General features: G+C 41.3%; 3 protein-coding genes and 1 long non-coding RNA gene across 13 annotated transcripts; 1 reads left to right on the forward strand and 3 right to left on the reverse strand.

Moving 5' to 3' along the window:
* Window positions 1-977: 977 nt before the first annotated feature.
* On the reverse strand, window positions 978-37,016 carry kcnab1b (potassium voltage-gated channel subfamily A regulatory beta subunit 1b; the record flags this gene model as incomplete). Of its 2 annotated transcripts, none has more annotated exons than XM_083889057.1 (14): window positions 978-1,195; window positions 1,294-1,382; window positions 1,528-1,648; window positions 1,878-1,972; window positions 2,192-2,312; window positions 2,895-2,980; window positions 7,397-7,483; window positions 11,921-11,964; window positions 13,119-13,163; window positions 15,020-15,064; window positions 15,539-15,618; window positions 16,153-16,190; window positions 19,463-19,506; window positions 36,722-37,016. In XM_083889057.1, the coding sequence occupies 14 exons, from the start codon at window positions 36,976-36,978 to the stop codon at window positions 1,106-1,108; spliced, it is 1,242 nt and encodes a 413-aa protein (XP_083745183.1). In that variant the 3' UTR covers window positions 978-1,105. The 2 variants fall into 2 exon arrangements, with proteins under 2 accessions (XP_083745183.1, XP_083745184.1); XM_083889058.1 differs by lacking the exon at window positions 36,722-37,016 and adding an exon at window positions 29,607-29,821.
* LOC310926852 lies at window positions 37,009-40,624 on the forward strand. Its single transcript, XR_014592816.1, has 3 exons — window positions 37,009-37,025; window positions 40,286-40,405; window positions 40,480-40,624. It is a non-coding gene; the product is annotated as an uncharacterized lncRNA (long non-coding RNA).
* Window positions 40,625-63,818: 23,194 nt separating this feature from the next.
* Window positions 63,819-64,367, reverse strand: LOC310927794 (ras-related protein Rap-2a-like; the record flags this gene model as incomplete). The annotated part of the gene is made up of 1 exon (XM_083890187.1): window positions 63,819-64,367. The coding sequence occupies one exon, from the start codon at window positions 64,365-64,367 to the stop codon at window positions 63,819-63,821; it is 549 nt and encodes a 182-aa protein (XP_083746313.1).
* A 4,099-nt stretch (window positions 64,368-68,466) lies between these two features.
* On the reverse strand, window positions 68,467-105,603 carry mbnl1 (muscleblind-like splicing regulator 1). Of its 9 annotated transcripts, none has more exons than XM_083889362.1 (11): window positions 105,061-105,602; window positions 96,588-97,548; window positions 80,270-80,440; window positions 79,853-80,074; window positions 78,907-79,146; window positions 77,847-77,900; window positions 76,094-76,247; window positions 73,740-73,831; window positions 73,024-73,068; window positions 72,271-72,342; window positions 68,467-72,073 (listed from the first exon to the last, which is right to left on the reverse strand). In XM_083889362.1, exons 2-10 carry the CDS (start codon window positions 96,759-96,761, stop codon window positions 72,286-72,288), a joined length of 1,209 nt encoding a protein of 402 aa, XP_083745488.1. In that variant the 5' UTR covers window positions 96,762-97,548; window positions 105,061-105,602; the 3' UTR covers window positions 68,467-72,073; window positions 72,271-72,285. The 9 variants fall into 9 exon arrangements, with proteins under 9 accessions (XP_083745488.1, XP_083745491.1, XP_083745489.1 ...); XM_083889365.1 differs by having other exon boundaries at window positions 73,024-73,050; window positions 105,061-105,601; XM_083889363.1 differs by lacking the exon at window positions 105,061-105,602 and adding an exon at window positions 104,038-104,158.
* Between the last annotated feature and the right edge of the window lie 3,368 nt (window positions 105,604-108,971).

Raw genomic sequence — 108,971 nt, forward strand, 5'->3', positions numbered from 1 at the left:
ATATTTTAAATGTTGATGTGATACAGATTTGGCAGTGACTGCACTGAAATGAGCTTTTTGCAGTAGAAATAGGCTCTAAAGCAGGGGTCTCAAACTCAAATGACTTCGGGGCCAATGCGCATCTATCGTGGTCAAGAGGGGGCCCGGCCTAGAGGACAAAAAGTGGGGAAAAAAAACAAATGTTCACAATATTGCATCATGATATCACACATATACAATATGTTATACTATTTATGATGTAAAATCATAAACTATATTTAAAACTATATTTAAAAATTCATACCAGGATCGGGCCCTAAGCGTATGCAATTGAATGCTGTGTATGATACATTTAAAAATGGGATAATTATGACCATATGCCTTATTATTACTATTATGAATTTTTTTTTAGCAAATATATATTATATTCTATCACCTCGCTGGCCGCTGTGCCTCAGCTACACACTGTGTTTAAAAAACGGTGAGGTCGTGGGCCATGTTTTCATTATCACATGATATTAAGTGGAGGGTTGCATGTAATCGATTGGGGGGGCGCATGTGGCCCCCGGGCCGCCAGTTTGAGACCCCTGGTCTAAAGTTTTTAATTGCACCCATACTCATAGAGGTAATTGAAAGTATCCGAATAGTTATTTCACACGTTTGCTTCATGCAGTAGAAAGAAGCATGGTTGTTACTCGGCAGCTTTTGCGGATGTTTGCTTGAGTAGTGGAGGAGATGTTTGATCCAGGAATCATCTTGCTGGACTCTCTGACTGGTGGCTGCTCTAGCTCTGGCATGCATGCTTTGTCAAGTAATCCACTCTACAACAATGAGTACTCATTGAACTTCATACGAACAAGGAGCCAAGCAGAACACTTTATACACTCTTTCTCTCTCTCTCTCTCTCTCTCTCTCTCTCTCTCTCTCTCTCTCTCTCTCTCTCTCTCTCTCTCACACACACACACACACACACACACACACACACACACACACACACACGCACACACACACACACAGTCATTTGTGCACACTTAAGCAAAGTTGGGCACTTGTTTATAGTGCCATGGCTGTGAAAAGTGAGCTTTGATATGCCTACGGAGCATAGTTTACTAAAAGGGGATTCATCCTAATGGTGGAAGTCCCTTTTACTGTGAGGACGATTTCCCAGAATATGGTCAACCTCTGTGGCAATGCCCGCTGTCATCTTTGCAATAACCTGGGGTGCACAGGACAAAGGAAGGACAAGCAATTAATGCATTTTGGCATGACCACATAATAACTTATCACTTGAGCACTACGAAATAGTCTTCATACTTGGATTGCACCCAGGTTTTCTGTCAGCTGAGTTGGATTAGAGGATCCCAGCAGCACTGAGCTTACTCCCTCGTTCCTCAGGCACCAGGCTAAAGATCCAGGACATCAGAAATATTTACATTGCTATTGTAGGAACCAATCATGACGCAGTATGCAGAGAAACTGAGTTTGGTAATTAGCACAAGCTTCTTCCTTTGGGATTGTGGGTCATAAGATATTAATGTTGTCCCGTACCTATGGCGAGCTGTGGCAAAGTACAGCTGAGCTTCTCTGCGATATGAGCCAGGTCCTTAAGCTTGGCTTGTTGTTTTTTTCCATCTTCACTCATTATTTTCTCCCTCAGCCACTGGTATGGCTAGAGGAGCAGGAAAAATAGAAATAATTTGAATTCTCATTCAAACTTACGACTATTTTTGACCAACTGTTAGTACAACATTGTAGTAGATTGGTAATCTGATGATTTATGCATATCATAATGCTTATACAAATTCAATATTTAGGACTTGGGGTTACAATCCCTGTATAATGTAATAACATTTTACATAATATCATACATATTATGGATATGTGTCTTTAATTGCTACCTTCATCGAGGCCCTGGAAGATTCTGGAATGCCATTATCATACTTTCCAGTAATGATTCCACACGCCAGAGGGGACCAAGAGACCACGCCCACGCCTGAGATAGAAACATTAGAATAAACAAGAGGCCACTCGGCTTCCCAGAGTGTTAGCACACTCTCTAATCTTGCAAGGTTAACAGTTTTTTTTTCCAGGTCCAGATTACCAACATCTAATAATTTGTTCTTTGGGCCTTAACCTATACAACAACTCACTCACACACAGAAAAGCTCTAAAGAAAATGTTCACCTTCACGAGAAACCAATGATTGACTTACCTATCTTATGGTAGAGCTCTGGAAGCTGAGTTTCAACTTTCTCCCTCTGGAAGAAATGATACTCTGCTTGCTCACAGACAGGTGGAATGAGATTAAACTGCCTGGCCACAGAGTACGCCTCCTGAGTGAATATAAAACCATCAGAGAGACATGTTTAAGAAATGAGGAAAAGGCAAATACTGACTTCTTATTTTAATTCTCCATAGAACATTTTAAAACACGAGTTCAACATGCTTTTTTTTGTTCTCTTCAACAGTTTGAGGAACATGGGAAGTCTTTAAAATGTTAGTTGGAAACTAGGAATCACACTGTACTCCTATTATATGGTATATAATAATATAGTTTAACTGCATTTTACTGAGATGTTGCTTTATTTATGTATTTAACCTTTATTCAACCAGATAAAAGACCCATTGAGATCAAGATCTCTTTCACAAGGGTGACCTGCAGCAGCATACGCCATAGTTGATAAAGAAAAAAACAGGGAGATAACATTTACAAAACAAATATTGAAATATAAAAGTGCAAGTAAATAGACAAATGAAGTGTGGGAGTTATGGTTGCAGTATCAATTTAAGATAAGATAGAGTGGAAAGCAACCAGTGCTAAGTTAGTCTGAAAATATGATTACATGGACAGACAAACAATAATAATTGTTAAATTAAGCAATTTGTGTCTCTTTTTTTTTTAATCCATCACTCACCATGATCTCCATGGCAGACCACCGCGATGTCCCCCAGTACATGGACATTCCCTGGTTGATCACATGTGTCATTGCTCTCACTATCTCTGTCAAATGTGAGGAGACAATTACATTGTCACTGATTGAACAGCGGATGGCGCCACAATTTCAACTTTTAAGGAACGTGCACAGAACCCATTTACTAAACTGTAAACTGACACTGAGCTTAAAATTGAAAACATAATTGACATTATTTTTAATAACACAAACAAACCTTTTTTTTTTCTTTCATATAACATGAAATAAGACAACAAAAAACTCTATAAGCAAGTCTTTGGTAAAAGTGTAACCACTAGTAAACCAAAAGAAGGTGAAACAAGGCTCCATTGAAACTCATGGGTAAGCATAAATGTTTAGCTGAATGCAGACTAATACATGGGACCATATGCTCATATGCTGCAGGGGTTAAATAAAAACACCCAACATTAGCAGAATGTTGCTTGTGCAGTTTAACAGCTGAAAGAATCGAGGCCAGAGTGTTCTGTAGTGGGTTGCATGGAAGATGCGGCTGAAGATGCAGCAGATAAGCAATGAGCTAAACTGAATTTAATAAACTGCTGTGATATGCTTAAATTAGTTTTTAACTGAGGACATTAAATGCAGCAATTATTCAACAATTTATGATATTACGTGTTGTATTTTGTGCTCAAATTCTCTAAACCGTTTCTGACGTAAAAACAACAATGGCGTCATGGAGTCGTCTGTGTGATCGGTTTTGTCCGTAGTTGTCCATTAATGAAACATCTGCTATATGAGCACAGCGCAAGAGTGAAAATGAGGGTGAAGAGATGAGATCACAGGAGACTGTGATTAAAAAAAGAGCAATTCTTTTTCATCAGTTCTCTCTCTGGACTGAGATGTAGCTCAGTGAGAGACAGAGAGCAAGTGTGGGTGTGGGTGAAGCAGGTGGGAGAGGAGAGGAATAACAGTACAGCTGCTCTGAGAGGAAAGCAGGGACACAGGGATTTGGAAAGATGCAACTACAGAAGGACAATTTGTTAACCAAGTCGGCACCATATTCTACTGTTGATTTGAGAATGATATAACATGAGTAATCCACCTCAGTGCCGGGAGGGAAAGGAAGTCGACATGATTCACGGCAGCACGCTAAAAGTGTTAACAGAAAGTTTCCACTAAGACGTAATGAATCATCATATCCGACAGCAGACACCAGACTGACTGAGCAAGGAGCTCAGGTGAGAAATCCAACCAACACCATCAACAATCCACTCCCAGAGGCCCCACGTGAACCTCTCAAGAAGGGTAATGATGTGAGTGAAGTTCCAAAAAAGAACGCTGCTATTTTCCTCTTTCACAAATCATAGAGCGAATAGCGTCACACGTGTTATATCAACATTTTTCAAGTGATGTGAAGGTGCTGAAACATGACTGTGGAGGTATTTCTGTACATAGTGACAATGATCAGATATAGAATAATGTTTCACATAAATTACTCTTTGCTTCATGTTCCTATGTACACAGTTAGTTACCTTTCAAATGTTCTTTTTTTTATGCATTATTTGAATTCAGTCATTGTATTTTAACCCTTTTCTTTTATTTCTTCTTTTTTTGCATTAGGTCATTTTCTATGTGTATTTGCACATTTTTGGGAAGAACTTTAGTTGTGGCTCAGTCGTTTGTAAATGGGCTTTATAAATACATTTGACTTAACTTGACACAGATATGGATAAAAATCCCAAAATGTTTCCTAACTCTTATCCTCGTCCTCTCTCAAAATATCAGTAAGCTACCAATTCAGGAACACGTGGTCAAAGACAGCTGTTGCCCCTCTGCAGTGTGCAGCAAGACAACACTGGACCAAACAGGTGTGTCTGAGGAGATCCATGTGTCTTTGAGTGTTGAGCTGATGCTAACGATTATCCATCTCCTGCACACACACACAGGGCGGTGATCGATAAGTCACGTCACATGTGATTTTCACTGGCTTTATCTTTTGTCCAAAGATCGTGGGAAAGAAGATTTCATTTTTGGAGCCAATAGGAAGACCAGGGCTGTGCTTTTGTGTTACACATTTGTTGCCAGAGGTTTTTGACAAGGTCCTGACTTTGGTTTGTGTTTTGTATTCTGTTGGAATGCCATTGATTGATCTCCAGTGTAGAACGCTGACTTGGGGGGACTATAATGAAGTCTATTTTTTGATGTCATGTCTGCTCCTTCCCTCCTCCTATTCATTATTCACTCTGTCTCGGGGATTTTCACATTCATTTCACTCAGCTGAGTGGATTCAATTTGCTTGATATTGCACTGTCAAATAATAAATGATGTTGAATGACTGGGTTGAAACATTGTGACTTGGATGGTTTGCTCTGCAGGATGCAGTGCTCATTAAATAAAAAAAACAATTACGATGACACAGATACCAGATTTGTTTTTTCCTGCACGAGTACATTACGAAGAACATGATCTCGTGACAGCTCAAAAGTCCGCTCTGCCTTTAACCCCTGGACAAACTGTTATGTAGTCTCAGCCATGAAAGTTATGAAAGTTATGGAAAACAGGGAGGAGAAAAAGCTATGCAGGTATGACATCACCTTTTTGTCCTCAAGGGGACACAAGCTGTCTCACATAAAGTGATATGCATGCAAGACTCACTCACTTCAACACTTTCATCATCATGATAACACATTTGGAACCATGAGCTCTTTTTGTGCATTTTATTGATGCTATTAATCCTCTTTAAGCTCCAGGAACATGTGGGTGTTTAAATCAATACCTCCCGTGCCCTCTGTGCCGCAAATGCCTACAGAGATAGAGGCACAGTTAGAGGTCTCACTTTTCTTGCACGGTTATACCGCTCTTCCATCTCTAAGTGAAGGTCTTTAGGAAACATGCTGGTGCTTATGCATGAAGATGCCCAGTTTTGTGTGCATTCAGGAGTTGTTAAAAGTGGCAGTCCCTCTACGATGATTAATGACACTGTCCTTGCTCCACTGTAATGAAGGATGAAGCCAATGTGCAAATGCTTGCCGCTGATTAATGAGCAGATACGTTGCAGCGCCACTTGACACTCTATAGCTTCTATATTAATTTTGCTCATTGTCTTCTTTCAGTCGGGCATTTCTTGTTACCGTGTCTTTGTCAGTCTACCAATTAAATTTGACATCACTTGTCAATTATGAAGTGACTTTATCTGAGCAGTTGTAGGGTCTGTCTGTGAGGTCACTGATGCATTAAAGCCACATTCATCCAAACTTCACTTAAGAATGATTTGCATCCCGTTGGGCCTTTATCACGTGACTCATTCAGGCACACAGGAAGTGGATTCTATCCACTTTCGCAATTGTTTGCATAGTTTCAGAGAGTATTGCTAATGACAAACAGCAATGGTGAACATGGATTATTTTATTGGACTGACAATGGTGTCACTGAAAGCATGTGTTTTCACAGAGCTTTTCCTTTATGACTGACATATCCGGAGCAGAGTGTATGCATCTTTAAACTGTAGTATGGGAACAGTATGATGTTTTTGTTGTTGCTGCTGTTGGAGTCTCCCTTGCCTCCTTCCTACGTCACCTCATGGATGAGTTTGGTGAAGGCAGAGCATTTAGAGAGACAGCCTAACTTCAAAAAGAGAGAACAAACCACCTTTTTTTTGTGGAGTTCTGGCTCCTGAATGGATATAATGTTGTAAAAACGTTGCCCTATTTTACTGTCAGACCCCTGAGACCGAGACTCCCATGCCAGTGAATAAACACTTTAAATTGGTAAGAGTTGTTGAATTATAGAACCATTTAACATTAACAAGTAGTTTGCTGACAGTGACAGATCTGCCTGAGTCTGCTGGCTCCTCTGGGAAGAAGCATAAGGAAAGCGGAAAGAATGGGAAACATCTTTAGTGGGACAGGTGGTACTTCATCTTTTCAGTCGTCCAGCTCGTTTGAATATCTGTGTGGAAGGACAGACGAGGCCTTCCGAGCACCTGTGGTGTCCATATCACACTGTGAGTAACTGAGGATGAATCTGAAAGTATGCAAAAGAAATGAATGGTGACATAAGGTAGATGTGTGAGAAAAGCAGCGCCGGAGTGTTGAAGGAGCAGAACGCGCGGCACAGTAGGGCTTGTATCTAGTGAGACCAGCCCAAAAATACACCAGCTTCCCCTGGGGCGGGCAGATAATCTTGCTTCTGAAGAACAGGGAGGGCTGAGAGCGGGTGCAGCTCAGACACCCTGCGGAAACTCGCGATCCCACAGAGACAGAAAGACAGGGAGACAAGGAGACCAAAGTAGACGAGGAGATGAGGAACAAAATTGAACTTGAAATGTGAGTCAGATGAGACGCGCACACAAAGACAAACTCCTTTGGTCAAAGTCAAAGGTCGCCGGTCCAATGAGGGCATTGGTCTTGACAGAATTTCCCACCTTCTCATATTACAGAACAACAAGCATTGTTGCCCACCAGCCCCTCCACGGGCCCTCTGGGGTCTGCTCAGGACTCACTCACCTTCCATCGGAGTGTTGCTGTCTGGCCTGTTCGCGAAAACCACGTCGACATACTCCAGTTGCATTCTCTGGAGGGAGCCCTTTAAACCTGGGGAGCAAGGAGGAGATAAGCTGTGAGACGTAGATCAAGATAAAGGAAGAACCTTCAGTAGAAATCATGACCCATATAATACTCCAATTTGACATAGTCTCTTACTTATCTGCCATTATTATTTACGTAAACACACCATTATGTTGTATTTCTGCTTTTCACAAAGATGATTTTCAGTGTAGTTCACATAAGCCAAGAGCAATATCCTCCACTCATAAATACTGCTGATACAAACGGTCTCAAGTGACTTATTACGATATCAATCATGCTCGCAAGTGAGAAATCTTCTCCCTCAACGCTTTCAGACTGAGACACATTCGTCTTGATCTAAGACTGAGCATCACCATGTGCTTACAAATCAATCAATTTCTTTATACTCATATAACAACAGTATTTATTCCCATATTTAGTTTATTTTCCTATTTTCATAAAAAAAAAAAAATGTGTGGAAAAAATAGTGGACCGTGGGGGATTTAAAATCAGCAGTGACCACATGTGACTTGAGGCCTGCCAGCTGCAGCTGGCCTGTCATATGATCACAAATAAATCAGAGTTTTCATATCCAGTCTGGTTTGCTGTGGCTTGTGTGAGTCCCGGTTGTGATACATTTCCCACAAATACAAATTGTACATCGTACTAAAGAAAATAGAATTATCTTCAGTGACTCAAATATTGTTAATATAGCTGGACGATAATATAATGTGCTAATTCTGACGTTATGATGTTATTTAATAGGAAATAGTTGACTGAGAAGTTGTTTGAGAGTGTGTAAAGACGATGTTCATGCCATTATCGGAATGGAAGGTATTGTTGAATCGCTTGTAGGTAATGCTGCACTGCCCCACTCATGCACTCCACTTGTCTACCCTTTCCAGGCTACTTGGTTACAAAGTGGGAACTAAGTGTTCATGAGCTTGAAGTGAGCAAAGTCCTTTATGGTTTCAGTAACATGGGCCCCACATGGAAAGCCCACGTGGGCAAACTTGGGCGGATGGGGCTACCACGGAAACCACGGACAAACCCACTTGGGATCCATATTGTCAGCCCAAATATAAACCTTATGGGGCCGATATTAAAATATTGGCTGGGAGTGTGTGAAAATTTGTAAAAAATGCACAGAGGACTCTTCTGCTCATCCCTCCTCTTCCCAAGACGGTGAACTTTGGTGACCAGAAAGAAATTATGTAAACACAAAATTTTGCAGAGAAACATTCTGCCTAAAATATACATAAAAGCCTTATTCTCAGACTACTTAAAGCAAACCATTTTTATGAGACCTATGCACAAACACCTATTTTATTTATGCAAATAAACCATCCTGATTGGGAAGCCATCTCAGAAAATATCACATTTGAAATATCACATGACCACACAGTGTCGTGGTTGGTTACTTGCCCGTGTTCTTTCCATTCAGATATTCATCGTGTTTCATTCACACTGAGATTTTAAAAAGGTCAAAGAGAAATCTTGGGACAAGTTTCACGACAAATCAGCGTCAACCTTAGTTCACACCACAACCTCCTAGAGAGAATGGGGAAAAAAGCATCTCACCTGCGCAATGCTTTGTTATAAATAAATACAGTTTTGTCAGTTGATGAGATAGCAAACAACTCAAAGCCAGGAGGACAATAAGAAAGATGGAGGTCAGAGAAATGATCACACTCATTACTTTCTCTATCACTCAGCTTTTAGGACTTGTTTGAGGAGTAACACTGAACAGTGAGGAGAGAATAAGAGGGCAACAAGCTGTTGTCAGACTGATCTGTCCTCTGAAATGAAAAAATGGAAATCAAACACAGGAGACCTTGACAAAAGAGGACAGCAGAGTAGAAGAGAGACAAGGCACATGAGTATGTGTGAGTGTGTGTGGCTGATAAGTGCCAGAGGCCTCTTCATCAGTCGCTAATCCCAGCTGAGAATTTTGCTCTCTCTGCTACAGTTTAAATCACTTCTCACTTGTATTTTTTTTTTTTGGATAACTGCACTCCCACAGTCCCAGAAACACTCTTTTCAAGGATATTATTCTGAGCCTCCGCCATCATCACGAGTAGTTTCTGCTGTCTCATGGATCAGTTGGAGTTTATTGTTTTTGGAAACGGAGAAAAGATGATGCACAACAAAGCTATCCCACCGGTGTCTGGGATGAACAATGCATTTAATGAGAGTTCAATTTTTTTTTAAATTGTCAAGGAACTACTTCGTCCTATGGGGGAGAAATTGTTGCTGGTTGTGAGTGTATTTCCATGCAGAGTTATTCCCTAACTATGGTTAAAGCCTTTTAATGAGCAACATTGTAGATGGATTATATAATGTAATTGGACTACTGTCCTTGTCTAAGTATAGAAGCAATAGCAGGGAATTACTTTATTGTTAGAAGCATGTCTGTCTTCACTACACTAGATACTGTTATGTATGCCCCCTTTCAATGTGTTGACCTATTACTTAAAGGTCCCATATTATACCCTATTTCCCCAAGTTAACCTAGTTCCCTGGTGTCCTAATGAACTTGTCTGTGACATGCTTTGGTCAAAATACCAAAAGGATGAAGCACCACAGCAGTTCAATCACCCTGCCAACACAGCCCTGTTCAGAACGCTCGGTTTAGTAGTAACTATTTAGGTCCACCTCAAAAAAAAAAAAAGCAAAACGAAACAAGGGACAGGAAATGACATCAGCCACAGAGGCTACTGGGAGCTAACAGCAGTTAGCATTTGGAAAAGTGATCATTTGCAGGCTCTAGCAGGCACATTGCTGTCATATATAACATGTATCCACTGGACAGATAAATCCTCTGAGGCTGGAAGTTTGTGTAGAACTCTGTGCTGCACTGTGGAGCCAAGAATAGAACTTTTCACGGACTTCAGGGACAAAGCGAAGCTCCACGAGACAACAATTCCAAATTCATTAGCGCATTTTGACATTCCAATGAGCGCGGAAGTCAACATCGCGTGATTTAGCTCCTGTACTTAGACTGAGGAGGACCACAAAAACATGAGTGAGTCATCTTTTTTCACACTTGCCGACTGATAGGGCCTCCAGAGTAGAAAAAAGTTGATTTTGCATAATATGCCCCCTTGCATAATATGTCCCCTTTAGGACACATCGGCATGTAGCAGGGAATTGAACCCACAGCCTTCCAGTTGATAGAGAACTTGCTCAACCACTGAGCTACCGCCGCCCTGTTAGTCCATTTTTGAGAAATTCAAACATGTTCACATGTATTTTAAAAGTCCAGTTTTATCTGGACAAGCACTTTAATTTTGTATTTTTTTTTCATGCAAATACTAGGTTTGACCTCAGAGTTCGTCAGCACTGACCTCTGCTACTGGGCATCTTCAAACTGTCACTTAACCAGACAAATGATTTATGGTCTGTGGTCGCCCATATAAAAAGTAATAGGGAAGACAGTGTGACCATATATTTCACTCAGCCACTTTATTAGCCCGACGTGACATGTGCCACACCACAAGTGACAGGGACACCTTTTCCCCCACAGATGCTATCATGTGTGCCCGGCAAACATCCGATTATCTAATTATCATTTTTCACACCTTTCCTTTCCCTGGCTGTCCTCGGCTCCCTCGTCTTCCTTATATCATTCTGCTCCAGCCTTCGCTGGGTGTATTCTCTTCTCCTTTTTAGGGGGAATGTGGCAGAAGCTGCGGTGCATGTTAATAAGGTGAGATAGAGCTGAGTCACTGCAGAAGGTGCACTGCGTTGTGGATTGGATGGAAAGTTGATCGCTAAGTAAGGTGGACTGCGTCAAGGTTATAAGAAAGCAAGGCCGTATTTCCTCGAAAGGACAAGTAGTAAAGAGGCGCACAAGAGATGTGACAAAGTTTGTATTAATATATATACATTCTTAAAGTCATCATGTGTCCACCTGTAATTTACATGCGTCCCATTCATTACTTTTGTAAACAGCTGCACAATGCATTCATGGTAGTGAAACACTGTGTTTCAATACATGGGCATCTGGTTGACCACTGCTCATTTGCATGAGTCAGAGAGACGTCCTAAAACTATGATGACTGTTGGTCAAACAAATCATGTTCTGCAAATATTCCAACACAGGCGCTCTGCACTAAATGAGTTACACTACTCAGCCCAAATGGAACTCTGCAACAAGGTCGTTTTCCCCATTACTGATGTTTTCTTTTTTGTCAGGCGAACGTCACATCAACATCACTTTATCAAAAATGAACATCACTTGACAGACACTGCTCACGTGACCTTCAATAGCCGCGTCAAGGACAATTTATAATCGCAAAACCAACTGAACAACTGTTGAGGTTTGACTCTGAAACGTTCAAACTCAGTGCCACGCACATGCTGGGAAAGAGATGAAAGGGGAGATTAGTGGAGTGCAGTGGGGATCGAAAATGATGGGGTGACGTGAAGGACAAAGCAGAGGAGAGGAATCCGTCTTCTTACCTTCAATAATGTGCTTTCGGTTAAGGCCTCTTTCTGTCTCTGCTCTGCAACGGGAGGGAAAGAAACGTGAGTCGCTGGGATCAATACACATTCCGACCATTCCTGCAAAACAGTAGTTTTGGATGAGAACACTTCACGTCCTCGTTTTGCCTGATTAGTTAGTTTTTTCAACTATATACATATTTTTTTTCCTAACATTTAGAGATGGAAATGATAACTTCCTTCCTGTGTCTTTAGTTAGTAGACATTTAATAGGCTGCATGTTATGCTAAATTCAAAAATGCATTGCGAAAAACTGATTTCCTTGTACTGTAAATTGATCAAGATACGATAAGATCTATAGTGATGTATGACTACCTAAAATATAACTTTTATATGTGAATGCCATATCACTTGAAAAATATCATTTAAAAATGTAAATTGTCGGCTGTAATACCAAAGCACCTGAAACAAGTTGTGTTTATTTTATTTGTTCATTCTTCGATAGCCCATAGCGTCACCCAGATTTACTCTTAACATCTAGATTTTCCGTGTTCCTGATTTTTTCTTTTCCGCTTCTTTTCTCTTTTCCACTTTCTGCTTCAGTGTTCTTCTGTTTGCTCAGTTGCCCTTTTTGTTTGTTTGTTTTCCTTGCTTCATTTCACACTTTTTCTTTCTGCCTCTCTACTTCCTGTGGATTTGCAGCCTGCTATGGTCAATTAGAAGAATAACAATGTCTTTATATACACACAAAAACATGCAATAACTCCCCCCACCGCCTCCCACTCCCCATATTTTCAAGTTTTCTTAAAATTTAAATGCTCGACAGCCTTCTTTGACACTTTCACAGCTCACTCGGTTGAAGGTGAAGAGGCTGTTCTCTAAATCCATGAGAGAGACCGATCGGATACCTTGTTATTGTCAGAGAGGATAAAACGAGATTACATTTAATCAATTAATTACACCAGGGCCCTACTCTACTGAGCTACTTGGGATATTTAAAAAGAACCAGAACACATATGTAGATGTCCTGATGGAAGCGCAGTATAACACTGAAGACTTAGAAGAAGAGAGAGAATGTGATTAATGCAAATTGATAGCAGGATTCTTCAGTGTGACAGTAATCCAGATATGACAAGACAGCTAAAGCAGAGGTACAATAAGAGGAGCCTTTTGCTGGCGAGAAAGCCCAAACGTGAGAAGGAAAATAATCACTCACTTTCCTCCCCAGTAGAGCTTAGTGGTGATCACCAGGCTGGATCTCCTAAGGAAAAACACACAGATCCATCACAGGTGTGGAAAAATCTCAGCTGAGATTGGGTGAGAGACAAGTTACACCATCTTATCACAAGACGAAGATACAAACAACCATTCACTCACTTTTACATCAATGGGGACTTTAGAGTCTCTGACTCAGAGAGGAAACTGGGGTGTGACTCTGTGCCATGGACTTTATTAGGTACATAAAGTGGATGCTTTTTAATTCTAATATTGAATCAACCAACCACATGGCAGCAATTCAATGAATTTAGGCCTGTCGACATGGTCAAGACGACCTGCTGAAGTTATATGTAGCATCAGAATGGCGATGAAAAGTGATTTAAGTGATGTTGGAATGTGGCATGGTTGCTATACTGCTGATCTATAGGAATGTCCAAGCTCAGCTGTTACAGAAATTGGCCCAAAAATCGGAAAATTTTACAATAAAAGGTATTCAGAAGAGCCGTCGCTGAATGCACATTCAATTTGAGCCGTGAAGCAGATCAGTTACAGCAGTACGCATTAAAATGAGGCACATGCAATGACTAAAAGCCACATTATACTTTATACTTTATACATTATACTACAACTGCGTGATGTGTGTAACCACGGAGACCCCTCGAGCCCTCGTAGTTCTCCGTCGTGGTGCCGGATACGCACTGCAATTTCCCACCCGATCGGTAGGGGTCGCTACACAAGGTTGTTGTTGTTGTTGCAGCTGAATAACATTGAAACACAGATACTTTTGATACAAATATGGAGAGGTGACAGACTGAGGAGACATGTCTGGAAGTGGTGTGTACGTCCACTAAATGTACCGAGACTGATGGCAAGCGAATTTAACAGTCTTATTGGACCGATGATGGACATGGATCAAAGAAACCCACTTCAGGTACTACAGAATGTCGGCTTGCAAATTAGATGAACTTCTACGCCGTGTGCTACCTCATATTAATCATCAGGGCACCCACCGCATGCCTGTTGATGCCGCCCAGAGACTGGCTGAGGACCAATCGCAGCCCTTGCTGTCTCCGTTGTCCCTTGACGGAGTGACGGACATTTATTTCATGCAGTCAGAGACGAAGGAGAGGCTCTCCGTCATAGAGCACTTTACACAGGAGTATAAATTGGGCTTAAGGAAGGTCAGTGGGAGAGCGAGTCGTCTTTCAACACAAAAGTGTGAGTGAATGGGTGAATGGCAAAACTGTAGTGTAAAGCAGCTTTGAGTGGTCATCAAGACTAGAAAAGTGCTATAAATACAAACCATTTACCAGTGAGTGTCAACAATATTCACAGAGGACTGACACAGATGAGCACTAACCTGCTACTTTCCCTCAAGCGCTAATAGCAGGTTTTTCTATTATTGTTGAAAAGAATATTTACATAATAATGTGGGAAACATAAGTAGGCATGAAATTATCCAAAAAATACAAAAAAAAAACAAGCAGAGGAAGGTGTTAGACAATGACAAGGCCTTCGACTGTGGACCAGAGCATTATGCAGACAAGGTGGGTTTCTGGCCCCAAACCAAAACCTTGGGCATAAATTAGTACACCAACTGTGAGCCATATTTTATAGCTCAACATTAATACACACTAAAGCTCCTTTAGCTGACTGGCAACAAATCCCTGAAACCAAGCTCCAAAAACAATCTTCTGTAAAACCTTCCCCGAAGTGTGGAGGCTGTACACCCTCATCTTAATACTGATGGGTTATAAATGGGGCTCTTCAGCAATGACACATGACCGCGATGTTTGTCTGTCTATATATTGCTGTAGTCGACATGCACATGCACAATCTAAGCCTATTCTTAGAGACACATTTGGAATCGCTTGCTGTGTGAAAGAGACTGTACTTTACCTCCAGCACTTTTTCTTGATGATGTTCCCCAGGATTATCTCTGCTCTATGAAGCAACAAACACACACAAGGAGATGATGGGATTACACAGAATGGCAGGCTGCCATTCCTTAGATCATGTGAGCGTGAAGTTATCTGCCACACATCTCGGAGGGAGCCGGCGATAAAGGCTTGCACGCCTCTTATGCTGTGCGTCTGAACTTCACCATCAACCTTGAAATTAATATTCACTCTTGTGCAAAATGGAGCGTGTCCTGCATTATTCACTACAACAATGTCCAGGCCTATGAAGTTAGATTGAACTGTGGACATAATGTGGAGCCTCCAGTGATGAATCACATTATGCAAATCACTTCAGAGTCATGGCTATCTTTAATATTTGGCCTCCTCCACTGAGTGATTTCTATTCTGAGGCTAAACCTGGTTAACATCTTGCGTCCTGTGCGAAAAACAAGCTGCAAATACTGGAAAGGTAGTGTGTGGTTGTAAGACACGATCACAAATCTGAGGCATCACTTACTTGCCTCCGGAGTAAACCTCGGCTGTGTCGAACAGGTTGACCCCACTCTCATATGCGATAGTCATCAGCTGCTCTGCCACCTGAGAAATAAGAAATGATTATTGGACTCAGTGTTGTGTAAAAGTGGTACATTAAGTCTGTAAATATTTAAATTACTCAATCAAAATGAATCAACGGGGAAACTGCACAGGCTGTTTTTTGATCGAAATTGCTTTTTTTACATAGTTCTCATGGAAGCATTTGGCACTTTCTCCTTTTGGCTCTTGTTTTGCGTTGGTCATTATTTTTGTTTTTTTTCCCTCTGAATATCAGTTAGTCCCAGTGGTCGTCATGTGGTCATCAGCTGTTCCTAGTTCTCTGGCAAGTTCCTGGAGAAGCTGCTGTGCTTAATAACTTGTGGCATGGAGAAATATGACCCGATCACTTGGCCTTGACTGCATCTATAGAGTCTATAGAGTCTGCTGTGGTATGCAGCCCACACCTCCTACATCTTGGATGCCGCAAACTGTCACTACTGCTCACATGTGTGTGAAGCTTGAGATGGATTGAGCCCACATCTGCTCATGAACCTGAATCATTCATGCCTGAATGATGGATCTGACATAACATCTTACCTCATCAGAGATCTGACCTCCGAATGTTACCCACGTGCCTGTGGAAGAAAATGTCAAAGTTGTCAACTTGTCAAAGCGGCCTGAAACAAATCGGTTTGCACACAGAACGCATTCCATGTTCAGGCACACCCATGTTAGTCATGCATTAATTATCATTTGGACATTTTGGCAAAAAACACAGCCATTTCAGTTTTTTGTGTCAAAAGCAAAGTGTTGAATTTCAAGATCTGTATGCCTTAGGTGTTGGCTCCTGTTAGGACATTCTTGCCAGAGGCAGTTCTAGAGTCTGTAGGGGCCCTAAGCAAAAATTCCCAGGGGGCCCTTCTAACCAGTGTTCATCACCATTATGTTATAAATAATCTGACACCAACGAAAAATGTATGAGTTCATTTTTTTTTTCAAAATGAATGAAATAACATGGAAAAACCTTGTAATTAAAAAGTATGTGAAACTATAAATGTAAAGAACAATAAAATACTGTAAATAGCTTTTAAAAAACTATATAAACTTAGTAAAAAAATACATTACACTGTAAAGAACCCACATTATAAAACAATATGAATATATAGAACAATAAAATACTGTAAATAACTGAAAAAAAACATATATAAGTATGAGTAAAAAAGATATGCATTACACTGTAAATAATCCTCTTCATTTTCCAACTTGCAGAACGATAACTTCACAAAGGTTAAAGTGAGGTGGGGCCCCTTTAGGGAGGTTGACTACTGAGATGTCATTGCAAATCGCCCATTGTTTTTTAAGGAGGATGAGGAGGCGGCTGGACACTGCACATTTCAGTAAAAACAGCCCTCAGGCTCTGAGTGTCAGGGGCCCCCTATCAGCTCGGGGCCCCAAGCAATTGCCTGCCTTGCCTGTTCACAAGCTGCGCCTCTGGTTCTTGCATGTTTGTGGAATCAAAGTAATCATGTTTAATCACTGTGTTGCACATGTCACTTTTATAACACGTTGTTTTATCATATTCTTGTTGCCATTGTGACTTCTGTAAGCCGTCGAGAAGGCTGAGCATTCGCACATCAGTCCAATTTGCAGCTCGTGTTGACAAACGAGCACGACTGCAATGATGTGCAATATTCTTGCATATTATCGAGAGAAAGAAATCCCAGTGTTCTCCCTTCAAACGGCATATGTTGAAGTGGAGCATAGAGTTGCTAGAATTTTTATTCTTTTCCCCCAAATCTTCTATTGGCTGATCCTGACACATGCTGTGTGTGATTTCCCACTAATAAGAAATAATGCAGAAGTATCAGTGTAGGCTCAGTCTCACTTTTTTCTTGGATGGCGCTCGCGTAATAAAAGAAAAACAACCTGGCAAATGATTATGTTCTGCCCAATTAAAAAACAGTAACTACATAATTGAGGCAGTGAAATTTGCTGAAGACAAGTGTATAAAATATACATTAGTTTTCAGTGGAAAACTAATGCAGTGGCTGCTGTATTACACAAGATGCTGGATGTGATCAATGCATTTATAGCATAAATAAATCATCTGCTGTGAGGGATATCTGTCGTCTGCCACAAGCTCTGTTGTGCATGTTTAAAGGAGTCATATTATACCCTATTTCTCCAAGTTAACCTAGTTCCCTGGTGTCCTAATGAACATGTCTGTGACATGCTTTGGTCAAAATACCATAAGGATGAAGCACCACAGCAGTTCAATCACCCTGCCAAAACAGTCCTGTTCAGAACGCTCTGTTTAGCAGTATCTCTTTAGGTCCACCTTAAAAAAAAAGTAAAACAAAACTTAAGGGACTTTTCATTTGGAAAAGTGATCATTTGCAGGCTCTAGCAGGCACATTGGCGTCATATATAACATGTATCCACTGGACACGTAAATCCTCTGAGGCTGGAAGTTTGTGTAGGACTCTGTGCTGCACTGTGGAGCCAAGAATAGGACTTCCGGTTTTCGGATACCGGTGCCCTCGTCAGCACTCTAGCGTGTTTTATGGACAAAGCGGAGCTCCGCTTAACAACAATCCCAGGAATCCAGCGCCTTGTGACGTTCCAATGTGCGCGGAAGTCAACAATGCGTGTTTTATCTCCTGTACTTAGACTGAGGAGGACCATAAAAACATCAATTAGTCATCTTTCTTCACACTTTGGGGACTGATAGGGCATCCTAAATCCTTAAATTTAAGGATTTAAATGATTAAAAAGTTGATTTTGCATAGTATGGGACCTTTAACATTTACACTCAGTAACAGCTTCTTTTTAACCATTTATTTTGATCTTGTTTCTATGTCTCTTAAGTACACAGAGTAATAGAAAACCACAGTCATAATCTTGTTTGTGCCACTAAATTCAGATTGGCGTTGTCTGGCTCTCACACACAGGTGAATTCACTCATGCAGATTGCATTAATATACAGTACAGTCATGAAAAATGATTACGGAAGCCATTGTTGAATCTCTAACAAACTGTACAAGAGGTGTGAGGAGACTGGTGAGCACTGAGGCCAAATTTTCTAAGATGGTAATTATTTTTAAGTGCCTGCTTTAACAATCTGAAATAATATCTGGTGCACTTTGTGGATACGTGGAAATACTCAAGACTTGACTTTGACTTTTAAATTGCAGGTGATATTTACAGCCGCTATCGGCTTGTCTAAAAACACACCTCTGTGCCTGTAAAGATTAAACAAATGCGATAAAAGCTTTAGAGATGTCAGTAGAGTGGAAGTGGCTACCGACAGCCGGGACTGCCTTTGCTCAAATAAGCCTTTCAAAAGCGTCACAGTGACATGCAGTTCAAACAGGGAAACACAAGAAAACACAGCACCAAATGTTAAGGTGACCTGTTTTGATCATCACAGCGTTTTTTCCCCCTGGAACGGAACAAATGTTCATGCTCAAGGGCATGGCTGTGTGTCTGGGACTTGTCAATATCGAGGCTTAAAAGTTTTCTATTTAAATGATCTCCTCCAACAGTTTGTCACAGCCGCTAAAACCACTACAGAGATCATGAACTAATCCATTCACAGATTTTCTACCATTGTTCCAGTGTTAATATGAGCTCAGCCAGGTCGACATCTTCCTCATCTAGTTATTTTAGTTGCAGTTACACCCATCTTACCATGTTTTTGATTAAACGTTAGCAGGGAAAAACGTCTAGAAACTCTTCGTATATGTATGAAAGATGATATGAAGATGAGGTTTAAATTCAGGTGACATGATAAAATGTGATTCAACTGTAACTACATTCTCCCTATTAAACACAGAGATGCACAGATAAGATGGATGCTTATTAAATCGCCAGACGTTCACCTCTCAAGCAGGTTAAATGTACTCACCAAGCCCCAGACAAGAGACACGTAATCCAGATTTGCCCAGGTTCCTGTGGAGAAAACACAGTATAAAAGATGTAATCAGTCAAATATTACAACACAACTTAGTTGAACTTATAACTTCACGTTTTATCTGAAACCTTGATGCCTTGCCCTTTATCCCAAACATTTACAGTGAACCATTAAAACATTCCTCCCCTTTAATGTTCAGGGTCGGGGTCAAGCCAGATACTAATTTGCTTTTTTTTTGTTATTTCCTGTTGTCCTTGTGTCCTGTCAAATTTCCTGCCTGTGTAATTGTTTTCTTCTCCGCCCTTAGACCTTGCACCTGTGTTTCACTGAGCACATACAGAGTGTGTTTTCACTCCCGTCTTTACTCCGGTGTAAGCATGCCAGCAATTTCCTGTGTTGTTTCAATCAATTATTATTTTTTTTTATCTGTTTTTGACTTCTGACCTCATTCAAGTTGCAGGAGAGGACCATGCAGCAGAGTTTGCACGACTTTTTTTTGTTGCTAGATGGAAGGATATCAAGGCATAAAAAAACACCAAACATCAATGAATGTGGATTTGGCAGATAAACAAATTTGGACCACTTACAAGGTGGACTGTAAATAATGCAAACTCGCAGCTTAGGGTCACATTAACATCGATTTCAGCGATTACCTCTCTAGAAGAAACACACAAGCTCTCTAAAGACTATATATTTTTTTCTTCATTCATTATATACCATGCCCTCCGCCTCCACATGAAGAATCCCTGCTGACATAAAGGGCAAAAGGCGGGAAGCACTCTGGACAGGTCGCCAGGCCAACAGCATTTCATTTCACACCTACGCTCAATTTATAATGTTCAATTAACCTCAGGATGTTTTTAAACTGTAGGAGAAAATTGGAGAACTAAAAAAAAACACACTCACAACCAGGATGCAAACTGGCAATCTCTATACTGTGAGGCCCACTATACATTTTTTTCTCCTCAAAAAATGTCTTTCTTCCCCACAATCCTCACTCAAGTACGTTGTCAAATACTCTTTGGTTTGACATCCTGTTATGGAGCACTTCAATCCTCAGATTTTTGTTCTTCTGTTACTGTTATTTCCCTCCACAAACTCCAGGCAGCCGCCGAGGCTGTATCACAGCAGTAGAACACCTCGCTCATACCATATACGTCTTTCTCTCTGTCTTTAATCTACACATTAACTATGTACACCTCACGTTAAACGACTCCTTATTACCTCCAACTGATCTGCTGCAATATAAAAGCGGCAGTCACCAAACTCATTAACACGACACAAGGAAGAAAAAAAACCCCACAGGCGACGGAGTTCACTTCGCAACTCGTTTTCCAGTCTGCGCCGCATAGAGCCCAACTGAGTGGGGAACTCACACGGAGCAAACAATTATGCCTTTACATCGATGACGACAACAACGACAGATTGCTCTGCCTCAAGTCACCACAGGTGTCTTTCCTCAATGTAATGTGTTTTAAGCTTTTTTCATCATTAAAACAAGATTTCTGATTGTTTCAGCTACTTAAATGTGAGTTTCTTCTTGGTTTCTTTGCTCCACATAAACAGAAATCATTAAAAACTGAATCATTTTGGTTTGTGGACGACACAATACATTCGAGAACATTGTAATTTTATGGACCAAGCGATTAATCGATTACAAAAATAATCGTTAGTTGCAGCTCTAACCTTAACCATAACTAATTTGAGATTTAAGATTCCTTTATTGTCGCTATACGCAAGCATCGTACAGTGAAATCGGGGGAAAGGCTTCCGTTTCAGCAGACTAGAATCCATACATCCACTATCCTTGCGTACACTCACTCAGGCATTCAATCAACAGTAGAAAACAAGTAGAAAACATTGATGTACATAAAATACATTGTAAAAGAAAAGTACCACTAAGAGAACAGAAATATTGCACAGTGAAAAACAAAGTGTTCTCCCTAACGTTAATCTTAAATAATAAATCTATAACCTAACTTAAATCCAGCTCCTTCGAAATAAGGTTCTGCTTTATTACAACCAGCCTTTGGTTTCCATGGGGACTACTGGTCTTAAAGAGGGGGTCGTACCTATGTTCCCCTGACTTTTTTTTTGCTCGGACATTTTTTTTTTTTTTTTTTTTTTTTTTTTTAAATGGTCCTATGTTCCCTGTTTTTTCCCAAAAAAGGTCCTCTGTTCCCTGCTTTGTATGTGAAAAAGGGTCCTATGTTCCCCGATCGGGGAGCATTGGAAAAGCATTGGAGAGCATTTTCCAGCAACCCTGGAAAATGGGTTTTATGTTCCCCGGTCACAAAGCGGGGAACATAGGACCAGGGGAACATAGGTACGGCCCCCTAAAGAGGTAACAACTATCAGCAAAAACGCAGAACGAGAGAGAGAGAGAAAGTTCGACACTATCATAAACAATATTCTTCATCTCGAGAGAATTGTCCAAATCTTTTTGTCACAATCTCAAATTATGGTGTGTGTGTGTTTGTGTGTGTGTGTGTGTGTGGACTTTGCTTGCTGCCTGGCTGTGCAGGCGTTTACTCATTACGACAAATGAGGCTGTAAAAAAAAATGCCCGCAGTTGTTTTCTGGTGACAACTAATGGCCTGTGCCCGTCAATATGAGGGTCGACTAATCTAAGCCTGTGCTATCTAACCATGCCCTCAGCTGATTCACTTAGAGGTCCGACACAGAGAAACATCAGTCAATTAGTCAGTGGTTCCACAGAGCTACAAGGATGAAGGGGGGAAAAAACATATAAATCAACAGTGTTTACATATAAACATTCAGTGAAGGCACACACTCTTTGATGAATTGTGCAATCAAGGTGCTGGTAACACGGAGACAGGAGGAGACTGGGAGGTAGATCTCACTGCAGTTACAGAGCACTGATATGGTGGAGGAGTTTGAGTGTTTTATCCTCTGTTTCTGTGATGTATTATAGAGAGGGTGCTCTGATCCATGAAAGTGATGGAGGGAAGGCTACACTGTAGGTCAAATGTTATACTCACTGGATCTGTGAAGTGTATTGGTCAGGGGCAGGTTGAGGGCCAAAGCCACGCTGAAGATTGAGCATTAAAGCATTTATTAAAAGTCACAGACTTTTAATAAATGCTTTAATGCTCAATCTTCAGCGTCTGCAGGACGCAGGAAAAAAAGTTATGAAAAATAAATGCTGCAAGTTCTGCTCCTTTTTCTAAACAAAGCTGCCCATCCTGAGAAAAAATACTAACTTCCGAATCGTCTTGTGGAGGATTGTACTTTATCCTCCATAACACATCCTGGTTGTTTTGTGCACTCCTCTAAATGCCCTCTTAATAATAGGACACAAACAAAACCGACGCTCAGCAGCGAGACAAGCTGCCTCGCGTTTGTATTCCTGTCCCACGTTTTTCTTCAGACGCGGAGCAGCAGCAGCAGCAGCAGCATTGGCCATACCTGATCATTAACCACACACAGCATGCAATGGTGCATTTATAGACCTGTCCAGATCTTGGCTGTGGGCTGCCAGCAGAGGCACACTGCAAAAGGAGCTAATGATTCAGGGGTTTACAGCATGTCATTTGAAACAAAGGAAAGAAAATGAAACACTTTGTGTTTAAGGGGGGGGAAATAGCTGCTTGTGGGAGAAAATTAGGGCTGCCAGGATAGAGAAATCCTTTATTTAACCTTGTAACTTGTAAAGTAACCACAGGAGCTGACGACTTGTCTGCACAAACGTGCGCACAAACAACTTTGTGGACAAGGCAGTGGATGTGGCTCGGTCCCTCATGCTTGAATGCCGACCAAGAGAAGCCTTGAAGAAAAATGACAAATGAGTCATTTGAAAACGCCCCCTCACACAAACCTGTCACCATGTATGAACATCCTACAAGCTGCTACTACATGTGGCTCTGCTCTGTTCTCGGAAAAATATCAAATGAACACACATCTGATTTATCATGTGATTTATGACCCCTCGTTGTGGGAGGATTCCTAGAAAAAGCAATCATATGGTTCTTGAGACCCAATTTTTATGATAGATTTCCCAGTGTTCTGCTGTTTAAATCAATATTTGTCAGCCAGTACTTTCGTCTGGGTTGTGAGTAAACAAAAAAAAAACAACAACTTTTAAATCACAAGGGATTAATGTAGACTAAGCAAACCCACACAAGGCCACCTTGATGGGCGATGGGATTAAATAACACCCACCTCTTCTGTTTCCTCTGCTCTCCTGATGGCAAACCATAATGTTGTTATCAAAATAATTCAGTGCCGGGGAGAAAGACGGGTTATACTCTAAATATATGAAAGCCGGGGTCTATGAAGGTGGGAAGAAAGTAGGGGAGTGAAAACAAGGAATTTTAGAGGAGGGGGAATGAATAGATTAAATGTGAAAGAAAAGCTGCAGTTGTGTTGCTAGGGTGAAAGAAACAGAGATGAAGAGAGAGAGAGAGAGAGAGAGAGAGACAGAGGGAGAGCTATGAGGAGAAAAAAACAAGGGGATATAAACCAAGACACAAGATATCCAACAGACTGAGGATTGGAGAGTTGCAAGTCCAAGCCCCAGGTCTGAGCAGATCAAACACCCTCATCCTCCACAGATAAAAGCATTCTATGTGACACAGAGCAAGCGCCGTACAGGGGTTTGTGTTATAAAAAAAATATTCAAACAATATTGACAGTAAGAACAACAAGTCAAGTCACAGACACACACAAACACATGCTGGTTTTGCATTCTTTGTGTGGACACTCATAGACACAAAGCATTTCCTAGCCCCTTACTCTGCCTAATCCTAACCTAAACCTAACCCTAAAACCAGATCTTAATCCTCAAAAAGCCTGTTGAAGTTGTGTAAACCAGCCTCACAAGGTCAAAATGTCCTCACAAAGATAGGAGAGGCCCACACATCCCATTTAAGACACACACACACACACACACACACACAGAGTTATTTTACTGTGCTCTGGTAGGTTATTAAAAACTCTTGGACATGTCTTTTTTCTCCAAACTATAGATCAAATGAGAAAACCCAAGAAATCAATGATAGTATTTCAAATTGTTTCAACATAGCACGTCAAAGCTAATGATAAAATAAAATGCCGCACTCACAGACCCATACATAAGAAATGGTCATAGCCGTCTGGAAATAGGACAGAGGAAGCAGTTTGCCACCAGCAGGGATTGATTCTAGGGCTGAGTTTGTCTGATGATTTGTTGTTTTCTTGCCTTATTTAGCCACACACAAAAAACAAGGCTGATTATTAAGAAATGTATTCCAGTCGTGTAACACATATACATAAGCAGCGAGCAGAGTCTTTTCTGCTATAATTGGAGTTGAAGCCAAAATTGCATTTTCAAGGCAACGCTTTTACAAAAGCCTCATGCATAGAGAAAGCCATTTTAGATGTGACCTTTAATTACTTTTCAGAATCGACGCAAAAACTCCCTGGTTGTTCAACTGAGAGATTGGGCAATTCTTATCCTCGGGGGCTTGTTTGGTCTTTAGGCAGGAGTGGAGCTCCATGATACAGGGCCCCTGTTGTGCAACACCGCAGCTCATATTATTGGACCAACACATCACAACTAAATGGCTCAGACACAAATTGAAGTAAATACCATAGGAACATAGAATCCAGCTATTTCCCCACAGGGTGATTAAGGTGTTTGATATACAATAAAACCACTCAAAGAGCTGGATATGCAGGGCAAAACCACAATATAGAAGCATTATGATGTATGAAGTCATGCAAATACAAGCAACAAGCAGGCAAGCCGCAATTTATGGCTCATTCATCACTAACATATGCCACAGCAGCAGAATATCCTTCTCTCATCTTTTTGTACATTAAAGCAGGTGCAGGAGAAAGTTGCATCAGTCACTGTAAATGCCGCTGTGTAATGCTCACAGGCATCCATATACCTGTGTCGAAACCCACTGAATAATTTGTGGCACAAAGAGAAATGCAGTCTTTGTGCTGACTCGCTGCTCGTCACACAAAGGGATCTGCAGCGCATTCCGCGACAAACAGTTCCCGCTTTCACCAAAGACGAAAATTCAAAAATCCTTAATGGATTATTTACTCTGACAATGACAGTGTTCGGCTTGCAAAAGTCACTGTAGTATTTTGCTACGTAGTCGGATGCTCACTGACAAACAACGGGACTGAAAAGATTTTAATGAAAAAGATGCTCATGCTCGAGGCTCACAAGAGTCACCCGTGAGTGCAACAGTGACACAGAAACCAAACTCACAAAGCCAGTAAGAACAAGATCCTTCTTCTTGTTTTACATTCCTCAGACTGTCCACACAGATGTATAACATGATTTGCAGCTGAGGGGCCTAAGCTGCATGAAAAGGAAGGGTTTCTGTCTGCCCATCTGTAGCACAACTCTGAAACCAACCAAGTGGAATCTTGAACCCACTGGACTGTCAGAGGGCCTTCTGCTGCCTCATGTCCGTTATAATCCACAGTCTAGGTGCAGGGAAGTACTAATATTCTGCTCAACTTGAGAAGCCAACAAATGCTTGTGTGTTTTGATATGTCACATATACGAGGTCTGTTGTTTGTGGGTTTATAACAAGTCTACAGTCTGATTCCATTACGACTGTTGCCATGGGAAAACAAAATGCAACATGAGGACGATTAAAACGTGCTGCAATGAAAATCACTGCATGTTCTCTTCCTAATAACGTTGCAGATGATATGTGCATGCGCACATTTAAAGGTTCAGTTGGCAGGATTTTGGGCATTGTTCAATGAATCCATCATAACTTTTTTAACACAATGATATAAACCAAGTGATCTGAGAGAAAGCACAGCACATCTGTGCTCCGTTTACGGCCTCACAACAGAATCTGAAGCATAATACGAGGATTTGACCAATCAGCTCACAGGGCAGCTCAGGAGACCATTGGTGCTTTTCCACTATACAGTTCTAGCACGACTCAGCTCGGCTCTACTCAATTTTTTTTTTTTGCTATTCCATTAGGGATAGTACCTGATATATGGTGCTTTTTTATTACCTTCTCTGGCAAAGGTTCCAAGTGAGATGAGCAGATACTAAAATGTGACGCTGACAGTGATTGGTAGAGAATGTTGTCACTGGAAGAGTCAGTGCTGAACTGTACATCAGTTACAAATTTAAAAATCCAGAAAACACGTGTTAATCTCCGACATTTACAGTTTCGGATCACAACCCGTTCGCCCATATTTCAGTTCAGTGACTGTGTGTTCTGTAGGAAGTCCTGAATTAATCTTTTTAATGTACTGATTTTAATGATTCAGTACCACCGCCCCCCCCAAAAAACTGCTTTGCCCGAACCCTACATTTTCTGCGATCTCGTGTAGGGGGGGAGCAAGGGGAAGTGTGATGTTGCCCTTTTAATCAACACTCAAAATGTAGTGAGCTCTGATGCGTCAGGAAATTACCCATGATGCTTTGCGAATTTTCAACAAAGATGGCAGCCACATCTGCAAAGGAAACATTTCGCTGTAAGTATATTTTAGCAAATAAGCACGTTACTATGTCGAAATGTGTTGGAATATGTTGGTTTGATATACATCCAAAGGACCGTTGAGCTTTGAACACTAATGTCAGAAAATAACTGACACCGATTTATGAAAGCAACTAGCTAACTAGCTAGCTAGCGGCTATTTGCAGAGTGCTTTGAGAGAGCAGTAGCACGCTCCGCCGGTAGAATTGTCAACATGTGACATATGTTAGCACATTCGTTATGTTCACTGCGCTAATTTGCGTATATAGTGGTGTCCCAATTCCATAAGGAAGCCACTTCACTCAACCAGGGGAATTTACGGTTGAGGGCACTCCAAACCAAGTGGCAATTTTAAGGGGGAGAAATGGGACGGGGCCTGTTTGTGCTCATCTGAAGAGAGGCACCATCCCAAAAGAGTATTTGAATGACCTGCACGTAAAACGGAACAATTAATTAACTTTCAAATCATCTTGTCTATTGCAGCTTGTATCATTCCTGTAACTTTGTTACAATTAGATATTTTGGCCCGGTTTCCTTTGGAAAATACATTTTGATCTCAGGGGACTTTCAAGTTCCAAGAAAAACAAATTATAAAAATGGCTGCATGTTGAATAATTCAGACTGTGACATTACGGAGTCTCTTTCTTTCTTTCTTTCTTGTAATTAATGTTCCCCCGAGCAGCTGAGGGGCACGTGCTGGACGTGTGTCCAGGTGATTATACAACATGATCATTAATTCAATATATTCAATATTCAGTATCAGCTGATAGATGACTGTAAATCCACACTCAACCACCAGACTTTTAAGAGCTAAAAAGAGGTCAAATGCCTCTGGAAGGAGGCAACAAAGAGAAACCACAACTATAACTACTCTATATTTGGATCGCCATGACAACCATAATGCCGTGGTCGTGTATGGTGGTGATTATTAGTTTATGCTTGCTCACTCTGCATCCTCTGCTTCAACTTGCTCACGCCTCCAGTTGTGCCCGGTGTGGAGCCTCAGTGCCACACACAGAGGCTTCACATGCATGCACTCATGTATGTAATGCAATGTACCAGCGCAGACGCCCACAGTTAGTGGCACACGCTCCTGTCTCTGAGAGAGGGAGAGTGCCTCTCGTTTGTTGTCTTATTGAGGATTTCAAAGAGGTTGTGGACTTCACTTCAAGAGGAAGAGGTTCTGTTCTGTCAGAATGCAGGAACAGCCACGGAGATGTGGAGCGGAGAGAGAAAGCGGGACGGAAAATGTCAGATAAACACTGAGCCGAGGTGGGATGTGACAGATATGATTTTCAATATTTGCTTCGCTGTTGTGAAAACAGGGGATTTGCTGAGGCTTTGGAAGAGGCTTTTATTTATTTTTTTACTACTAGCACCCTCAACCTGTTTTCAGAAGGAGCTACAGTAACAAACAAGAATAAACAACACACACTTTCCATCCATCCATTGGTTAAATGAAACTTTTTTCTCAATCAACTAAAGAACTGCATCAAAAATAATATTTAAAAACTATGTTTTCAGTTGGGAAAAACTACAAGAAAAACAATCAAACAAACAAAACTGAACCGGTTAACACAGTGAAGTCATCAGGCTGGTTTGGTGCTGGGAACAGATTGAAGCTGGCCATTTCAATGTTGTTATGGAAACGAGATGAGACTGTGACAAGCAGACACTTATCACATTTAGCTGCTTTGCATGTAATCTGCTGAGAATCTGTTAATTGCCTCTTTTTGTGAACTGGCCCAAGAGCCCCACTTTTCATCCAATCTCTGATTTTGTTCATTTACAGCTCTTCCCCCGTGCTTTGTCTCTGCTTTGCTGCTATCATTGTGAGCGGTGATGTCACCTTCTCCCATGAGTGAAGATGTAAGTTACTATTTTGCTCTGGCAGTCTGGGTGAAGAGCCCACTCACTGAGATAAGAGAGCATTGTTTACTTGGCTCCGCCTTGTTACAACCTCCCACACAGACACACACACACAGAGAGAGAGTTACTGCACGATGTCACAGTGTCCAGACTGTGTGGTTGTGGCCAGTCATTGAAACAGTCGGCGGCTTAAACCGACGCTGTCGGTGTTGAATTGAACTCCTGAAAAACCTTCAAAACTCGGCAGAACAGTTAGCACAGTGTGTACTGAAGATTGTACGCTGTGTTCTAAAGTCAACTCATCTGCTCAACCGTTTGTATATAATGCCAATTTAGTTCAACTGCTCTTTTATTGGCACTTGGTGATAGCAAACTGTCAATCAAGCTCAGACTGAGCTGGACAGGAAGGGCAAGAAGGCCACCTTGTTTTGGGTCATTTTAAACTCCAGACCCTAAAGAATTTAAAAGCATTGTAAAGGCACTAGTGGCTCGAACTGTTGCCTTGCAACCAAGGGTTTAAAAATAAATAAATAAATAAAACTTTTTTTTTCTCAAAAAAATCACTTTCAAATTCTCTATATATCAATTATTCCATATGTATGAATTATCTAATGTAATTAGATGTATTAAAGGAAATCTACATAATGGAGAAATGTTTCTTAACACTAACACAAAAGACTGCGTCCCACTCATCACCTGTCACGACTGCTCATAAATCACCAAGTCTCCATCAGGACCTTTTTGAAATCCCAACCCTCTACTCTGCTCACTCTGCTCTCTCACACAGTCAGTCTACGTACCGGTACTTCATGCCGGTGAGCTTGGCTGTGGACTCCTTCAGGTTGTGGTGGTAGCGGTGGGTGAAGGAGCCCAGGCTGCGAGCTATCAGGGCCACGGTGCGGAAGCGGGCACGAGCCTGACTGGCTGTATTGGGGCTGGTGGAGTTCTGCTTGCTGTGCTCTCCATTACGCGGGGCCTTCAGTCCGTGGTCTGTGCATGCAAAGGACACCTGCATGGTTGTTGGCTAAGGCCACAAGAGCTGCTCCCGAAGACAAATAAGCAGGTCTTTTTCTTGTCCTCTGGAAAGTCTGGAATTTGTGTCCTTGTTGATTTTTTATGCAAAGCTGCACGTCACTGGTCCAGAAACCGTTCCACCAGGCGCTGCTGAAATCACAGGCGGGAATGATGGGAGCATGAGATTGTTCAGTTTCTTAAGGGAGAAGATGAAGCTGGGGTTATGTCAAAATTGGACATAACAGCGGTGCAGTCCTGCTTCAGTGTGTGGAGTGCTGAGACTTTGAGTTGGTCTGACACCACCTGAAAATATGACAGAGGATGGAGATGGAGGGAGAAGGATGGAGGAAAATAGGAACTGGATGAGTCGTTTGAAGTGTTGCCTTCTGGGAAGAGGGAATACAGTGTGTGTGTGTGTCACAGAGGGTTAGAGGAGAGAGGCTTACAAGTGTGACTAAAAAGAGGAAATAATCTGCTGAACCAGAAATGACACTACTTAAAAAAAAAAAACCCTCTACAAACAATTCACAGTTTATTTTTCCCTACAGTTTTCTCCATTTTAATGCCCTTAGCTTCAGCTTCAATGCGGCAATATGATGAACAAGAACAACTTTGCCCTGGTTTTTCTTGTCTTTCTGTCTCATTTTTTCTATTTCTGTCCTAATTGAGCTACCCTCTCTTTCTGTTTACAACGACTGTCTCTTATCTTTCTTTTGATGTCTTTCTCTGAGGTTTTTTTTTTTTTTGTCAGGTTGTGTGTCTGGAGACTCTTCCTTGCCCTCAAAACTGCAGCCAAGCAATCCAGTCAAACACCGGGAGGGAAGAGAGTAACACTGCAGCACCACGCTGTGCCCTCAACACTGTGCACACACAAACTACTTTCATACGCCTTTAAAATAAGGTCATGCTTTCACAGTACAGCAAAATGCTTGCAAACAAATCCACCAACAATTTCTCTCTGACAAACTGCCACACTTGCATCAACTCAACACACATGTGCTCACACTCAAGCCAAATCTTTATGGATACAGGTGCTTCTTACACACAGTGAGATGTCAGCGCTCTCTGAGGTAGGACGGGATTCTTCACTGTTCTGAGTCTTCCTGCAACTTTTCGAGGCGTCAAACAGTTTTTAGACTGAAGTCACAGGTTTGCAAAGATCCACATCCCAAAAGCAGCAGCAGCAGCAGCAGCATCAGCATCGGCATCAGTTTCCAGCAGCTCGTCCTCAGACTGGGCAGAGAGCCTGGTTCTGTCTCCAAAGTCCGCAAGGAAGTAACACAGCTTTTATGGTTCCCAGGTCTGCAGCAAGAACACTCTCTTTGATAAAGGGACCCTGGAATGGTAATGGACAAGCGGAGAGGAGGAGGAGGAGGAGACTGGAGGATGCATGGTACATCATTTCAGAGAGAGAGAGAGAGAGGAGGACAGATGCAGTGAGGAGGCGATGAACAGCGAGTGTTGAGTGTGGAGAGAGCGAGCGAGAGCGAGCCAGGCGCTGAATGAGGAGGGAGAGAGACAGAGTGTATAGGCTACTGGCTCTGACTGACTGGCTGAAAGAACTGCAGTGTTTTTCACTATGGCGCCACACACTCTGAGTGGGAGAGAGAGAGAGAGAGCGAGAACCATTGGGCTAATGTGACTTGATGTATTCATTTGTGTGTTCATTTACATGGGGAAATCCACCTCAGGCTGCATGCTTACGTGGCATATTGTGTTTGATGACAGTAACCTACATGTAACATCAGTGACACGCTTCACTTCACTGAGAACGACCCATGAGGCGTTTTGATTGCAACCCCCCCCTCCGTTTGCTGTCTACTATTACATTGTGTGTGTGTGTCCTCTTTATGCTGCAGCACAACGACATCAAACATCGCTTCAAAGCACTTTCTCGTACGCACGGTGAAAAAAAGTTCCTGGCTTTTAGTTCAGATTCTACGGAAGCGTTCCAGAAAAGACCTACACTGACACTGATATCCCAGAGCAGATGTTAGGTAACAGATCAGATGAAGTGGCGCAATGGAACAAACGCGTTAACCAGTGTTCAAGCAGCAGCACAGCGTCTTACTCTCCTCACCTACTTAGCAGCAGATTGACAATGCAAGATTTCATGGTTCATTGAACATCCCGCGAAAATCCTTGAGGCCAATTTTATTTATATCCTCGTGACTGCGTTTGATGGCAGAAGACTATGGTAACAGTCATTTTCACGACGATGTGAGCTTCTGGGTCAGGAATCAGCCAGATTGTGTACATCATGACAGATTATGTTTTACAGATTCATTCATGTGAGTATTCCATGTGAGCTGGGTCACATTTTTATTTTATTTTTTTCAAACTCACAGGAATTTCACAGTCACATTTTTTCGGTAGAAGCTTAAAAGATGTATTATTCAGTAGTTTTCATTATTGCAATGGAATGTGCAAGGTACAAGACTAAATCAATGACAACAGTTATAAAATATAGAAAAAAAAGGAGTAGCTTTCATGGGTCAAGAAGTGCTGAATCCTGCAATGATTGTTCAACCTTAACTTTAGCCTGCAGTTAATAATGCATTGATGATGACATGACAGCAGCCTCTGTGAACATTTTTTTTCTGCATCTGCTTACCAACCAGCAAATCAGGTTTCACAAAGCTCTGGAGAGGTAAATCATAAAAAAAAAACCCCCCTCTGGTGTCACCAGCATCTCCAAGGCTATGCAAAAACCTTCCTGTTGATTCCATTTTAAATCAAAGCGTTACAGTCTTGGCTGGAATGCCCAACAGGTGGCGGTAACGCGGTTCCCCCAAGGCAAACCGTTGTGCCTTAACTGCTCCACGATGAACAGATGAAGTTCTTGAAATTGCGTTGCTAAGACACAAACCTCCATGTGAGGAGTTTGTGAAAAAACGATGAGTGACAACGAAATTGCACCGAAGAGACTAACTTATCTCTCCGCGGTGACCTCACCGTGGATTCCCCCCCCTGCAATTTGGAACATCTCTCAGCATAATCTTGCGCAACCCCCCGAAAATACTGCATCTATTAATGTGTTAAACATTTATCTTTCCTGTCTCTTCGCTATCTAAATAAAGCCCCAGGAATTGCAGGATTCCATGTCACATAATTACAGCCCTGTAAACAGTTCACTGCTTGACTAAGAGATTTTTGTAGTTTCACATTCTGCTGCTGAAAAGACTGCTCAAGGTTTAATAGATACTCGTCCTTATCACCACTAACCTCCTGTTGAGAAAATGAGAGATAATGAGGGTGGGGGGGAACCTTTCTAAGCTGCCTCTGACATCACTGCTGCACCAGCAATTTGCTCTCCTTGGTCACTTTTTTTAAAATCTCCATGGATATGTGCTTCCCAAATGTTCCTCTTTATCCATCACACTGTAAATCACCCCCGAACAGAAGACTCTGTAGTGTCTCCTTTACATGCTGCGGATTAGAATGGGAGCTCGGGTCATTGTTATGCACCGCACACACATATACGGCACATGATGACTCTGTGTAGAAACTATACAGTTAATCACGACACACTAAATAACCATCATCACATAAGGTGTTGCAATTCCCATTCGCATCACATCATCATCATCATCATCATCACCCCCCATTACATCATCATTTTCACTGCGATAACTTTGACTTATCACCATCAGCATCACAGTGTCGGGGTCTTCCCTGTTGCCACAGCCGCTCTGAAGGCACTGCCTTCAGTGACACAGATGAACGCTGACATGTTTATTGCGGCAGCCTCCGCAGCAGACGCCTCGTGACCTTCCAGAAGAGAAATTGAAGTGGCCACAGGAGCCACGTTTTTTTTTTTTATTTTACTCTGCAGTTCACGGATAATAATGCTGATGGATGATTTGAGAATTTCAACCTCAAAGCGATCACTTTTTGAGGCAAGAATTACACGTATTTGTTCAGAAAAAGATGAATATCTATGTTTTTAAGTGGCAAATATGTAAAATATTTGTGCTTATCTTGTCTTTTTTAGGGAGTGGGTATATGCTGCAGTTTGGTTTTAGGCACAAAAGGAACCTGGTTATGGCTAGGAAAAGATCAGGGTTTTTTTCCCTCATAGCATCACAACCTCCTCTCCTTAAAAAAAATTACACCAAAACAAATGCCCCTAATCATTCCACAACAACAAATATATAATATTTGGTTCTTGTCTGACTGTGATCGACTGCTTGGCCCAACCTCTCCTCCTCCAGGTGACACGTTGATATGACAGTTTTCCAAAACACCACATTCAATGTCACATTCAACATTTGATACACTGATATACAACTGAGAGCTCAGCTACACTGATGGACTAGTTCACACTTTACAGTAGGAGGTTTTTTTTTCCTTCTGCTCGGGTTTTAAAAATAGATGACAAACACAAACACCTAATAGTTTAGTCTCGTCAAAAGCATGACAAGATCAACAGGTGGTGATATGACCGTAACTGTAAAGCCTTGCGAGCCAATCGGAATCAATCACAGATAAATAAAGTCAATAACGTGTTTGTGTAAGCATGTCAAAGGCTCAGCATGTAAACAAACATGATGACGTGTTTGTTTACAGGGTGGCGATCCTCGCCCTGGCAGTTTCAAAAATGTGCATTTCCGGAGACGAACACAAACAAAAAGCAATGCGTTTCAAAAATAGCTCCATCTGCATGTCGACTGGGGCTAACTATAGCTTAGTATTAGGTTTACAGGCCTGAAAATGCTATTATAGACAGAGACAAACACACGCACGCACATTCTTATACAGTGTTCTTCGTGAAGTCTTGAGTCACTTTTTAGTGAAATCTTTTCAGATGTTTGTGTCGAATCGAGTTCAGTTCACTCACTGCCATTTACCCCCTCACTGACGTCACACCGGGATGATGGTGGGTTTACAAGGAAGTATCCAGCGACCTTCTCCTCACGACCCTTTATGATTTAAGTGAAAAGGCTTTGGGGGAAAACTGATTTATCTCTGACTAAGATGGCCACGAGAGAGAGAATCTGTCCTGAAGCAGGTGCAACAGTGCAGGTTGATGAACAGCTGACAGTCAGTCAGTGTAATCAGTGATTATTATGTACACCTGTGTGTGACTGACACTACAGTCAAGAGTCCCAGCGCTGCCTCTCGTCCAATCAGATTACTTGTTCAAGACTCGGAACGTTTAACATATAATTAGTTACATGACATGGTGAGACTGTAACACGCTCTCTACCCTGCATGTGGCCTTTACATGCTAGAAAGCAGTAATCAATTACATTTACTCGCGTTACTGTAATTGAGTAGATTTATTTGTGTACTTGTACTTTTTAAAGTCATTTTACTTTTACTTAACTATGTTTTTTGGAAGCAATGTACTTTGCTATGTTCCAAATCACATCTGTTACCGAGTAAAAAAAAAAGTAAAAATGTTGGCCTTTAGCAGTGAATTATGAGGACAGTGAATTAACCAAGGTCCCTGACTGAATGAGGAAAGTTCAAGCATTTGTGACCTTTGACCCATTTGGACTGATACATTATGTATTTACATATTTTATTTTATCAGCACTTGAATTTGTAAAGGTTTGCCTTTAATTGAGAGCAATTCATGCAAGATTTGTGTCCCCCTCGTCCTTTTTGACACAAGAAAGAACCGCAGCCTTGTTATTAAAGTAACTAAGTAACTTTTACTCAGAGTACATTTTCAAAAAAATACTTTTTTACTTTCAGACAAGTACTTTTACTGGTTAGAATATTTAAAGGATGTCATTGTTATCCATTTGTGTTGTAATTTTCCTCTTCAGAGCACAAAATGGACACTCTGGCTGTTTTAAAGCCGGAAGTTCCAATTTATGCTGTTTTTGTTGGTGTGTATCTGCGCCATTACCTCGTTTACGAAGCCCTGAAGGTTCAAAACAAACAGTTCAGCCATTGCTGAGAACTCTTTGATGTATTGTAATCTCGAGCTCAGTGAGATCTCTGAAAAATACCTGGTCCGGTTACGTAAACAGCGGTTCTTCTGAACAGCGGATCCTCATGCAACGAGCACTAGTCCGGGCACATTCGGTTGCGTACAATGTACCACAGAAGAAGAAGAACGTCCGTTGTGGAGGTGGTTCACGAGCGACAGTGTCTTCTGACTCTGGGTCTGACTCTGGGTCAAAGTCGTAAAAGGGACTGCGGCGGGGAGTCGTGACGAAGCTATTTTTAAACACTGTTAAAACAATATTTTGATATTGAGTAGCAGTGCATCCACCGTTCCAGAGGGGGGAGCTGCGCTTCTGAGAGCTGGTGTGCTGATTACGTCACTTCCAGGTATTGGCCAATCACAAGACGGTTCGTCTTCTGGGTGTCAGATTTCAGTCTGAAACAGTGCGGCTGACGAGAGCTTCAGCGAGGAGAGATTTCTATCCGCTCGTTTTTATCAATTTTTATTCTGAGAATGATTCCACACTTATAAAAAACATACTTATGGGAAGTATATTTAAATCCAGCCAATAAATGTCACACACACCGGACCTTTAATTTATCGCAGTCTTTTCCACACTACCTGCCAAAGTCACTAAAATACAGCATCATGTGCCTTCAAAGACGAGTCTAATTACAGAGGAGAATTAGCCCTGCACCTCGCTGTGCAGACACGTTGCTCGTTATCAGGAGATGATGAATGCATTAGCTGTTTAACAGGACGAGTAAACTTGCTGAGCAGTTGAACTTTAACCCCTGCTTCCAATTAAACTTGAAAGGCAACACATTTACAAAGAAACTGCTCTTCACCCTAATTGCTAATTTACATGTATTTGACAATATCTATACATAATCGATATGATCACCCAGCATTGTGTTGTAAATCTTCCTGTCCGTTATATAACAAGTAAAGCACGTGTTAAAAAGGAACTGCACACTTCCTCACTATATCATATCCTACCTGTAGACCATGCTGGCACTAGGCTGCGGAGAAGCCTGAAACAAGTGGCTGTGCACATAAAGAACCTCCTCCAAACTGTTCTGCTGGCGAGGTCTGCTGGCTTCAAAGCCTGATGGAGGACAGCTGATGGAGTGTGAGGGGTTCACCCGTGTTCCTGCCCCCTGCCTCTGCTGGATGGAACTGAGGCAGCGTTCCAGCCTCGGCCCCCCTCTCTGCCTGGGCACGGGGACCTCAGTACAGGCAGCCTTGAGATACATGTTTGGACCGGCCTCGTCTCCAACAGGCCGATGGGACACTTTCTTTGGTGAGCGAAATCTCTTTCAATATATTTAGGCATCGTGTGACCCAAGAACATCTCCATGAAAGTGCAACGCAATGCCAGTCATGCAGGACCACGGAGGGTGTCCATGTGTGTGTGTTTGTTTACTGAGGAGATACCATCACGCCAAAAGGACCGACAGAGTGATTTAAAGTGATGCCACTATTTCCAGAGATATGTCAAGACAAACTGCACAAATAAAACTGGGGCTGCTGGACAAACACGCTCAGAAATAGAATGAACACAGTGACCGTATCAAAGCAGATAACAGCTTGGAGGCCAGGGAGATCTGTGTGTCATACCTATGATGTCAACTTGTATTCTTAGATGATTGACAATTTAAAAGACAATGGCAGCTTTTGCTTGAGCCCGCAGAGGCTCGAGAGAGAGAAGCCTGAACAAAGCCAGGAGGATATGACTTCTACAAAAACATGTGTTGCATGTAAAGCCAATCGAAGCTCGAGCACAGGCATAAAGTGATCACTCTGTTCCTCTCATATTAGTTTGAAACAAGTGATTAAATGATCATATAAAGAGAAATGTAGTGAACAGGATGATTATAGATCAGCTTACATAAGATGGCATCAACATAAAGGCTGATAAAGAGCAAAGAGCCAGTAGGAAGAGTAGATGTTAACAACAGTAGTAGACCTTGTTTGAACTCAGAGATCCAGCGTGAAAGCATTAGTGACATCTACTGGTGAGACTGCAGACTGTGGCAAACAGAGGACGACACACCCCTCCCTCCCTGTCCCACACTCATCAGTGAACTGCAGTGGCCTTCACTAAGCCTCCACTTCAAAATGTAAAACATTTGACCGGGCTGGTTTGTCTATTCGTGTTGCCGTAGAAACATGGAAGTGCAAGACAGCTGCCTATTTAAAGCAAGGTCGTTGCCTAAGTAAGGACGTATAAAAGGCTCGTTCAAAGGCCACGAAAACAAATCACATTCATTTTAAAGTGACTATCTAATATACTTCGATTTTCTCTCGGAACACAAAGTTGCTCTAGAATGACTGCAGAGCTACAGTTAATGTTCACATATGCAATAAAGAAATATTGCTTTTTAATAATTTGAACAGCTGCAGTGAGTGTGCAGGATCACTAGAAACGATGATTGTTGATTGTTGACTGTTGACATCAGAATGTTAAAAATACTTTGGGATCACTGCGGTCGATACTGAACAACCTCTTCAGATCACCATCGACAAACAGACTTTTTGTGTGTGCTCCTGTTACATTATGAGAGTGTTTTTTGCAATTATTAATAACATGGGCACAAGACGTTATAGTACTTTGGGTTTTTCGACAGTATAACATATTGAACTGTTTTCTTAGCTGACTAGATCACCAGACTTTGATTAAAATGATTTGATTGTCATATTTTCACTTAGGTTTATGTTTTGTTATCGAAAAGATAATGTCCTTCTACAGAGCACTCTTTGCATCATGTTCAATTATACATAATCACCATCGATAATACCTACTATTCTGGTGCTGATTTTAAGGAGCAAGAGTTCAAGATCAATGAAAGTGATGACATATTAAAAGGATTCCAAAATTACATGCGGATAAAAATACAGTAAAAAAAACCAAAAAAAAAACATTTGTGACATTTCCATGTCACATGGATACTCAGTTATTTTTCGGTTAGTTGTATCTGTCTGCCCTCTAGTGGAGAGAGAAGCAAGATGTTCCCTCAGAGACAGTTGGAACATGCAGTGCACACACACACACATGCACGCACACACACAATAATATCAAGATCCATCACTAATTTACAGATATAAGTGTGTATTAGCGTATCAAAGCAGAAAACTGAGGCAGGCCTATACTGTAAAATGATGTGGGGGTTGTGATCCGTTCTCTGTGTGTCTGTAATGTCCTCCCACTCAGCGTGAGAGGCATTTAGTCTATTTCAGTCCTTGGATATGTGAGGACTTTTCTTTCCTCCAAGTCCAGGGTGACTCATCGACGCTCGTACACAGTCATACTCCTGCAGACAGCGAGGGAACACTACTCGGAAAATCTGGCCTTCACAGCAGAACAACATTGTGGCCGACCAAGTGCTCTTCTTACACTTCACCGAAGCAAATCTGTAAAAATCCCCTCTTTTTTTCTTTTTTTTTTTGCTTTATTTTATGTTAGGTTCATTGGAAAATCATCATCAACTGGAGCTGCTTTGTTAAAAGTGTAAAGGTTCCTGTGCACGGCTGTGGTGAAGGTCATTGGGTTGTTTGTTGATATCTTTAATGTCAGAGGTCTGACAAACACTGAGTCAAGTGAACTTCTCACAACAATCAGTGAAAGCATATTTATACAGTATTTGGATCTTAAAGTCATTCCATACAGTTTATGGATCTGACCATCTGTGTTCAATTCAATTAAATTTATTTGTATAGTGTGAGAGTGGATGGTGTGTCAAAGTGTGATGGACTGGGTGAACCCCGCAATCTCACCCTATGTCAGCTGAGATTGCCACAGCGCCCCCTGCGACAACTCATTTTTTATTTAAGCTTTATTTAACCAGATAAAAGACCCATTGAGATCGAGATCTCTTTCACAAAGGTGACCTGGCCATAAAAGGCAGCAGCACACGTCATAGTTAATAAGACAGAGGGAGATAACATACAAAATAAACACTGAAATATAAAAGTGCAACTAAATAGACAAATAAAGTGCAGGAGTCATGGTTGCAGTACAATTAAGAACATGGATTTCCGTTGTCTGTCTTTTAAGAAAGAGCGGAAAGCTCCCAGTGAAATAAATGGGAGGATAAAGTGGTATTATCTCAAGGCTCTGTACATAGTAAAGCAGAAACCTTTACAGTATTATAGAGAGCAGAAAAACCCAACAGTTCACACAATAAGCAAAGAACTAGGCATCAGTGGAGAGGAAAAAACAACCAGACTCAAAGATGTGCAGCCATCTGCCTCGACCGGTTGGGGTGAAAGGAATAATGGGGGACAGAGGAGAGGAAGGGGAAAGAAAAGGGGGAGAGAGAGGAAAAGAGGGGGGTGAGGTAGAGACGAAAGAGACAGAGACCAGGAGCAGAAATACAACAATTGAAAAAGTATGAAAATCCTTGTAGACACACTGCAGTTCCTAAAATACAGAATACAGTCGTGCTATTTATTTCTTACAATAGTGTCTTTGTGTTGTTTTATAAATGTGTTGCTCTTGAAATCTGTACTTTTTAATTCGCTCGTACACACAAAGTCACTTTTTTTTTTTTCTTTACGTAGATTCTCCAGTTAATCATCTGGAAATTCAAGCAACCGTCGGCAATGTTGAACACGCCAGAGCCTCCACTGTTGAGATCAAACACGTCCACGCAGACGTAGGAGTGTACGACCCTTTAACAGGTAACATTTTCCACTGTGATTTGACTGTTCCTGTACTTGGAAGATGCTTAACTCTTCCTCTTCATCGTCCTCAGGTCTTTTCACTGCCCCATTTTTTGGACGGTATCGCTTCAGCTTCTTTTCTGAGGATTGCCCAGCTCATCTGGTGACGCTGCATCTGCTGAAGAATGGAGAACAGATCGACCAGACCGGAGATGGAAGCAGCGTTGAGAAAGGAAGCAGTGGCATGGTTGTCCATCTTAAACCGGGAGATCAGGTGGCCATGAGCGCCAAATTCTTCTGGGATTTACATTTCCATTTTTTCAGAGTCCATATCGAGTATATGGACGAGTAAGTTTTAAACTTACGAGAGATTTGTTTTAGTGCTACCAGTAATGTTGCTGTGAAATCAGTGTTTTTTGCCAGTTTGTAAATTGAAAAATGTATCTTCAGTGATTCAAATCAGTAATGCTGTTATGACTCAAACTACACAAACTGTGCTATGATTAAAGAAAATTGAAGCATCTTTTTCTTTGCATTTTCCTTTGATATGTATTTGAGTCCAATGCAAAACAGCATTTGAAAAACCCTTAACATACCATTAAACCATTTGTAAAGGGACATTCACTTTTAAGTAATGAATTAAGTGAGAATGTTTATGAGACATAAGTGCATTGTCTTTATGAGATCAGGTCATCTGCAGCACTGTGGTCACCAAATAACAAAAGAGGCTGGGTGCAAGTCCAAGTTGGACTGTGTGTGTGTGGAGTTTTCATGATCTCCAGTTTGTGTGAACCGACTGCAGCTGCTCACCAAAATCTATAAAGGATTAGCGGCACCATTAGAGCGTCATAAGTTGCAAATTTGCAACAGCCCTACTAACATACTAACTAACTCATCCAATTACTCCAGGCAAATTTAGTTTTCCATTTTCATAGCTTTCACATATTAAGACACAGCAGCTGAACATAGGACCAAAAAGATGAAATAAAAACAATCTTGAAACCCCAGACAAGCTCTCTCATTCGCTCAACCCTGCATCTGGAAGGGAGAGAAAGAAGCATCTAGCCCAGTGGTGACGAACATACGGTCCACGGGCCAGAACCGGCTCACCAGAGGGTCAAATCCGGCCCACAGGATGAATTTTTGAAAAATTCCCATTATGAATAGAATGTAATTATAATGAGAAATACTATATTTGTCAGCTCCAGATACCTGTGACTAAATGTTTTGTCCCTTTGTAGATCCACTGTGATCTGTAAGTTGTAATGCACATGTTTAAATGGTAAACTTGCACGTGATATTTTTGAAATTGCACCTACTTTTAGGTAAATAGGTCATAGAATGTAAAACAAAGAGAACAATTTGGAGTCCTTTTTGTTTATAGGGTATTATGCTATTATTTTTCTGGTTCACTTGAGATCACATTACACTGTATGTGGCCCCTGAACTAAAATGAGTTTGACACCCCTGATCTCTCCTTTTTAACTCTTATACCTCACTGAGCTTTCTGCTATTTTGGAAGATGTAGTAGAAGAAGCCTTTGACTGTAAGAAGCTGGTGCTGGACGATGCTGACCTTATAGCTCAAGCTGAGATGCGTCTAGTAGAAAAGAACAGCCACTGTGGCTGAAAAGCAAAGATCCCATCTGGACTCTTAGGTGACCACAAATGAGGCCAACCATGACCCACACACCCAGATTTCATCAGTCTGTGGTGGGATCACCTGCACTGAGGACATCCAGTATTGTGATTAAAGGCCCAAAACACACAAGGTGGTGCACAACTGAACAGTGTGCGTCCTACTGACAGCACCATCTGGTGGCCTTTGTCACTAACAACCACACACTCTGAAAAATCAACAAGTGTAAAAACACAGTGTCTGAATGAATCAGCTGATGAATTCGTGGAGCATCAAAATTCCTTGTCCACAAGGTAATTAAATTAAGTATTTATGGATGATCAGAACTTGATCCATACATTTGCTACACTGCTAATCCTTTATGGATTCAGGTTTTTTATTTGCACAAATCATTCATTGCAAATTTTCTTTTGCTTTTTATTTATCTCCCGGATTAAGATGGACAACCATGCCACTGCTTCCTCTCTCAACACTGCTTCTATCTCCAGTCTGGTGGAGCACAGTTGGATGTGCCACCTTCTGTTGTCCATTCAGGTGGCACTATAAGAATAGATACTTCCTATGGGCACTGCACTAGTACTACTGTATATAAACACGCTTTCACTGATTGTTGTGAGAAGTTCACTTGACCTCAGTGGGCTATAACATGACATGCACCTGTATACAAGTAAGCTCAGAGAGACTCTAATGCTGACTATTTGATTGACCTAGAAACTGACCTTGGTAAGATAAGTTGGTCTGTAAGACACCTAAACCTAAATGCTCACACAAGCTTGTATAATGAAGACTATTTTTCTTTATGGAGGTCAACTTCCAGTGTGGTTTCTATCAGAAGTATGGAGATCCACCAATTTTATAACATGTGGTTTGTGTGTTGAGTTGATGCAAGTGCAGCAATTTGTCAGAGAGAAATTGTTGGTGAACAGGATTTTAACATTTATTTAACCAGATAAAAGACCCATTGAGATCGAGATCTCTTTCACAAGGATGACCTGGCCATAAAAGGCAGCAGTACACGTCATAGTTAATAAGAAACGGGGAGATAACTCTTACAAAACAAACATTGAAATATAAAAGTGCAACTAAATGGACTAGGGCTGTAGCTATAGAATGTTTTTATAATTGAGTATTCTACCAATTATTCCTCGATTAATCGAGTAATTGGATTTAAAAAAAAAAATCACAAATTGCTTTTTGGGTGGATGAAGTGGTAGAAAACAACACACATTATCTCAGGGCTCTGTACACAGTAAAGCAGAAACATGTACAATGTTATAGAGAGCAGAGAAACCCAACAGTTTACACAATAAGCAAACTAGGCTTCAGTGGAGAGGAAAAAATCGATTTAACAGGAAAAAATCTCTGACAGAACCAGACTCAGAACCAGACTCATCTGCCTCGACCGGTTGAGGTCAAAGGAAAAATGGGGAACAGAGGAGAGGAAGGGAGAAGAAAAGGAGGAGAGATGGGAAAAGAGGGGGGTGAGGTAGCGGCAAAAGGGAGAGAGACCAGGAGCAGAAATGCAAGGAGTAAATTATAAGTTTAGACAAGACATCCAGATATGGACTTTGCCCATACACCCGATTGGGGGACCCATAGCTATTCTTCATGAAGAATTCGTAAACAAGGTTTCGTGAAAAGTGAGACTTGGGAGAATATACTGACTCTGGGCGGTATAGACCTATTTGAAATGTGACAAATACAGCTCAACTAACAACTAAATTACATATTATACATCAAACTTCGTACGGATCCGCTGTACAACCCACTCGCCATATTTCTGGATCTAACAATCCGATACTCTGTCCAAAACACACTCAAAGCAGGCTATGACAAAGCATTACAGAGGTAAAAGCCAAACAATAAAGACAATAGAAATCGGTTCACGGAATGACAACTTTAAATTAATTTTACCTTTGATGTTTATCCAGGCAAACTATTTTTTTTTCAGTTTAAACAAAACAGGAATCTGACTTCCTGTGTTACACTCAAAACATTTTGCTTCTCTAGCTGACGTAACAATCCTAGGGGAATCATAACCTTATACAAAGTCAGCAGCCAGTGAAAACAGTAGTTTGAAATGAGTTTCATGAAAAACTACAAATGGCACAGATGTTTCTAAAATGTGACAAACGAGACCTCGCCTGTACTCTCTGTTTTAAAACCTCTCTAATTTTGTTCTGCTTCACTTGATCAAAGTCAAACTTTGCAGAGATGACATGATGATGTGAAGTTTACATGAAGTTTATAGCTGCAGCTGCATAATTCCAAAGAGATTCTCATCCTGAAATGACTTTTTTCCAGGTGAACCTGACTTCTTTTAATTTTTTTGCGTGCCATCTTCTTTTACTCTTCACTAGTATAACATGTACTGATATTTACGCATCTTAGCCAATCCCACAAGTGTTCCCTTTACTATGACACCCGAAGTATTCAAATAGACCTTTTGGTTGCAATTTTTCGAGCTGAGGCCTCAGAAAAATAGGCTTACGGCTTAAAGGGCTAGAGATGGTTGTGTATGAAAATCCTTGTAGATCAGCAGTTCCTGAAATACTGAATTACCAACAACCATGACACGTTCAAAATCCCATAGACCACCATTCCTCCCCCTTTCTAATGCTCGGTTTGAACTTCAGCAGATCGTCTTGAACACGTCAACATGTCTAAATGCACTGAGCTGCTGTCATGTGCTTGGTTTGAACAGATGAACCTAAAGGTGTGACTGATGAGTGTAATCTGGTAGCATGAAATAACCATGACCACACCAACACCAGTTGAATGACTGCATAGACTGTACATGGAAATCAAGTGTTGGATTAATGTGGGAGAGATGTCAGTGTGTCTGCTATATCCTCCCACTCTGTGTGCACAGTGGGAGGCAGCATTTAATCTATTTCAGTTCCTGGACATGGTGGGTCTTTTCTTCACTTTTCCCTTTAACACCATGGTGATTCTTCTGCACTTGTAGACCATCTGACTTCTGCCGGCAGCAATACTGCAGGGGAAGAAAAGATAAAACGGGAACAATTTCTGTGGATATGAAATTGACAGGGACTGGCGAACTGTCCAGGGTGTACCCCGCCTATCGCCCTATGTCCACTGAGATTGGCACAGCGCCCCCTGTGACCCTCCTGTGGAGGATACAGCGGTAGAAAATGGATGAAACTGAAAAAATGTCAAATGTTGAGGTTCATTTTAACTTTAAAGAGGGTCACAAATAAGTGGTGTAAATATTTTTTAAATACTTGTGCAACTATCAGCAAACTGTTTTTATTTAGTGAGCCATTAGTTTGGCATTTGTGGAGACAACAATTCATGTTCCCGTCAGACTGAATCCAATAATGCACTGCCTTTCCCGTGTAGTGCCAAAACCTTATCATTAAGTAAATGCAGTCAGCCACTGACTGTAAAGACGGCAAATGTCAAAATGTCTTATCATACTCTTCCTTATCGTGTAATTTGGATTAATCTGGGACACTCAAGGGTATTTCCTTCTGTGTGTGGTATAAATAAGACACAGTGAGAAGAGGAGAAGCAGAGCAAGTAGAGCCATGATGAACATGAAGACCTCGTTGGCCGTGTTGGGTTTATCCCTCTTCAGCCTGTGTGTGGCTAACGCCCAGCAGCGAGGCCCACAAGCTGCAGGTAAGAATACAGTTGTGCTATTTATTTCTTACAATAGTGTCTTTGTGTTGTTTTATAAATGTGTTGCTCTTGAAATCTGTACTTTTTAATTCGCTCGTACACACAAAGTCACTTTTTTTCTTTTCTTTACGTAGATTCTCCAGTTAATCATCTGGAAATTCAAGCAACCGTCGGCAATGTTGAACACGCCAGAGCCTCCACTGTTGAGATCAAACACGTCCACGCAGACGTAGGAGTGTACGACCCTTTAACAGGTAACATCTTCCACTGTGATTTGACTGTTCCTGTACTTGGAAGATGCTTAACTCTTCCTCTTCATCGTCCTCAGGTCTTTTCACTGCCCCATTTTTTGGACGGTATCGCTTCAGCTTCTTTTCTGAGGATTGCCCAGCTCATCTGGTGACGCTGCATCTGCTGAAGAATGGAGAACAGATCGACCAGACCGGAGATGGAAGCAGCGTTGAGAAAGGAAGCAGTGGCATGGTTGTCCATCTTAAACCGGGAGATCAGGTGGCCATGAGCGCCAAATTCTTCTTGGATTTCCATTTCCATTTATTCAGAGTCCATATCGGGTATATGGACGAGTAAGTTTTAAACTTACGAGAGATTTGTTTTAGTGCTACCAGTAATGTTGCTGTGAAATCAGTGTTTTTTGCCAGTTTGTAAATTGAAAAATGTATCTTCAGTGATTCAAATCAGTAATGCTGTTATGACTCAAACTACACAAACTGTGCTATGATTAAAGAAAATTGAAGCATCTTTTTCTTTGCATTTTCCTTTGATATGTATTTGAGTCCAATGCAAAACAACATTTGAAAAACCCTTAACATACCATTAAACCATTTGTAAAGGGACATTCACTTTTAAGTAATGAATTAAGTGAGAATGTCTATGAGACATAAGTGCATTGTCTTTATGAGATCAGGTCATCTGCAGCACTGTGGTCACCAAATAACAAAAGAGTCGGGGTGCAAATCCAAGTTGGACTGTGTGTGTGTGGAGTTTTCATGATCTCCAGTTTGTGTGAACCAACTGCAGCTGCTCATCAAAATCTATAAAGGATTAGCAGAATAGACTTGAATTGGGGAAAAAAGGATGAATAGATGTCACTGTACACGTTTCACTATAGAGTTTATCTGATAATTTGATGGAGTAATTTTATGTAGTTAAATCATTCATTGGCAGCATCAACTGCATCAGTAGATCGTCATAAGTTGCAAATTTGCAACAGCCCTACTAACATACTAACTAACTCATCCAATTACTCCAGGCAAATTTAGTTTTCCATTTTCATAGCTTTCACATATTAAGACACAGCAGCTGAACATAGGACCAAAAAGATGAAATAAAAACAATCTTGAAACCCCAGACAAGCTCTCTCATTCGCTCAACCCTGCATCTGGAAGGGAGAGAAAGAAGCATCTAGCCAAGTGGTGACGAACATACGGTCCACGGGTCAGAACCGGTTCACCAGAGGGTCCAATCCGGCCCACAGGATGAATTTTTGAAAAATTCCCATTATGAATAGAATGTAATTATAATGAGAAATACTATATTTGTCAGCTCCAGATACCTGTGACTAAATGTTTTGTCCCTTTGTAGATCCACTGTGATCTGTAAGTTGTAATGCACATGTTTAAATGGAAAACTTGCACGTGATATTTTTGAAATTGCACCTATTTTTAGGTAAATAGGTCATAGAATGTAAAACAAAGAGAACAATTTGGAGTCCTTTTTGTTTATAGGGTATTATGCTATTATTTTTCTGTCAGGTTCACTTGAGATCACATTACACTGTATGTGGCCCCTGAACTAAAATGAGTTTGACACCCCTGATCTCTCCTTTTTAACTCTTATACCTCACTGAGCTTTCTTCTATTTTGGAAGATGTAGTAGAATCAATCAATCAATCAATCAATCTTTATTTATATAGCCCACAGTTTACAAAACATAGTTTGTCTCACGGGACTTCACAGGGTTGGTAACAGCCTTTGACTGTAAGAAGCTGGTGCTGGACGATGCTGACCTTATAGCTCAAGCTGAGATGCGTCTAGTAGAAAAGAACAGACACTGTGGCTGAAAAGCAAAGATCCCATCTGGACTCTTAGGTGACCACAAATGAGGCCAACCATGACCCACACATCCAGATTTCATCAGTCTGTGGTGGGATCACCTGCACTGAGGACATCCAGTATTGTGATTAAAGGCCCAAAACACACAAGGTGGTGCACAACTGAACAGTGTGGGTCCTACTGACAGCACCATCTGGTGGCCTTTGTCACTAACAACCACACTCTCTGAAAAATCAACAAGTGTAAAAGCACAGTGTCTGAATGAATCAGCTGATGAATTCGTGGAGCATCAAAATTCCTTGTCCACAAGGTAATTAAATTAAGTATTTATGGATGATCAGAACTTGATCCATACATTTGCTATACTGCTAATCCTTTATGGATTCAGGTTTTTTATTTGCACAAATCATTCATTGTACATTTTCTTTTGATTTTTATTGAGCTAGGCAATGAAAAATAACAAAAAAATTATCTTAAATCTTTTACATGGTGCATGACAAAGATTTAATTAGGAAAACAAATCTAATTCATAACTGTGTGTTTAAGAACAGTACTGTACTCACTGTGACTATAATCACAATTAGGTTTAAGTTACTTAATTCATTAATTAAAAGTAAATGCCCCTTTGCAAATGGTTTAATGGTATGTTAAGGGTTCTTCAAAAGTAAACTTGTTTTGCATTTGACTCGAACACATATTAAAGGAAAATGCAAAGAGAAAGACCCTTTAATTTTCTTTTAATCATGGCACAGTTTGTGTAGTTTGAGTCATAACAGCATTATTGATTGAAATCACTGTAGATACATTTTTCAATTTACAAACTGGCAAAAAAACAAAAAAACACTGATTTTACAGCAACATTACAGCAGGGTTATCAATTATGATGTTACCTTCCTGTTTAGTTGTTTGTCATTCACCAAAACACTAAAACAAATCTCTAGTAAGTTTAAAACTTGCTCTTCAATATACTCAATATGGACTCTGAAATGTAAATCCAAGAAGAATGTGACGTTCATTGCCACCTTATCTCCCGGATTAGGATGGTCAACCATGCCACTGCTTCCTCTCTCAACACTGCTTCTATCTCCAGTCTGGTGGAGCACAGTTGGCTGTGCCACCTTCTGTTGTCCATTCAGTAAACGCAGAGTCACCAGCTGAGGTGGGCAATGGTTCAGTGAGTGGAAAGACCTGAGAACGATGAAGAGGAAGAGTTAAGCATCTTCCAAGTACAGGAACAGTCAAATCATGGTGGAAAATGTTACCTGTTGAAGGGTCGTATGTTCCTATGTCTGTGTGGACGTCTGTGATCTCAACAGTGGAGGCTCTGAAGAGTCCATCATAGCCAGTGGATGCTTCCATTCCCAGTGGATTACCTAGAGAGTCTACATAAAGAAAAAAGTGACCCCTTTATTTATCGACTTTGTGTGTACGAGCATTTATAAAACAACATAAAGGCACTATTGTAAGAAATAAATACATGGTAGAAAATATTACAATTTGAGAAGAGTAAAGTTAGACATGGCTTTATGACATGTTTGTTTTTATACTGTAACATATTATTATTATTATTATTATTGTTATTATTATTCATTACATTTCTAGAGAGGTATGTTTTAATTCAGAACAAATAGCACGACTGTATTCTTACCTGCAGCTTGCGGGCCTCGCTGTAGGACGTTAGCCACACACAGGCTGAAGAGGGATAAACCCAACACGTTCAACGAGGTCTTCATCTTCATCGTGGCTCTACTTGCTCTGCTTCTCCTCTTCTCACTGTGTCTTATTTATACCACACACAGAAAGAAATACCCTTGAGTGTCCCAGATTAATCCAAATTAAACGATAAGGACGAGTATGATAATAAATTTTGGCTTTTTGCCGTCTTTACAGTCAGTGGCTGACTACATTTACTTGGTGATAAGGTTTTGGCACTACGTAAGAAAGGCACGGTTCACCGCAGAACATGGTGTTATACTGAAAAGACTAAGTCGGTGTCCATTCACCAAAACGGAAGCACATACAGTATTTATTTAGCATTAGCATGCTACTATTTTGCGGCTAACTTGGCGAACCTGTTACCAAAGGTAAGCTAGTGAGGCTACGATTGGCATTAGCGTAGGGCTAACATAATACAAACACTGTGCAACCTCATTAGGCACAACACCATTTATCAAATTTTCGATTAGCATTAGCGTAGCTAGCTGTTGTGATTGTCAGCCACGACAGTTAGCCTCTACATTCATTATCATGCATTACCATAACTGAAAAATCTTCTTCAGCTCCCACAATAGCAATAGATACTTCCTACAGGCAATGCACTAGTACACACATATACGCTGACTATTTGATTGACCTAGAAACTGACCTTGGTAAGATAAGTTGGTCTGTAAGACACCTAAACCTAAATGCTCACACTAGCTTGTACGATGAAGACTATTTTCCTTTATGGAGGTCAACTTCCAGTGTGGTTTCTATCAGAAGTATGGAGGTCCACCAGTTTTATAACATGTGGTTTGTGTGTTGAGTTGATGCAAGTGCAGCAATTTGTCAGAGAGAAATTGTTGGTGAACAGGATTTTAACCTTTATTTAACCAGATAAAAGACCCATTGAGATCGAGATCTCTTTCACAAGGGTGACCTGGCCATAAAAGGCAGCAGCACACGTCATAGTTAATAAGAAACGGGGAGATAACGCTTACAAAACAAACATTGAAATATAAAAGTGCAACTAAATGGACTAGGGCTGTAGCAATTGAATATTTTTATAATTGAGTATTCTACCAATTATTCCTCGATTAATCGGATTTTAAAAATCCCAAAGTGTTTTTTGGGTGGATGAAGCGGTGGAAAACAACATACATTATCTCAGGGCTCTGTACACAGTAAAGCAGAAACATTTACAATGTTATAGAGCAGAGAAACCCAACTGTTCACACAATAAGCAAACTAGGCATCAGTGGAGAGAAAAAACTCCCTTTTAACAGACAGAACCAGACTCAAAGATGTGCAGCCATCTGCCTCGACCGGTTGAGGTGAAAGGAAAAATGGGGGACAGAGGAGAGGAAGGGAGAAGAAAATGGGGGAGGGAGCGACAAAAGAGAGAGAAACCAGGAGCAGAAATACAACAATCAAGTTAAGTTTAGACAAGACAGTGTTGGGCATTGAGAGATGGACTTTCCCTTTAAACCCAATTGGGGGATTCAGAAACATTATTCATCAAGAATTCGTAAACAAGGTTGCGTGAAAAGTGAAACTTGAGAGAATATATTGACTCCTGGCATCAAATTAAACAGAATAATCTGGGCTACAGGGTGATATAGTGATATATTTGAAATGTGACAAACACAGCTCAAATAACAACTAAATTACATATTGTCAAACATCCACTGCGCAACCTACTTGCCGCATTTCTGGATCTAACGATCCAATACTCCGTCCAAAACACACTCAAAGCAGTCTTCGACAAAGCATTACAGAGGTAAAAGCCAAAGAATAAAGACAATAGAAATCAGTTCGCCAAATGACAACTGCAAATTATTCTTACCTTTGATGTTTATCCAGGCAAACAATTTTTTTTTTCAGTCTAAACAGGAATCTGACTTCCTGTGTTACACTCAAAACATTCCTCTTCTCTAGCTGACGTAACAACCCTTGGGGAAGCATAACCTTATACAAAGTCAGCAGCCAGTGAAAACAGTAGTTTGAAATGAGTTTCATGAAAAACTACAAATGGCACAGATGTTTCTAAAACGTGACAAACGAGACCTCGCCTGTACTCTCTGTTTTAAAACCTCTCTAATTTTGTTCTGCTTCACTTGATCAAAGTCAAACTTTGCAGAGATGACATGATGATGTGAAGTTTACATGAAGTTTATAGCTGCAGCTGCATAATTCCAAAGAGATGCTCATCCTGAAATGGCTTCTTTTTTTTTTCAGGCGAACCTGACTTCTTTTAATTTTTTTGCGTGCCATCTTCATTTACTCTTCACCAGTAACACATGTACTGATATTTACGCATCTTAGCCAATCCCACAAGTGTTCCCTTTACTATGACACCCGAAGTATTCAAATAGACCTTTTGGTTGCAATTTTCGAGCTGAGGCCTCAGAAAAATAGGCTTAGGGCTTAAAGGGCTAGAGATGGTTGTGTATGAAAATCCTTGTAGATCAGCAGTTCCTGAAATACTGAATTACCAACAACAATGACACGTTCAAAATCCCATAGACCACCATTCCACTCCGTTCTAATGCTCGGTTTGAACTTCAGCAGATCGTCTTGAACACGTCAACATGTCTAAATGCACTGAGCTGCTGTCATGTGCTTGGTTTGAACAGATGAACCTAAAGGTGTGACTGATGAGTGTAATCTGGTAGCATGAAATAACCATGACCACACCAACACCAGTTGAATGACTGCATAGACTGTACATGGAAATCAAGTGTTGGATTAATGTGGGAGAGATGTCAGTGTGTCTGCTATATCCTCCCACTCTGTGTGCACAGAGGGAGGCAGCATTTAATCTATTTCAGTTCCTGGACACGGTGGGTCTTTTCTTCACTTTTCCCTTTAACACCATGGTGATTCTTCTGCACTTGTAGACCATCTGACTTCTGCCGGCAGCAATGCAATACTGCAGGGGAAGAAAAGATTAAACGGAACAATTTCTGTGGATATAAAATTGACAGGGACTGGCGAACTGTCCAGGGTGTACCCCGCCTATCGCCCTATGTCCACTGAGATTGGCACAGCGCCCCCTGTGACCCTCCTGTGGAGGATACAGCGGTAGAAAATGGATGGATGGATGAAACTGAAGAAATGTCAACTCTAACTGCTAAATGTTGAGGTTCATTTTAACTTTAAAGAGGGTCACAAATAAGTGGTGTCAATATTTTTTAAATACTTGTGCAACTATCAGCAAACTGTTTTTATTTAGTGAGCCATTAGTTTGGCATTTGTGGAGACAAAAATTCATGTTCCCGTCAGACTGAATCCTATAATGCACTGCCTTTCGTGTGCACTGCCAAAACCTTATCATTAAGTAAATGCAGTCAGCCGCTGACTGTAAAGACGGCAAATGTCAAAATGTCTTATCATACTCTTCCTTATCGTGTAATTTGGATTAAGCTGGGACTCTCAAGGGTATTTCCTTCTGTGTGTGGTATAAATAAGACACAGTGAGAAGAGGAGAAGCAGAGCAAGTAGAGCCATGATGAACATGAAGACCTCGTTGGCCGTGTTGGGTTTATCCCTCTTCAGCCTGTGTGTGGCTAACGCCCAGCAGCGAGGCCCACAAGCTGCAGGTAAGAATACAGTCGTGCTATTTATTTCTTACAATAGTGTCTTTGTGTTGTTTTATAAATGTGTTGCTCTTGAAATCTGTACTTTTTAATTCGCTCGTACACACAAAGTCACTTTTCTCTTTTTCTTTATGTAGATTCTCCAGTTAATCATCTGGAAATTCAAGCATCCGTCGGCAATGTTGAACACGCCAGAGCCTCCACTGTTGAGATCAAACACGTCCACGCAGACGTAGGAGTGTACGACCCTTTAACAGGTAACATTTTCCACTGTGATTTGACTGTTCCTGTACTTGGAAGATGCTTAACTCTTCCTCTTCATCGTCCTCAGGTCTTTTCACTGCACCACTGAGTGGACAGTATCGCTTCAGCTTCTTTTCTGAGGATTGCCCAGCTCAGCTGGTGACGCTGCGTCTGCTGAAGAACGGAGAACAGATGCCAGCTGTGCTCGACCAGACCGGAGATGGAAGCCGTGGCATGGTTGTCCGTCTTAATCCGGGAGATCAGGTGGCCATGAGCGCCAAATTCTTCTTTATCCATGTCCATATCCGTATCCATATGCATTTCAGAGTACATATCGGGTATATTGACGAGTAATTTTTAAAATGACTAGAGATTCATTAGTAGAGAGTCTTTAAGTGAATGACAAACAACTAAACAGGAAGGTAACATCAGAATTGATAAACCTGCTGTAATGTTGCTATAAAATCAGGATTTTTTTTTTGCCAGTTTGTAAATTCAAAAATGTGTCCACGGTGATTTGAATCAATAATGCTGTTATAACTCAAACTACACAAACTGTGCCATGATTAAAAGAAAATTAAAGCATTTTTTTCTTTGCATTTTCCTTTGATATGTATTCGAGTCAAATGCAAAACAAGTTTACTTTTGAAGAACCCTTAAAGGTGAAGTAAGTAGTTTATAGTGCCATCTAGAGGAGAGGCTGAAATTCACAACAAAGAACTGCTCCTCTGCTCACCCCCTCCCTTCCCTGAGCACTACGGTATCCGCAGCTGGTCAAATGTCGTCCTTGTCGTCTTTCTCCGTGTCAGCAGATGAGGTTCGTGAGGTGAGGGAGAGGGCGAGCTACCGCGGCCGTAGCAGACGAAGCAGAGAGAGTGGAGGCGGGACTTCCGCTACAAGTAAAGCGACGCTTGATTTGTTCTCTCGCGTTTGTCCTTACAGGCTCCGGTAGAAACGTCGTGGCAATGCAGTAGCGGCCCGCGACCATGTTATTTTACATGACTTTTTGAAACACTACGAAAATGAAACAAAGAATATTATACAGCGACTAGACAATGCAGGAGCACATATGTATATAAAAGTGGATTTTGGGTCATATAAACCCATCAATACTACACGGTGTCCCTTTAACATACCATTAAACCATTTGCAAAGGGACATTTACTTTTATTTAATGAATTAAGTAACTTAAACCTAATTGTGATTATAGTCACAGTGAGTACAGTACTGTTCTCAAACACACACAGATTTGTTTTCCTAGTTCAATCTTTGTTATGCACCATAAAGATTTAAGATTAATTTTTTCTTATTTTTCCATTGCCTAGCTCAATAATAAGCAAAAGACAATTTGCTATGAAAGAATTGTGCAAATAAAACATCTGAATCAAAATCCATAAAGGATTAGCAGTGTAGCAAATGTATGGATCAAGTTCTGATCGTCCATAAATACTTAATTTAATTACCTTGAGGACAAGGAATTTTGATGCTCCACAAATTCATCAGCTGATTCATTCAGACACTGTGCTTTTACACTTTTTCAGAGTGTGTGGTTGTTAGTGACAAAGGCCACCAGATGGTGCTGTCAGTAGGACACGCACTGTTCAGTTGTGCACCACCTTGTGTGTTTTGGGCCTTTAATCACAATACTGGATGTCCTCAGTGCAGGTGATCCCACCACAGACTGATGAAATCTGGGTGTGTGGGTCATGGTTGGCCTCATTTGTGGTCACCTAAGAGTCCAGATGGGATCTTTGCTTTTCAGCCACAGTGGCTGTTCTTTTCTACTAGACGCATCTCAGCTTGAGCTATAAGGTCAGCATCGTCCAGCACCAGCTTCTTACAGTCAAAGGCTTCTTCTACTACATCTTCCAAAATAGCAGAAAGCTCAGTGAGGTATAAGAGTTAAAGAGGAGAGATCAGGGGTGTCAAACTCATTTTAGTTCAGGGGCCACATACAGTGTAATGTGATCTCAAGTGAACCTGACAGAAAAATAATAGCATAATACCCTATAAACAAAACGACACCAAAGTGTTCTCTTTGTTTTACATTCTGTGAAGTATCTTTTTTACAAAATATAAATTCCTTGAGAAAAATGGGTGCAATTTCAAAAATATAACGCTTAAAGGTGCATTATGTAATAGATCTAACGCAACTGACCATAAAATCCACCTAATACTTCGTAGAGACTCAGGAATAATGTTCATATAACATATTGAACTCACCAACAACAGTACAGAAAAAATATTATATTCACATTCAAAAAAATCTTTTGCAGACCGCAAATCATGTTTATGTTTTGTAATCATGTTTTGGCATGTGGCGCCACCTACCGCCATCTACCAATCATTGCAGCCAGTAGAGTCTCAGCTGCCGAGCAACCACGGGTTGTCAGTTACATCTGAACTACAATGGCGGAGAAAACTAAACCTAAGGCTGGCTTTACACGACAACGATCTGAACACAAACCGCAAAAGTGGCGTTGCGTTCCCACTTTTTATTTTGCGTTTAGACGAGCATCTTTGGGTGGAAATCTGCATGCGCACGGTGACGCAAAAGTGTGTGAAATTTGATGTAGTATGCATGCCAGGTGGCTAGGTCTTCTACTTCTCTCTAGTAGCGCTGATTAGCCCACAGTCGAAAACCACAACATTAACTCGGCGTTATTGCTGAAATGACTCCTGGATAGATATCAGAGCAGCTAAGGCAACTTGAATGTCGGATAGATGGATTGAATCCGACATGTTTGTTGTTGTTTGGCTGTACTGCACATGGATCTGACATCAACGCGTACAGGAGGATAGCCAGCGTGACGACGCTGAAGTTGGCACCACATTCGCCCCCGGTTCAGCTTCGTGCCAGCGTGAGCAGCTCAGAAAACACTTCTGCGTTTTCAACCCTTTAGACGGGAACGCGACAGCGGAGCGTTTTTTAAGATTTCCACTCTGGAGGGTGGGTTCATTTTTTTGGGTTTTAACTTACAGGTCACAGTGGATCTACAAAGGGACAAAACATTTAGTCACAGGTATCTAGAGCTGCCAAATATAGTATTTCTCATTATAATTAGATTCTATTCATAAAGGGAAATTTTCTAAAATTCAACCTGCGGGCCGGATTGGACCCTCTGGTGAGCCTTGTCTGGGGTTTCAAGATTGGTTTTTATTTAATCTTTTTGATTCTAAATTCAGCTGCCAAGTGTCTTAACATGTGAAAGCTATGAAAATGACTCAAACCGAATGTGACTGGAGTTATTGGAGGAGTTGTGCTAGTAGACTGCAGGAAGCTCGAGTTTGAAAAGAATGACTGAGGTCATGTCCTTGTCATGACGGGACAGTTTATTTTGACATGTTCAGGGGGAACTGCATTATGCATTTCAACATTTCAGAGATCTGAGAGGAAGTGAGTGCAACACAGGAAGTGCTCCGTCATCCACCCTTCCTTTATCCACACACACACACACACACACACACTCAAACAAAACAAGACACATGAACAGGCCGTGGGTGACAGATGTGAAAGATTTGGACTTAAACAGGTAAATGTTGCCCAGGGCAGCTTTTGAATGTTTCAAGATTCCATTACACATGACCTCACTACTTTATCTGTGTCAAAACAGTGTTTCCCCTTTTACAATAGTTTGTAATTGTTGTTGTTTTGTCGTGTATAATTGCCTGAAGTTGCAGGCGACAGGTGTTTTCTTTTGGCGTGTAACTTTACCTCATTACCGTCGGACTTGTTCACTTGTGCGACGGACTGGTTTTTCTTCTTCTAATTATTTCTGGCAGGCTGTGCACGGGGAGGTAGAACGCTGCCCTCCTCCATTTGAAGTTATTATTCACCATCCAAAGTTCCTCTCTTCTTGATTCCCACTGTCCATCTTCTATCGCTTTATCCTCCACACGAGGGCCGCTGGTGCCAATCTCAACTGACATGGGGCGAAAGAGAGACAAACAACTAAGCACTCCTTCACGTACAGTCAATTTGCCTAATCCATTCTTCTTCTAATAGGTTTTTCAGCACAGAAGTCATTCTTCCTCACAAAAAAAACTGTGTTTCCTTTTATATTCTTGCACCTAGACCTGCTTGGATGATGAAATGTCAAAAATTACCCCAATGGCAAGGTGAAACAATAACCCACTGTCGCAGGGAGAGATAACAGCAGAATCTCATAATAGGCTGTAGTAGGTCTCACTATCGTCGCCGAGTTCTCTCGTCAAACATTGAGAGAACTCATTATTTTAATTAAACTTCAAGGAACAACTGCACACACATGTATAATGCAAAGTTAAAGACTCCAGTGCTAGTATTTTGGCCCCGACACGGCCTCAGTTTCATCACAGCTCACCGAGCTCTTCCTCTTCAGTGCAGCAGTCCGTCTCCCTGCAGGTTCATAAACGCTGCAGCATATAAAGGGAGAGCATGATTACAAAGCAGGTCCAGCTGCGCCAGTGAGCTCACCTGTGACTGCTTCGTGAGCCATCTTCACACCTTCACTGCCTCACACTGCTGACTGACTGACACCCACCTCCACATAGGTTTATGATTGTTGGTTTTGGATGGATGTTCACGGGAGAATGCCAGTTTTTTAAAGCTCCTGGAGAGGTTTCTCCTGCATATTCTCATGGACATTTTACTGTGTCTTTCCTTTTTAATATGTGAAAATAAATGAATACAAATACAAACCATGCAACATCATCTGGTCTGACATCGTGAAAAGTCTTTCTGTTGTACTCCTTGGGTCAAAATGTCTTGTTATTTCACGGTGGAACAGTTCACCGCTTCCTGTCAGGGAAAGCTCCAGCTTTGCCCCATTTAAGAAAAAAAGAAGTGAATGAGTGGCTCATATCCTCTCGAAACCTGTGAATATGTTCAACACTGTTATGTGCTACGTGCAGCTCACTGTGTGCAATATATTTGTTTTGCATTTTTGGAAAAAGCACATTATCTCTCTTCTGTTGATTGTTGTTCATGTTTCTACATCTTCATCTTTGTTTGTTCTCTCTGTATTTAGCATCTTTTTTTTTTCCCCTTCCACCAAACCTGGCAAGGGACTGCGCACGGAATCAAGCCTTGGGCTACAATCTGACATATTTACATACAGAACAATGCTGTATATGTACACTTATATATGTATGTACGTGTCACTATTTCTAAATAAATCATAAATTAACATAATATCAAAAAGACAAGTAACGGCAACCCAACCTAACCAGCGCCATCTTATTCTGGATGAACATCAAAGGTTGTGTTATGTTTCTCAGCAGGAGAAGGGATTATATATTTTAGTAGCTGTGAGATGTAGACTCAGGTTGGAAATAACCGTGGGAGCAAATGTCCAGAGAAGCAGCACATAGATAAACGATTTACAAGCCTGTTAATTCCATTTTATCTCATCACGATGGACCAAACTAGCAGTAGTTTGCGCTCAGCGATACAACCTGCTATCAGTTACCTTAGGTGCCAGTTCAAGCCTCCTCTTCTGGACCAGCACGATGCGATCTACACACAAGTTACGCTCATGTAAATATCACACCATAAGGAAAGTGAGTTGTAAGGCATCTTCTACTTGCTTTATCCTCCACATGAGGGGCAGAGGCGATTCTAGAGTCTGTAGGGGCCGTAGGCAAATATTCCCAGGGGGCCCTTCCAACCAGTGTTCATCACCATTATGTTATAAATAATCTGACACCAATGAAAAATGCATGACTTCAAAATCTTTTTTTTTTTTCAAAATTAATGAATGAAAAATATAAATGTAAAGAACAATACAATACTGTAAATAGCTTTTGAAAAACTATATAAACTTAGTAAAAAAAATACTTTACACTGTAAAGAACCCACATTATAAAACGATATAAATATATAGAACAATAAAATACTGTAAATAACTGAAAAAAAACATATATAAACTGAGTAAAAAAAGATATGCATTACACTGTAAATAATCCTCTTAATTTTCCAACTTGCAGAACGATAACTTCACACAGGTTAAAGTGAGGTGGGGCCCCTTTAGGGAGGTTTCCTACTGAGATGTCATTGCAAATCGCCCATTGTTTTTTTAAGGGGGACGGGGAGGCGGCTGGACACTGCACATTTCAGTAAAAACAGCCCTCAGACTCCGAGTGTCAGGGGCCCCCTATCGGCTCGGGGCCCCAAGCAGTTGCCTGCCTTGCCTGTTCACGAACGATGAGGGGCGCTGCATGGTGCCAATCCCAGCTGACGTAGGGCACAGTTTCTCACTCCTGGTCCTGGGGAGCCACTATCCTGCATGTTTTGGGTGTACCGTGATGTAGGGTGAAAGGTGGGGTACACCTTGGACAGGTCATCAGAGTGTCCAATTTGCCTAATCCCCTAATCTGCATGTTTGTGGACTGTTTGAGGAAACTGGAGAACTCAGAGAAAATGATTAAGAAATGAGACATGGAAACTTGGCCGAATGGAAATAATAAAAAAAAGTAATATAAATACTAAAAAAATAATTTAAAATGACAAATATATTCATTGGTATTTCTATGCGAAATTCTGCATCATTTTTACTGTCATGACTGTTCAAGGTGGAGCTACTTTTAACTTTTTCATAGTTTATTCCAGCCTCGTCTCTATGGAAACCCCCGTGGAAATATTCAAGATTTCGACGACGACCAAATATGACCACTGTGAGTTAAGAGTGAGCTCTGTGAAAAAGAGTGAGAGGTGTTTTCTCTCGTAGGACGAGCTATGAATTACAGTACATTAGTGTTTTGATGAGAAAACGAAGCACTTGACAGTTGCCGCGTCAACAACGTGGGTATTGACAGACTCGCCGTGTTTACACAGGACTTGAATAGTGAAAGCAGGTCCTTGGACTGAATTTGGTCACCTGACCTTGTATCTGAGTGGGAAGAGAGGGACACTTGAGGCAGACGCTCATTGGCCAGACCGAGGAACAGCTTACGAAATGTCTGAGCTTGGCCGCAGACACAGAAAGCCCTTTCTGTCCTTCACGCTGCAGGCTAGAAAACAGCTAAACACACTTTCTGGAAAACTGTACCCACTGACAAACAAGCGGACTGAGGAGAGATTCATTCGGCTGAGCCACGAGGGGCGCGATCACTTACTTTATAATCATACAAACAAGGTGCTGAAAGCCACATAAACAACAATTTAAAAACTGAAAAATCCTCGTTTTGTACCACGGTCTGCCACATCAATGTCTAAGGAACAAAAATATTAAATATTAAGTTACAAATGCCCATGGGAGACGTTTTGTTCCACTTAATGCTAAAATATTAAAATAACTCATTTATTAGAACTTCACCAAAACCACAGCTGCACTAAATTAACAGCATTGGTAAAATCAAAATATTGTTTTTATGTTTCTGTAGTGGTTAATACACCAGTGTGCAGAAGCTCTTTAATCAAAATTACATTCTGTAATGCTAAAATACAACTATTATTGTGATGCATGAATTTTCAAATTAACTGATTAAATAAAATAGTAAATTAAGATGTGAAATTATAGTTATAGTTCGCAAAAACATTAGTTTTAGTGGTTCTGACGTCTCAGAGGAGAAGCCCAGTGAGCCGACTCAAATTTGATTATAAAAAGGAGAATTCAGTTTGTTCTTTGTATGTTTTCTCGCTTTTATGACACATGGTCTAATACATTTGTACATTAATAAAAAAAAATAAAAAACAATCATGGAAGATGATATTTTAAATGAACTTGTATGTGCAATAAATTAGGGTCAGAGTATCCTTAAAGCGCCAGTGTGTGACTATTTTAAAAGTTGCGTTATTGTGATTGTTCCACATATTTGAATACTGAATCCTTCACCTGCCCTAAGGCTCTGTCAAGCAAGACTATCAGACCTGACTGGGAGTGTTTGTGTGTGTACACAAACAGGGCAGGGACAAGAAACATTTATTTAGTCAAACTGCTGTTTTTTTCCAACAGTAGAATTCACTTCTGAAGCTTTTTGTCTGTGCTTCTTCATGTTTTTTTCCAGTCACGTGGAGCTGACTGGCTCAATCCGCAGTGTGTGAACTCACTTGACAATGGGTTGAATGCAACAAACATCTGTTTATATTTAAACAGTTTCGCACTTCCGTTCTAAGCCAGCAGTGGAGTCAGTGACGGCGCACACACAGTGTTACATAAAATGCTTTTGTATTACAAGTCTTTAAAACTGACAAGTCGATGGCAGAAGATTTGTCCAAAGGTCGATTTACAATTACATCCAGTCAAAAAACGTCACATTTATTTATTAATTATTATTCTTTTTTTTTCTTTTTTTTTAGAAAAGAAATAAATCTAGATAATACACACAAAAAAAGACATGGCTTGCCATTCAGTAAACAAAAATGTTCTTGTTGGACGAGTACCTCGAGAAAACGGCCTGAATGTGACCCTGAAGCAGCAGGTCTGTTACAAGCTTCACTTCCTGCCTGTAAAGGAGGAGCAGGTATACTGAAAACTGATCATCTAAAAGAAATGTTCTGATTGCCATCGAGACGCACTGCGAGGGAAATTAGGACTCATCTGTTGGCACGGTCACAGGAGTTCTCTTAGGAAGGCACTTGACGTGGGGTCAGTGACGGCGATGCACCGAGTTCCTTGTTTGTGCACACTGAGGAGGGAGAGACCGTCAGCTAAGTGCAAGTTCCATAATGAATCCACTTTCACTAGATCATTTGGGGGTGGGGGACGATGGGGGAGAAGAGAGAGACACAAAATATGGAGGCGTTTGGCAACTCCACCAGAAAACCACAGCTTTCAAACGCCGCATCTCGACCGTCGACTACGTTAAGGAAGACGTAACACAAGCGAATCGGAGAGAAAACTGCATCCGCAACGACGCACGTCGCGCGATCGTTCTGGGTAACGCGCGAAGCGGAGCGTCTCGGCGCGGGAAACGACAGTGGCGAAAAAGTAAGAGCCTTTTGTTTTTGCTCCACGAGAGCAAAAAGAGAAAGTGAAAGACCAGTCAGTCAGGTGAATGCTGGTGGCTGCCATTTTTTTTTTTTTTTTTAAAGGTTTCTGACTCAGGGTTTTCAAAACCAAAATGGAGACGGCAGCATTTTCAAAAGTCTCAATGTACCACTAATGATTCACAGATTAAGGGTCACACTTTAGATTAGGGAACACCTATCCACCATTAACTAGGTGCTTACTAACATATATAAGTCACATACTAGCCCTTTATTAGTGAATATTAAGCACGTATTAACACCTTATTCTACCTCTATTATGACATGAACTTAAGGCTACATAAGGTGTTAATACGTGCTTAATATTCACTAATAAAGGGCTAGTATGTGACTTAAATGCATGTTAGTAAGCACCTAGTTAATGGTGAATATGTGTTCCCTAATCTAAAGTGTTATCCTCATGGATTGCTGCTCTTTTTTTTGGTTTAACACAGTTGTGCGAACGTAGCCTTCACGGGGAGCACCTCCAAACATTTTGCAAAAAAAAAGAAAATCGAGATTGTATTCGAGTAACCTGTGCAAGCTTTTACGAGCGATTCTTTTTTAAATACGTCAAGGTCTCCCTTCAGCCACAGGACGACAATAACCCACACCACCAATCTCCAAGACTGATGGACCCAGTCCAGAAAATCAAAACAGTTACAACTCAACAAATAAAACCACAAAGAGAGAAGAAAAAGAGAGCGACCGGGGGGGGGGGGGAGAAGAAGAAGAAGAAGAAAAGGAAGAAAAGGAAATCATGTGTCTCTTCGGTTTCACAATGAGACATTCCCATTCAGGCACATTTCCAGAGAAGTGTCATATACAAAGCTATATAAAAACAAAACAAAAGAATCCCAAAACATTCAAGTACTTTGTCATGTAAACACTTTTCCAAACTATTATACAGAAACTCGCCAGCCACTTTAATAGGTACACCCTGTAACTATAAATAGCAAATCCTGATGTCAGAATCAAGACTTTTGAATCTTTGACGGGCTGCAGAAATTGCGATATAAATTGGCGTGATCGATCCTTTTGAAGACTGTTAACCACAACAACATATCTTGTCATCTGCAAAAGCCAGAATGCAGCGCTGCAGAGTTTCACCACAACGCTGTTTTGTCACAAAAAAGTTATCTTCTTCAATCTTAACGTGCTGTAGTCTACTGTTATGTTTGCAACAAATTGCACAGCCACGCTCTGGGGTTTACTGGTCAGACAGAGGGGAAATATCCAGTGAGCTTCAGGTTGACGCCAGAGTTCAGAGAATGACCGGTCTGGTTGAAGCTGACAGACGAGGCAAAAAATAACCACTTGTTACAAACCAAAGGCATGGAGAAGAACATCTCTGAAAGCACAACACGCCACATTATAAAGGTGTCATTTGTACCTAATAAAATGGCTGGTGAGTGTAACCGATTGTTGTCATCGTCAATTGTTTTCCGTTTGTTGTGCAACAATAAGACAACAGTGTGTGAGGAGAGGGGAATACTTTTGCCTGTAGGACAATATATGAGCTCAAAAATCAGCCAGGATTGAGTTACTGCTGCTGCTGCTGTTGTTGTTGTTGTTGTTGATGATGATGTTTAGAGCAGGACGCATGAGCAGCACTTGTCTCCACCACTGGGGACAGTTGAGTAGTTCATTTGTCTCACAATCTCTGCAAACAGTTCGTCCACTGATCCTTTATTCTTGGCTGAAGTTTCCATAAAGGGGCAGCTCCAGTCCTGGGCCAGCGCCTTGCCTTCCCCGGAGGAGACCTCTCTCTCCCCCTCCAGGTCCACCTTGTTGCCCACCAGGATCATGGGAACCCTCTCGTACCTCTTCACCCGGATGATCTGGTCCCTCATGGGCTTGATGTCCTGGAAGCTCTGCTGGTTGACCAGGCTGTAGACGAGAATGAAGCCCTGGCCGTTTTTGATGTACAGATCCCGCATGGAGGCGAACTGCTCGGTGCCCGCCGTGTCCAGGATCTCCAACACGGACGGGGACGAGTCCACCTCGATCTCCTTCCTGTAAAAATCCTCGATGGTGGGGTCGTACTTCTCGATGAAGGAGCCCGTCACGAATTGGACCGTCAGGGCGGATTTGCCGACTCCACCCGAGCCCAAAACAACCACTTTGTACTCCCTCATGGCCAAGGAGAGAAGAGGAGGATAGGAGGAAAGGAGAGGAGGGGGGAGGAAGAAAAGGCAGACACCTCCTTTTTCCGCGACGAAGCCTCCTCTCTCCCACCCGCTGACCAGCCCCGATGTTTTCAACACAAGCGGGCTGCGAAGGCTGCGCTCTCGCTCGCCTACGAGTCAAATCCTCCGAGCCTGCGCTGCGAATTCCGGGGAGCAGGGATCCGAGGAGAGGCTCCGCTCCTGGACATCAGCGTGGCGGATTACAGCTCATTTTTCATCGCACTGTATGTATTGTGCAAGGGCGCTGGGAAGCGTGATCGCTCCGCTCCTCTTGCGCGGCGTTTCCTGCCCACATCCTCAGCAGCGTCGAGAGAGACGAGGCTCAGTTCCGCTTTCTTAAAGGAGCAGTCACCAGAAACACAGAGCGGGTCACGTGACCAGAAACACGACAGTGGGGCCCTGGGCTTGCATGACCTATGACCTCACATTATAACATCGACAGCCGCAGAGCTAAATCAGAAGAAAATATCTATAACTCAAATGACCATTATTATTTATTTTATATATATATTTTTTTCCAAACCTTCTGTTCCACACTCCAGTCCAGTAGGTGGCAGTAATGCACACATGAGCCGGTCACCAAAGAAGAAGCTGAATCAACATGTCAAACATTTTAATATTTAATACAGTTTCTCAATCCTGGTCCTGGAGAGCCACTGACCTACATGTTTTAGACCACATGTGTCAAACTCAAGGCCTGGGGCCCAGATGTGGCCCGCTACGTCATTTTATGTGGCCCGCGAGTGATTAATTGAGTCTTAAAAATCTGTGTTAAAATAGGCCTATGCTGCTTTAAGGCGTGCGTTGACCATAAACTACATTTCCCACAATGCATGGCGATTGCGTTACCCGCAAAGTGACGGCATCCTGCCACTAGATCTCAGTGTATCGGTGTATTTGCATGACATGCGACGAGTGAAATTGAGATTGAGACTGTGATCGCAACAGAATGTGTTCACAAAAGCCACAACCAAAAAACGATGAGGCAGTGGATGCTAACTTTATTGTGGCTGAAGAATTCACCCGTGCTTCAAAGTCTTTTTTCTGAGGGTGTGTTTTTGAAGCAGTGCATGCTGAAGGTGTGTGAGCAGGTCTGCCCTGACCGGATACAGACTTTTAAAACTCTAAGTTTGTCAAGAAACACCATCACGGACCAGGTTACTTTCTATCTATAATTCATCATATTTGTAACTAGACGAAGTAACAAATACAGAAAGTTATTTAGCAATATGTTACGGAGTAGTTACCTTTATCCTACATTATATTTGGTTATATTTAGTAACATTTATTCTGTATGACAGTTACATCTGGCCCTATGAGGGTAACCATTATGCTGATGTGGCCCTCAGTGAAAATGAGTTTGACACCCTTGTTTTAGACGTTTCCTTGCTCCAACACAGCTGATTGAAATAAACAGGTCGTCATCAGGCTTCAGCAGAGCTTACTGACGAGCTGACCGTTTGAATCATGTGTGTTTGAGCAGGGAAATGTGCTAAAACATGCGGGACAGTGGCTCCCCAGGACCTGGAGTGAGAAACCCTGTTTTAGATGTTTCCCTGCTCCAACACACCTGATTCAAACCATCAGCTAATCAGCACGCTCCTCAGGAGCCTGATAACGACCTGTTTATTTGAATCAGGTGCACTCTAAAAAGCAACTCAGAGGGTCTTTTAACACCACTTGATTTAATACATGGCTGCAAGTTAAAAATTGTAATTAGTTAATTTAAATAAACCTTCTAAGTTGCAAACTTTATTTTTTAAATTGTGATCAAATAATAATGTTGGCAATTAGATCAAATTAATTTTGTATATAATTTATACTCAAATTTCATTGTTGGTGGGTTTAAAACAAAATTCAAGTTGATGTAACTTAAAAAACTTACCCACACAACATGCCCAGACAAGTTCTGAGAAGAGACTGAACCTTCATAAAAGCAACATTTCATGGTGAGTAAAATTTAATTATAATAGTTCTAGAAAAGTATTGTATTTACATTTGTTTCAGTGACTTTCATTCGATAATAGCCTGTGTGCCCAGCTAGAGAGAGCTGTTGGGAAAAGGATTATTCACATTTAGCTAATTGCATGCAGCCACCAGCTACATGCTAATGTTACCCACAGTCACAGCCACAATTAAAAAAATAAAATAAAATAAAAAAATGTTCATTCACATGTATAGCTGTGTTGTTCCAAATTGTGGTTTGAAGTTTCTGTGAGAGGAAAGTAAGCAAACGATTTCTTTTAATTTGTCTGCCTGTTTAAAATCTGGAGAAAGATATTTTAGTCATGTGATTGCGGTTTAACCGTGTAACCACCAGCTACATTCTAATGTTACCCCACTGTCAGAACCAGAATTATTTTTTTGTTTTGTTTTTGTTGTATAGCTGTGTTCTTCCACTGAGGGCAAAGTGTAGCAAAGAGGTAAGCAAACGTGACTGTAATGATGTAATCTTAAAAGATTTTGGACAATCTAGTCAGATTTACATTTTGTAAAATTTCCCATTGTTGTCAAAGATGGGTTTTGGGTGCAAACTGTGTAAATTTGAAACCTCCACACAAACTGGGTTGCTACGGCACTACAGGTTACGTCATGGTCACGGTGGCGAACGTCTGCCATGAATTCACCAAGACTGTTTTTGTGTGTTTTCGAAATTAATGATGTGGGCTTACTTGTGACAATTTTAGGCCTACTTGTTCAAAATAAAAAATAAAAATAAGTTACTTGCAAAAGCAGTGGTTGAACTGTCTTTCTTGAAAGCTACTACATTACCAAAAAACCTACAAAAAAGAAGAAAAAAACCTGAAGAAAATCTAATTGGACCAACAGATTTTTTTATATTGTTGCTACTTAAAAAGTTGTGCGGATTATTACTGTAATTACCTAGACAACAAATAAAAGTACTTTATAATAATATGGTAATTGTGTACTTTTTACTACACTACATTACCTCTAACTGTCTTTGTTATGCGTTACTACCAAATAAAATCAGAAGAAGAAGAGTTGGTAATGGTCTATATTTATATAGAGCTTTTCTGGTCTTGATGAACTGCTTTACACTACAGTTTTCACCCATTCACACATCTTTCAAGACACATTCACACACTTCAGCATGGGGTAAAGTGTCTTGCTCAAGGACAGCAGAGACAGGTATTGAACCCACAACCTTCCATTTGAAAGCTACAATGGCTCAATCCTTACTTCTCACTATACTTTTACTTCATAAACATGAGTACATTTTCTATCAGAAAACGACTTTGGATATTTAAATGTAATATACTTTAAGACGTTTACTTAAGTAGTATCATAAAAGTTCAACTTCTACCAAAGTCATTTTCTGGTAATTATACTTAGGTACTTTGTGCAAGACTGATTGCACAGCAGCCATTATAACTTGGGAGGAAAATGACAATGTTATTATTCTGCCTCTGTTTGGCCTTTGTGATCAGAATCCATGTAACATTACTTGTATGCTGTGTTTTTTTTTTTTTGTCTGAAAACAGCAACAAGTAATGCTATCAGACTCCACTGAGGGAGCGTTTGTGTGTATACAGCAGCAGCACAGGGGAATCTGAACATGTCCTGAACTGGAGTTATGTGAGAATTAAATTGTGCATATCTCAAACTGGAATTATAGATAGTTTTGTAATAAACTCCATACACGTTAAAAGAAAACCTGAATTTTTCCTTGGAAGAAGTCATGGATACGTCAAATACATATCCAGACTAGCTATTAAATGTCAAAACAACTTTCCATAACAGTCAATACATGAACAAAAAGTCATTAGCTAATTCATAGATGTAAACAGTCGCACACAAAAAAACCTAAACCTGACTCCTGATGCATACAATCTTACCACCCTGTGCACCTGTGCAATGTAATATGGGAAAATATAAGGGCCAAAATATGGAAAATAAATACATGCATTGTTGATTTTGCAGCAGCAACAGGACGTCAACAAATAATCAAAACACCATTTTAAGCCTCGCATTAATTTGACCCACACAAGCCGAACAAACAGAGGCTGGAACACAAAAACTGTTGCATGAGCAAATCAAATATTATTTTATTCAGATTTTTTTTTTTCATCCATACAGCAAGAGTCAATTATGGCAACAATAAAATGTGCATAAACAAATCTGAAGACAGAATAGTACATTATTGTGTTGCTGTTAGCAAATACATAACTGATGGTTGCGCTAACGAGTAAAAAGCAGTCAAAGCGAACATGTGCGCCCAGCAGGGAAGAGAAACCTTGGAGGGTTTTTTTTTTTTTTTTCGATCCAGAGACCGAAACATGTGATTTTGGAGGAAATGGTGCTTTGGTTCCGCAGCGCCTACACAGCGGCCTCGACTTAGAAACACGTCGACGCCGACCGGCGACTGTTACATTCATTTGAAAGACAAATTTGCCAAATGTGCACTATTTGGTTGTGGTGAGCCTTCACCTGCTGAGTGCACAGACATGATAGCAGGAGCAACGTTCAGTGAGTCAGTGTTGACTGCAATTATATGGCTATGAGAAAAGTATCCGGGGGTGCATGAGTGCTAATATTTCATCGTCCTTTAAATAACATGGTTTCTTGGAAAAAAAAAAAAAAAGTATTTTCTTGTCACACAAAAGAGTATGATGGCTTGTTTTTGAAGTATTATTTCTCCCCAGTGTGGATGTTATCTACTGTACGTGTAATTTGAAGGAAAAGAAATGTATTACTGTGTATTATTATTATTATTATTATTATGTTGTCTTGAATGTGTTATCGTCCCTTAAATACTGTAACTATGCTGTTTCTTTTGTTTTGTACGTTTGCATGCAGTTAAATCAAACTATAATGAAAACAACATTTTGATAGTTTTATGTATCATCTCTACCATGGGAGCAGCAATACTGCGTGACCAAGTCCAACAAATGATATATAGACACCATTGGATGTGTCATCGTATGAGAAGGATGTGGAGTCTGCATGACATGGGGATGTTTACTCCCCTACGACATTTCCTGGCGATACTAGTCACTGATAAAATAAGACAAAAAGCGCATAGCTTTTCCTGAATGCATTAACCAAGAAACTAGTGCCCTTCTTTGCAAGCGTTTTTTTTTTTTTAGCTGGTCTTCTAATTTAAGAATTTAAATTAATCTAACAAAATTCCTTATAATTATAGATATTTTTATTCAAAATAATATCTCAATATGATACACATTTTTCTCTGTTCATTTGACTATATACAGAAGTGCAAAAAGTCAACCTTCGTCCCTTAGGTTAAAACTCATCATCTGCAGCATTTCAGACCTCTCCGGTCCGGAAAAGTCTCTTCTTACTCGCTCCTAATCTCACTATTGACCGAATATCCGAACACCCATCAATTTCACTGCTTGATTTGGCCTGACATTCAGGGCAAACTTAAGAAATATTCCAACAAAAGTACATCTCTTTTTTTTTCTTGAAATGGATACAGTAGAAAATAATTTGTACTCTCAAACATGGACAATCTATATCTCAATACAATATATCTTCAAAACATGAATCTCGACACGTTACAAGGAAAATTTAAGTCGGGGTTAAAACATTATTAGTCGTTTGTTTTTCTCTCGACGGTGACGGCAAATTAATCGATCTCATTCCTCGTATCGACAGAAAATTCTCTCATCGACAAAATTAAGTGATAATGTAACATCAACTAAAGAAAAGACATCCAGCTATATGAATGAAGTGAATATTTAAAACTGACTCAAAACACTATCATTTATATGGTTTGAAAATAGTTATGAATGTATACTACCTCAAAATCTACAACGGCTATATCAATGTCGTCAAGTAATATATAGTAAGGCAAAAATAAAAATAAAATAATAATCTACATCTACATACCTCAAATAGATTCAAATCCTTAAGTAGTACATAACACAAGTTCAATGAAATTTAAGAGAGTAATTGTTATCTTTACATATAGAGAATGGAAAATAAAATAAGCGCCGTGTGATATAAAACATCATTGGTGTTCTTTACCTGCATGGTGATTGAAAGTACATTGGATTGGGCTGAGACCCATTAAATGCAATCTAAGGCTTTGTAAGGTACATTACAACCGGTAAAGACACACTACACACCTCTGTGAATAGGAAAAAAAAGAAAAAAAGTAGGAGGAAGTGACGGATGTTAAATGATAAAACAAGTGTTTGAAGCCTCCTTTGAGATGCTCGTGAACACGACTATGAGGACAAAACTGTGCTTTGGTTTCCGTAGTCACATATACAAGTGAAAGACAGCCTTCAACGCTTTTGTTTGGAACACGAGTCGCGTGGACGTGTGTTGCATTTCCCCAAAAATGAAGGTTCACCGACAGTGGGATTAAAACAGGGCGATTAGACAAACAATCATTCAAGTGCACATGTGGTTTAAATGACCTAATAGACCTTTGGGCCGGTTGTTTTTTTTAAATTCCTATCTACACATGGCTCAACAGTGCTTCTCGGAGCCCCGTTTTTTTTCGAGTTGCCCCCTCTTTAGAAGAGGGTTAACACAATATCAACTGAAGCTACACCCTCTTCTTCACCAGGCATTAGAGTCAATGGACTTGAGCAACAACTTAATTAAAATTAAAAAAAAACAAAAAAAAACACTAGTCTATTAAGAGGTACGACAAACTTTAGAAAAACCCAACATTTTCAATTTTTTTAAAATAAAAAGTAATTAAAAAATGGCAAAACAAAACCACAACCCACTTCTAAAACTGATTAATTAGATTAAAGTAAAAAAAAAATTCCACTCAAAAGATTTTTGAAAATAAACAATACAAAAAGAGCCATACAAAACTTTTACCTTCAGTAAACAAATAACACTGCTGAGATAACACTCTGGTTTTAGCTGTATGGCCTTGATGGCACGTGACAAGGTGAGAAAAGCTAGCCTGGCTGTGCTTTCAAGGTACACAGGTATGTTGGTTTACCCAGAACATTCATATGTCCAAGACCCTCATTTCAACATCTAGTTTTACTAGTAGCTGTAAAAACACAATACTGTACATGCCTAATTCTTTTGGCAAAAAAAACAAACAAACAAACCCAAAAAAAACAATAATTCCTGTTAAAATCATTGTGCCTTTTCAGAATTCAATTGAAATTCAAGGTGCATGTTTGCAGTTCACTTGTAAACTATGAAACATGGCTATCAATTTAACAAAAATAAAGCAGAACAAATACAAAAAAAAAAAAAAAAAAAGGAAAAGAAACATCTTGGTCTAGTAACGTACCAGCACTGGATGTTGCTTCATGCAACCACGCTCTTGACCTTCAGTGCATGCAGTAATGATTACAATTAGAGCAAATTGAGTGCTATGATTTAGTCAGACACAGAGGTGTAATATCAACATTTTCCCAGAGGGGGAGACACACTGACCCTGGCACCAAGACATCCTCTTCGCTCAGCTGGACGTTGAAATTGACAACAAAACTCTTCTTTGACATTTGATATGTGGGAAGATGGCACAGGTCATGTTTTGCACCCTTGATGTTTTTGCATGTGTGATGAGAACCATCGTCATGGACCGGCTAAGAGATGGCAAGTCCATGTCCCATTGCTTGACATTCTGAAGGTTATGTAGGTAAAGGCTGAACTCTTTTGGCTTGGACGGTGCCAGCACACATTCTTTTGATCTGCAAGATATGAGGATTTCAGGTTTTAAAAAAAAATAAAAACAACAGTATCAAGAGTATCATCATGTTTCCGCAGAGACAGAGAGGACATTTATAAGCTGCACAGGGTCAAGCCTCACACTAGAAAAGCCATTCACCAAAGTAATAGACTTTTGAGGAACAAATGAGAGAGTGCGGGGATTGAAATGGGAACTCACTGTTCTTAAGAGGAACTACATTTGAGTCAAGAACTTGTGACTACTCAGATGATCTGCAGATATTATTGGAATCTGTGGGTAGAAAAAAACAGACAGGGATCAAACAGGGACAAGTTACGAATCGGAGTGGACGCTGGCGGACAAAACAACCACAGATCTACACGCCGCATCCTCACACTGAGATGAGTTCATTGCTGGACAAAAAAAAAAGGAAGGGGGACGGACGATGATGATGGCAAGATAGAAGAAGCAATTTGGCTACAGTGTGGCACAGATCATTCATGATGTGACATATCAATTAGATTAAAACACTTCTGGGCAGCAAGGAGGGGAGGAGGTGGGTTGAAGGGGAGGGACAGATGAGGGGGACATAGGGACACTGTTAGTGAGGTGGCTCCCCCATGCAAATCTAAAAGTCCTCCAAGTTGTTGACCTGCACACCTGAGTAAAATGCAGAAGTCTGGAGTCTGGATTAGAATGAACAGCTTTCTGGTACTAAGTAATGCTGCAACTGTTTTACAAAATGTCACAAATGTTCTTACACACTGACTGTATTACTTTATCAATGAGTATGTCCTGCTTTTAAACAGAAGGCACATAGTAGAGCTTCCCTTTATGTACTGGAAGTAGCGGCAAAAAAACCACAAACAAAACAAATGCCAAGCACCAAAGGTCACAGATAGCGATTGTTGCACAAGCTGTGCAAATAGCTCTTAAAAAATTAAAAAATTAAAAAAACTACCTCATACATACCAATTGCATGTATTCGTTGGTAGTCAACTTTGATAAGGAAGAGTCCTCAAAATGGGAAAGGACAAAATCAAGGTTACAATGAGGACACATTGAATGTAAGACAACATCGTTTCTCCAGAAAGACATGATCCAAGAAATGTGTTAGACTGACTGTACGATCGTCAAAAATAATACAGAGTTTTTTTTTTGTTTTTTTTAAACGTATAACAAGATGATGCACACAATGTTGGTGTAGGCCAACAAGAGGGAGTACCGCCTTCTACCCAACCCTCCCCTCACTGTAAGACACAAGCAACCCCAGATCGCCAATGTGCAGTGAGTGAAAGATTAAATAGATAGATAGATAGATAGATAGATAGATAGATAGATAGATAGATAGATAGATAGATAGATAGATAGATAGATAGATAGATAGATAGATAGATAGATAAAGTAGGTATAGATAGATAGATAGATAGATAGATAGATAGATAGATAGATAGATAGATAGATAGATAGATAGATAGATAGATAGATAAAGTAGGTATAGAAGAAAGATACAGTAGATAGATGATAGAGTAGATTGAGAAGATAGATAGATAGATAGATAGATAGATAGATAGATAGATAGATAGATAGATAGATAGATAGATAGATAGATAGATAGATAGATAGATAGATAGATAGATAGATAGATAGATAGATAGATAGATAGATAGATAGATAGAGGTGCAAACCTGATTGGTGGAGGCAGTTGCGAAGGGAAGGCTTGTGGCAGATGTGGTGGCTGCAGACACAGTGGCTGGATTACCACCGTGCATCATGGGAACTTTTTTGGAGGGAAAATGATGTAAGCAAAAATTCACAGAGGAGCAGTGGAGCCACACACACGCACGCACGCACGCACGCACACACACACACACACACACACACACACACACCAGGCAAATAAGGGAAAGGAGAGAAGACTCAGAAGATTCAGTGAGAGTGATTCGATTTAACCGGTTCCCTTTCTTCCCTCTGCCAACACAGAACTGCAGCACCTTGACTTCTACATTGGCTCATTCTTTTACCAGCTACAATTTAAAAACGTTCAACAAAAAAAGTACATATAAATAAAAGTGCTGTCACGTGAGTCTGAAGAATCTTTATGGCAGAGTAGATGACAGGGAGGGTTACAATTGAACTCCCTCACTTCCTTCAAAAAACGGGGTTTCAACTGACGTCAGGTTAGACCAGCCAAAAGCCAGGTTTAGAACAGCATGAGAACGTGGTAAAGCAGTACACAGTAGGTGTAAACAAATAAGATACGACAACAATAAAATGCCATTTAAACTGATATCATAAACTGCTGTCACAGAGGTAATAAACACAATTAAAAATTAAAAATCTTTCCTTATGTGGACTTTTACTTAGGCTTCACACCACAGAAATGTTTCTCTCAGGTCACCAAAATCATATCAAAGTGACAAATTAATCGATAAACTAAAAAGTGCTGGTTGGGTTTTTTTGATGATGTGTGAGTCACAGACATGAGGTTACAGATAACTGAAGTAGGAAAGCTGGAACCTACCAACGCTGGCTGCAGGTGTCATGCACAATATTGAGCCTGCCCATCATGCAGTGCAACAGGAAGTGGATTGGATAGGGAAGAGAAATCAAAACAGCCCATCACAAGGTTCGTTAGAGTGAGGGGAGAGATAAGGGGTGGGGGGTGGATGGGGACAAAGGTTAATATCTCTTTGACACAGTGATTGGAAAAGGCGAAGGGTTGAACTCAACATAAAGTCATCTGTTAATCAGACCAGAGAATCACTACTAAACGTCTTCATCTAAAGTGCAATGCATATGAATGTGAACCAGATACAATTAATCAGCCCATCCAGACCCATTCATCCCAGCTCAAGCAAAAGCCCCAGCCATAGCACACCTCATCGAAACAGGACGATTATCTGTCTCCACCATGGGGTCAGCGTTTTTGTTTTTATTAGTCGGAAAGCATTTTCTATTCAATTTCTCAATAAATAATGCAGAGATCAGGCATATGTAATGAATCAGACTATTTTCAGGGCTCATCTTTATTCATTACTGTCCTGATGTTATAATATTACACATTACATTGTTGAGCAAACAGTGGTTGGGTGTTTGAGCACTAAGCAGATGTCAGATGCACGTACGCTACTGTTCAAAAGTTTGGGGTCACTTAGAAATGTCCTTATTTTTGAAGGAAAAGCATGTTCTTTCAATGAATATAACATTAAATGTATCAGAAATACACTCTATATATTGTTAATGTGGTAAACGACTATTCTTTATTATTGGTTTTTGATGGAATATATACATAGGTGTATAGAGGCCCATTTCCAGTGTTCTAATGGTACATTGTGGTTGCTAATCATGTTAGAAGGCTATTGGATGGTTAGAAAACCCTTGTGCAATTATGTTAGCACAGCAGAAAACAGTTTTGCTGGTTCTTTGACAAAAGTTATGCAAAATTTTGAATAAAAATCATTATATCTAATCTTGTCAATGTCTTGACTATATTTCTATTCATTTTGCAACTCTTTTGATGAATACAAGTGTGAGTTTTAATGGCAAAATGATCCCAAACTTTTGAACGGTAGTGTATGCACTTTTTATAAATATATATATCTGAATCAACTCCGATCCTTTCCTCTAAAAAACATCCATGCGTTCCTCACAATCAGCCTGCACAGAATAAGCAATAAGCTATGTGGAGCCATATTATGGTACTTAGTAGGCAGAAAGACAGTCTAATCTGATGTCAACATCTAGTGACCATGCAGTACCATACGCATGATGCACTAATCTGTTGCATCTGAGTATTTTGAGCTTTTCTTCTGCACTTTGCTTTATTCAAGAATACAATCTAGAGTTTTATGGTGCGACTGTGTTCATACTTTCAGTATATGCAAAAAATAAAATAAAAGAAGACACTAAAAATAGTCCACAGCTGAAATTAAATCTACCCACTTCCCCCTAACTCCAGTTAAACAGGAGCCAGGTCAGACTGATCCAGGCATCCTCGGGGCAGGCAGAGCACTAGCTGTGGTTGATTTTGGAACCATACCTGATGGGAGGAAAGCAGCCTGCTGCTGAAACTGCATGTTGGCCAGGGCCTGTTGGTACTGGAGCATGCTGGTGTTAAACATGGCAGAGGCACCGTTGGCCTTCTCCAAGGCTGCCCGTTTTGGCAGAGGAGCCATGACACTAGGGGCGATGCCCTGCTCAGCCAGATGGAGGGAGGTCAGTGAGGGAGGAAAAAAACAAACAGAGACAGAAAGAGAGAGAGAGAGAGAGAGAGAGAGAGAGAGAGAGAGAGAGAGAGAGAGAGGTGCGTGGGAAAAGAGAAAAAGTTGGGAGTGTTGGAGAGAGGCAAAATAAGAAAACAAAACAAGGTACATAGTTAGAGAACATCGTAGAATCTGTGTCACAACATCCTTGAGTGAACAACAACAACAACAACAACAACAACAACAACAACAATAGTATCATCATATCATCAGTAGCAAGCAAGCAGCAGTCTGACACAAGTACTACACAAGCAGGAGCATGGTGCTACTGGAGCTCATCGCTAACAAGCATTATTCATGACCTAATCTTAATTGGATGTCTTCACTTTGCACTCCTAAGGCTGACTAAATGCAACATAAGCAAGCATTAACTATTAAAACAATAAGGCTTCTAAGAAGAGTTGGAACAGGTAGGAAGCACAGAGAAAGGGAGGCTGCACTGCTAGCTCCATGATAAACTGTGTAAGCCATGTTTAATTGATGGTTCACTCTCAGCTTCATTTTCAAAAATGGTCTCAAGCCAAGGGACATGATGAGTCAGATATTGAAAAGTATATTTCCACTGCCAAACCTTTGCACTATTAAATAAAAATGCTCTATGTGTGGACTTTATCTTGGCATGAGGTCAGTCTTGAGGTCAGAAATATCCATGACAAGATTTGACGACGGAGTGAACTATCATTTGAACAGTATTCATCTGTTATGGTGCGATCACTCCTGTACGGTCGTAAAGACTGTTCCTCTTAGCCCCACCCTTATCCATATGACATGCACTAGCGACACAGACATGCAAACATTTGATTGAGCCACTCCACAACACTGAACACTGACTTGGACGTAAGACTGAAGCCATGCCACCATTACAGAAGCTCTTCTTCCCTAGTCCTCACTGACTGTTGTTAATACAGGCAAAAGGTGATGAATTGATAGTGGCTCGTCAACACAAATTCAACAGTTTGAATTTGTGTTGCAGTGCATACGTTTTTTTTCCGATTGTTATTGTTATTCTGCCTCCGCTTGGTGTTTGTGAACAGAAACAAAGTAACAATATTTGTATGCTGCATCCTTCATCTGAAAACCAGCTCTGAATGACAATACAGTCAGACGTGACTGAAGGAGCAGTTTGTGAATTCACGCCTGAAACCTTTCATGGTGCGCTTCTTAGAGTTTTCAGTCGTACTCTAAACCCGTCTGCAACCCCCCTCGCTTAACAAGTACAGTTTTGCTGTTGCCTCCTTCTGTCTTGACATTTGCTATACCGAGAAACGCAGACAGACAGCGGTTGGAATCTAAAATATATTCCCGTTTGAAAGCTACGCGCTTCACTTTTAAAAAGCAGTTCGGCGCCGGGCGAAACTACCGAGAGCCACCATCATTTTATCACAGGCAATAATGACAGATAAACAGGAGGAAAGAAACAGACATTTGCACTGAGACAACGACAACAAAAATAGCTAAAGTATCTTTGGTTAAAACACTTGCTCTACAACAAAGCCACATGCCAAGCTAAAAGGTGAAAGGTCATAGTACCAGGTCAAAGGTTGCGTCGAGGGGTCGCTTCAGTGATTTGACAGCCGACTGAGTCTTAATTAGCAGGCAGCGAGCACATGATGGCAATGGGCCAATGGGGTTCAAGCGCATTAACATAAACCAGCAAGCAGAGGTGCATCATGGGGGCAGCAGTGCAGTTTGGGTATAGGTGAGAAAAAACAAAAACAAATAAAAAACAAATCATTGGAATGCAATATACAAGGGGATAACAAGACTAAGGCATGCACAGTGTGGACACTAGCTCTGCTGCTCAACAGTTAAATGATCATCAATAATCAATACTAATCTACATTAGTCACTGGCACACAAAGATGGATGGATATAGCAATGAGAAAATTATTCAATCATCACTTTAAGTGGGTTTTCAGTAACTGTATCGGACAGAATATAGTATGAAAGCACAACTGACAGGTTTCTGTTTGACTGTGCACGTAAAAGGTCAGTGTCACGTTACAGTGATCCACACCAAGCTCTCTGCTTTGCTCCGTCAATAAGACCACGAAGAGAACACTGTAGTCAACAGACGAGTGTAGCTGTACTGTCATATCATACAGACGCTGTTATTGTGACACAGGAGCGACGGCACAATGAGTCCTTCCTTTAATAGTGTGAAGAGGAAGAGAAGTAATAAAAAAAAAAAGGAAGCACAGAAACAATGGAGTCACAAATGAGACCAGGGTATCAGAAGAGAAGAGACAGAGGACAGAGGAACTGACTCTCTTGTTTGTGGCCTGGGATGAGATGAACAAGGGCATAAGAAATAATGACATTCATAATATGCCATAGCCTGGTCCTTCTTCATATCATCCACCTCAGAGGAGATTCTACCCAAACCAACATGCAGACCTTTAAAATTTGACCTGGCAAAAAGCAGAACTGAAAAGCTACATAAAACCAGCGAGGTACATTAAGAGCCACTGAACATGTGTACAAAGAGATTTAATGTATAATAAACAGCCCCAAAGTACATTTAAAACTTGCTCATTAAGCTGTTGTGTCTGTGTGAATGAGTGTGCCCACGCTTATACAGACTGCTCACCATGGCTGCGGCGGCCGTGGCCTGGTTCACCTGGTGCTGGGTGGCCTTTATTTTAGCCTGCAGATGGGCCGGCGGGTGGAAGTACTTGCACTTTTCCCGGGAGCACCGGCCCTTGATGTAGTCCATGCACACGGTGACGGTGTTGTCGTTGGTGTCGATCATGGTGCTGTCGGAGGGGTGGGCGAATCGACAGTCGTTCTCCCCGCGGGAGCAGTTGCCCCTCTGGTACTCCCGACACACCTGGGAACAAAGTAAGAGGAACCCACAAAGTATGCACAAATTCCTGCTGTGTGTATGTGGTTATTCGTGAACAATAAGTCAACTATGACTCGTATAGAGTCCGGTAATAATGTGGTGATACAATATTGTTTTAACCTTATGGCTACAGTTATCACCAATTAAGAACTTATTGATAACAGTAGAAAATTAATGTGGGACATAAGCGAGGATGAAGGCATAATCAGCATTGTGTGAACTCATTTGACAATAGTTTAAATACAATAGTTTAAATGTTTATACTGAACTGAACTGCGACGTGTCTCTAAACATAAAAAAAACTGCCTCTCATACACTTTTAAGACACCAGGGGGCAGCACCATCTTGTGCTTGTTGCTATTTACCTCACGTCTCTGCTGACAGTAACATCATACTTACTGCAGTGGTTACAAAGAAAGAATACATTATTTTTGCTGTCTCAGTTCAAATATTAGTACTTCAGAAAAAGTTACTGCCCTTTTTATTCCACTTTTTTTTAAATTAAAATACTCGATAGCAGCGCTTGTCTAGTTTTTAGGCTAATTATCATCCCAGGTGACGCCACTTCCTCTAAGAAAGAGACACAATGCAAAGTGGAACTCGGTTGTAGCAGCGAGTTGAGTCACTGTTACATCGTTGCACTAAACTATACTGAGAAATACCTGGTGCCATCAGTTAATCTGTTCGTTACCTCGAGTCTGTCTGTTCTCAGCAGTTTCTGGGCTGCAGCGGCAGCGTTGGGAACTTGGCTGACTGTGGGGCTGGAGGCCATGAGCACAGGGGTGCTGGGTAGGATCTCTTGGGGCATCAGACTTGGTGACACTGGGCTCAGGTAGGGATTAAAGGCTGCGGCTGCGACTGCTGCTGCTGCACTGGCATTAGTGGCCAAGCCTGGCGTCACTGAGAACATGGGCTAGAAAAGGAGAGCAAAGTAAAGGCAGAGAACTGAAATGATGGTGAAGAGAAACCACTAACAGTCAGCTTTTTGTAGAACGCAGAAAAAAACTGAACACACCACACAAACGGTATATGTGTCAGCTTCTACTGTACATGAGCAGTAGTGCGCTCGCATCTGTGTGTGTGTGTGTGTGTGTGTATGTTCTCTCACCATAGGTGGAAGCTGTGTGCCGGGCATCATGGCATTCGCGAGCTGCATCTGCTGGGCCAGCATGGCCATGTTCTTCTGCTGGATCAGGTTGTTCCTCCCATTAATCTCCAGCTGGGTCTTTAGGTGAGGAGGAGGGTGCAGATACTTGCAGTTCTCTCTGGAACAGCGGCCCTGAAGGAGGAGGACGAGTGCAGTTAGCAATCACAGACACTTTTTAAGAATGAAGCGAAAAGGTTTGCAATGTCACGCTGGACACTGAAAATAACCGGGGTTCGTCCAACTGCACAAAAGCCACCAACCTCGCATTTATTATTATTTTAAGTTAGTTACTTTTCCTCTGACACTCAAGATTCATCTTGTATGAATATGTTTATGTAGTAAGTGAAGCGTCAAAACATACTTGCCCTTCGAGTATAAATTTCTGTATCTAACAGCGTTTGAATGATCCATTTCATTGCATTTCTTTGCAGTTGTACTGAACATAATTACCTTAGCCAATGCTAATAGTATTTTCATTTAATAGGTTGGGATGTTTAATACTGATTACATTTTCTTGTATTCAAATCCCGATTATGTTTGTTAAACCACTGAATCCGAGGGTGTTGGAACAGCGGGGTGAAAAAAACTGGATGTGGAACGAGAGCGCCTTGTTTGTAGTTCAATGTCAGACAAGGCAAAATTCACACTATGTCTGGGTTGATTGAGTCTCGCACTAATTGTTTGGAGCTTGTTATTTCTGTCAGTCCCAGCAGGGACATGTGTGTACGTGTACGTGTGTGTGTGTGTGTGTGTGTGTGTGTGTGTTAGCCCTAGGAGGTCATGACGGACACTGTCTGCCGACATCCAGACGTGAAGCTCAGATACACGTTTAACCGACTCTATAAATACCGTCCACTCATATGACCTGTATATATTGTATCAGCAGTCATCCGGAGGTCACACTTCAAAGCCTTTGAATAATTATCTCAGACTGGGGTCCCATTTTTTATTTATTTTTTGCTGCCTGCTGCGAGTATCCAATTATACCTTCAGTCTGGAGTTGAGGAAGAAGTCCGACACTAACACATGTACATTCTCACGCGAGCAAGAATGCGTACTCATTAATACGCGTGGAACAAGGTCGTGCTCTCATAACAGCTGGCAGATGCAAATCAGGCAAAACGCAGGAGAAATGCAGACTCAAATGCGGCCACAGTTTAGGAAAGACGTGTATTTACTTTCAGCCCAGAGGCACAGCTGAGCTGACTGCGTGCGTTCCCTTGCTGACAGAGCTATCCCCACCGGGATTTAACTCTATACTCTTGTCATGACTTCATTCACCTCCCCCCTCCCCATCTCCCTCACTTTCACTGACACTGGAGCACCAGACAGGTGTGAGGGGAAAGCGGGGCAACGGGTAGGATATTTAGTCCACTTGTAGAAATTAGCAATCTCATGTTCTCTTATGGTATCATTTAAAATGTATTTTGGCTTACGTTGCACAAAGTGGGGTGTCAGTAATACAGCATGTAGGGAGAAGGATAATAACTGTCTCCTATATTCTGTGCCTATATTTGTCATTAATGCCAGAGACCACAGGGAACACATAGAGGAAGAGTTTGTCAGGGGTCTGTTTCCATATAAAATCTCTGACTTAAGATCACATGTCAAGACATTCATTTTAAATTATAGAGGACATCCACAGTTGAAGTGTGTGTTTTCAATATAGGGACAGTGGTAACATGAATAAAGTAAGAAATGAGAAACTGGATATAAAGAAAAATGGTACAAAGAGATACCGCTGAAAAGAAAGTACTGTGTGTGTGTGTGATACATCTCAAGTGACACAAGCACATAAAAATGTTCATATAACTTCCATTTCAAACTTAACAAAGCAACATTCAAATGACGCGACTTTTGGGTTAACAAGACTAACCAGGTTCGACGCCAACCCTTGTGTACATATGCAGAGCTGGCATTCGGGGGGAAAAAAAAGTGTCGAGGACGGCCAAGAGGTGTGTGCATGGGCGAGTGTGTATCGTGCATGAGACAAGAGGAGCTGAAAGGAGGTACAAATGGAGTGACAGTGGCATGTAATGTGGTGTGTGTGTGTGTGTGTGTGTGGGAGAGCGTGTGTGTCGGGTATGCCGTTTGCAAAGGCATGGAGGATCACATTGCTTTCACCCCACATAACCCCGTCTGTTGACCCCTGGCTTTACAGCTGCATTTGCATGTGTGTGTTTTAAAGTGAGAGGGTAAGGAAACACGGCTTTGACCAGAACTACTGCTGAAACGACAAAGCCGTCAAATTTACACCATCGGCCATTTTGAATGAAAAAACAGAAGCGTCAGGATGTGAGAATGAAAGTGCGAGAAAGAAAGAGGAAGAGAGAGTCATAGTGACGCTGAATAACATGAGCTCGGCTGCGTCAGGGAAATTTTAGAAGTAGCAGAAGATGTGATTAGCATGGGTCACCACATGCAGGCAGAAGAGAGATAAACTGAGTTTCAGACAGACAGACGGAGGAGAAGGAGGAAGAATAAGAAGAAGCCGTTGAGCTCTCACATCATGTTTATAACTGTTACTGTGACATCAGCAGCCTTGAGGAGCAGCTAGAGAAGGTGGTGTCCACGGCAACAGAGCAGCCAGTCACTCCTGCTTTAGCAATAATGTGATTCCTGGATTCGTCCTGATCACAGGCAGATAGATACAGGAGCTCAGCAAAGAAAATGCAGCAAATACCAGAGTCAGCAGCCACAAGTCTGTTCGGTTCTGCGTCCTGGCATTTTTTTTTTGGGAGGGGGTGGGAAATACAGCCATCAGCTGATTCTCTGTAGTAAAATTACAGATATAATCTACACAATTTACTATCACTGTCACTTCTGTCTCTGCAGTAGATTATTTGTTGTAATGATACAGCATAAAGGTGAGTTTGCAAAAATGAAAGCAGACGTAATGGAAGCCAAGACAACGCATTAAACCTAATTTCTCATGGTGCGCTGAGAGAATACCAGATGACAATGTGATTAGTCAATGAAATGATTTGTCACAACAAGACAAGTGGACAAGAGCAGGTGAGGGAGCAGCTTCGGAACAATTCATCTGCATCATTAGTTGATTTTCCTGAACTGAATGCAGTTTGGTGAACAGAAAACAAAATGTGTTTTTGGAGATGGTAACAAATGCATTACCAGTAAATAATAATACATATTTTATTGCCAAGTCAACAGGGAAGTCGATGTTGCTGCTGCTCTTCTGACCGTTTCACTCAGACGACAGTTTGTGTTAAAAGTGAGCGCCTGTGTTCCTGCTGCTGAGTTCTGACTTGTCAAACTTGGAACAATAATCCCATTGGCTACCATTTACTCTGATTAATGATAAGTTACAATAACAAGACCCACCCTGATTGCTCTATTTCCTAATGTACTGTCTCTCACCCTTAAACACACACACACACACACACACACACACACACACACACACACACACACACACACACACACACACACACACACACACACACACACACACACACACACACACACACACACACACACACACACACACACACACACACACACACACACACACACACACACACACACACACACACACACACACACACACACACACACACACACAGCTTTTGTGACTGTGTGGGATTTAAACAAATAATGAACCAATGTAAAAAGAATGCTGGGTGGGGCTGCCTCCCAACCTTTTGAGGTGAAGAGATGAAGCATGCAGCTAAATGTCATAATGTGTGAGTGTGTGTGTGTGTGTGTGTGCACTTCCATTTGTTACCTCTTTAGGACCTTTTCTGGCATAAACACTGACTTGCTGGGACCAGTAGTCCTTATAAGGTAGAACCTCATAACCATAAGAACTTAACCAGTTCCTCAGAAAGAAAGGAGCCTGAGCTTGTGTAAGAGGTTGAGAGATACTGACTAGATATAGTCAAGATCTCACAGCTCAGCTTTTTGCCTGTGTTTTGGAGTTTACCCTGGTTTGTGTTGGGGAGCGGGCCCTGACTGTTGTTTGTGCCTATGTGCCATGTTATCTGTATGGTCCTGCTGGCATCATCGAACAGTGACACTCTGGGGCAGTTTGCATCGGAGTGTGAAGCGGCCGGGACGAGAATCAGCACCTCTAAGTCCGAGGCCATGGTTCTCAGCCGGGAAAGGGTGGAGTGTCTACTCCGGGTCTGGGAGGAGTCACTTCCCCAGGTGGAGGATTTTAAGTATCTCTGTGTCTACCGGTTTACTGGTCTGTTGTGGTGAAAGCAGCTATCCATCTAACCCTCATCTATAGTCATGAATTGTGGGTAATGACTAAAAGAAAGAGATCACGGATACTAGCGGCAGAAATGGGTTTCTTCTCAGGGTGGCTGGGCTCAGCCTTAGAGATAGGTGTGAGGAGCTCAGACATCCAGGAAGACCTCAAAATAGAGCGTCTGCTCCTCCAAACTGAGAGGAACCAGCTGAGGTGGTTCAGGCATCTGGCCAGGATGCCCCCTGGACGCCTGGACATCTCCCTGGGGAGATGTTTCAGGGATGTCCATCTGGGAGGAGGCCCTGGGGCAGACCCAAGTCTCACTGGAGAGATTACATCTCCGCCTTGGTGGAAGTGGCCATGGAGAGGATTGTCTGGCCTTCTCTTCTGAGAATGCTGCCCCTGTGACCCGGATAAGCGGCAGACGATAATATAAGATGGTTAAGTGTGGTAAGGTTAAGTTAGGGCAAGGCATTTACTGGTTATGGTTAAGCTTGTTGATAAGCTCTCCAGGCCAAGTTAATGGAAGTCAATCAAAGTCCTTAAAAGGATCGCTGCATGAACCTGAGTCAACAACTAATATAATAAAGCTGCAGCTCCTGACTTTCTTGCCTCATGAATGCTTGCTGCTGTTAGTTTATATAACACCAGGGAATTTAGAGCTGAAACGCATCACTGTCTGCTATGAACTGTTGCTGGGAAAAGTCTGTTTGCTGTCAGAGTCAGAACAAAACAGCAGCATTCAGTTTACAGTAAACATACAACAACAAACCTAAAACCTACTTTTAAATTAAAACTTACAATATCTATTCACATCATGTACTGCGCTGCACGCACTCTATTATGACGCGTGTACTCGTATTTGCTATTTTTTTATTTTAATAATTCATAGACGCCTGAAGAGAAAAAAATCACAAAACAGACAGCTCCAACAAGAAAAACAACGAGAAAAGAGTCATTTCTCTTCTCCCATCATCTCATGAAGCCTTAAATCTTAAATCCAACCACAATAATTTGAACTACCGTGATACAATTTCCTGTCGACTTTGAAAGAATGCAAGTCCTACAAATCACAATGTGTATCATCAAAACACACACAAGTCAAAAGTACTCTTAATTACACCGTCCTCACACCGTACCGTGACATGCAGTGTTGTGGTGTGATGTTATGGTGCGGGGGTTCTGGTGTGAAGCGACGCGGCTCTCCGGCCTGTGTTCTGTGTTCCAGTGACGTCCGTCTAAACATACACACAGAGATTAAAGCCCCGTCTCCTCGTCAAAGAAGCTTTGTTCTGCTGTAGAGCAGAGCGGAGACTCAAAGGACCGAAACTAGCGGTTGTCAACTCACAGAGTTGACATTAAATATAGAACATATCAAATGACCGTCATCTTACACGACAAACCGGATTATTTTGTGACAGTCCGTAAAGCAGCTTGCAAATGACTGGAAACGCGGCTGGCCAGAAACTTAGAATATTTACAAGTGCTAATTGTGAGTTCAGTGCATTTGCAACCATTAAGGCACCAAAATAGTCATCAATTCATAATCAATACGATCCTTTTACAGTAGAGTACAAGAAATGTTTTTAGCCACTCAATACAGCATAAAGTGTTTGAGGAGGGTGAAGACATTAATATGCGATGCAGGGTTGTTCTTTTTTGGTGTGGCTTTAATTTCTTTAATTAGACACACACACATACTTGAGAGTGAGTCTGTATCTCCCTCATGGGACGTGAAGTATTGAGTGATCCATGTTGCGCAGCTTAGTGGTCAGAGAGCCGATGTGACCAATGGGTTTAGGGAGATAGAGAAGAGGCAGGGCCAGTTAATCTGTGATAATAGCTACAATATGCTTCCAGTGACGCTTCACCTCCCTCACCAAACAACAACGAGAGAGAAATGAGTCATGGACCACAGTTGAGCTCCACGGAACGTCACGTTTGATAAAGTCAGCCAGAGAAATACGTGTCTTTGTGGGTGGAAAACTTGAGCGGACTTTAATGTTTTTCGGAAACCCTGTAGATGGCTGGATGGATGCTTTACAGGCATGTTCAGCAGATGCATTTAAGACTAAATGCCTTATCTTAACAATAACCTTAATCACAATTAGCTCACTGAAGGTGTTTGGAAAAATAAGGTTGTGCAAAATCACACTTGTAAAAAGGTGACTATGAGCTCACAATACAGATCTCTCCTCATGCAGGTGTTCAAGAGCGTTGGTGGCCTAACTGAAAAAAGGTCTGGTCGTCCTTAGACCTCAGCGGAGGTTGGGAAATGATAAGCCAGTCACTGAGAGCCTCAGATTACAACCAGGCTCATAATAATCAACAATAAATTTAGATGCCAGTGTGAAAAGTCAACAATGCAATCTTCAAACAATTCTAAAATACATACCATATGTGGGAAATTGGGTAATGTGCTCTCTTTTAGTGGTTTTTGTAAGACGCCTGACAGTTGCACTTTGGACAAGCTGACTTTTAAAAAGACAGCGCTGCTTCAAACACAGAAAATTAATCACAAATAGTCCAAATGTACAGAAATGTACAGATCTGATTTCTAGACAGCTTAGATAGAAGAAACAAGTCTGGACAACCAATGTGTTGGTTTCTATAGCTATTTACAGTATAATGAACTGTAGAAAACTTAAAAAGGTAAAAGGACAGCCAAAATGTACAAAGATCACAAAGATGGACATACACACGCAGACACACAACAGTCACACACACAGCAATGAGTTATTCACACTTCAGAGGGTGTTGGTTCTCAGAAATGCCTCAGGTCAGATGTCACGTACACAGGAGCCCTGAATCCAAACTTAGACCTCTCTGTTCCTGACCACCTCCACTCTCTCCCTCTCTCTATCTCTTTTTACACAAACACACTTTCATGTGACTTTATTTTACGCCATTTTTTTGCTCAGTGCAGTGCTGCGTCTTCTCCTCGAAGGTCTAACGAGGTTATTTTCTGCACGTTTCATTATGAGTAATAACGGAGCAATTGCACAGGTATCGATCGGAAGTAGCAGCACTTTATGAAAGCCGCCCAGTACTCGCTGTGTGAGTACATGAGGCAGCCTGGGAGCATTCATTTAATCATCAACAAAGTCTGCTTCCCAGCGAGAAAGATAAAGAAGAGTCAGCGCACGGGCATCGCAAGGTTTAGGTTGCACCGAGGCGTCAATAATATTACTGCCGTCTGTGAAATGACTGATGTGTGCTCAGTACAGGTTAAAACAGGATCAATAGGCTGCAGTTAACTTTAAGACCAAGATGAACATGACAGAGCTTGTGCTGTAAAGTTTTACTTTGGTGCCGCTTTGATTTGTATAGTAATTTCCATGTATTGCGATACTACAAGTATTGGGATTCCATGTATCAATAACTTCTATTTTCTTTTCTCTGCTTAAAGGTATAAGACAATTAAATAAAGTGCTGGGACCAGAATGAATAGAGCATCTTAAAACCACCTTTTTTAGGTTTAAGTGGCAACTACTACCTAGCCTAGTATACATATCAGCATTCTGGGGAAAATCATTTTAAAAATCTTCAACAAGACCTTTTTACTCCACCACGAACACATAATAAAAGGGGAAAAGAAGTGGATACAAAAAATAACGAAAGCACATTAAAAGAAAACCGTAGGTGTATCCGTTCCCCATGTTTTTGTCTTGTGCAGACTCCATCCTCATACGGTTTCATGGTGGCAGCTCTGCAATGCATCAAAACACATCAAAAGACGGGCAAAGTTTTGAGGCATGTAACTCAACTCCTGTCCTTTTTATATATAGACCTTTCTTTCATCTGCCACCAGCGACTTCTATCACCTTCTGTGACACCTGTGTCGTGACAACACACAGTGTAAGGTTTCTTCCCCCGCTGTGGCGAAGTAATAATCGCCCGTCAGATTTGGTTTGAAGCCCCCTATGGGAGATTTAATCCGGCATGTATTACGCTAATCTGGTATAACACACTGTAATCCTATTCACAGCTCTAATCCCAACTGGCCCTAATCCTTTTCTGCATGTAACCACCTTTTGAGTTGGCTCCATCACCAGCAGGACGCTATCACCATCTTTCACTCTATGGTTTAAAGTCTCATATTCTTTCGTTTCATATTTGAGGCAATAATAACATGCAGAGGAATTTTTGTACTCTTATTTGACTGAATAATTGACTGAGCTCTAGCCACTTTAGCCACAAGGGCTGAGGTTCTACCTGCAAGCATTTGCTTCTGAAAAACCCTTTCCCGAAGAAAGGGTTTTTCAAGGGTTCTTAGTAACACTAATGGTTCCAGTAAGAACCATTTTGATCCAGAGAACCCTTTAAAACCCCTTTCCTGAATAAAGGGTTTGAAAAGGGTTCTTGGTGGAACCTTCCAAAAGGGTTCCAGGTGGAAACTTTATAAAAAATGTTCTACCTGGAGCCAAAAGGGTTCTCCTGTGAGGACAAGCCGAAGAACCTTATAGTTCTACTTAGCACTTTTATTTCTAAGAGTGTGGAATTGCCTGATTCTGAAAGTTTTCAATCAGCAAAGTGTGAGTTACACTAAGGCAAAAATAAAAATAAGCAAATGTACGAGTGTAAGTGACACAAAGTGGAGAGAGTACAGTGCAGTAGAAGGCATGTGAGACAGAGAATAAAGTGGCGCCTGTACTGTACTGTACTGTACTGTATGTCCTGGGCTGCCACTAATTGGACCTCAGGTGGTGCCGACAAACAAGGACACATGATGGATCCTGACAGGCCAAAACGGAAACAAATATCATGACAAATCATTCTCAAATGGGTGGATAGTTTTTCCACCACGATCTACAAAGAGCGTTTTTATGGGAATCAGGAAAGCTGAATACGAAACAAATTAGTAAGTGTGTATGTATGTGTATATCCGTACATGATTGGATATAATAATAAAAGGATGTGTATTATGAGAGAAAATGTGCTATGTACTATGTGATTACGACCAATATCATGGTCATTCTGAGAAGAAATGTACTTTTTTGTATAAATATAAAAAAAAGATCAGGAGCAATTCAGTGAGAGAAAAACAATCGACAGCTGACACAACTTTGTTTTCCCCTGTTGCCTCACATTCTTGTGCCTTTCACTTCTGTCACCTGAAGATATCTTCCCCTGCAGCCCCGTGGCATGAATGTGCTCACATTCTGGCATCAAGAGAAGAAAGGGGGGGGGGGGCAGAGTAAACCAACGGATCAAACAGCTGGCAAGAAAGAGGGGTAGAGTGAGAAGTGAAAAGGGTGTTGAGAGAGCCGAGTCGAAGTGAGTAGCTGTGCCCCCAAGCTTTTTCTCTCACTTGTCTAATGGAGGATAATGGCTGAGTTGACTGACAACTGGATAATATGTGACAGTTCGCATGTGCAGGGGTAATGACAAAGTTGATAAGGAGGAGAGAGAAATAGATAGACAGAGATGGATCGCCAGAACAGTTATGAGACTGAAGGTTCTTTGAGATTACAGAAAACGAGTTCACACCCTCGTCTTTTACGTTCAAAGTCATAGTCTTCATAAATCCATATCCTATGTTTGATACCTGTTATTAATGGGCTTTTTTGGAGATGCCAAAAAAAATATAACATATTAAATATTGATCGATAAAATAAAATGTCTTCAGATTTGATCTTTGACAGTTGCTTGGTGTCAGACACATGCAAATAAACAAACGGTATATGTCATAAACTACAGTGCAACTTTGCATTCTTTTATAATCCTGGCTTGGAGGCGTTTATGGTGAGTATCTGTATGTAAACGAGACAGAGAAGGAAAAACAGAGAGGACCAGACGAGTAATCATTGCAGCAGTGAGGTTATAAAAGGGGCCCAGTGTGATAGAGGGACAGAGGCGACTGACACTGAGAAGAAAAGATGGGCTGTTGTCACTTATCTTCCGTCACATAAGCTCAAAGACTAAATGCATAGCCCGCCCTGATCCGACTGTGTGACACACAGAGCGCTGCAAGCCTGTGTGCACATGGGATTTATGTGGCATAAGAAACATGTAAGAATAGACTCATCAACACCAGGAGCCACAGGGAGATGTAACATAGCCAAATTACCAATATAACCCCCCAGATGTGACTCAGCTCTATATGTAGTGAAACCAATCAGCAACAGAGAGGAAGATGAAGTGCAGCCAAACAGAGGATAGGACAGTAACCCATGTGGACCCCAGGAATCTGAGTCCGTCTGAGTTTTAGCATCACTGCAGTATCTTGACCAGAGACTAGCACAGGGCTACTGAAAACAAACCTTTTAGATCAAAGGTGTGTCTCTGTTTTCTTCTAATTTTTTTTTTTTTACATTTACTGTGTATATTAAACTATGCAGGTGTCCTATTTTACTTGTCTTCTAAGATATTTCCTAAATGTTTTCTTCAGGCTAGAATTGTTATTGGTAAGAAGCCAATGAAGCGAGCCATGTGAGGATCACACGACTATGGGCGGCGTTGGGTTCCACACGCCCATCTGTGGCTGTTAGGCAGATAAGCACTGCATTTGGACTGTGTCTGTATAAGGCACACGACTGTTTACACAACAGTCAAGGAGGTTTTATCTGTCAAATACTATGCCCATTTTGGCATGCCAGCTCATTTTTGAGTTTGGTTTATCAACTCCTATATGAATATATATATATAGTATTCCTGTTTGCATTTGTCATGACTAAGCAACCCGCACCTGGGATCTGAATCAATACACACATTCAACTAAGAACCATATCAAAACAAGGACAGTTCATTATCAGCACAGCATTTCACTTATTCAGGATCTTCATTTGGACGATGGAAGGTTCACACCTACTTCAGAGTGGACAAAGACTATTTTGACCTACTTCTTTGGCCCAATATTCAGAAGGCGCTTGGTGCATTTGAAAAAAGTTTATATTATTTCATGTCAGTGTGAGGTGGACGCGCCCAAAAAGGTACATCCCAATGGCATAACTCTAGTTTGTGACAGCTGTGACTGGAGCGTGAGAATGGATATGCCAATTGTACATAGCTATGCTGTATGAATGTGTGACTGAATAGGTGTGAATGGGTAAATGGCAAATATGATCGGACAGAGAATAAACAGAGAAAAGCGCTATATAAATATGGACATTTACCATCTCGAGGTTACATAGGAGACGGAAGGCTCTATGGAAGTGGAGGGGTTTCCCTTCCAAATCACCTAAAGTGGACATTAATATGTTAAAGGGCCATTGTCATTGGCTCTAGTCCCAACGTGAAAAGGTGGAGCTCTCGGGGCCAATGCGATGTAAATGCAACCGATGGCAGGAGGAGTATCTGAGCGGTAACGCATTGTTAGTTAACTTTCTGTCCCAACAGGTGAACATGGAGGCACTGTCGCAGCCTGTCTCCTAGCAAATTAGGTAAATAAATTGTGTAATCTCCTGTGAATGATGAGTTACAATAATCCCTTTCATCTTGGATTTGAAATGATCACTTCCACAGATTACAGGAGCCACTGACCTTTGTTTTCCGAGGCCATGAACTATTATTTCATGATGTTGACAGTTTTAAGCTGTTGACTCGTATATGTGTACTAGAAATAAGGGTTCCAAAAGGGTTCTTCTACAAGAGGTTCTACTTGGAACTATTTGCTTCTGAAAAAACCCTTTCCTGAATAAAGGGTTTTAAAAGGGTTCTTGGTGGAACCCTCAAAAAGGGTTCCAGGTGGAACCTTTATAAAAAAGGTTCTACCTGAACCCAAAAATGGTTCTCCTATGAGGACAAGCTGAAGAACCTTATATGGTTCTACTTAGCACTTTTATTTCTAAGAGTGTACATGAACCATCAAATGTGTGCTTCATTACATTTATCATTTAGTTTTCAGATAACCAGAGGGCTGCAGTACCTCTTTGAAGTATGAATAAAATAAATAGCTAAGCTTGCTTAAACACTTGAAACAAACTACATTGTGCTATTTTATTCTTTGGCCTTGTAATTCATTGCTGGCCACAGAAATGACAAGTGCTCCCTGCACATGGCAATGTGGTGTGTAGTGTGTGTGACAGAAGTGTCAAATACACATTAGCCTTCTGAACTCATTACCATATGCTTACACACACAAAGAGCATGACATGTTGATGTCATTGCACGTCATTGCACACCAGATTGGCTGAGCAATTTGTTTGAAATCATAAAAAAAACAAAAAAAACACTGTCGACTAGCAACACGGCTAATATTTACCCCACGCGTCTGTCTGGCCAACCGTCTCTTTCTCTCTCTCCCGCCCTCTGAATGTGCATATGTATGTGTGTCAGTCTGTGTATGAGTGTGTTTAACCTGACTGTTCCATTTAACCGCAGAACATAAACATTCTGTCAAAATATGGTCAGCAAAACGAGAGGAAAGACAGATAGCAACAGACGCAGAGGGAAGGAGGAAGGGAGGGCGGGATAGAGAGAGGGTGAGACAGAGAGAGATAAAAAAAAATTAAAAAAAAGAGGTATTCACCCACCCTCTGCTCTGCAGGAATGTAATCTTGGCGTGGAACAATGTAATAACACAAAGTAAGTTGCTGAAACAGCACCACTAACAGAGATATAACACACACACAGTCTTTTTCTCGAGACCTCAGACATGATGACAGTGGGTGTGTCAGGCTGGCAGGTGGACAAAGTACAACATCCATGCTCTCCATATTACTGTGTGTGCGTGTGTGTGAGAGAGAGTGTATTTATGGGTGTGTGCTACTTCTCCAGGCTAGACGGTAACTGCTCCCTTTTTTATGACATGGCCGACAGTGCTGGGGGTAAACAAGGACCTGCCGCTGCTGCCGATTTCACTCAAAGTCACAATGTCATCTCGTGCCATAAATTCACACTCACATGGATTAATGTGTGGGTGGTGTGGTGCGAGCATGAGCATGCATGCACGGGGCCTACCAAAGTGTAATGTGAACTATCCTGTCCAGGGGTGGGTGTGGCCTGAAGTAAATGAGGCAAAAACCAAACTGAGTGGGAAATCAAGTAGAAGGCGCTAACCAAAATGGGAGGAGAAGAAAAACAACCAATGGAGGGATGGAAACCGGGTGAAGGAGAAGTGGACTAGAATAGGCTTGCATCAAATGAGAAGCGGTAGAGTTCTTGAAATAAGTTGGCAGTTTTCCCTGTGTGGGTGGGGCTGAGAGTTCAGTTCTTTTTTACTGTAGAGTAACCTACAGTACATTAGATCAGACTCATTCACTATTAACATCAAGAGGAATGTATTGGCTCACCTGCTTCTGCAACCGGAGCTGGTGATTATACTTCAGTCTGTTTTGGAATGTTTTAGAAAATGCATACGTGATTGAACTCACTGAACTATAGGTCACTTCCTCAACATAACGCACGTGCACAGATTGATAGTTATTGTGTGTGTTCTTTTCAGATCGTGACATACATCTATAAATATGAGCCATCAATCGAGACTTCAAATCGTCTCGACCTGTGGGCTTACGAGTTAATCATTGATCGCCAAAGTTATGGAGCGGAGTTGAAATCAAAGAGCAGAGGCAGCCATTAGCGTTCTACAAATATTTACTCTAAATTCACATAGCTGAGCTGTCTGTTGTGAGCAGCAACCAGTATTATTGTACGTGCGGAAACACAGGCACACACCATCAACTTAGCTTTGGCTCTATGGCCCGAATGAAAACTCTCTCTCTCTGGATCGAGTCTTCTACCATCCACACCTGATTACTGCCATGTACATCTTCCCATGACCAAAAAAAAAACGCGATTTCACAATTTCTGCTTTTCCTGGTATGTTTACTGCTCCAATTTCATCAACATGTGTGTCATGTGAAAAGGAGGCCAGAGAGAGAGAGAGCGAGAGAGTGGCTGTTAGGGAAATGACTGGGTTTGGGTGTGACCTGCTCGGTTATGCACTGTTGATCATGTGAGACCTGTTCTAATTATACACTCCTCAAGAAGAAGGTTGATCCTCTCTCATGGGCAGAGAGTTTACCCATGTGTCCAAGGGGGTGCATTAGTGTGGGTGTATGTGGGTGACTTGGGGAGTGATGTAGCAACATGTAATTTGAGAATGTTTCATATTTAAACTTGTGAGTGTAGACGGACTAGTGTTATTTTGTTTTTTTTGTGTTTGTGGGTCTATGCAACAGGAAGGTGTCTGTTTCGGTGTTTTTGTTTTAAGGCCTTATCTGCCGGTGAGTGCATGCACAAGAATCAATGGCCTTTGTTTCTGATTTCCTTCATTCTCCCTTTAATTCTCGTTCTCTCTCACTCTCTCTCACTGTTTTTTCCACTCTGGGTTTTAGAGACCTGCTCTGTTTTTCATTACCAGTGGAAAAAATGGGGCAACTGGATAAAAAAAAGTATCACCATCTCCATTAATACACGAGTCCTTGTGGAAAATGAGTTCAAACTACGAAAATAGGCCCCTTGGTTCCTTCAAATAGGTCCATATATCTGCCAGTTACTCCTTCCCAGTGGCTGACCTTGAACTCAGCATGAATGACAATTTAAACATATGTTCTCATATCGCAATCCTTCTGACCGTAGATCAAAGCGCCACGGAATGTAGACCATGCACTGAAATAAAAGATCTGTGAGGTCCAGATAGTCAGGGAGACATTCTGTTTTTTTGTACCGGTTTCATATACGTTGAAGCATTTAAGCTTTGGGCTTAAGTTAACATTTTACACACCAAATTATTTTCTCTGAGATCTCTGAGAAACAGAAACAACTCTGCATTGAAGCAGTCACATCTCAGGTCATATATGTATATATATAAACAAGCTAATTTACTCTGTGTTTAATACGTGTACAGATCTAGAGATGTTTTGCCAACATCATTGCACAAAGATTGTGTACACACAAGTATAATGAACTGCAGTATTACGTATGTATATAATTACCACAGTGATATTTGAGTAGCGCCACAGTGATCATATGACCGCTTCCCTTTCTTGGCTCATTTTAGTGAAGTTGTCATGAATGTTACCAGTTTCTTTCAACAAACTTGGAAAATCGTTTGAGTTTAGGCATGAATGATGGTTGCAATTACAATCTATAGGATACACTCACACACTATACATGTGTGGAAAGCTGTACCACATTGTGAGGAAACTTGGGAAGAGTTCAGCTCGGGCCTGACAATGTTCCTCTGTCTGCATCTGGCTATGAACACTGTTCTCTGAGTCGACTCGCACACGCTGTCCTCATCATAACCCTGCCCAGTTCACGCACTGCCAATGACCACGAGTAATCGATGTCTGCACGGCCAGAATACAAACACATTTTGAAAACAAAAAAAACATTGGTGTGTGTCAGGGCTGGACATTTGGATCGAGGTCTGCCTATCTCTGGAGATGTTGTGCGATGATAAAAAAGACAGATTGTGAAAGAGAAAGAATGAGTGAAAAATAAAAATAAAGAGAATTTTCTCTTTCCCACTTTCCTGCTGCCAAATGGAAAATTACAGCACGCGGTGCCACAAAACTTCCTCTCTAAATTTGCTATGAAACACACACATGCATATAGAGATACACACAGCACAGCCCCCTGAAATGCCCCCAAGACTCTGCACAGGAAGTGGTTTGACAGCATGAGCGCTACATTGTGACACTATCACCTCGTTCCTCTCTAGCTACTGATCGAACGTGTGCTCACTGCTTAGGGCATCCATACGAGTATTATATATCTGTTTTTTTCTGCTCAAAAGATGGCACAAAGCAGAGTTCATTACGTCATACGACTGTGTTTTTGTATCGGGCAAATAGTCAGAAACATGACAGCCTCCTGTTTGAAAACAGTGCCACAATACCAGTGAAAATATTTATGTCTGTCCTGTAAGACTCAATAGCGGGACTAGAAACGCCGGACTTCTGCTTCCTGAAGCTAAAAAACTGAACAAACTCCCTTCCCCATGTCCTCGATCATACTATGTACCAGTCATCTGATTAGAAAAAGGTGGGACCAAGCAAAACACATGCTGTGAACAGATGGCGCAAGATAAATGGAAACTAGAAACGACTTTTTCTAGTTTGTAATTCTTTTATGGTATAAGTCTCTTATCTATGGTCTGTTTGTTTGTTTGTTTTTTACCTTGAGTGAGTCGAAGCAAGCGATGACCCGTCCGTTGTCCACCTGACAGCTTTTGGCCGGATGCGCAAACTTACACTCCTGGTCAGAACGTGAGCATGTGCCCCTCTGGAACTCCCGACATACTTCCAGTGTCAGCCACTTTGTATCACGGATATGTGCTATGTTCATTGCCATGGCAACTCTGTGGCACAATGTATACGGAATAAAGTACTTCTGGCGTTTTAATCCACAACTTCAAGGTCTCTTTCGTTTATTCTGTGGTGTGGTCAGCGACTGTGATACTTGTGAGTGACGATGAAAAGAAATGTTCAAACAGAAAAGCTCCTAACGGTTGCACCTTGTCCAACGTGAAATGTTTGCTGGGGATGTTACTGGATCATTCGCCTGACAAAGTGATTCAATCCAGGAGACGTCTCAGTCTAACAATTCATTTGCCACTCTCAGCCTGATGTTTTTCTCTCGCTTTTTTTTATTGCTAGCTGAATGGTCTCTTCTATGGCATTCACAAACCAAGGTGGCACGCGGAGGTTTGGTGCGGTGATGCAGGCAATAAAGGTGATAGTCTAAGTGTAGCCTGCACCTGGAAGGTTAAGGACACTGAGGACCAAGTGGAGGCTCACAGGGTCAAAGGCGGAGGTTAAAGGCAAGGTGTGTAAGATGCTGCGTGAGCCTTGTGGTGAGTCAGGCTGCTGCTGCTGCTGTGGTAAGGCTGGTCAGCTGGTGGGGAGCAGCAAAGGAGAGCCAAGGTTGGAAACCTGCTGCGAGGAGTGGATGTGATGATGGTAAATGGACGAGCAGGTTGGAGCGTAGGCTGCAAAAAGGGTGGGGTTGCTTTCCTTGTACCCGTGTTGCTGTGGCAGCAAGCGTGCAAGGCGGTGCAGGTGGGGTGGGGGGTGCTGGGTGGGGCTTCAGCTGTAGAAGCAGGTCAAAGCTGCAGCAGACATCAGGGAAGGCACTTCCTCTGGGGAGAGAGAGCAAGAGACATACAGAAAGAGACAGATAGAGAGAGAGGAGGGAAGAGCAGAAAGATTAGTCTGACCATACATGTCCAACCAAAACTTACAGGTTCTGTTTCTCTGTTATTTATCTTTCATAAGCAGTTCTGAACTGAAGCTTTCTCTGCTACATTATACAGCTGTGGGAATGGAGAACATGTAAGAATGTCAGACATGCAGAGGTGTCTGCTAAAACAAATAATACTTTCACCCTCCCCGAGCTCTAAACACACATGGTGCGCGCACACACGTTCATCACGCCACTCCACTCACAACAATTTCTCTCTCTCTCTCTCTCTCTCCCGCAGACACAGACATGCACAAAGCAGCCATTCACAACTTTCCACCTCTTCTTGTTGATGCTGGGAAAAAATCAGATAGAAGTCTGTGTCACTTACATTTTGAGTACAAGGCCGGCCATGCAAGTGTGTTTAGAGGTGAAAGAAAGGAAGAGTGAAAGCAAAGGGGAAGTCGGAGCAGGGCATGAGGGAGAAGAGGTTAGTCATTTCCCTTCTTGCGAAGCAGTGTGAGAGTGAGGGACCAATGAGAGCCAGAGGAGTTGCAGCAACATTCTGGGCTGAGCGCCAGGTGAGAGCAGGGGGAGGAGCAACAAGGAAGATGACCTGGCTGCTACTGGGTAGAGAGACTGAGCTCATAACTGTTCGGTATTTCTGTGTCGCCAACATATGAATAATTTCTATCAAGCAAAAAACCTCTATTGAAGATCTTAGATAACTTTATTCTCCATGAACTGAAGCGTTTCTAAAGTAGTTCTGTTTGCCATTATCTTAGTCAAACTGTGATGAGCTCACGTGGCTGTGAACTTGCCTGCTGTGATAATACCATGCTTATTATTTTTACCTTCATATTATTACTTGCTGAAAACATAATGGATTTTTTTTGTTGGGGGTTTTTTCTCCTTGATTTTGTAATGCAGCCTAGTGGTTTCTATTTTTGGTGAATGCAGTGCACACGGTTTACTGGGGGAATCTGAATTATTGGGCTCCAGGGGGCCCATTCCACTCTTATCGCAGTTGCAGGGTAAGTCACCACACCCTGTGTAGAGAAATCGCTTTTCCAAGAACAGCATGTGCACCTCCATCAACGCGAGGAACCGTTGCTCACTTTATAGCACTGTCTGCAACACGCTATATCAGAGCCCTGCAGCAGCATAGCCTTGATCATGATGACCCAGCATCAAGGATACAGTAGTACACTGCAAAATCTTAAGGCATCACAAACTTTGCGTTTTGTTTTTTTGGCTCAGTTATAATTCTGTGATCATCGGCATTTGGATTGGAATGATGTGACAGAACGTTGGCCTGATATATTACCAAACTGTCAATGAGTTTAACTCATACAACATGTGTATTTAATGCTGAAGCATGTCTTGAATAAACCTATATATATAGATAAAAATCTGTTATTTTAGAAACTGCATACATATTTTCCAGATTTCTGGATGTTTCATAATTATAATGTATAGTCATTATAACACTGTTAAAACAACAAATGGCCTACAACTTTTGCACAGTACAGTGAAATGCTTAAGAGAAAAAAGAGAAAGAAGGAAACGGCTCAGATTCACCTTAAATGACCCCATCAGCATTGCTGCTGCACATGAAGCTTGCATTGCAAACACAAATAAACAGAAATTCAATACACACAACAGTTTTGCAAAGCTACTCTTCTTAGGACGCTGCATTGACTTCTATTCGTTTGGACAGCCTATCAAACGTTTATCCCTAACCTTAACCATAACAAGTCAATGCCTATCCCTAACCTTAATCTAACCATGATTCAAACCTTAGCCCTAAACTGATCCACTTCCTCAGAAACGAGGTCCTGCCTGGTCCCAACAAGGTCAGTGTTTACGCCAGAAAAGGTCACGAAGAGGTAATAAATACAGCTTTTTTATGATTATGAAATAAGAAGCGGTAATATTTTAGTCGGTTTAATAGCACGTTCAAGCCATAAATCATAAGAGTGACTCAACTCAATATCTTGTTTTCAAAGGAAACCAATCCAACATGGTGTTTTTGTTTACATTACTTGCGGCATGCCTCTATTCCCATCAGTTAACTCATTCATCACTTAGTAAAATGTCATGTCAGCCTACTCTAATCTTTCTCTGTAACCATATATACCCCGTGAGCTGTGTTTTTAATAGCATATAATGTTGATGTTACTCAGTTAAGTAACTCCACAAATACACATTGCAATAAGATATAATATAATGACTTGATCCTGAAAAGACTGACCCCTGCATTCTGTTTTGCTGCAAAATATGTTTTTATGGTTTCTACTATGACCAGGTGTGTGTGTGTGTGTTAGAGAGCGAGGTAGTACAGTATGGTGTAAGGCAGTACCAGGGTGATAATAAGGCCTTATCATGATCCATCATGTCTGGACATGGGCATCCTTCTCCTATTGATTTCTTCATCTCTATGGTCGGTCTTGTCAGTATGCCACTCCCTCTATCTAATTCCACTTTAACTGTCAGTGCTCTTTGTCTCCAGGGCATCCATTTTAAATTAATGACTGTTTAATATGTTCTACTCTTTTTAACCGCACATTATAATTTTTTTCGGTTTTAAAACAAGTGGATCCTTGACTTCTTTGTACTTCCCGTTCTTTCCATTCCCTCCACGTCATACGTGCTTCTGTATTTTTGCCCTCAACGTGACTGTCTGGCTTGTGCTCAGCAGCTCTCCCACACACTGCAAGGTCTTGCAAGCTAGTGCAAGGTCAACCCCAATGGAGGAAGGTAAGACGGTGAGCGAGCCAGCGAGGGACACTGTGAGCTTCCTCACAACTCTATTGGGCACGTGGTATAAATGTTATGTAGCTGCAAGTAGAATAAGTAGGTCTTCAGTAACAGCTCATGGTCACGTTACACCAGCATTTGCCTTGGTTTCTGACATGAAAAGCAAACAGGCAGGTATTTTCCTTTCTCTTGACTATGAGTCACAAAACAAATGTATTCTCTACATGGTGTAAAGAAACTCACCGTTTACCTCCACCAAATTATCAAAAAAATGCATTCCCCAAAACTTGCTTGTGATTTGCATAGTGGACTTTAGTAGATTGTGATCTGACATTATAAATGGAGATTTTGTTTTCGCTTTTTTGGAAGGCATGTCTCAACCGATCTCTAAAAGTTCAAGCAATCAGAGCAGCGTGCTAATCTGGGCTGGTCCTAAAGTTGTCCCTGTGACTAACTGCTAGAGACAACAAGAAGGAGGGTGTGGTTCACAGTTATGATAAGACTTCCTGAAAAACAACTGAATGGTGAATTATTTGTCCGCTTTAACAAGAAACACCACAGGTCATGAGTTAGAGGTGCTGCTTTGCACAGTCACATGAGCAACAATGCCCTGAGGCGAACTGATGAGGTATGAGTGAACCCAAAGATAATACCCTACTTGTTAAAACGCATTATCCATCCATCCATCCATCCATACAGTTTGATTACCATCTCCTAAGGTATCCAAACCAATAACCCATCCTGAGCTTCTATTTTCAGCTTTGACTGCAGAGAACAAGGCATTTATATAATTTGTCATGCTATTGTTCAGGAAAAGGAGTGGTTCAGCATATTGACAGAAGTGCAGTCAGAGTGACAGTATGCTGAGACAGGTCATCACAGTGGAGGACGTTGGAGGAAATACTACACCTCAGGTCTCACTTGCTGCTGCTCCGGATACAGCATATGTCAATAATGCCCTCACTGACCTTAATGCATAGGCATACACACTGGTGCATATAGGGAGCATGTGCTCCTTATAGTCCTTTGATCACTGTGTACAGATAAACACATACAAAGAACGGCACCTGCTATACTATCCACTGTTGCTCTAGTATACCACCATTCATATAGATGAGCAAGGTCTGTGAACATATAAGGGCTACTGTTAACACAAGTGCACTGTTATTCAACACATTATTTGAGTTTGAAAAAAGAAGGTTGATGAAACAGTGCCATATGGCACTGCTGAAAAATCACCATCTTCCTCAATATACTGTAGTTAATTTTGGTTATCATCCTCAATGGTACTGTCCTCTAGTCTTACGGACTTATTTGTCATCAGATTAGGTATTGTGGCTCTGAAAGTGAGTATTAGGCAAGGGACACACCACAAACAATACCATTGATTCCTCTGGGAACAAATCTCTGTAGACAGTGTGATCTCTTGTTTAGCGTTAAAGGACGCAGCTATGCAGTATGCAAACACACACATACACACACGCACACGCATGCACAAACAAACCTATACAAACACACAAACCACTATGTGTCCTGACACTGAGTTTTCTCAAGCTGCGGTGAATATCTGAATGTGTGCAACACTGCATCTTTGTGTGCACATGTGTGTGTGCGGATGTGGCGACGTCAATGGACAACGAGGATAATGGCCGGGCTTGCGGTCTAATGAGTAGCTCATTGGCTTAAATTTGTGTTGTCTGTGTCGATGTGCTGAGACAGGGATTCAATGATCATAGACAAAAGTGACAAACATCAGAAAAAGAAAAAGGAAAAAGGATCAAAATATGAATATCTGAATATCTATTAACGCAATGTGAATGTTCGAGAACTCAACTGAACATTGGGATACGATGTTAATGGTGGATAAACACCCTAATAAGGTGCCGTCCATGTGTTCTTTCTACTTTATTTATATCTATCTGTATGTATATAAATACAGGCCAAACCTCAGGAAATATATACTCTAGGCCAACTAAATCAAATCCCATTATTTATTTACATGCATACAGAACAGAATCTGTATCACTGCCAAGGTTTTACAACCTGCTCTAAACATGTATGCCATTATTCCAAGGCGCAGTTCCAGCATTTATCTTTATCAGTATATTATATGCAGACATATTTCACCAGAAACCAATTTGATGTTCAGCACAAGATGTGTTATATTTATTGAGGCAATCATTTCCATAGGGGCTGGATGATGTATGCATACAATCATTCGCTGACTTGCGTTGAGGCCTGCATCCAGTATGTGCCCATACCATAAGACACACTGCAATCATAAAGGCAGACACAACGGCTAAAAAGAGAGGTATATCTAAGAAAGAGACTTTGTGTGAGTTAATGTGAATAGTGGGCTTGGGGTGTGTTATTAAATGCTACAGCAGTCTGCCTCTCCTTCAGAGATGGAGATGTCATGGCTGTGAGCAGTAGCTGATGCAACTACTGTGCAGAAAAAGAACGACAAGGCTTGTGTTGACATATGTATTTCTGGACAGAACAACAAAGATAATAACTAGACACTTATTACTGCTGCCAAAAACAGCAGCTCCACATGCAGTGTCCTGCTTTTTAGCACAATTGTCTCATTTAGAGAGTTGTGAACACTAACTTTGTATCTACTTACTCTGCTTTTTTTTTTGTTTTATTATTAAATTAGAAAATTAATAACTATCATTGCAGGTTAAAGAATCAGTCACACCAAATCACTGGTGTAATAGATATCTTCCCTACAGTTGTTAAAGCCATTTCATTTTAGATTAGCTTGGAATTCCATGAAGTGGAAGTTATCCGACTCCAAACCTGTGTTAAACTTTTGCTCACTGTGCTTGAAATGTGGTCATAACACAGTAGGACCTAACAAGCCCTCGTGTAATAAAGGCTTAAACTGTCAGTAGAGATTCAGCCACGCATGTAATCCTGGCTGCAGGGCAGCTCCGAGATCATAGGTAACATACATTTATGCAGAGCAATTTGCACCTCAGTTCACAAGCTCATCATGCATACGCAGACAAAGAGAGCGGTGCGAGTTTGGACATTATTACCTCCTACTGTGTATTTACACAGACAACATCATCATGTCTCCCCAGGTTTGTAGGAGACAGACATTGACAGTCTACCTGCAGCACAGCTGCCTCGGGGAATTTGAAGTCTCAACAATGAAATCTGCTGCACATCTGTCCGTGCTGCGCATGCTTGCACGTCTGCACATACTTGTGTGTGTGAGCTACTGTCTGAGCCACCCTGAATCTCTCCAAGTCACAACAACAACATTCCTCATCATTGCCCAAACCACGGACACACCACCAAGTGGAAACACAGAGAGGCGAAGGGGAGGAGGGCAGAGGTGGTGAGGAGAGGGACAAAGGGAAAAGGAGAGGAGCAAGTGGTAGAGTTTGAAGCTCTGGAAGTTATCTACTCTTAAACCATCTGTATTCTACCAGAATCAAGGCCTGCTTTTATTCGGTAAATCTTTTGTGGCTCTGAAAAAGAACACATGCTTGAAAAGAACTTATTAAACTATATTATTTGGAATATCCAGATATTATCGCACTTATGAAAACACTTTCCTTCCATATTTCTTGGTATGATCAACACAGACAAATTAAAACATTACAATGAGGGAACAACACTTCAGGGCAATGTCACATAATCTCTTAAAGGCTTAATAAAGCAAGAAGCTACTTACTTTTCTTCCAATTTAAACATCGAAATGTAAAATCCCTCAGTTTACTGGGTCTCTACTGCTCCCTGTCTCTTTCTCGTTCTTGCCCCTCTTTCCCTCTCTCTTCAACTTTCTTCTTCCTTCCTCTCTCAGTAAACTCCCCCTCTGTCAGACGCATGCAAACACTCACTTAGTCTGAAAAACACACACTCATACACACATTAACACACACACACACTCCCACAGACAGAGTCACCCTCTCACACACACTCTCTCCTCCCGCGACCCGAAAATGCTTGGCAAGATTCTACTGTACTGAAATACTGTGCACACCATATAAGGTAGCAGCAGCTTCACATGTCACACATAATTTACATGCAGCGGGGCGGGAGTTTTGCCTTTCAAAGCACACACACGTAGAAACACACAGACACATGTTAAACCATGCTTCCACCTTCAGGCTGACGCAGCAGGGGGAGCATGGAAGGTAATAGGGGAGCAAATTTTTAACATTTGCCTTGTTAACCAAGCCCTGCAGGATAACTCCCAACATGTCCAGTGTTGAGTCAGATGGAGGGAATGAAAACTGAGTGGGCGATCTATTGATCCTCTCCACTGTTTCCTGGAACAACCACAGTCATACACACACACACACACACACACACACACACACACACAGCAAATTGTCTTGCTAACTAGCACTACCCTGAGGAAGTAGCTATTGTGTGACTCTTTGCTTTGAGCCAAGAATGTGTCTAACTGTGTGTGTGTGTGTCAGAGAGAGAGAGAGAGACACACACACACACACAGAGAGAGGGAGAGAGTGTGTGATAAAACAAGCCATGACAAATAGATGTTAACCCTGTGGCACACATACTGAATGCACACACACACACAGCAGACACCAAGACAAACAATCCTCATATTTCTCCCTATGCTCCACTGCACAGGCGCTTACTTTGGAAAGTAAAGACTGCAGCACTCACAGGAGGAAAGATCTAGATAAACCAATGAGACAAGGAGGAGGGTAATGAACCAGGCGCTTACCTCTCACATTGCTCTCCAGTTTGTGTGTGTGTGTATGGTTCCTTGGATCGAATGACTGTGTATTTATGCGTCTGTGTGTGTGTGTGTGTGTGTGTGTGTGTGTGTGTGTGTGTGTGTGTGTGTGTGTGTGTTCAGACAGGCCACGACAGCAGACCCCCAGGCACTGGCTGGACCATTCTCGGGCAGGCAGAGCAGCAGCAAGGCAGAGCGACCGGCAGAAGAGTGGCAAGCGAGTGAGCAAGTGAATCAGCAGCGAATGAGTGGAGGAGCTGTGCAGGGCTGAGCACCAGAGAGAGAGAGAGGGAGAGAGAGAGAGTGGGGAGGAGTGGTTGTCTGTGTACTGTGAAAGTGTGTGTGTGCGTGTGTGTGAGTTGCAGCACTGGCTGTGTGCGCTAGTGCCTCCCCTCCCCTGCCTCTTGAAGGGGCTGAGCTGGGCTGAGCTGTGCTGAGATGGACTGGGCTGTCTCTCTAGCGACCCTAGCCTCTGGATCGTCTGTCTGTTGCCCGATGGAAGTACAGCTCAGTGGGCAGCAGTAGCAACAGCTGTAGAGGAGGAGGAGAAGGAGGAGGAGGAGGAAGAAGAGGAGGAGGGAGCCCTGACTACACGGGGCACACAGATCCTGCAGTCCCCTCACCCTCCCTCTCTTCCTCACTGAAGACAAGCCACGCCCACCCAAAACAACACCAGGAAGTGCTGGTTCGGTTGCTGCAAAGCTGCCCTTGTCTGTCCAGTGAGACCAAGGAAGGAGAGAGTGGGCGAGGGAGGAAAGAAAGAGTGGGGGAAATGAAGAGTTTGTATGAGGATAAACAGAGGAGCGAGGGAAGTCCATGCAAAGTGGCGTCAGATGTTAAAGCTGAACGAGTGATAATAAATATAGCCAAACAGGACAGAGTGAGAGAGAAACAAAGTCGAACAAGGGACTTCAAAAGCTGAGGAAGAGAGAGACACAAAAAGTTGGGTAGTTTAAGGAGAGTGGGTGAAAGGGTGATGCAAAACTTTACAAGGAGTTGGTCTTTGGTATGGATCGCGAAACCCCCAGACAATATAAAAGCAGGGCACCGCAAACTGTGTCTAAATACTAAACAATAAATAATGACTGAAGAAATTACTATTCACAAAGACGCAGACCTCTGCAGGTGGGTTGCAGGTTTAACAACACACTATAAAAGGCTAATAACCAAGAAAGCACTGGGGCAACTACTGCTGCCAACATTTGTATTGTTATAGACTCAAGGCTTCTGCCATCAGAACCCAGAGAGAATTTGATTTTGAACTGATGCTGCAATATCCGGTAGCCATGGAGATAGTGGCCTTGGCATCTGCAGGAATCTGTACAGATTTTGCGCTGCTTGCTGACGCCAAGTTGTCTGACTGATCCCGCATATTGTCTATGACTCACTTCATTTGATTATGATCAAGGAGAGAGTACATTCCTAGTGCTGCCTTAGAATATTGAAAATAGCTTAGGGTTGGATTTTGAACTATAAAGAGGACAAAGTCCACATACTGTAGCTAAAGCCACTTGTCTAAGAGCACACCTGTACTTACAATACATGCTCTACGGGGATATAGCAACCTGGTCACAGGAAGATTCATTCACTTTAATAATACATGTAATGCATATACCTCAACTGTCCTTCAGCTTCACCCCTTCCCTCCCCCTCTCTGGTCCAGTGTCTACTGCTACAAAGCTTGTGATAAGTCATCTCTAATTTACACCGTAGGCCCTTAAACCCTGGGTGACAATCTGCAGTAGAGACCCAGCGGCAGTGCGACCCTTTAACCTAGCCAACATTCTAGTGAGATGTGAATGCGCACACAGAGAGAACAAAAACATGGTGTCCACTTCAGGAATAAAAAAAAAAAAACATACTACTTATTTAGTGATGGGAGAAAATCTATTTCCAACATGAGAAACAGCGTTTCCTGGTCGGTTTTGGACTGGCAGAGAAATCAGAACGATCGATAAAAGCAGCAGGTCATTCTAACCTCTGAACTCTGAACAAGTTTTCCTTGACCACAAACAAAAAACACCAAAAACATGGTGATTGCTGTTGTGGCTCAATATGAGACACATTAGCAAACTGTCCAAAGATCTGGGCTCGCTGTGAAACTCTTGACACTGATGTGGAATTTCCCCTCTTCTCTGCTTGTGCCGCAGATGAGTGCATGTCAGCGCTTTGTGCTCCTTTATGCGTCTTTCATTTTCTCCTCTGCACGACCAGTCAATTTTTTTTCATTACTACTGCCATCTGATACATGTCTGTCTTTTCATCACTTTCTCTCTCTTCGGACGACAGCTTAATTCCTCTAAACTTTACACTTAGAGAGAACCACAACCACTTCCTTGTTTATCAGAACCTAGAGGACCATATTGCACTCATCCAATTAGAGATATGGGTGCTCAGCCAAGCTAGGCACTCAGCGGATGGTCTGCTCCCCAAATACACTTTAATCGTGTGTTTGGGGAGCACATATTCTTATTAAAAGGTACACCAGTATCGGTTTCTTCTTTTCTTCTTCTTCATATTTCTTTACTTGGACCGACATCAGTCACTTCTTGCTCCTCATTTCTTGTTAATCATTCTCAGATTATTACACAGTATTGGTGTGACAGTTCTTCTTCTTTTGGCTTCTCAATGCAACCACTTTACCAAGGTTAACCCACCGAGAATTGAAAGTGTATGTGTGTAGGGGAATTCCACAGATTTTACACATTGAGATCAGTGCTCTAGTTATGGAGATTACTACTTCACCTTCATAATTTCACCATCAAATAGTATTGTTTCGTTGAACATGTACAATGAGAATAAAGATACTTTATTTGTTTTCATCTGTCTATGAACAGCAATGATATGAGAAGAAGAATAAAAGCAGAATATTCTGAAAACTCCCTCAAACTTTCTCTGATATCTCCATTAATCAAATTATCCCTGGCCAAAAACACATCCATTCCTAACCTTTCACCCTTGTCTGTCCTCATTTTCTTGTGCTCCTCCCAAATTTACACAACTTTCCACCTTGGTTTTCTCCATCATCTCAACACTCTGCTATTTCCCAGTCCTCTGTAAATGACACTGACTGGCCAATGTGAACTCTCACTTCACTGAGGAAATGTCCCAGAGCTTTTGTGTGCCAAACCTTGACAGCTCATCTATCACTTAGGCTGCAAATACACATTACACTCCCATTACAGACCATCACTGCAACAACTGTAATACACAGTACACAGTCACACAGAAAGGCCCACAACAGAGCGCTGCATTCAATGTCCGGAATGCACCTATTGTTCATTTTGGCGGCGGCAAACAACATCTGCTTATGTTTGACCGCTGCATGAGAATAAGTGAAGATTACTCAACGTATATCAAGATAATAAAAATATACAATAGTTTCCTAAAATATCATGAAAGTGGGACAAGTTGTACAAAGCATACACCAGTCTTTTTTTTTGAACTTCTTTCCACTTTGTCGCAGCGAGGGGAAGCAAGTGCAATTGAAGCTGTCAGGTTTGAAATACTGAGAGAGGAAATAGCACACTGTCTTGTCCCCATCTGACACCACGGTCTGTATGTGTGTGTGAGTGTGTGCGTGTGTACATATGCAGATTACGCACATCATTCAGGTTTCACGCTCATCATTGAGATAAAATTAAAACAAATGGCAACACCCTTTAAGGAAGGTTTTTCTTGTCCTTTCAGCAATGTTTCTACTACACAGTAACTGCTGCAAATATCAAATAAACTCTTCTTCCATTTTTAACTTCTCACATACTCCGTAGAACAGAAAATAGGTCAGCGCACATGTCAGCTTAACGGAGAAACTTTTGTCAAAAAGAGGAAGCTCAATAGTACAGCAAATCATTTACTGACGTTAAACCAACCCATAGTTATTATTATACAGAAGGAGC

Source organism: Microchirus variegatus (genome assembly GCF_963457635.1).
Source record: "Microchirus variegatus genome assembly, chromosome: 5".
NCBI classification, from domain to species: Eukaryota; Metazoa; Chordata; class Actinopteri; order Pleuronectiformes; family Soleidae; genus Microchirus; species Microchirus variegatus.

Excerpts from the sequence above, each read along its gene's own strand:
- mbnl1 (XM_083889362.1), bottom strand. The coding sequence starts at position 96,761 with ATGGCAATGAACATAGCACATATCCGTGATACAAAGTGGCTGACACTG. Across the intron at positions 77,901-78,906 it reads CCACGGCCGCCGCAGCCATG|ACTCAGTCGGCTGTCAAATC; the intron begins GTGAGCAGTCTG and ends CTGCTAATTAAG. Across the intron at positions 73,069-73,739 it reads CAACTGCCTCCACCAATCAG|GACTCTTCCTTATCAAAGTT; the intron begins GTTTGCACCTCT and ends TCCCATTTTGAG.